Here is a 121896-nt window from a genome sequence, read left to right on the forward strand (position 1 = left end):
GTTATAACAGGTGAATTACAGTACACTGGACAGTGTTTATATTATATGACTATAACCCCCTTCATCCTTAGGTATGCACCCATGTACTGCACATGTTTTAGCCCACCTTTAGGTTGAAAATATTTTTATTATTTTCCTCCACTAAACCTGGGGTGCGTCTTACATTCAGGTGCGTCTTATAAAGCAAAAAATACGGTATGTATTTTAAATTTGGCAACAAAAAATTTAATTTGGTTCCTAAATTTTTCAGTTTGGGAGCCAATGGCTCCTGGGTATTTTTGCAGTCCTATGTGCAGTCCTACAGATAGCATAAGGTAAAAGTTTTCTCTGGGATTTATATTAATAATTTATATCAATATATTTATATTGATGGCCTACTATTTATTATTATTAAAGCGCCAATTATTCCATAGCGCTGTACATATGAAAAGGGGTATACATACATACATAATACAGACAAATGCAATAAGCATAAACAAGAAGAGTTACCAACTGGTACAGAAGGAGAGAGGGCCCTGCCCGTGAGGGCTTACAATCTACATGGTATGGGAGAAGGACCCAGTAGGTGCGGGTGAAATTGGTCATGGCGGTATAGAGGCAGCAGGGTCACTGGTTGTAGGCTTGTCTGAAGAGGTGGGTTTTTAGGTTTCTTTTGAAGGATTCTATTGTAGGTGAGAGTCTGACATGTTGGGGTAGCGAGTTTCAGAGTGTGGGGGATGCACGGGAGAAATCTTGGAGGCGATTGAGAGAAGAGATGATAAGAGGAGATAAGGAGGTCTTGTGAGGATCGGAAAGTGCGTGTGGGGATGTATCGGGAAAGTAGCTCAGAGATGTAGGGAGGGGACAGGTTGTGGACCGCCTTGTATGTATTGGTTAGTATTTTTAAGTGAATATATTGAAGGCAATGGGGAGCCAGTGAAGGGATTGGCAGAGGGGAGAGGCAGAGGTGTAACAGGGTGAGAGGTGGATTAGTCGGGCAGCAGAGTTGAGGATAGATTGGAGTTAAAGAAGGGAGTTAAAAGTGTATCTTCAGGATAGGTCATCGATATGAGATTGGTGGGGGTCCGACTCCTGGCACCCTAGCCAATAAGCTGTTTGAGGAGACCGCAATGTTCCAGTAAGCGCCACATCCTCTTTACTCAGCGCTGTCATTTGATAGCACTGTGCTTGGTATTGGAGCTTAGCCCAAATCACTCGGATGGAACTGAGCTGCACCTAGGCCATGTAACGATGAATGTGATGTCATATGGCCTAGGAAGAGACAGTGGCGCTCACAAAGTACCACAGCCGCTTCATATAGAAAAAAAAATTAACTAAAATGGAGGGAGGGGTCCGAGTTGGGTACCCGGGCCCATCATGCACTTAATCTGCCCCTGCTAGCCACGCCCCCATACATCATTTCTTGAGCACATATGGGGTGTTGGCATATTCGGGGGAAATGGGGAACAAAATGTGGGGTGCATTTCGTCCTGTTACCCCTTGTGAATGTGAAAATGTGGTTGTAAAGCAACTTTGTAAAATTGTATTTTTTCATTTTCACAGACAAGCGTTTCCTAATTCTGTGAAGCGCCAGATGGGCCAAAGTGCTCACTACACAACTTGAAATATTCCTTGAGGGGTATAGTTTCCGGAATGGGGTCACTTTTTGGGGGTTTCCACTGTAGGGCCACCTAATGGTGTCTTCACAGGCGACATAGCTCCCAATTACCATTCCAGCTAAATCCTCTCTCCTAATGCCATATGGTGCTCCTTCCACTCTGAAGCCTGCTGTGCGCCCATACATCATTTTTTGAGCACATATGGGGTGTTGGCGTATTCGGGGGGAAGTAGGTAACAAAATGTGGGGTGCATTTTGTCCTGTTACCCCTTGTGAGAGTGAACAATGTGGGTGTAAAGCAACTTTTTCTGGAAAAATTTATAATTTTTCATTTTCACAGCCAATTCCATGAATCACCTTTGAGGACAAAGTTCTCACTACACATCTTGAAATATTCCTTGAGGGGTGTAGTTTCCAGAATGGGGTCACTTTTTGGGGGTTTCCACTTTTGGGGTTACCTTAGGGTGTGTTCAATTGCGAGATGGTGCCTGTCAATTATTCTGGTGAAATCAGCCTTCCAGAAGTCATTTGGTGCTCCTTTCCTTCTGACCCCTGTGGTACGCCCATATAGCAGTATGCAAGCACATATGGGGTATTGCTGTAATCAAGAGAAAATGAGCAATAAATTAGGGGATGCATTTTCTCTAGTTCCTTCTTGTGAAAGTGAAAAATTTGGGTCTAAAGTCCATTTTTCTGGAAAAAAAATTTTTTAATTTTTAATTTTCACTGCCAATTCCATGAATCACTTTTGGGGACAAAGTTCACACTACACATCTTGAAATATTTCTTGAGGGGTGTAGTTTCCAGAATGGGGTTTCCACTCTAGGGGTACCTCAAAGTGTCTTCATATGCGACATAGCTCCCAAAAGCCAATTCTGCAAAATCTGTCCTCCAAATGCACCCATACATCATTTTTTGAGCATATATGGGGTGCTGGTGTATTCAGGGGGAAATGGGGAACAAAATGTGGGGTGCATTTTGTCCTGTTACCCATTGTGAAAGTGAAAAATGTAGGTGTAAAGCAACTTTTTTTGGAAAAAAATTTAAATGTTTCATTTTCACAGCCAAGCGTTTCCTAATTCTGTGAATCGCCCAATGGGTCAAAGTGCTCACTACACAGCTTGAAATATTCCTTGAGGCGTGTAGCTTCCAGAATGGGGTGACTTTTTTGGGGTTTTCACTGTAGGGCCACCTCAGGGTGTCTTCATATGCGGCATAGCTCCCAATTACCATTCTAGCTAAATCCGCTCTCCGAAAGCCATATGGTGCTCCTTCCACTCTGAAAGCCTGCTGTGTGCCCATACATCAGTTTTTGAGCGCACATGGGGTGTTTCTGTAAACTCCAGATTCAGGGTAATAGATTTTGAGTTTTGTTTGGCTGTTAACCCTTGATGTGTTGCAGAAAAAAATAGATTAATTTTAAAATCTGCTAAAAAAAAGTGAAATTTGGAAATTTCATTCCCATTTTCCTTTAATTCTCATGGGGGCACCTAAAGGGTTAAAAAAGTTTGTAAAATCAGTTTTGAATAGCTTGAGGGGTGTAGTCTCTAAAATGGGGTGAGTTATGGGTGGTTTCTAATATGTAAGCCCCAGAAAGTGACTTCATAACTGAACTGGTCCTGAAAAAATTGGGTTTTGGAAATGTTCTTAAAAATGTTAAGATTTGCTTTCTAAACTTATAAGCCTTCTAGCGTCCCAAAAAATAAAATGTCATTTTCAAAATGATCCAAACATGAAGTAAATATATGGGGAATGTAAAGTAATTACTATTTTTGGAAGTATTACTATCTATTATAAAAGTAAAGAAGTTGAAATTTGCTATTTATTTTTACAATTTTTGGTAAATTTGGTATTTTTTTTATAAATAAGGAAATATTTTAAATCAATTTTACCACTGTCATGAAGTACAATATGTGACGGGAAAACAATCTCAGAATGGCCTGAATAAGTAAAAGTGTTTTAAAGTTATTACCACATAAAGTGACACGTCAGATTTGCAAAAAATGGCCTGGGCAGGAAGGTGAAAACTGGCCCGGGGTTGAAAGGGTTAAAACAGAACCCAGCAGCTATGGTGTTCGCAAGTGGCCGGCATATTTAAAGGGAACCTGTCACCAGTTTTATGGTGTCCTAACTAAGGGCAACATAAATAAGTGACTGATTCTCTTAGCAAAATGCTGGCTCACTTTCTTTAATTGACCCAGTCAATCTGCCAACATCTTGTATTGAAAAGCTCCAGCTGATAATGATGAGTCATGAATATTCATGAGCTCCTGACTCTCCCCGCTACCTGCTGCTGAATGACAGTTATTTTCCATATGAATCAGCAGCAGGTGGGCAGGGGAGTGGCTATAGCTCATTAGCATACGGCATGTGGCATCTTTGTGTGTATATTATGAGGTAACCATCTGTCACACCAGTAAGTGAATACATCTAAGGTACTTTTTAGTAGTTAATAATTGTATATAATTAGTTAGATTATAATCAAATATCCACATGACAGGTTCCTTTTAAATACCCACCCATGACGTATATTTAAGTTGTGTGGTCGGGAAGAGGTTAAAGCATTGTACAATGCAGGGAATCCCCTTGTAGCAGTAAATGCTGCTCCTTACAGATCAGCAGGGCGGTGTAATGTGCGTGGCTGTTAGGCCATTGTTGGTGTTGAGGGAAGCGAGCTTTGGATGCTTCATCCGAAGTCGCTTCGTTCAAAACTTTGGAAAAATATTGTACGGAGATCCCAAACAGGGAGATAGCTGAATTAATTGTTAAGGGTTTTAAATTTGGTTTTGACATGCCAGCTTTTAAAGGGCCAGGCTGTCAGTGGGTGGAGAATCTGAAGTCAGTTCAGCAGTTAAAGGAGGCAGAAAGTAAAAAAAAGAGTTAGATGCTGGTAGGATCGCTGGCCCTTTTGATTGCCCTCCTTTTGTTAATTTTTGTTTGTCTCCTTTGGGCATTGTTCCCAAAAAGGATTCTGGTGATTTCAGGTTGATCCATCATCTGTTATAACCAGATAAGAGTTCCCTTAATGACGAGGTGGACAAATCTGAAGCCTCGGTAGAATACGCTTCGTTTGATCAGGCATTGGTTTTGTTACGTCAGTTTATGCAGGGTGCTTTATTGGAAAAGGCTAATATTAAATCAGCTTTCAGATTGTTGTCCGTAAATCCTAATGGTTTTAACTCTTTAGATTTTCAATTTGAAGGGAAGTTTTATTTTGACCGCTGTTGCCTATGGGTTTCTCAAAATCTTGTAGTTATTTTGAATCATTTGCTAGTTTCCTGCATTGGGTAATTGAGTCATCAGGTGGAGGGACTTTGCATTACTTAGAGGATTTCTTGTTTGTAGGTAGTTCAGGGTCAGACATGTAGTGGCCTGAGGAAGCGCTGTCCGAACGAAACGGCCGTCGCCACTGCTACGTGTGTGATTTAGGCTGACTGTTTTATATGATTCTTCAATAAAGCATGAAGTAAGAAGTTCACAGTGGTGAGTGCCGCTCGTTCTATTTTCTTCACTTTGGAACAGGGTCAGACGCGTTTTCAATTGTTAGTTAAGTTTGAAGAGTGTTCTCGTTTGTTCGGTATTCCAATAGCGTTAGAAAATACAGTTTTGCTTTGTGATGGTTTTGAATTTTTGGGTATAGTTATTGATTCTGCTAAAATCGAGTTTAGATTGCCTGAAGATAAATTTAATAAAATGCGCACGTTGTTAGTGGTTATGTTGACCAGGCAGAAATCAACTTTGAAAGAGATGCAGTCATTGCTTGGGCAACAGATTTTCGCTTGTAGGGCGATTCCGTTGAGTAGAGTCTTTTCTAAAAGACTTTATTTTGCAACTTGGGGTTTAAAAAAAAAAAAAAAAAAAAATCACCTTTTTCTCATTCGTTTGACAAAGGAATTGAAAGAAGATTTAGGTGTTTGGCTTGAATTTTTGAGTAGTTACAATGGTCATACGTGATGGCAGTATGAATTTAGTGATAGCTTATTATTATTTACGGATGCTGCAGGTGGTTTGGGGTATGGAGCATTTTATAATAAATGGTCAGCCGAGAAATGGCCTGTAGCTTGGGTGCAGAATGGCATCACTAAAAACATTGTGCTATTAGAATTATTTCTGTTATTAGTTGCTTTAGTTATCTGGGGATCTTGCTTTATGAATAGGAGAATTCTGTCACTGTCAGATAATAAGGGCGTGGTATTTGCAGTCAACTCACTCTCTTCAAAAAGTGATTTAGTGGTAAAATTACTTAGGCATATAGTTTTGTGCTGTTTGAAATTGAACGTATGTGTCAAGGCGAAATATATACCTGGAAAAAGTAATGACATTGCTGATTCTTTATCACGTTTGCAGTAAGAGATTTCGGAGTTTGGCACCCAACGCAGAGTCGGAAGGGACGCCATGTCCGGGACATCTTTGGAATGTCATTTGGGACTAATTAATATTAGGAAGTCTGTTGCTGTAAGAACATGGGCTAGTTATACAGCTGCATGGAAAGATTGGCAGCTTTTCTGTAGTTCTGTTGAAGCTGACCTGCAAGATGATGATTTCAGTTTAATCCTTATTTTTGTCTGATTTAATTCAGAAAGGTTTAGCAGTCTCCTCTATTTGTTCTGTTAATATTAATAGTTAGGTAGAGATTAGGCCAAAGGTTGGGGACGTTTTATTTTTGCATGAAAATCTATTTCCAGTGACTAATTATCAATTCAATTCGGTTTTTAAGAAGTGTTTGTTGAAATTAGGTTTAGGGAGTTTTTGACTTTCATCTCATTCTTTCAGGGTCAGAGCTGCAACAGAAGCAGCTAGGTTGGGATTGAATGATGCATTGGTTAAAAAGATCGGATGGTGGGAATCAAATAGATTTAGATTATATGTTAGATCGGAGTTGCTAATTACAAATTAATTTCTTCTGTTTAGATCCTATTGTTATATGGATCGTGGGCCACTCCCTCATTTACTGGGCTCAGAAGCGAGCTGGCTCAAGATGTTATTCTGAGAATTTAGGTTTTAATCGTGAAATGTTGATGGTTTTTTGGCATGGAGTTAGAGGCTTGAAATGGAGGAATTTGCTTAATGAAATACATAAATTGAATGCTATTTGGCCCTCGCCAGATGTTTTAATTCTTCATGTAGGGGGCAACGACATAAGAAAAATAAATACCTTGGATTTGTTATTTGAAATGAAGCGAGATGTAGCAAATTAATTTTTAATCTTCTCAGAAATTAGTCCTAGATTGGTATGGGCCAATAGGCATTGTTTTTTTCTTGACAGAATTAGGGAGGAGAGTCAATCGAGCAATGTTCAAATTTATGCCGTTGATTGGTGGATTCTCTTACCGTCATACTGATCTAGAGGCAGGGGTCGAGTCGAGGGGAACGTGTGGGAACGGCGTTCCTGCACTTTTTTCATGGCAGGAACGTCGTTCCCTTTCAGGGCAAAAGGACCAGGAGGAAGCGGTGAAAGCTTTGTACTCACCACCGCCTTCCTGGTCCTCGGCTGTCGGCTGTGAGGGCTGCGCACAGGAGCCAAGCGAGTTGCTCTGTGACGTCACTCCGTGCGCAGCCTACAGCAGTAGAAGAGGAGCGTCTGCGTCCAGGAGCAGGAGAGGTAAGTGTAAGTGTTTTTTTTTTTTTTTCATATTTTATACTATAGGCTGAATGGAGAGGCACTGACTGGAGGCTGGTGGAGGGGGCACTCGGGGCTGGTGGATGGGGCAGCACTGTGCGCTAGTGAATGGGGCCCTGGGGGCTGGTAAGAGGCACCGGGGGGCTGGTAAGAGGCACCGGGGGGCTGATGGAGAGGCACCGGGGGGCTGATGGAGAGGCACCGGGGGGCTGATGGAGAGGCACCGGGGGGCTGATGGAGAGGCACCGGGGGGCTGATGGAGAGGCACCGGGGGGCTGATGGAGAGGCACCGGGGGGCTGATGGAGAGGCACCGGGGGGCTGATGGAGAGGCACCGGGCTCTTATCTGAGGTCTGATTGGGGGTCATTCATATTGGGTTCTGATCTGAGGTCTTATTGGGTTCTTTTTGGGGTCTTATTAACATTGGGGGTCTGACCTGAGGTGTAATGAAAAATATTTTTTTCTTATTGTGCGGTGCCCACTTCCAGCCCTAAGCCCAGCTGCCTAGAGCACGGATCCGGAGCAGCTTGGAGAAAAAAGGCCTCACAGTCCGACTGTCACGGCCACGGTTATGGCCGTGACTCCTTGGGAGCCGCATACTGTTGCCCGCGGTTTTGGGAAGAATGAAGCGGGGAGACTTGTGGCTCGCTGGCTCGGCTATTTCCGTCGGCTCCATAGAAATGAATGGGAGCGGTGGCCGCGCATGCGCGGCGCGCTCCCATTCATTTCAATGGGAGAGGCGGGGCACTGTGCCTGGTGGTGGATGGACCCCGGGAAACCTGGGGTCCTCCAGCCACAAGTCTCCCTGCTTCGTTCTCGATATAGGTGCGGGTCCCAGAGGTGGGACCCGCACCTATCAGACAATGGGGGCATATCCTAGCGATATGCCCCCATTGTCTGAAATGGAAATACCCCTTTAAGGGTTTAAAAACACAGTCACTAAAGGGTGGCAAACAGAATCACAAACCATATGTAATTAAGGACACAACTTCTGGAATAAAAGGGAATAATGACTGAATATTTCCATCATGTGTCCTTAAGGGGTTAAAATAACAAATATCTGTGTCACATCCACTGGACTGGAGACTCATATATGAGACTAATTGTTAGATCATTTAGGCTTTTTTAAAAATAATTTTTAGAATAATGATAGATTTAATTTCATACAATTGTGCTGATTTGTGCCTTACCCTGCACCTCACAGTCACCGGACCACCCCACCACTGCCACCAGAGACAACAAAGAAAAGAGTTTTTCACAATAAGAGGTAATAACAGAACGGATGGGGAATTCTTTGCCTAAAGAGCTCATTATCAGAATATTTAGTTTTTTTTTTTAATCAGAAAATGATTTTACACCATTTTTTAAAAAAAAAATTATTTGTACAGAGATGAGTAAGCGAAAAACCAGCATTACGGATTTCTTCACAAAGGCATCCAATAAAAAAATCACATGCTGATTCTGCAAGTTGCTCCACTCAGTCTGAGCCTTTGCTTCAGGCGGCGGTGTCCGCTTCAGAACTATACCAGTCAGTGATTCGGCTGTAGTGGACATGGTTACTGATGTGGCTGAAGATGCCGATGTCAGTGATAACATTCTTCCAGAATGTTGGGACCAGAATCAGTGGCTAGAATTAAAAAAAAAGTACCCTTGGCTGTTTGTAGACAATGGTCTTTTAGGGTGCAAAGTGTGTCAGGAGGTTAAACACCTTGGAGTGTCTGTTTCGCAAGGTGTATCCATTTCTAAAGAATGGAGCACTGGTACAATTACTCCATATGGCAAAACAAAAAAAGATATGTTGACCTCACTACGTAAAAAAATCCACATACATAAGATTTCAGAAGCACATGTAAAGGCAGGAGATATCCAAGCAGTATCCAGAAAGGAGATTCTGCAATCCAATATTGCAGAACAGCAGAAGCATAAGTTTGCGTCAACCACTAAGGTATTTCGCACTGCCTACTTTTGTGCGAAAAAAAAAAAGCCCTTTCACAGACCTCAGAGATCTTATCAGCTTGCAAATTGCAAATGGAGCTGACTTAGGATGTATTCTCCATAGTGAGTACACAGCGGCACAAATAGATTGCATTTCTAGTGAAATGAGAAAAAAGCTTTGCAAAGCAATTGTTGAGCAGGCTCCAAAAATTTCTGTTTATATTGATGAGTCTACAACTGTTTCTACCCATTCAGTGTTAATCGTTTATATTCGTGCCTCTGTTAACGGAAAAGACCCAGTCACTTTCTTTCTCGATTTGCCTAAAGCAGATGCACAGTCTATTGAATCCACTCTTCTAGCTTGTCTTTCTAAATTTGGGTTCAGTAATGACTTTCTTGCCGAAAACTGGATTGGAGCTTGCAGTGATGGTGCAAGTGTAATGCTTGGAAGAAAGTCGGGTGTTCTGGAACGACTCAGTCAAAAATATCCACAGATTGTGAAATGGCACTGCTTGTGTCATAGGCTTGAATTGTGCATTTCAGATACAATTGATTCTGTTCCTGGTCTTCATCATGTCACATCATTTTTTGAGAAGTTGTATGCTGTGCATCATCAGTCACCAAAAAATCTAGCAGAGCGCTCAGAATGTGCAAAAGAATTAGAAGTACAAATTCTTAAAATTGGAAAAGATTTTTCAGTTAGATGGGTTGCTTCAAGCCAGAGAGCTATACGAGCAGTTTGGGAGTCATATCCTGCACTACACAGTCATTTCCTGCAAGCAAGCGTAAGCTCCGCTCATAACAGTAAGCAGAAATCTGTATTTAGTGGCCTTAACAAGGTCTTGACATCAGAAGATTATTTGTTAAACCTAGCAGGGGTTGCGGATGCAGTTCAGGAAAATGGGACTGTTATCGGAAGCTCTACATCACACTTCCACGAGCTTATCAGCTGATCAATCGTTCAGTTCGTGCAGTTGAAAAAATGAAGACATGCCTGGCAAACATCTGAAAGAAGTCATGGAATCGCTGGAGAAAGGGATTTCAAAGGTGTGACCATCGGCATCAACCCAGAGAGTTCAAAAGGCCAAGTGAGGATAAATCTCCCTCAATTTTATCAAAGTTTGGTGGATAATTTACGCTCCAGACTCTTTGCTTTAACTGCAAGCAACAGACCTGCCGCTTCATCACAGTCGGGTGAATTTGAAACTCTTGTTTCTGAAATTGACATCCTGAATTCACAACGCTGGCCAATCAATGTGGACAGTCCGTGGTTTGATAGTGAAGTGAAGCTGGAGCAGCTATGCAAAAGATTCTGTCTCAACTATGCATCCATCTGTGAAGGTTTCAGAGACTACATTGATAATGGTGGTGTAGAGATTCCTGAAAATCTGAAACCAGTGGTGACAGCAGTTAAAGAGGACCTTTCACCGATTCTTACCCTATGAACTAACTATACAGACATGTGGAGCGGCGCCCGGGGATCTCTCTGCACTTACTATTATCCCCGGGCGCCGCTCCGTTCTCCTGCTATGCCCTCCGGTATCTCCGTTCCCTAAGTTATGGAAGGCGGAGTCTGCCCTAGCGCTGGCCAATCGCATTGCAGAGCTCACAGCCTGGGAGAAAATAACCTCCCAGGCTGTGAGCTCTGCGCTGCGATTGGCCAGCGCTAGGGCAGACTCCGCCTACCATAACTTAGGGACTGGTATCTCCGCCTACTATAACTTAGTGAGCGGAGATACCGGAGGGCATAGCAGGAGAACGGAGCGGCGCCCGGGGATAATAGTAAGTGCAGAGAGATCCCCGGGCGCTGCTCTACATATCTGTATAGTTAGTTCATAGGGTAAGAATCGGTGAAAGGTCCTCTTTAACAGTCTTCCAGTGACATCCAGTGATTGTGAAAGGGGCTTCAGTACAATGAATTTGGTGATGTCACCCATTAGGGGTAGGCTTGGCATTGAACGCCTGTCATCTCTTTTGTTTATCAGTCTCATTGGGCCTCCTGTGCATTTATGGGATCCTTTACCATAAGTCACAAAATGGCTGACCACACATCGCAGCGCAGATGATAATAAATCTAGAAAAGTTGAAAATCTTGCACGGCAAGGGCAACGTTATTCCAGTTTGTGGGATATTTTCTAATAGGCTGTGTCACTGTTAATTTAATTTGTTCCAACTGTTTATATATATATATATATATAATCTTGAAAAAGATAGGACTGCACTCCAGATAAAGTGAAAAATCAGTGGAGCTTTATTCACCCATAACTTTGGCAACTTTGCGACGTTTCGGCTCACAAGAGCCTTCTTCCAGCATGCTGGAAGAAGGCTCTTGTGAGCCGAAACGTCGCAAAGTTGCCAAAGTTATGGGTGAATAAAGCTCCACTGATTTTTCACTTTATCTGGAGTGCAGTCCTATCTTTTTCAAGTCGTATTGTTGGGGTATTGCCGCTGCCCTTGTGGATTTTGCACCCGACTCTTGGTGGTGCTCCCGCTGGATTTTCTTCAATATATATATATATATATATATATATATATATGTTTATTTCATGTTAATTTTGCAGTTGTTTGTGTAAACTGGCACTTTACAATAAATGTTGCACTGAATTTTCAGCGAAATATATATTTTTTTTTTGGGGGGGGGGGGGGTTGCAGTGGATCTTGAGTGAGTTCCCACACTTTTTTTTCCCAGGACTTGACCCCTGTCTAGAGGGTATACAGAACTGACAATGTGCATCTATCAGATGTAGGTCTGGATATCTTTAACAATGGTCTCATGAACATGATTGAGCAATGGCTGCAGTGTTTTGGGGGAAGTTTAATTGATGATTTTATATGGGATGAATTTTAATTGATTAATTTATGCTAATTATTATTTATTATGGTAATGTATTATTATATTATAAGGTTATCTTTAATAAACATTGCGGCCATTTATTTCCACATAGAATGTGTCTGTGTTTATTTATTATGGTTGAATTAATGACCATGACTTGGGGCACCATGTGAATACAGTGAACCTGTATATATATTGGAGGCACTGGACTGTACAGTCCCGATTGTGTAAATAAGCCCTTATAAATAGGGTATAGTCCTCCAATAAATCTGTACGCCTAATATACAGCAGGAAGAGGTCACTTGTTGCAGCGGTATACCAAGTGAATCTTCTGATGTGGGTATACTTTATACACTGCTCAAAAAAATAAAGGGAACACTTAAACAACACAATGTAACTCCAAGTCAATCACACTTCTGTGAAATCAAACTGTCCACTTAGGAAGCAACACTGAGTGACAATCAATTTCACATGCTGTTGTGCAAATGGGATAGACAACAGGTGGAAATTATAGGCAATTAGCAAGACACCCCCAATAAAGGAGTGGTTCTGCAGGTGGTGACCACAGACCACTTCTCAGTTCCTATGCTTCCTGGCTGATGTTTGTCACTTTTGAATGCTGGCGGTGCTTTCACTCTAGTGGTAGCATGAGACGGAGTCTACAACCCACACAAGTGGCTCAGGTAGTGCAGCTTATCCAGGATGGCACATCAGTGCGAGCTGTGGCAAGAATGTTTGCTGTGTCTGTCAGCGTAGTGTCCAGAGCATGGAGGCGCTACCAGGAGACAGGCCAGTACATCAGGAGACGTAGAGGAGGCCGTAGGAGGGCAACAACCCAGCAGCAGGACCTCTATCTCCGCCTTTGTGCAAGGAGGAACAGGAGGAGCACTGCCAGAGCCCTGCAAAATGACCTCCAGCAGGCCAGAAATGTGCATGTGTCTGCTCAAACGGTCAGAAACAGACTCCATGAGGGTGATATGAGGGCCCGACGTCCACAGGTGGGGGTTTTGCTTACAGCCCAACACCGTGCAGGACGTTTGGCATTTGCCAGAGAACACCAAGATTGGCAAATTTGCCATTGGCGTCCTGTGCTCTTCAGATGAAAGCAGGTTCACACTGAGCACATGTGACAGACGTGACAGAGTCTGGAGACGCCGTGGAGAACGTTCTGCTGCCTGCAACATCCTCCAGCATGACCGGTTTGGCATTGGGTCAGTAATAGTGTGGGGTGGCATTTCTTTGGAGGGCCGCACAGCCCTCCATGTGCTCGCCAGAGGTAGCCTGACTGCCATTAGGTACAGAGATGAGATCCTCAGACCCCTTGTGAGACCATATGCTGGTGCGGTTGGCCCTGGGTTCCTCCTAATGCAAGACAATGCTAGACCTCATGTGGCTGAAGTGTGTCAGCAGTTCCTGCAAGACAAAGGCATTGATGCTATGGACTGGCCCGCCCGTTCCCCAGACCTGAATCCAATTGAGCACATCTGGGACATCATGTCTCGCTCTATCCACCAACGTCACATTGCACCACAGACTGTCCAGGAGTTGGCAGATGCTTTAGTCCAGGTCTGGGAGGAGATCCCTCAGGAGACCATCCGCCACCCCATCAGGAGCATGCACAGGCGTTGTAGGGAGGTCATACAGGCACGTGGAGGCCACACACTACTGAGCCTCATTTTTACTTGTTTTAAGGACATTACATCAAAGTTGGATCAGCCTGTAGTGTGTTTTTCCACTTTAATTTTGAGTGTGACTCCAAATCCAGACCTCCATGGGTTGAAAAATTTGATTTCCATTTTTTAATTTTTGTGTGATTTTGTTGTCAGCACATTCAACTATGTAAAGAACAAAGTATTTCAGAAGAATATTTAATTAATTCAGATCTAGGATGTGTTATTTTTGTGTTCCCTTTATTTTTTGAGCAGTGTATCAGGACCTTATTCATCAAAGAGGCAGTATTTAATTGCACCAGTTTCTATACCGCATATCTATGTGTAACTTTGAATTCTGTACGTTACCGATCCCCAAGTTGTGGAGGCTGCTCCTTGCTGAGTCAAAGGTTCATAACCAGAGCTGTCCGGAAAGACGCGTTTTCTCTTTAAGCAGAAAGGACCTATGCGGCGTCCCACGTGGTCCGCAAGCCTTCTCGCGGCGTCCCACGTGACAGACAGTGGACGTAGACTGGCTCCCAGAGTCACTTTATCACGTATTATACGGGCTGATACTAAGCCTTGACACAGGGAAAAAGCACAGGTCACCTCCTACAGCCGCCCTAATCCTTACCCTGATCTCCTGCCCGTATGAGCACCCCCTAAAGGTGGGAGGGCTCATCTACTGCAACCTGGATACTGCTGACCCTAACGGTCCCTTGCATAGGGGTCAGGAATACTAGACGAACCGGAGTCTCCAGTGGCCTAGTAACAGATAGAAGAAAGATAGAGCAGCAACTGAATGGCAGGTAAGCACCAGGTAAAAAAAACTAACAACAAACACATACCTGCCTCAGCAAAGATGGAACAATGACAACCAAACAACCTAGAACCTCCTGCGAACAGCGGATGCAAGCTGGCTCCAGGCAAGGCTGCTCCTAAACTTTAGGTTCATCCCTGCTGGAAACCAATGGGGCCCCCTTCCAGAGGCATAGACAGACAAGGGGATGTCTAGCAACCATGCCAGGCATAACACCAAACACGCCAGACATAGTACACCAAACAAGACATCACCACACACCCATAACAAACCCACACCAAACACAACAGGTAAGGGTAGGGGATAGAACATAGAAACAAGGTGGTGACATTGATGTTCAACTAGGATGGCTCTAAGATTGGACAGATGGAATCCAGGAACATCAACACTCCAACACACACACCAAGGCTGGAGACAAAACTAGATCTCAGGCTCAAAACACAAGGATAAATATAGCCTAGAGACCACACCCAGTTCCACACCAAGGAAGACATTAACCCCACGACTACCAGACAGAAGGAAATAACTTAAAGGGAAAGTGCACACACAAGCATAAAAAGCAACACGTTGCCACAGGCAACAGCATGCGTGGCAACAGTGTCACGGCGCACACCAAAGGCCGTGACACACATAGTTCAGTATAAGTAATGTGAATTCCTATTACGCACCAGCCTTTTATTACAATTAGATCCCTAGCAACATGCATAGCTGCTCTGGAATCAGTTTCAGACAGGATTCGAGGTCCATATATTGAAGATCTCTTACTATTCCAGTAAGCATTGCTTTATTTCTTATGCACCTTATAAAAGGAAGCCCTGTGGTACTCACTGTTCAACCACTGAGGAAGGGGCAGTTGTAGCCCCGAAACGCATCTGGTATAGAACAGTGAGAGATACTATTGAGCAGATGCGGCCCCAACACAAACATATCCTGGGGATATTGAAATCAATACCGGCTAACACCAGTGGATATAGCCGCTTTATTCTATCTTCCGGACTCTAGGACCCAGTCTACGTCCACTGCCTGTCACACCTGTAACAGGTGTTAGAAGGTTTGAAAGACTGACTGCACGTGAGTAATCTGACAGCCTCTTTTGGTTTCACTTTGTCTGTGTGTTGCTGGTAAGTCTACACCTTCTGTTCAGGTGTGGATCATGTGACCTTTACCTCTCTCCATTTAGTCTGACTTTACCCATTACTCCTTGCTCTGGTTAGCTTCATTTGGTTTTGGAAGAGCTGGAGTGTGATTCTTGTTGGAATGTTTTAACCTAGCAACGCCCCTGGTGAGGGGGTAGAGCCAATTCATATAATTATCAGTGCTATGGATGCAGCACCCAGTGTCCTCACTACATAAGTATAAGGACCATGCCCGCTACAGTGGGTGGGAGACCAGGGACCAGCGCTCCTTGCTCTGCTGTCTGCTCTTCTCAGGGGAGGCTGCCCACTCTCTTCCACAAATAACATCTGTCTGGACAGACGGTTTAATGTTGAGGAATATAAAGACAAAAACCTTGCCACATCACATGACCTAAAGACCCCTATATGTTAAATAAATGTTTATGTTTGATATCACAATTAGAAAAAGACAAAGTTTTGCTTTCATGTAAGTGTAGAGAAGAAAAAACCCTTCTTTACAACAAAATGATCACAGCACAACTTAAAAGGGTTTTCTGAGATATTTTAACTGATGGCCTATGGATAAACAATATCTCATCAGTGGGGGTCTGACACCCTGGACCCCCCGCCGATCAGCTGTATGAGAAAGCACCGGCACTCGCAGCAGCGCTGCAGACTTTTTACAGCTTAACAAGCAGAGTGCCGTACATTGTACAGCGGCTGTGCTTAGTATCGTAGCTCAGCCCCATTCACATAAATGGGGCTGTGCTGCACCTATGCCATGTGACCGATGAACGTGACACCACATGGCCTAGGCAAAGCTGCGAGAAGGCCACGGCGCTACTGCAAGTGCCGGTGCCTTCTCATACAGCTGACAGACGAGGGTCCCGGATCTCAGACCCCTACCAATCAAATACTGATGATTTATGCTGGAGATGGGTCATCTGTTAAAATATCTCGGAAGAAAACCTTTAAAGAGTTCTTCCATTTCATTAAAACTTAGCTTCTTCTCAGGATAGGCAGTCAATATTTGATAGGTGGGATTTGATCCTCTGGACCCCTGTTGATCAGTTATTTAAAAAAAATTATGAAAGAAAAATGCTGTCTTAAGTCTCTCGAGTGTTATAGAACTTTCAAACACCTGATTGACTGTAGTGCCAAGAGTTGGGCTCCACCAACCATGTACAGTATGGCAAAAAACACCAAACAGAGCATATTACTATGCCAACTATATGGCATGGGTGTGATGGGGTTACGAAAGACTTGAGACTTTTCAGTGTAAAATAATAAAAAAGTAATAATCACCTTACCAATCCCTCACTATTCCTGTTTCAATGCTTCTTGGGTCACCTGCCATCTTTCCTGGTCTCTTGATCCAGACATGCTGTTTGATTTCCGACTTTTGCACAATGAAATGTATTTTGTTTTGTCCTATTCCGAGATGGCCAAAACGGGAGTTAGCTCAATTCCAACCTTTGCAGTGGGTTGTCAGCTGTATAGTACAAGACCTTCACTAAGCCATTATAGATGTGAGATGGTATAGTGGGTCTTAAAGAGGATGTCCAAGTAAAAAACTCAGGCAGTCCTTGTAAATGGTCAAAGATAACACACCCTACTTCTTCCAGTGTCTTGCTCTGGTCAAGATTTGGGGGGTACTATCTCTCCTTGGGGAGAGAGCACCTTAGTCGGCGTGAGGAGACTTATAGGCCATAAATGGTCCTCTGGAATTCTGGGAAGAAATGGTTGCAAATGAGCTCTTAACAAGCTTTGTCTCTAATGCCACCTGCTCTGCACTAGGAGCATGTATAGCCTATAAGTCTCCTCACGCTGATTAAGGCTACATGCACACAACCTTATGTGTTTTGCGGTCCCCAAATTGCGGATCCGCAAAAAAAGGATGCCATCCGTTTTTGTTTTTTTTGCAGATCCATTGTAACAATGCCAATCCTTGTCCGCAAAACGGACAAGAATAGGACATGTTCTATTTTTTTTGCGGGGCTACGGAACGGACATACCGATGCGGACAGCACACGCATTTTTTGCGGACCCATTGAAATGAATGGGTCCGCATTCTATCCGCAAAAAAAACGGAAAGGAAGCAAAATATGTTCATGTGCATGTAACCTAAGGTGCTCTTTTCCTAACAAGAGATAATACCCTCCAAATCCTGATTTAGGCCACTTAAGCCAGTTGTCACGACCAGAGGATGGGGATCCTGTGGGCCAGCTGATAGTGGACTAGGAATTAGCCAAATATTGCTGACTGCTGCCTTCCAGAGTCACGACCCTGGTGTTTATACCAGTCACCCAGAAAGCAGCTAACTGCAGCAGTGTTTACAGAGTAGGGTTGTCTCGATACCAAAATTTTGATTTTGTTTCGATACCATAAAAAAGTATTGCGATACTCCATACCATTCGTTACCACGCAAAAATAAAATAAACAAAAAAAGCCTTTTGATTATTTGGGGTGGTAGTGGTTGGGGGGGTTAAGCTTCATAAAAATCGACACAGATTGGGGTTGTAAATGTGTGAGGCTGTGAGGTCAGCTGCTACATGATAATAACCCTATCGAGTATCCATGTTGCATAATGGTCAACATGGGGTTAATGCATGAGCTACATGAACAGTCACTTGCTATTTTTCACAGCCTTATGAATTCAATCCATGTGCCTCACATTAATAAGGCTACTTTCACACTTGCAGTAGCCTTTTCCGGCAGGGGAACAGCCTGCCGGATCCGTGCTAACGCTAGCCCACCGTGCCGCCGGAAGTCGCTCCAGACCCATTTACTATAATGGGGGCGGACTGGAGGTCCAGCCCCAGTATGGCAAACAGGCAGAGAGGTGGCCGGACAAAAAAAACGCAGCGTGCTGTAGTTTTTGTTCGCCCGCCTCTTGACCTGTTTGCCATAATGCGGCTGGGCCAGCACGCCCCCATTATAGTAAATAGGTCTGGAGCGGACTTCCGGCGGCACGGTGGGCTACCGTTAGTGTGGAAGTAGCCTAAGTGGCCTGTATTCTGTAACTCACATTAACCCCCACGTTGCCCATTATGTCAGATGGTACTTTGGGGGTCACTTACTATTAATGTGAGGCACATGGGGTCCAGTCCAAAAGCATGTGCCCAGCCTGACACTAAAAATATGTGACCCATCATGTTTAAAAAATGATAGTGGCAAGATTGGGGTTAATGAGTCACATTAACCCCAAATCTTGCTGTCTGCCTGATACATGTTTCTTGCCTGCCTTTATTGTGGGCAAGGGACCTGCGCTGGGGAGAACACAAGACTCAGGAGGAGGAGGCTGCAGCTGCTGCCGTTCGCTGAGCTCACTAGCTCAGACGGCGCAGCGGTTTATTACCTTCCCCATCCCTCCTCCTGCCTTAATTCACCACACATTAATTGGTGGCAGTGGTGCAGGCAGCTTCAGAGCCCGCTCATTTAATTGGGCTCAGCGGCAGCCGTGTTATAAGAGGGAGGGACTCCGTCCCTCCCCACTGACTCTGGACACAGAACAATAGCTCATAAGAGGAGATTCTGGGCTGCGCAGCCTAGTATCAAAAAAATGAAAATCCCGGTACCGAATCGATACTGGTATAAAAGTATCGATTGTGAGACAACCCTAGTACAGAGTCCAACAAAGGCAGAGTAATGGAACAGATGATGATATTTACTGGCAGAAGGTAGACAAAAGTCACTTGAAACCAAGGCAAAACAAAGTTCAGAGTAAGGCTACTTTCACACCTGCGTTAGGTGCGGATCCGTCTGGTATCTGCACAGACGGATCCGCACCTATAATGCAAACGTTTAGATCCGTTCAGAACGGATCCGTTTGCATTAGCATGAACAAAAAAAATATATATATATTTTTTTTTTTCATGATAATGCAAACGGATCCGTTTTGACTTTACATTGAAAGTCAATGGGGGACGGATCCGTTTGAAAATTGAGCCATATAGTGTCAACTTCAAACGGATCTGTCCCCATTGACTTACATTGTAAGTCTGGACGGATCCGTTTGCCTCCGCACGGCCAGGCGGACACCCGAACGCTGCAAGCTGCGTTCAGGTGTCCACCTGCTGAGCGGAGCGGAGGACAAACGGTGCCAGACTGATGCATTCTGAGCAGATCCGCATCCATTCAGAATGCATTAGGGCTGGACGGATCCGTTCGGGGCCGCTTGTGAGCCCCTTCAAACGGAACTCACAAGCGGAGCCCCGAACGCTAGTGTGAAAGTAGCCTTATACGGTATACTGGGTCAGGTGGACTTGTGATCAGGCAGTGCAAGGTCAGAGGTCCAGACAAACTTACAGATGACAGCAGGCAGATTCATAGTCAGGCAATGCAGGGCTCAATGCTGGAGGCAGACAGGGAGGGACGGTCAGGGTTAATTAGCAAAAGCTCAGTACCCAGCAGGGCAGGACGCTTCAGCAGAGATCATCAGTTATAACAACCACACAGCACTTTATGGTCAGTGAAGCTGCCCTAAATACCAGTAACCCCACCTCCTGGCGGGGACAGTAATCAGGAAGCCTGCTCTCCACTCCTATAACAAAGGGAGAGGTGCATGCACATATCCATAAGATGAGACCTGGCAGTGAGGGCAGATGCGGAAGTATGCTGGCGGGTGCCTTCTCCTCCTGCAAGGTAGGCCAGAGCTGGGACCCATGGTGCTGCAGTGTGCAGACAGAGCTCTGCCACACTACGGTGAGGTCATGGCCCAATACTGACACCAGTACTCTCTGCACTGATGAGGACCCAATACTGACACCAGTACTCTCTGCTCTGCACTGATGAGGACCCAATACTGACACCAGTACTCTCTGCTCTGCACTGAAGAGGACCCAATACTGACACCAGTACTCTCTGCTCTGCACTGAAGAGGACCCAATACTGACACCAGTACTCTCTGCTCTGCACTGATGAGGACCCAATACTGACACCAGTACTCTCTGCTCTGCACTGATGAGGACCCAATACTGACACCAGTACTCTCTGCTCTGCACTGAAGAGGACCCAATACTGACACCAGTACTCTCTGCTCTGCACTGATGAGGACCCAATACTGACACCAGTACTCTCTGCTCTGCACTGAAGAGGACCCAATACTGACACCAGTACTCTCTGCTCTGCACTGAAGAGGACCCAATACTGACACCAGTACTCTCTGCTCTGCACTGATGAGGACCCAATACTGACACCAGTACTCTCTGCTCTGCACTGATGAGGACCCAATACTGACACCAGTACTCTCTGCTCTGCACTGATGAGGTGCAATCACCCCGAAAAAGCTGTCTGCAAATGAGGTGCTGGCTTATTTAATATCCGAGTCATGTCTCAAGGCCTATTTCAAGGGTTGGACATTGACTTATAGGATAGCTGCCTTACATCTGGTGGCATTAGAGTCAGAGCTTGTTAAGAGCTCATTTGCCTCCCTTTCTTCTCAGAATTCCCTTTCTTAACAAACTTTGTCTCTAATGCCACCTGCTCTGCACTTGGAGCACGTATAGCCCAAAGATCTCCTCACGCTGACTAAGGTGCTCTTTCCCTAAGGAGAGATAGTACCCTCCAAATCCTGATTTATGCCTCTCACCAACTTAAAGGGCTTCTGTCACCCCACTAAACAGTTTTTTTTTTTTTTTGTTTTTTTTTGGTTACTTATAATGCCTATAATGCGATTTATGCATACATACTGTAATTAATCATTTTCGTTCAGCAGATTGTTAAAAACGTACTTTTAAAATATACAAATTACCTTGCTACCAGCAAGTAGGGCGGCTACTTGCTGGTAGCAGCCGCATCCTTCTATCCTAAAGACGCCCCCTCCGCATGTTGATTGACAGGGCCAGCGGACGGGATCTTTCTCTGGCTGGCCCTGTCTGCTATCAAGATCTCGCGTCTGCACCGTAACAGTATTCAGTCGGCGCAGGCGCACTGAGAGGAGGACGCTCGCTCGGCCGCTCCATCCCCAATGCGCCTGCGCCGATGATGTCACATCTACACCCGGCACAGGCGCATTGAGGAAGGAGCGACTGAGCGAGCGTCCTCCTCTCAGTGCGCCTGCGCCGACTGAAGACAGGTACGGCGCAGGCACCAGATTTTGAATGCAAACAGGGCCAGCAGAGAAAGATCCCGTCCGCTGGCCCTGTCGATCAGCATGTGGAGGGGGCGTCTTTAGGATAGGAGGATGCGGCTGCTACCAGCAAGTAGCCGCCCTACTTGCTGGTAGCAAGGTAATTTGCATATTTTAAAAGTAGGTTTTTAACAGAATCTGCTGAGCGAAAATGATTAATTACAGTATGTATGCATAAATCGCAGTATAGGGATTAAAAGTAACCAAAAAAAACAAAAACTGTTTAGTGGGGTGACAGAAGCCCTTTAAGCCAGTACTCTCTGCTCTGCACTGATGAGGGGCAATCGCCCTCAAACAGCTGTCTGCAGATGAGGTGCTGGCTTATTTAATATTCAAGTCATGTCTCAAGGCTTATTTAAAGGCTCAAACGTTGACTTATAGGATAGCTGCCTTACAGCTGGTGGCATCAGAGTAAGTGCTGATTTGCGTCCCTTTCTTCCCATAATTCCAGGAGCATGTATGGCCTATAAGTCTCCTCACACCGAATAAGGCGCTTTCCCCAAGGAGAGATGGTACCCCCAAATACATGCTGATGTTTGTTCTTCTGGCTGCTGCAGTGACATTTCTTGCACACATGTCAAAGCTTTAGCCAATCACTGGCTTCCTTGGTACTGCTGATACTAGTGATTGGCTGCATGGTAATCTGTGCCCCTGAAATGTCACCGCTGCTTCTAGGACCATGATGTCATCAGCAGTGAGGACCAGAGCGCATTGCTGGTTTTTAGAACGTGTACAGGGACTGTGCTCCCACTAGTTTGGCGGGAACCCACTCCTTATACTGAGTAGCCAACTTAACTTGCCTAACTTCATCAGAAATGAGCCCTATAAGCTAAACATATGGCGATGTCCCTTGTAAAACACAGAATCCTAAAGTGAGTTTATCAAATGCCCCTGTGGCTCTATATTCCTAAAAAAGCGGTTTATATCACCTGTCAATCACTTAAAAATGTGTCCAAGGGGACGTCTCATGTTGAAAGGTGCCCGGCTGCAGCCATCTCGTTTAGGTGCCCATCGCCGCCCTCCCTTTCATGCGATCCGCCTACCTCACGTCATCACTGCCTCTCTAACCACCGCTCGCTTCATCCAGATCCTGCCCGTGCGCACTAGGTATATCCTGATGCGCCCGTGCGCACTAGGTATATCCTGATGCGCCCGTGCGCACTAGGTATATCCTGATGCGCCCGTGCGCACTAGGTATATCCTGATGCGCCCGTGCGCACTAGGTATATCCTGATGCGCCCATGCGGACTACTGGCAGCGGCCTCGTATAGCGAAGTGCGCATGCGCCGGCCGGCGCACTTCGCTCGAACCTCCACTGACTGCCCTATTACAGCCCATCCCAGCCATCCAACCTCCTACAGCCTGGTTCAAAGCTCGCGGGATCTGGATGAAGCGAGCGGTGGTTAGAGAGGCAGTGATGACGTGAGGTAGGTGGATCGCATGAAAGGGAGGGCGGCAATTTCAGCTGAGAAGGCGGCGCTGGGCACCTAAACGAGATGGCTGCAGCCGGGCACCTTTCACCATGAGACGTCCCCTTGGACACATTTTTAAGTGATTGACAGGTGATATAAACTGCTTTTTTAGGAATACAGAGCCACAGGGGCATTTGATAAACTCACTTTAGGATTCTGTGTTTTACAAGGGACATCGCCATATGTTTAGCTTATAGGGCTCATTTCTGATGACAGAATCCCTTTAAATTCTCCAACCTGCATGCTGGATCTGCTAAGGGAAGCATACTGACATGTTGCCTTTTAGGAACATAGGAACTATACAAAATGACTAATTCCTAAATGGTCATTGCAATATTTTTGTAAAATCCCTTGAATTAAAGCTTAGAGGTTGTTCATCTTGCCTTTCTGACATCCCCCCCCCCCCCCCAACCCAACTCTAATTATCACAGCCTTAAAATACTAGAGTACTGTCAGTTGTGGAATGTCAGATCTCCCAAGTGTCCTTATTTTGGAGGGACAGTCCCTCTTTTTGACCCAAGTCCCTCTTTCCCTCTTTGCTCCATAAATGCCCCTCTTTTTGATCTGAAGTATAGATTTTCATTATTGCATTTACAATATTGATCCAGAAAGTGTTTGTCTGGTTCCTCTCTGTGTATTTGACCTCACCTTGTATATTGTTTCATTATTTGATGCAATTAGAATTTTAGAAATTTCAATATTCAGATAATTTTTGCTCTGTTTCGTAGGAGAAAACTATTGAAGTGTATGAATATGCAGGAAAAAATGGATCGTTCACGTCATGAAAGATAAGTGTCCCTCTTTGACTGTCTAAAAAGCTGGGAGGTATGGAATGTGACAAACTACACAGCCAAGCCACAGCAGAGGGGTTAAAGTGAAAGTGAAAGTATGAACTACACACGGAAAGCTTAGAGAGCTTTTCTACACACTCCATGGCTTGCAGGGCGGTAAATCATGCCTTCTCTCCAGAAGGCCCAGCTTTACCTTGGAAAGAGACTCACACGTGTGTACATGTGTAGTCCTTTGTGGCTACCCTCTGCAGAGTGCCACAGGCTACAAGCCAGGCGTCTTGCTGTGTCTCATGGCCAGGGCCCTGATTACAACAATTAGTCCTGTGCTCCTGATGATGGTGATTGTGCTCCAGATGTCCCTCTCTGCTGATAGTAACCAAGGTAAGAGGCGCAGTTTTACATTTGTGTTCTTTTCAGCTGGCAGTCTGTACTGTAAGGGTTAATGGCTTGTGCTATGCTCTGTTATCATGATCTTTTTAGTTATTACTATTAGAGATAAGCAAATTTCATGTTATGAAATTCATTCACACTTCGTTTGGTAGTAAAAGCAGATTTGCGTTATGGATTCCATTACCACGGACCATAACGCAATTCTATGACAGAATGCATAACGGAATGCCTTTAGAGGATCCGTCCTGTTTCCGTTATGCAGGAGAGGACTCCCCTGCATAAGGGAAACGGGATGGATCAGTTTTGCAGCCCATAGACTTCTATTATGAGGAATCAATAAAGGAATGCCTCTAAAGGGTATGCATTCTGTCATAGAATTGCGGTATGGTCCGCGGTAACGGAATCCATAACGCAATTCTGCTTTTACCACCAAATGAAGTGTGAACGAATTTCAAAATATAAAAAATTCGCTCATTTCTAATTACCATGTTTCTTACTGTCATTAAGTGGAAGTGTTTATGGAAGCTGCTGTGAGTGAGATTATGCAATTTAACCCTTTATCTACTGGAGGTATTTTTGCTCTTCATGAATATACCTGAGCATTTACTTACTGTGACAAGAATGAAATATACTAAGGGTCCATTCACACATCCGTGTGTGTTTTGCGGATCCACGGATCCGCAAAACACGGACATCGGCGATGTGCGTTCCGCATTTTGCGGACAGCACATCGCCGGCACTTAATAGAAAATGCCTATACTTGTCCACAATTGCGGACAAGAATAGGACATGTGCTGCCCCATAGAAATGAATGGGTCCGCAATTCCGTTCCGCATTTTGCGGATGTGTGAATGGACCCTTAAGCTAAGAAAATAGTGTACAAAATGAAAATATATTTTTAATGCAGGATCTATTTTTAATCCAGTGGTCCTCTTATAAGTACTGATGTTCAGGCTATTGGAAACAAACTAAGGGTGGGTTCACACTAGCGTTAGGGATTCCGTTATGGCTTTTTGTTATAACATGGTTATAACGGAAAATAACGGAATGCCCAGACAGAATGCAAAACGGAAACCTTTAAAAGGCATTCTGTTTGCTTTTCGTCCTAATAGAAGTATATGGGAATTATAACGCATCCGTCTGGGTCCCGTTATGCAAGACGAAAAACAAAGTTCTGTCCACAGGACTTTGTTTTCCTTCTTGAATAACGGGAACCAGACGGATCCGTTTTGATTCCCATAGACTTCTATTAGGACGGAAAACAAGCGGAATGCCTTTTAAAGGTTTCCGTTTTGCATTCCGTCATATTACAAGTCTATGGGCAGAAGAACGGATCCGTCCTTCCGTCTTATGGATTCTGTTATTTTCCGTTATAACCATGTTATAACGGAAAGCCATAATGGAATCCCTAACGCTAGTGTGAACCCACCCTGAGATTTCCTGATAATTCCCTGTGTAGGTGAGAGCTGCATTTAGATACAGCAATCACCTCCTCTGTATGGAGAAGTGCAATTATGACTACGATCGTTTTGTCCCCATAGATAATTATTGATCTGCTGTCCAGAAATTGAGATTTTTTAAATAAATTTTTTTTGCCAAAAAATACAGTCATCCAAAGAATGAGCATTTGTTGTGAGATGTCCTGTACCTTTACACAGACCAGTTAGGCTGGGTTCACATCAGCGTTCAGCCTTTCAGTTTTCCTGCTCCGAGAACGGAAAGGACAGATTCGGCACATAACTGAGCCGAACAGGGCCTACGGACCCCATTATAGTCTATAGTTATAGTTAGGTTTCCGCTGAGGAAGATTTTTTAAGCGGAGACAAAAGTCCTGCATGCGGGATGTTTGTCTCTGCTACAATTTGAATATTAGCAATATATTATGCAATAGTAAATTATATATATATATTAAACCCTAGCTCTGGTTTGGAGTACCAATATATGGTACAAACAGGCAGACATGGGAGAAATTTACTTCCTATAGCCCAGAGTCAGACTGGGGTTCCTTCAGTCCACCAGAGAAAAGTATTGTTGAGCCCCAATTTCTATTTCATCTATAAAGTCTAATAGGATTGGAATCAAAGATTTAGAAAGTTATTGGCTCCAAACGCACCTCCAAATGGCAGTCTTCTCCTGGGCCTTTGGGGTCCACTTTAATATCAGAGCCTAGGAATGCCAGAGGATCCTCTGGTACTCTGGTGGGCCAGTCGGACGCTGCTAGAGACCAGGAAATGTGATTTCCTAGCAGTATAAGTAATTCTATTAGTGAAGACGTATAAAAATAGCATATTGTGCAATTCATAAGCCAGGGAAGCCAAGAATGGAAGCATATTTCAAGCTGGGGATTTATATTCCTGGCAGAGTTGCCTGTTCACGGCAGAGCTAAACAGCTTCCGTGCCCTGTCATACAGTTTCCATGCACAGGCCTCTGTCGTGTACATGAGATCTTAGGCTGATATTCTAGATTTGACCACTCATTTTGCAGCATACATATGTTACATTATCATTTTGCTATGGATTTGCTACAGATTTAGTAGCAAAAGGTTAAAACTCCTATACAGTACAGACACCTATATAGTGCAGCAGGTAATACTTATGCCACTAAAAGAGCAATAGTACAGTAAAGATCTGACTGTGAGATATGTCTATTACTTTAGTATTAACTGTCAGTTTTATGTTTTTTACTGTGACATCATAGGTGAGAAGAGTAGTATGTTCAACATGGAAGCCATGAGCCACGTGCAGTCACTATACTAATGTTTCCTTTCCTCTTCTGGGCCAATATGGCTTTTAAAATGTTAAAATCTGAGTAGTTTTTGTTATATATCTGATTTGAATTGCCTTTCATGATGGAATCAATAAGATTGGATTCATACCAGTCCGTGTGTTGCAGTTTTTGATGTATTGTTTATTAGTGAAAGCTAGGTGAGTTCAAACAGACTTGTTGAAGATATTTCTGCAACTGTCATACCTTCTGAAGGGGCTTGAAGAAATCCATGTACTTGTAATGCACAACAGAGGGCGCTTGATCCTTACAGAAAACCTGTTACCATGAAAATACAAAGTTAACTGCAGGCAGTATGTTATAGAGCAGGATTCGCTAAGCAATTTGATATGTAGTTTTATGGGAAAAGATTCAGTAAAACTTGTAATTTATCCTTTTATATTCCTGCTCATTCTGGGTATTGAAGTCAGGGAGGCGGTCCTATCAGTGATTGACAGCTATCTCTGTATAAACAGTCATAGGGTGAAGGCTGTCAATCACTGATAGGACCGCCTCCCGGACTTCACAGTCCAGAATGAGGAGGAATATAAATGTATACAATTACAGAATCATTCCTCACAAAACTATATATCAATCTGCACAGCTAATCCGGTATATCCACTAACATTGCAGTTTCAATTTAGCAATACATGGGGATATATAGATATAGATATAGATATAGATATATATATATATATATATATATATATATATATATATATATATATATATATATATATATATATATATATATATATATATATATATATATATACACAGACCAAAACTTTGGACACACCTTCTCATTCAAAGAGTTTTCTTTATTTTCATGACTATGAAAATTGTAGATTCACACTGAAGGCATCAAAACTATGAATTAACACGTGGAATTATATACATAACAAACAAGTGTGAAACAACTGAAAATATGTCATATTCTAGGTTCTTCAAAGTATCCACCTTTTGCTTTGATTACTGCTTTGCACACTCTTGGCATTCTCTTGATGAGCTTCAAGAGGTAGTCCCCTGAAATGGTTTTCACTTCACAGGTGTGCCCTGTCAGGTTTAATAAGTGGGATTTCTTGCCTTATAAATGGGGTTGGGACCATCAGTTGCGTTGAGGAGAAGTCAGGTGGATACACAGCTGATAGTCCTACTGAATAGATTCCTAGAATTTGTATTATGGCAAGAAAAAAGCAGCTAAGTAAAGAAAAACGAGTGGCCATCATTACTTTAAGAAATGAAGGTCAGTCAGTCAGCCGAAAAATTGGGAAAACTTTGAAAGTAAGGGCTATTTGACCATGAAGGAGAGTGATGGGGTGCTGCGCCAGATGACCTGGCCTCCACAGTCACCGGACCTGAACCCAATCGAGATGGTTTGGTGTGAGCTGGACCGCAGAGTGAAGGCAAAAGGGCCAACAAGTGCTAAGCATCTCTGGGAACTCCTTCAAGACTGTTGGAAGACCATTTCAGGGGACTACCTCTTGAAGCTCATCAATAAAATGCCAAGAGTTTGCAAAGCAGTAATCAAAGCAAAAGGTGGCTACTTTGAAGAACCTAGAATATGACATATTTTCAGTTGTTTCACACTTGTTTGTTATGTATATAATTCCACATGTGTTAATTCATAGTTTTGATGCCTTCATAGTCATGAAAATAAAGAAAACTCTTTGAATGAGAAGGTGTGTCTAAACATTTGGTCTGTACTGTATATAGAAAAAGTCAATAATGGGATTTAAAGGTGTGTGTGTATGTATGTATGTATGTGTATGTGTATGTATATGTATATGTGTATATATATATATATATATATATATATATATATATATATATATATATATATATATATTAGGGTTGTCCCGATACCACTTTTTTAGGACCGAGTACAAGTACCGATACTTTTTTTCAAGTAGTCACCGATACCGAATACCGATACTTTTTTTAAATGTCATGTGACCGTTTTGGGGGATCTGTGGATGACGCACTGTCATGTGGGGGATCTGTGGATGGCACTGTTATGGGGGATCTGTGGATGGCACTGTTATGGGGATCTGTGGATGGCACTGTTATGGGGGATCTGTGGATGGCACTGTTATGGGGGATCTGTGGATGGCACTGTTATGGGGATCTGTGGATGGCACTGTTATGGGGGATCTGTGGATGGCACTGTTATGGGGGATCTGTGGATGGCGCTGTTATGGGGATCTGTGGATGGTGCTGTTATGGGGGATCTGTGGATGGCACTGTTATGGGGATCTGTGGATGGCACTGTTATGGGGGATCTGTGGATGGCACTGTTATGGGGGATCTGTGGATGGCACTGTTATGGGGGATCTGTGGATGGCGCTGTTATGGGGGATCTGTGGATGGCACTGTTATGGGGGATCTGTGGATGGCACTGTTATGGGGGATCTGTGGATGGCACTGTTATGGGGATCTGTGGATGGTACTGCTATGGGGTGGGATATCTGTGGATGGCATTGTTATGGGGTGGGGGGATCTGAGGATGGCATTGTTATTTGGTGGGGGATCTGTGGATGGTGCTGTTATAGGGGATCTGTGGATGGAACTGTTATGGGGAGGATCTGTGGATGACACTGCTATATGTCATCCACAGATCCCCCTCATAACAGTGTCCCCCAATACACCGGGCCCCGCCGCTCACCGAAGTATTTATAAACGTGAATCCTTATCCTGTTGTTAAGTTGAACTAACGCTGCGCTCTCCCATGTTCCCCTGTATCCCCCTGTATCTCCACAGCACTTACTTAAGCTTCCATAGCAGGCAGAGCGGACGGCACCAGTAACGTCACTCACTGACGTCGCGCGCCTGCTCCGCCTGCTTCACTCATAAAGTGGGCGGAGCAGACGCGCGACGTCAGTGAGTGACGTTACTGCTGCCGTCTGCTCTGCCTGCTATGGAAGCTTAAGTAAGTGCTGTGGGGATACAGGGGGGACATGGGAGAGGGCAGCGTTAGTTCAACTTAATAACAGGATAAGGATTCACGTTTATAAATACTTCGGTGAGCGGCGGGGCCCGGTGTAAGAGTACAGTGACTGCACCGGGCCCCGCCCATAGTTACGCCCATAGTATTCTATTTATGTATCGGGGCGGGGTATCGGCGGCTGAGTACCGCCGAGAAAACTCGGAATCGGTCCCGATACCGATACTAGTATCGGTATCGGGACAACCCTAATATATATATATATATATATATATATATATATATATATATATATATATTCAACTATATATTGATAATGTACCATAATGTGGTTATCAGGTGATAACTGTATACCACGAGGATCCTAACTAGTGTTGAGCGCGAATATTCGAAAAGCTAATTTTTATTGTGAATATCGGCACTGAGTCATGAGTAAGGGCTGAAATTGCATTGTGCCCGAAACATGTAGACTCTGCTTTCTGTACCTGGATTTTACTGATTATTGAATAAAAGCCTTCGGATTGCCACAAATACAAGCTGGACAAAACTAATATATACTATATTTTTTTTTTATACAAAATGCTAAAGCAATTAATATATAGAGCAGAGGAACAAAGAGGTGAAGACTGGCTGAAATATTGCCTTACAATGAGCGTTCCTCAGGCAATAGATCCACTCCCCCTCCATATTGAAGATGATGCACTTAGAAATAGAAGTCACGAGGATGTCTCTGCGCCGGGTACCAGTAAAATGAAGAGGAGCCAGCACCGAAAAGGAGAAGAGTAAATAAGAATTACTGTCCACTGCTACTCATCAAAAGGCGCAAAAAGAAGGTTACGAAGACACTGATCGGCACGAAGATGGAGAAAAGGGACTAAGACCAACCGCCACAATGGAAAGACACCCCGGGACAGACCGGACCAACGGACGATGGAGAAAACATCCATCACACATAATAGTGACTGCAAAGAGCTGTGCACTACAGGATATAAAGAAGCTGCTATTTCTAATGAAAATAAGCAGCTATTCCAAAAATCCAGTATTGATGAAAATCTGGCTTCAGGGGTTTGGATGGATGCAAATTTCCCCAATGATAATCATATTGCCAATTATAGAGATATAGATATCAAATCTCAAGTACCACTCCTGCCATTGAAAAAATGAGTGGAGTTAGCAAAGTGGCATTACATGCCAGATCTCACCTTTAGGTTTCCATTTACCCATACAAACAAAGGAAAAATTTGGAAAATTTAATACATTGATATTTTTTCACTATTTCCAAACAATAAGAAAAATAACAAAATTGACCAAAAAAATAAGACAAAGATGATAAAAAAAACAACAACAAATCTTTTTCACATGGATACAGACATTTTGCATATATGCTGCTGTCATGGGTGAAAAGCAGCCTAATTTTTGCAGTGGAATGTTTCAGTATATGGACTTCATACTTGAGGCATACCATCATTTTGTTGGGAATGCATGGAGTACATATGACAAAATGTACCGACAAAAACCAGCGGTATACCCATCCATGACATGGGGCTCAAAAGATGTTGGACTCTGGTTGAATCTCATGTTACCACAAAGAACAACTTTAAATAAAACTTATTTACCTAATACTACCTATTTGAATCAGTGTAAATGGTCTACAAATTGTAGATACAAACATGAGTGTTCATTTTGTAGCTGATCTCACCCTCTCTTCAAATGCTTCAAAAAACACTGAACGTATCACGCCAATAAAGAAAATAGTACAAAAATAAGTGACATCACTAAATAGGGTTGAGCGAACCCAAACTGTAAAGTTCGGGTTCGTACCGAACTTTAGGATTTTTGGACCCTGAACATTTCAGTAAAAGTTCGGGTTCGGGGTTCGTGATTTCTTGGTGCTTTTTGAAAGGCTGCAGAGCAGCCATGCCTACTAATGGCCTACTAATGGCATGGCTGTGATTGGCCAGTGCAGCATGTGACCCAGCCTCTATATAAGCTGGAGTCACGTAGCACTGCACGTCACTCTGCTGTGCTTAGTGTAGGGAGAGGAGGCTGCTGCTGTGAGGGAGAGAATAGGACAGAATAGGGAGAGAATAGGACAGAATCTTTAATCAGAACTGCACTCAGCGATCTACATAGATTTAGTTGTGTGGGTGCAGTGCACAATCTTTTTACCTTGCCTGAGCCCAGTGCTTTCTGCATCTGTGCTTTTGTGACATTTAAATCCAAGCTTGAAATACTGCAATAATAATCTGGTTTTAGAAAAACACCCTTTTTTGGCAATATCCTACATCTGGGGCCTCTGCCGCATTAGTCAGTGTGCAATTTAAGCTAGAAATACAGCTATAATTTTCTGGGTTTTAAAAAACACCCTTTTTGGGCAAAATATTACATTTTTCAGCCCTTGCTGCATCTGGACGTGTGAAATTCAAGCGTTATATACTGCTGTCATATTCTGTTAGTAAAAAAACACACTTTTTGGGCAAAATACTTAATATTGCATCCTTTGATGCATCTGTCATTGTGAGATACACCCTTTACATACTGCTGTGCTATTCTGGTATTAAATAAACACCCATTTTGGGCAAAAATCGTAATTTGCGGCCTAGTCTGCATCTGTACGTGTGAGATACACCATTTAGATACTGTTTTTCTATTCTGCTATTAAAAAAACACCCATTTAGGGCAAGATCCGGTCGTGGTGGTGCTGCTGGTGGAGCTACTGTTGCAGGGAGAGGACGTGGTCTATCTGTGCCAGCTACACGGACAAGTGAAACACCTTCCTCAGGTGCGAGTAGGCAACAGAACCGTCTCTACGACTGGTGAGGCCAGAACAAGTACAGGCGATAGTAGATTGGGTTGCTGACAGTGCCTCCAGTTGCTTCACATTGTCTCCCACCCAGTCTCCTGCTGAAAGATCAGAGTTGGCACCTGCAGCCGATGTCCATCAGTCTTTCACCTCACCCCCTTGCAAATCAGCCAAGCAGTGTGAGCCCCAAGTCATGCAGCAGTCTCTTCTGCTTTTTGATGACTCTGTTAGCAGGGTTTCCCAGGGCCATCCACCTAGCCCTGCCCCAGAAGTGGAAGAGATGCCCAACCACTTAAGTTTCAAGAGAAGTACATGGGAGGACCATCACAGCATCTCAGAGGATGACGAAACACAGGTGCCAACTGCTGGGGCTTTCTGCCGTGTGCAGACCGGCAAGGAGGGCAAGGGTGAAGACTGGGTGGAAGATAAGGTGGAGGACGATGAGGTCCTCGACCCCGCATGGAATCAAGTTCATGCGAGTGACCTGTGTAGTTCGGAGGAAGAGGCGGTGGTCGCACAGAGCCACCAGCACAGCAGAAGAGGGAGCAGGGTGCAAAAGCGGAGCGGCCGTCCCCTAGACAGTACGCCTGCTACTGCCCACCACAGCAAGGGACCGAGCACACCAAGGAGTTCCCTGGCGTGGCAGTTCTTCAGACAATGTGCTGACGACAAGACACAAGTGAGGCATAAATGTTCTCAACCTGAGCACAACCTGCATGACCAGGCATCTAAGTGCAAAGCACGAGCTACAGTGGAGTAGACTCCTCAAAAACAAAGAAAGGTCTCTGGCTCCTCCTGCTTCCTCTTCTGCTGCAGTCTCAGCCTATTCATCAACCTCTGGAGTGACAGTGGCACCTGCCACCCCGCAAAAAGAGGATCTGCCAGCAACACCACCACCTGGGCCACCAAGCATCTCCACAATGTCCCACGGAAGAATTCAGCTCTCCATCGCCCAAACACCCTACCCACTTGCGATCACTGGCCCTGAATGCCAGCATTTTAAAATTACTGTCTTTTGAAATGCTGTCATTGCGTCTGGTAGAGACGGAGAGCTTTAAAAGCCTTATGGCGGTGGCTGTCCCACAGTACGTCGTGCCCAGCCGCCACTACTTTTCAAGGCGAGCCATCCCTTCCCTGCACAACCAAGTGGTGGACAAAATCAGGTGTGCACTGCCCAACGCCATCTGTGGCAAGGTGCACCTCACTACGGATACGTGGACCAGTAAGCACGGTCAGGGACGTTATATCTCCATAACAGCACACTGGCGCATGTGCTGAATTTGGTGGTGCAGAGATTCCTTAAAAATTACCCCGATATGTCAGAGTTGCTGCATAAAGTGCGGGCCGTCTGTGCGCGCTTTCGGCGTTCTCACCCTGCTGCTGCTCGCCTGTCAGCGCTGCAGCGTAACTTCGGCCTTCCCGCTCACCGCCTCATATGCAATGTGCCCACAAGGTGGAACTCCACCTTGCACATGCTTGCCAGACTGTGCGAGCAGCAGCAGGCGATAGAGTTTTAGCTGCAGCACGCACGAGTGAGTCGCTCTGCGGAACAGCACCACTTCACCACCAAAGACTGGGCCTCCATGGGAAACCTGTGTTCCTTGTTGCACTGTTTCGAGTACTCCACCAACATGGCCAGTGCTGATAACGCCGTTCTCAGCGTTACTATCCCACTTTTATGCCTCCTTGAAAAAACACTGCTGGCGATGATGGAAGAGGATGTGGCACAGGAAGATGAGGAAGAGGGATAATTTCATAGGGTTTCAGCCAGTCATTCACAAGTGGCCCCGAGGGTGGGTTCCTGCACCCACAAACGCCAGGTACACAATTGTCCAGCCAGGGCACAGTTCTGGAGGATGACGAGATGGAGGAGGAACCATGTTCACAGCAGGGTGGCACCCAGACCAGCTCATGGCCATCACTGGTGGGTGGCTGGGGGGATACAGAGGACACAGACGATACACCTCCCACAGAGGACAGCTTTTCGTTGCCTCTGGGCAGCCTGGCACACATGAGCGATTACATGCTGTAGTGTCTCCGCAACGACCGCCGAGTTGCCCACATTCTAACGTGCTGATTACTGGGTGGCCACGCTGCTGGATCCCCTTTACAAGGACAACGTACCGTCCTTAATTCCCTCACTGAAGCGTGATCGTAAGATGCGCGAGTACAAGCGCACGCTGGTAGATGCGCTGCTGGTGGCAATCCCACCTGACAGCGGGGGCACAGTGGAAGCACAAGGCGAAGGCAGAGGAGGAGGAAGAGGTCGCTAACGCAGCTGGGGCACCGCCAGCACCTCAGAAGGCAGGGTTAGCATGGCCGAAATGTGGAAAAGCTTTGTCAGCACACCACAACAACCAGCACCACCAGCTGATATGGGACGTCTTAGCAGGAGGCAGAATTTCACCAACATGGTGGAGCAGTATGTGTGCACACGCCTACACATACTGAATGACGAGTCTGCCCCCTTCAACTTCTGAGTCTCTGTGACAGATCCATCTGTATAGGCCTATATTGCTGGTTCGTCTGTTTGCCTTCATTTCGCTGGATTTCCTGCCCGTATGCCCCTGTTCGTGTGTTTCCCCAAATACCGATTGGAACTACTGAACGGACGGCCACCCAGGAGAAGAGTGTGCTGCTAGTTAACCCAAATGGCCTCATTGTTCACAAAGGACTTGAACTAACTTGAACTCCTGGTCTAATGCGTGCCATTTTGGGATGTTAAATGTCTGTGTATTGAAAAGGGTTGTGACATTGTATGTTTAAACGGTGATGTCTGTTCTGTTGTCCCCACATGTGTATTGTGGTTACCCTCTGTCTTGAGAGATAATGGGATTACTCCTCAGGTCTCCAGGGCAGAGAGGAGGCGACCATGATGCATTGTGGGGGATGTATTGTCTCTGTAGTGCTGCATGTCTGTCCTGTGTCAGTCTCCATTCTGGTCCCCTAGGGGCGTGTCCACCAGATGGAGACCTGCATAAATACGGGTGGGTAGCCCTCAATAAAATTGATTCCTGTTTGACTTTCAAGACGGAGCTTGGTCTCGTTTGTGGAGGGATTTATTATTGGGACAGCGCTTTCGTATATTGCTAGCTGTGGAAGGAGTTCGACTGAATTGCTGATCGGGAGTTGCCACTTCGTATGCTCCATTCGGGAGTTTGACGATCGGCTGGATTAAAAACTGCATTTCTGGAGAAAGGGGCTTATTCACTAAACTGCAGCTACCTCTACCTGGCGGTGAGTGTCGTAACAGTCTCCAAATTGGGCACATGGCCTGAGCTTGCCCTTTACGCCTTAAAGGTGCTGGCCTGCCCTGCAGCCAGTGTATTATCTGAACATGTGTTTAGCACGGCAGGGGGCGTTATCACAGACAAGCGCAGCCGCCTGTCCACAGCCAATGTGGACAAGCTCACGTTCATTAAAATGAACCAGGCATGGATCCCACAGGACTTGTCCGTACCTTGTGCAGAATAGACATGTATACCGGCCTTAACCAGCCATTGTTATACTACAGCGCAATTGCTCATTCTTGTATTTTGGCTATTTCACACTCTTTTGGAGTGTACCCTAATAAAAAATTAAATAAAAAAATTAAAAATAAAACCAAAAACCAGTGTTGGCTACCTCGTCCCCCTTCATCGCTTCTTCCACCTACACCGCTACGTCCACCACCTCCTCAAACTCCTACTCCATATGGACCTCCACCTCATAAATCAATTTTTTTATTTTTATTTGTACATATTTAATTTTATGTCATTTCACTAATTTGTTACATTTTCATGTGACATTCAACAATTTTTGGCTGTGATATACCCCTGCTCTACATAGTAGGTAAACAAATTTCACAAACTTTTCTGTTACATACTTGGGTGACATTTTACAATTTTTGCTGTGAATAAACCCCTGCTCTGCATAAGTGACAGGGACTGAAATTTTAAAAAATAATCTGTTCCATTGGTTGGTGACATTAACCCATTTCTGGTGATGAAAAACCCCTGCTCTGCATAGGTGACGGGGACTTAAATTTCTAAAATTCGTCTTTAATTGGCCCTTTCATTCAATCCTTCTGCTTTAATAACTTGTCCCACATTTCCGCTTCATCCCATTGCAGCCATTGATCTCCCTTGGATGAGGTCTCCCTTTCTCACGCTCCCTCTCCGGTGTGGAACCCTGATTCGCTGATAACCATGATCAACATGGTAGGCTCAGAAAAGAACATTGAAAGTTGATAGAGAAGATATCCAAATGGATGGTGGACGTCACAGGGATGTGAGATCAGGCAGAAGTTATCTAGAGTGAACAAAGCGGCAGCAGGGCCTCTCCTGTCTAACGTTTCCTAATCCAAAATACTGCAGTGACATTCCCTGTAATTTTTTATTAATCATTCAAATAACAGGGCATCTTAAGAGTCCTGTATTGTTGTTTATCGTCACTACCTCCCCGAGTCGGGAGTGGGTAATTGCCGCGCGCCCCCTCCTTAACTTGGAAGCTTCTGCTTCAATACTTTGTCCCACATTTCCGCTCGATTACATTTAATTTCATCCATTGACCTCCCTTGGATGTGGTATCCCTTTCTCAGGCTCCCTCTCCGGCCTGGAACCCTGATTCCCCGCCACCCGTGATCACCATGGTAGGCGCATAAAATAACATCGAAAGTTTATAGAGAAGATTTCCAATTGGATCGTGGACATCACGGGGACGTGCGACATGGTGGAGCAGTATGTCTGCACACGCCTACACGTACTGAATGATGGGTCTGCCCCTTCAACTGCTGGGTCTCCAAATTGGGCACATGGCCTGAGCTTGCCCTTTATGCCTTGGAAGGTGCTGGCCTGCCCTGCAGCCAGTGTATTGTCTGAACGTGTGTTTAGCACGACTGGAGGGGTTATCACAGGTTATATTTCCTAATGTTTTGGGGTTTACCCTAATTTAATTTTTTTTTAATAAATTTAAAACCAAAAAGCAGTGTAGGCTACCTCCTTCTCCACCGCTGCTTCCACCTACACCGCCACATCCACCACCTCCTCAACCTTCTACTCCATATGGACCTTGTCCTCCTAGATCAAGATTATTAATTTTTATTTTTACGTATTTTATGTTGTTTAAAGTCATTTCCCTATCCACATTTGTTTGCAGAGCACTTGCCATGCTCTTAACCACATTTTGATGCCATTTGCAGCCCTCTAGCCCTTTCCATGACATTTTTACAGCCATTTTAGTGCTCAAAAGTTCGGGTCCCCATTGACTTCAATGGAGTTCGGGTTCGGGGTCAAGTTCGGGTTCCAAACTCAAACTTTTTTGTGAAGTTTGGCCGAACCCGTCGAATCTGAACATCCAGGTGTCCGCTCAACTCTAATCACTAATAATGGAAATAATAATTCCTTGGCTAGACTCCTACCCAAACACACAGAAATCTAATTTACTAAGGGATTGAGGGATTAAAATATGGATTATACATGCCTGAATATAAAGGGAAAGGCTGTATAATAGTTCATAATCTGAAATCTACTATAAATATAAAGAAATTGTTAGAGAAAAAATACATGCTTTATTAATTGCAGGTATATTTGAAAGACCCCCATGTAAAAAAAATTTGAATATCCCCTTTAGCAATTGTTCCATAAAAAGGAAGTAAGATCTTATAGGTTAATACATCTATTTTCACTACATAGTTATCTAAAACCGTAAAATCTACTTCTTTGGATGATACATTTTTAGTTTTAAGAAAACTTTTCTTCAGTGGGTAGTAGAACAAAAATTCTGACTCAGGTAACATCATACAGTACTTAGATGATTTTTTATTTTTTTTTTATAAAGGAAGAACAGAAGAATTCATTTAATTTCATAGACATTTCATCCTATTTTAATTTACCCCTAGCAGCTGATAAAACTGTATTTACAACACATTCATTGACCTTTTTAGGTATCAATATTGATACCCAAAAAATTGAATTGAACATACCAAAAGAAAAAATAGTTAAAATGAGGAAACAATTAGATAAATTGCTTACCCCAAAACAGTCCTATTTAACCCCTTAAGGACCCGGCCATTTTTAGCAAATTTGGAAAAATTAGCAAATTTCCAAATTTCTATTTCTCTACTTTTATAATAAATAGTAATACCTTCAAAAATAGTTAGTACTTTACATTCCCCATATGTCTACTTCATGTTTGGATCATTTTGTGAATGCCATTTTATTTTTTGGGGACGTTAGAAGGCTTAGAAGTTTAGAAGCAAATCTTGAAATTTTTCAGAAAATTTCTAAAACGCACTTTTTTAGGACCAGTTCAGGTCTGAAGTCACTTTATGAGGCTTACATAATAGAAACCACCCTAAAATGACCCCATTTTAAAAACTACACCCTCAAGGTATTTAAAACTGATTTTACAAACTTTGTTAACCCTTTAGGTGTTCTACAAGAATTTATGGAAAATGGAGAGAACATTTCTAAATTTTACATTTTTGGCAGATTTTCCATTTGAATCCATTTTTTCCAGTTACAAAGCAAGGGTAAACAAAACTCAATATTTATGGCCCTGATTCTGTAGTTTACAGAAACACCCCATATACAGTCAGGTCCATAAATATTGGGACATCAACATAATTCAAATTTTTTGGCTCTATACACCACCACAATGGATTTGAAATGAAACGAACAAGATGTGCTTTAATTGCAGACTGTCAGCTTTAATTTAAGGGTATTTACATCCAAATCAGGTGAACGGTGTAGGAATTACAACAGTTTGCATATGTGCATCCCACTTGTTAATATGTGATCGCTTGCTATTACACTTTTTGTGATGTAAGGTGACAAAAAATTGCTTTTTTTACGGTGTTGACCTGAGGGGTTAGGTCATGTGATATTTTTATAGAGCAGGTTGTTACGGACGCGGCGATACCTAATGTGTCTACTTGTCTACTTTTTTTTTTTTTTTTATTTATGTAAGTTTTACACAATGATTTCATTTTTGAAACAAAAAAAAATCATGCTTTAGTGTCTCCATGGTCTGAGAGCCATAGTTTTTTTCAGTTTTTGGGTGATTATCTTAGGTAGGGTTTGACTGGCACTATTTTGGGGTGCGTATGACTTTTTGATCGCATGCTATTACACTTTTTGTGATGTAAGGCGACAAGAAAATGGCTTTGTTTTTATTTTTTTTACGGTGTTCATCTGGGGGGTTAGCTCATGTGATATTTTTATAGAGCAGGTTGTTACGGATGCGGTGATACCTAATATGTCAATTATTTTAATTTTTTTACATTTAACACAATATAAGCATTTTTTAAACCGAAAAAATCATGTTTTAGTGTCTACATAGGCTGAAAGCCATAGTTTTTTTTATTTTTTGGGCGATTGTCTTAGCTACGGGCTAATTTTTTGCGGGATGAGGTGATGGTTAGATTGGTACTCTTTTGGGTGGAATACGCTTTTTTGAGCGCTTGGTGTTGCACTTTTAGTGATGTAAGGTAACAAAAAAAAGTTTTTTTAGCACAGATTAAATTTTAATTTTTTTTGACGGTGTTCACCTGAGGGGTTAGGTCATGTTATATTTTTATAAAGCTGGTCGATACAGACGCGTCGATACCTAATATGTCTACTTTTTATTTATTTTTTTCCTCTTTTTTACTTTATTTTGGGAAAAGGGCGTTTTTTTTTTTTACTTGAAACGTTTATATTTTTTTGTAAAACTTTCTTTTTTTTAGCTTCTTTTTTCACTTTATTTTTTGTCCCACTATGGGACAGGGTCTGATCGCTGTATTAAAACAGCACAATACATCTGTATTGTGCTGTATTGAACTGTCAGTGTCTTACACTGTAAGACGCTAACAGTTGTCTAGGAGACCCAGCCCTGGGGCTGGATCTCCTGGGCTTTCATAGCTGGCAGTCCCGATGCCTGTTCAAGGCATCGGGGCTGCCATAGCAACCCTTGGTTCCCTGTCACCGCAGCACAGGGACCCGATGGGGATGTACAAGCTGCCGCAAACCCCCTGTATGCTGCGGTCAGCGTGAGCATTCTCGCATACAGGGGGTTAATCCGCCGGCATCTGTATTTTCACTGATGCTGGTAGATACAGCTGGGCCCCTGCTGCTGACCGCGTCAGCAGTTGTGGGGAAGCGCGTTAACCCTAGGATGAGAATGCTCGTCCTAGTGTGTTAAGTACCTGCAAATTTGGACGAGCATTCTCGTCAAAGGTCCTGAAGGGGTTAAAAGAAGTTCAATCAGTTTTGGTCTTCTTAATTTTTTTTTTTTAAGTGATTCCTATGGGCAGAATATTTTTATATATAGACTTTATGCTGCCACAAAAGGTAAATCATCTCCGTACTGCCATATAAGAATTATTAGAGAACTAAAAGAAGACCTAAATATATGGTGCTCGTTTAAAAATAACTTTAATGGTAGATCAGTATGGAAAGAAGATTTTAGAACAGCAGATTGTCTAAATCTATTCGCGGATTCATCCGGATCAACTGGATATGGAGCTTATTTCAATGGATTGTGGTCAGCGGAAAGATGGCCAATGGATTGGATACAAAAAGGTTATGTTACACAAATTACATAACTTGAACTATTTCCCGTCATAGTAGTGTTAACCATATGGCCTAATTAAAAAATAAAAGGATTACATTGTCATCCTACAATATGGGAGTAGTATATGGTATAAATTGCCTAAAATCTAAATCTATATTAGTTATACAACTATTGAGATATTTAGTATTAATCTGCCTTCATAATAATAATATAGATTAAAGCTAGACACGTACAAGGAAAAAATAATCAAATTGCTTATAGTTTATCTCGTCATCAGATGCACCTAGTTCGGAATTTAGCACCAGAAGCAAAACCAGAGAAAAACCCATGCCAAAAAGCACTGTAGACCATAATCTAGAAATAGCCTGCAAATTGATAAAAAATTCCCTAGCAGCAAAAACATGGGGCCAGATTTATCATTACTCTGACAGCTCACTCCACTTTCACATATGGCTAAAGCCAGTTTTATGATCGGCCCTTTAAGACTGTAATAAATGTGGTTTGACGGTAGCAGTTTATCCGTCAGTAAGCGGCTTTACAAAAGTCGCAAGTCTTTATGAAAAAGTCGCATAAGATAAGCATGGTCCTCACTGGAGTGATTTTGCGCATTTTTTTGCGACTTTTTAAATTGTCGCAATAGTAAATCTGTCTAGAGATTCATTTTACATAAGAAAACACGCCCACTTTCAGAAAATTGGCGAGCATAGTGCAGAGCCAATAAAAGTCGCACATTTTTTTGCGCAAAAATTTGCGACTTTTTCAATCCATTATTCTCACTTGAGCTAAAAATAAATCTGGCCCATGGTCTGCATATGAGACAATTTTCTAAAGATAAGAAGATACAGCACCTCAAAAAACAAATTTTATCCATCGCCAGAATTTTTTTTATTTAATAAAAAGAAACTTATCCACTGACAGTAAAAAATTAACTAGAATGTCATTTTTGCTAAAATTAGCAGGTTTACCACCAATAAATAATATCTTCCCTATTTCACATATGTTGAAAGGACTAAGAAAACAGTTTGGAATTAAAAGAATAATAGAGACCAATTTCTCAGAATCTGCTGAAGAAGTTATGTCAAGCCTTACCTAATATATGTTCCTCTATTATTGTGAATTATTTAAATATTCCTTTTATCCTGGCTTTCTTCTGAAGTTTTCGCGTCCGGGGAGTCACTGCAAAAAATAAAAATTCTAGTTCAGCATTGCTCATACAAGACATATCGATTATTGACAAATGTCTAAGAATATTGATTAAAATAATATGAATGATATGGCTTAATAATATGAATGAATATTACTTATGCCCTGTCTCTACAATGTAAGGGTGGTTAAAGATTAGACCTAAAATTCTAGGACCACTATTTATTCACAAAGATTTGACACCATGTGCAAGATTTCAATTCAATGCCATTCTTAAATGCCTAAACTACCCAGGTCACTCAAATATAAAAATATCAGCACTCAGGGGCATAGCTATAGGGGTGCAGAGGTAGCAGTCGCTACCGGGCCTAGGAACCTGAGGGGGCCCAAAGACCCTTGTTCTGCATAAGAAGACACCGGTATTATAGAAAGTGCATGCAGGTCAAGTTACACCTCTGGCTGGAGGGAAGGGGTTAGGTCAACAACAATTTGGCTAAGGGGGGGGGGGGGTCTCAATTTTTGCCTCAGGCAGCACGAAGGCTATGTGCCTCCCGGCCCCTGGCCCCAAAGTACTGAGGGAAGAGCGGCCCAAGCTGAACTCTTGCACCAGGGCCCATGAGCCTTTAGCTATGCCCCTGAGCACACTTTCGGTGCAGCAACACTTGTCGCTCAATTAGGTCTGGAAGAAAACATTATAAAAAGGATAAGTAGACTGTCATCCAGGAGATTCGAACTATATATATGACGCAATCTAGTTATCTAACATGGTATGTATTTAATTTTAGAAAGAAATTATGTTGTGTGGATATTAGGAAATTCATACATTACACACGCCATCGAAAAAGCCATGATATGGAATTACTTGACTAATCTTGAATTGGCTACTAAGGGTTATAATATACGATCTTGGCAAGGGTCGAATCATATGGGACCGAAGGATATAATTTAATACCTGTATGTTATAGACTTAATTTGTCATGGCCTACACCCAAGTTAATGATAATACATCTTAGAGAAATACATGTTAGGTAGAATAAAAACACATTGTAAAAACAAACTGGAAGAGATTTTTTTGTTGCCTACACAATACCTTTCCACTAACTATAGTTGTTTTCTCAGAAATAATCCCAAGAATGTTATGGCGTAACAAAATGTTTTTTTTTCTAGAAAAAAATACCAGTTATTATTGCTATGTTGTCTGTTCATCCTAAGTCATCCAATTAATATATTGGTGGCATAATTAGCAGCTTTGTGCAGAGACATCATGGCCCCCAAGTTAAGGTCCCTATACATATTATTATATGGCCAAAGTTGCCAATAAAAGCGGGTTTGGCCAACAGTCTAATGTGCGTGGGGACCTCCCATCTCCTGGAGGAGAGAAGGATCGGGTGAAGTGAAAAATGTCTGTCAGCGGCTCTGTTCTCACCACTGAATATACATACAGTTGCAAGAAAAAGTATGTGAACCCTTTGGAATGATATGGATTTCTGCACAAATTGGTCATAAAATGTGATCTGATCTTCATCTAAGTCACAACAATAGACAATCACAGTCTGCTTAAACTAACACACAAAGAATTAAATGTTACCATGTTTTTATTGAACACACCATGTTAAACGTTCACAGTGCAGGTGGAAAAAGTATGTGAACCCCTAGACTAATGACATCTCCAAGAGCTAATTGGAGTGAGGTGTCAGCCAACTGGAGTCCAATCAATGAGATGAGATTGGAGGTGTTGGTTACAGCTGCCCTGCCCTATAAAAAACACACACCAGTTCTGGGTTTGCTTTTCACAAGAAGCATTGCCTGATGTGAATGATGCCTCGCACAAAAGAGCTCTCAGAAGACCTACGATTAAGAATTGTTAACTTGAATAAATCTGGTAAGGGTTATAAAAGTATCTCCAAAAGCCTTGCTGTTCATCAGTCCACGGTAAGACAAATTGTCTATAATTGGAGAAAGTTCAGCACTGCTGCTACTCTCCCTAGGAGTGGCCGTCCTGTAAAGATGACTGCAAGAGCACAGCGCAGACTGCTCAATGAGGGGAAGAAGAATCCTAGAGTGTCAGCTAAAGACTTACAAAAGTCTCTGGCATAAGCTAACATCCCTGTTAGCGAATCTACGATGGTGTAGAAACACTAAACAAGAATGGATTTCATGGGAGGATACTGCTGTCCAAAAAAAACATTGCTGCACGTTTACAGTTTGCACAAGAGCACCTGGATGTTCCACAGCAGTACTGGCAAAATATTCTGTGGACAGATGAAACCAAAGTTGAGTTGTTTGGAAGAAACACACAACACTATGTGTGGAGAAAAAGAGGCACAGCACACCAACATCAAAACCTCATCCCAACTGTGAAGTATGCTGGTGGGGACATCATGGTTTGGGGCTGCTTTGCTGCGTCAGGGCCTGGATGGATTGCTATCATTGAAGGAAAAATGAATTCCCACGTTTATCAAGACATTTTGCAGGAGAACTTAAGGCCATCTGTCCACCAGCTGAAGCTCAACAGAAGATGGGTGTTGCAACAGGACAACGACCCAAAGCATAGAAGTAAATCAACAACAGAATGGCTTAAACAGAAGAAAATACACCTTCTGGAGTGGCCCAGACAAAGTCCTGACCTCAACCCGATTGAGATGCTGTGGCATGACCTCAAGAAAGCGATTTCACACCAGACCTCCCAAGAATATTGCTGAACTGAAATAGTTCTGTAAAGAGGAATGGTCAAGAATTACTCCTGACCATTGTGCACGTCTGATCTGCAACTACAGGAAACGTTTGGTTGAAGTTATTGCTGCAAAAGGAGGTTCAACCAGTTATTAAATCCAAGGGTTCACATACTTTTTCCACCTGCACTGTGAATGTTTACATGGTGTGTTCAATAAAAACATGGTAACATTTAATTCTTTGTGTGCTATTAGTTTAAGCAGACTGTGATTGTCTATTGTTGGGACTTAGATGAAGATCAGATCACATTTTATGACCAATTTGTGCAGAAAGCCATATCATTCCAAAGGGTTCACATACTTTTTCTTGCAACTGTACATGTTTTTTTAATTGTTTTTATTTAGCTGCAGTACATAACTCCAAAGCAACTAAGAAATTCAGTAATGCGATAGGAGCAGGAAATAGCCAAGGAGCTACATGCAGCAACATTTCAATAAATTTCAATATCTATTTTCAATAAACAGTTTCTTTCATAACTAAATTAGTAAGAAAACAGACAAATAAACTGTCAACCATCTCTTATTGCCTCACAAGTGAGAAATTGTACCCTTTCATAGTTAAGGGGTACGAGTATGAGCACCAATGTCATCGAGAATATGAGTGGTATATCATGAAAGTAGCCTCCTGGTATCATGTCAACTGAGTGGTGGGATGGGGTGAGCTCCAAGAGGATCCTCTCTTAGTACTAGGTGGTAAGGAGAAGCAGGTATGCAGTTTGGATCTGATTGCACGTGGTAATAAAGTACCAGTAATACATTTTTGCAGTGTCGGACTGGGGTACTTAGGGCCCACCAGTGTAACTGATTCTGGGGGCCCACTAAGGGCTCCTGCACACAAACTTATTTTTTTTTTCCATGTCCGTACCATGGACCATTTTATTATTATAATTTATTTTTTGTGGCCTGTATGTGAAACCATTTACTTCAATGGGGCCGCAAAAATACAGAAATGACTGCATGTGCATTCCGTATCTGTATGTCCGCATGGCCGTTACGCAAAATTATAGAACATGTCCTATTATTGTTGGCATTACAGACAAGCAGGGTCGTACATAGAATTCATTGGGACCCATAGCAGGAATCTGAATTGGACCCCCATGGTCTTTTCCAAGCCCCGCTGACTACCCATCCCTGGTCCCTCCAACCTTCTACCCCAGCCCCTCCCTCACCCATGAACTGTAGGTACATTGGTGCTACATTACACATTACTACTGTTTTTGATAACCTGGGGGGTGCTTGTCAAACAACATGTACACAAGGGGTAACATTAGTAGGTATAATGTACAATATAGCACTACCGTCCAAGCCCGCGTTCACATCTGTTCTTCTGATCAGTCAGAAGAAAAGAAAAAAAGCAATAAACAGATCCTGTATTTTAAGCATCCGTTATGCTCATTTATGCACATTTTGCATCCATTTTAGCCATTTCCATCTGAAATACGTTATTTTAGACAGTAAGAAAAAAAAAACTTTGTGTAGAACTTTTTTTTTTTACATTAAAAAAACTGATCTCATACGGAAATGGCTAAAGAGAATGCAAAATGTGTGTAACTGAGCATAACGGATGCTTAAAATATATCCAGTAGACCAGGGATGTGAAAACTGCGGCTCTCCAGCTGTTGTAAAACTACAACTCCCAGTATGCCCAGTCTGCCTACAGCAGAGCATGATGGGATTTGTAGTTTTAAAACAGCTGGAGAGCCGCAGTTTGCTCATAACTGCAGTAGGCTGTTCGGACAGAGAACATCCTGCCAGTTGACTGGATCCAGCATTGCTAGATTATGCAGTTTACCAGGGATGCCAAACCAGCACCCTCCAGCTGTTGCAAAACTACAACTCCCAGCATGCCTGGACAACCTGAAGCTATTAGGCAATGCTGGGAGTTGTAGTTTTTCTGCAGGTTGAGCTTTCCTGCCATAGACTATGGCAGACTACCAGCAGGGTTTCGGCCTGACAAAAACTGTTCTACTGGTGAAAGGCAGAAACCAGCAGTGGTGGATTAGTGAACTCTGGCAGGATGTTCTCTACCACAGGGATCAGCAACCTCTGGCACTCCAGCTATTGTGAAACTACAACTCCCAGCATGCTCCACTCACTTCTATGGGAGTTTTGAGAACAGCCAAGCAAGTGTGCATGCTTGGAATTGCAGTTTCACCACATCTGGAGTGCCGAAGGTTGCTGACCCCTGCTCTACCAGATGCCGATCACCAGAGATGTGAACGAAGACTAATACAGCATCAAAGTGCAGCAATCAGATGGCTTTATTTTGTCCGGTTTCAGAGATGAACTCCGGACATATCCCCTTCTTCCCCCACTCAGCCCCTGTGACATGAGCATTGGAGCATTTCCCTTGCCCTGCGCTGAATCTGGAGAATTTTTCTGGAGATTTGGTGACATCACATATATAACACACACCACAAACACACAGGAAACATGCAATGCACACACCAATACATGTTTGCCTAACCCTATTAAGTGTAGCACACTTAAAGTGGTTGTCTCACTTCAACAAATGACTTTTTGTTCGGGGTGCACCTAAAACAGAGGCATTAGGGTCACCTGAAGCAGGGTAATAGTTGGGATGCTGGAGCAGGGGTATTAGGGGGGCAACTGGAGAAAAGGCAATATTAGGGGTGCATTTAGAGAGGGGGCATCTGGAGCTGGGGCATTTAAGGGGGTGCACCTAAAACAGAGGCATTGGGGGGGGGGGGACCTAGGGCAGAGTTGCCCCAATGCCACTCTGAACTCTGTAGAAAGCAGCACATTCATAGATCTGAGTCTACTATAAACAAATCCCCTATTTCCCCCTTATAGTCTCCTACAGCCCACTATTGTCACACACCTGAGAAATCAGCCCAGCACTCCAGAGGAGTCCTTCTCTCCAGCAACTACAGTTTTCTGACAACAGGGATGGCAGGAGGATGGCCATACATGTTCTCTCCTCCTTCACTGCCAGCAGCCCAGGAAGTTTAGAAGATACTGCGGGGCCTTCTGGTACAATTTATACTAGTAGGAGGCTGCATCATTGTGCGATACTGCCACCCAGTGCCTACAATAATTAGCTCTCCTGAGAAAGAAGAAATAATTACTCCTCCGTCTTATCTCCGGGTGCAGGAGACTGGGGGTCCACCAAGGAATTCCCCGCCTCCCTGGTGGGACAGTCCGAGACTACATTTTTGCCATACTGCAAATACATTTTTTACTTTGCTCTCTTTATGGTGAGCTGCCACCACCCAATCCATTTTCATAAGGTAGGAGAGCTTATCTAAAAATAGTATTGATGAGAGGAGTAGAGGTTGCTTCTAAACTTTGGCGGATAGCCTTGCGGGCTGTTGGCTCTATGGCCTAGTTCACACTTCAGTTATTTGATCAGTTATTTCCATCATTTGTGAGCCAAAACCAGGTTTGGGTCAAAACCGCAGATCAGGTGCAGATCTTTCCTTTATACCTGATCTCTGAGTAGGTTTCACTCCTGGTTTTGCCTCACAAAAACTGATGGAAGTAACTGACCAAATAACTGTCAACTAGGCCTATGAAGTGTAGGATTTTATGGTGTTCCCTCAGGATATTATGCTAAGTTTGTCTATAAAGTGGAGGAGGAGGCAGCGGAGGAGGAGAAGTGGGGGGATGATGCATAGGGATGATGTATTCAATACCATTCTTTTATTGTGGGAAGTTCAACAATTGGCTAATGTGTTATGCCTTGTTGTTGCCATTGGTAGTAGAGTCTATAAGATTTTCCTTGCTGAAATTGTGGGTTATTTGTTAAAGTTAAGAGAGTAGGATAATTTGGGTGAATCACTTTCAGTGTTCTCACTTTGTTCCATGTTTTCCAAGTAGTGATCAGTAAAGGGTTACCCCTCACGTGTTACGGAAATGATGTAAGTGGCATGTGCATCAGGTTAAACAGTGCAGTCTGGAGAGTGGAGCCTTGATCTACTGCGGAACTGGTGTAGAAAGATGGATATACATACATGTTTGGCCAAACTGAATGTGTATAGGAAGGAGGGAGTGGGGAGAGTTAGCTGTCGGCCAAACGATCATTCAGCTATTGAATGTGTACGGCTGCCTTCACACTAGGTAGAAGACTGGATTACTAATGGTGTTCTTATCAGTTACACAGATCTGTAATACCCCGTGACCATTGCTGTGTAGTGTTGGCCAGGTGTATGGAGGGACAAGAATGTCCTGAAAAGGCTATGTTCACATATGTGTTGGAGGCTCCATTCTGGGGCATGCATTACAGAGTTTGTCAAAAACAATGGAGTGAAAATTCCTGAATGCAGGACTTTTCCTATGAACAGAATTTATCACCTATCGACAGGGTAATATTTATTTATATAACATCAGCAAAATCAGACATTACATAGTAATAAACTAATGAACAATTACAACAATAGGAGTTAGGGCCCTGAAAAATATGCAGAGTACTCTAGTATCAAGAAAAAGAAATGAGAGATCAACTCACTGCAAGCAATAGCTAGCCCAGTCCATCAATATCAGGGAGCAGTGGAGCTGATCCTTCAAAAAAAAGGTAACACTCCAGCACTCCATACAACTTCAAAGCTTATCTGTCCCATTAAAAACATCAAGAAAAACTTGCTAGACCCTTACACGTTAGGGACAAGTAACTGCGTATCGTCCTTAGTCATGGCTTCAACGAGTATCACAGTACCATGCAAGTGAATTACACTGACCCAACATGGAAAGGTAAAAAGCTGAGCGAAGACAGCAGTACAGAGGGGGAGGGATCCGCAGCACCGCAACAGGCTGGAAGAGACAGTGGGGTTGCAAAAGGGAGAAGTCGGCCCACACCAAACAGGCCAGCAACCGTTACACCGAGCACCCCCATGCGTAAATCTACCTTGCAAAGGGGTAGGTGTTCCGCAGTACGGCGCTTTATTTAGGAAAGTGCAGACGACAAAAGAGTGGTAGTTTGCAACCTGTGCCATACCAAAATGAGCCGGGGCATGAACACTAGCAACCACACCACCACCAGCATGATCCACAACATGGCATCCAAGCACCCTAACAAGTGGGCCAAACGCCTGGGTCCACAAACTGGGTCTGCGGTTCACACTACTGCCTCCTCTTTCCCTGTGTTACACACTGCTGGCAAGCCCCTGTCGAAGGCGCAGGCCAGGATGCCACTCGCCCTGCCCCTGGACCTTTGCATGAACCATCAGCAACAACATCCACTTCCCTGTCCCAGCGCAGCGTCCAAATGTCCATAACAGTCATTTGAACGCAAGCGCAAATACCCACCCACCCACAGGCCATAGCACTAAATGCGCAACTTTCCAAATTACTGGCCCTTGAAATGTTGCCATTTAGGCTTGTGGACACTGAGGCCTTCCGCAGCCTGATGTAGGCGGATGTCCCTCGGTACGCAGTCTCCAGCCGCCACTATTTTTCACAGTGTGCCGTGCCCACCTTACACCAGCATGTGTCCCAGAACATCACCCGTGCCTTGACCAACGCAGTTACTGGGAAGGTTCACTTAACCACGGACACATGGACAAGTGCTGGTGGCCAGGGACGCTACATTTCCCTGACCGCACACTGGGTGAATGTCGTGGAGGCCGGGAGTGAGTCGTACCCTGGGATGGCACAGGTGCTACCCACGCCCAGGATTGCGGACCCTACGTCCATCAGGGTCTCCGCCAGCAGCTATATTACTGGCTCCAACCCCCACTTCTCCTCCTCCGCTGCCTCCTCCTCCACTTCCAGCAGCAGTCAGCCATCAGTCGCTAGCTAGAAGCAGTGTAGCACTGCTGTGGGTAAGCGTCAACAGGCCGTGCTGAAGTTGATCTGTTTAGAGGACAAACAGCACACCGCCGCAGAGCTGTGGCAGGGTATAAGGGACCAAACCGAGCTGTGGCTGTCGCCACTCAACCTACAACCAGGCATGGTTGTGTCTGACAATGGCCGTAACTTGGTGGCGGCTTTGGAGCTCGGCAACCTGACACACATCCCATGCCTAGCCCACGTCTTAAACTTAGTGGTTCAGCGGTTTATCAAAACCTACCGCAATTTTCCAGAGCTACTAGTGAAGGCGCGCCGCGTGTGTGCCCATTTCCGCAAGTCATCCACAGCTTCAGCCGGTCTGTCAACGCTGCAGCAGCGCTTGCGGCTTCCAGCTCACCGACTGTTGTGCGACGTGAGCACGCGCTCAAACTCTACGTTCCACATGTTGGCCAGGCTTTGTGAGCAGCAGAGAGCAGTTGTGTAATACCAGCTGCAACATGGTCGTCGCCTTTCGAGGCAACTGCCACTATTCACAAGCGAGGAGTGGGCATTGATGTCAGACCTCTGTGAGGTTTTAAAAAAACTTTGAATCCACACAGATAGTAAGTGGCGATAACGCTATTATCAGCGTAACCATCCCACTGCTGTCTACTCAAACGATCGTTGCTAACAATTAAGGACGATGCTCTAAATGTGGCAGATGAGGAAATGGGGGAGGACATTACACAGGGTGATAGCCAGCCCACCCTCAGTTCGTCTTCTCAGCGCGAATTGGACCATGAATCGGAGGAGGAGGAGCTGGAGACAGTTGCCTCTGCTACAGAGGGTAGTACCCATGGAACTTTAATTCCATCTGTTCAGCGTGGATGGGCAGAAGAGGAGGAGGAGAAGGATGAGGAGATATGGAGTCATCCTGATGTCGACATCTTGCCTGTTGGTACTCTGGCACACATGGCTGACTTCATGTTAGGCTGCCTTTCCAGCGACCCTCGTGTTATATGCATTTTAGATAACACAGATTACTGGGTGTTCACCCTTCTCAACCCCCGCTACAAAGAGAACTTCTCATCTCTCATTCCTCTGGTGGAGAGGACGAACAAAATGGTGCAATACCAGAAGATCCTTGTTGGAAAATTGCTCCAAAATTTTCCATCTGACAACGCTTGTGGCAGAGTTAGTGCTTCCTTAAGCAACCGAGGAAGGGAGACAAGGGGAACACACAGCAGTTCCAACAAAGGCAGGGCAACACTCTGCAAGGCATGGGACACTTTCATGACACCCTGCCAGCAACCTCACCCTGAAGCGCGGCCTAGTGGTACAAGGAAGGAAAAGGTTTGGAAGATGGTGAAGGAATACATAGCAGACCATGTCAGCGTCCTAAATGATCCCTCAGTGCCTTACAACTACTGGGTGTCCAAGCTGGACACGTGGTACGAACTTGCGCTCTACGCCTTGGAGGTGCTGGCCTGCCCTGCCGCCAGCGTTTTGTCTGAGGGTGTATTTAGTGCTGTTGGTGGCATTATAACATAAGCATATCCGCTTGTCCACTGGCAATGCTGACAGGTTGACTCAGATAAAAATGAACAAGGCCTGGATTGCCCCTGACTTCTCAACTCCACCAGAGGACAGCTGAGCTGCTGATGAACATAAAGGCAATTTTATTCTATCATTTATAATGTACTCAATGTACTATAGTGTATTCCCATGCACCTTTTCCACCCCAAAAAAGAGTATATGGTTGAATCTTGTTTTCTTCTCCTCCTCCTCCTCCTCCTCCTCATCCAGATTGTATATATTCCCTCCACTCTAATTGTTTTTAATGGGGTCAGTTCAGCAGCAGGCCCTCGCCCCTAATGTTTGAGGGTCAGTTCAGCAGCAGGCCCTCGCCCCTAATGTTTTAGAGGGTCAGCTCAGCAGCAGGCCCTCGCCCCTAATGTTTTAGAGGGTCAGCTCAGCAGCAGGCCCTCGCATATAATGTTTTAGAGGGTCAGCTGCTCACCAGCAGGCCCTCGAATATAATGTTTTACAGGGTCCGCTCACCTGCAGGCCCAAACCTAAAATCTTTTACAGGGTCAGCTCACCTGCAGGCCTGCAACTCAATGTGAATGAGGCCCTCTTTTATGTGATATACAGGTTGTATCGGATCACCTCTTCCTTGTAATTTTTGGCAGCACTTGCACTTTATATACAAGTAAATATACAGGAAAGAATGTTTTCAATACATTTTTCCTATAAAATCAATTTTTTTTTACTTTGGTTTTGTGCGTAAAACTTTAATTAGATTGTGGTCCTGGTGATCACTTCAAACCCTTTTAAGCTGCATCAGCAGCAGCATGGTGATAAAAATGAGTGGCAAGGTGACATGGTGTGGAGATGGCAGCATGAGTGGCACAATGACAGTCTGGATAAAAGACTAAGGCCACAGATTGCTTAGAAAGATGCAGATAGAAACTATCTGTGGAGCTGTATCACGGTCACCTGCAGATTAATGCAGTCATCAAATTCAAGTTTGGTTTGTCGGTTCCACCTCAGCTCACCAGCAGGCCCGCACCTAAAATCTTTTACTGGGTCAGCTCACATGCAGGCCCTCGCATTGAACTTTTTAGAGGGTCCGCTCAGCTGCAGGCCATCACATAAAATGTTTTACAGGGTCAGCTCACCAGCAGGCCAGAACCTAAAATCTTTTACAGGGTCAGCTCACCTTCAGGCCAGCAACACAAATCTTTTACAGGGTCAGCTCACCTGCAGGCCCGCAACTCATGCTGCCTTGCTTTGAAGTAGTAGCCGTAGCCATTTATCAGGTTCACTCTCCGAAATCCATAAATGATTCCCCGTTACTGGTGGTCACCATGTTAGGCGCATAAAAGAACAAGAACATCGAAAGTTGATCCAAATGGATCGTAGACGTCACAGGGACGTGCGATCAGGCAGAAGTTATCTAGAGTCAATAAAGCAGCAGCAGGGCCTCTCCTGTATAATGTTTCCTCATCCAAAATACTACAGTGACATTCCCTTTAATTTTTTATTACTCATTCCAATAACAGGGCATCTTAAGAGTCCTGTATTGTTATTTATCGGCACTACCTCCACGAGTCGGGAGTGGGTAATTGCCGCGTGCCTGCTGCCTTCCTTGGATGTTTCTGCTTTAATAACTTGACCCACCCTCTCTGGGTGGTTCACAATTATGACAAAAAAAGTGGCAAAGCAACAACAGACAATCAGATTTCAGCCATTGACCTCCCTTGGATGTGGTATCCCTTTCTCAAGCTCCCTCTCTGGCATCGAACCCTGATTCCCCGTTACCCATGATCACCAAATGGATCATCGCTGTCACGGGGACATGAAATTACCCAGAGGTTATCTAGAGTCACCTATGCGGCAGCAGGCCCTCGCCCCTAAGGTTTTAGATGGTCAGATCAGCAGGCCCTTGCTCCAAATGTTTTTGAGGGTCACCAGCAGGCCATCAATCATAATTTTTCAAGGGTGTGTATGATGCCCTCCTTTATGTGTAACGAAGGGTGTTTTGGAGTGCCGGTTCCTTGTAATTTTTGGCCGCCCTTTCACTTAGTGCATAGGCTTTATTAGTGCATAGGCTTTATGAGTGTAGGAGTCCCACTACCTTAGTGCATAGGCTTTATGAGTGTAGGAGCCCTCCTTTATGTGATATACAGGCTGTTACGGAGTGCCTCTTGCTTGTAATTTTTTGCAGCACTTGCACTTTATATACAATTGAATATACAATATAACAATTTTTCCTGTAAAATAGATTTTTTTTTTGTGGGTTTTGTGCGTATTTTTTTCAGTCTTTAAAGGTGGTGTGCAACTCGGACAACATGGTTCCCAGCAGCGACCTGGGAGTCCAAGATGCATCCAGACATCGTCCCCATGGTGTTCCCGATCCATTTCGATGGTGTTTCTGTCACTTTCTGACCTTTTCCAATGGACCAGGCACCCTCCCCTCTTCAGAGCAGGGGGTGCCTGGCTGTCTCCCATTGACTTCCATTATACTCGGGTGCTCGGCCGAGCACACGAATATCGCAATGTGTTCGAGCCGAACCTCCCGAATACTTTGGTGCTCGATCATCACTACTCATTACCATAACAGGCAGGATTAGAATGGCATATCACCTATATATAGATAAAACAGGATCCACCATTTACAATAGATGATGACAGCATGCCTAAACTCTCCTATACAGTAGAAGTCAGAGTCCCCTCCAGACTTTTGTGTCTGTGGTCCATGGTTGCTGCTGTAAAGTATATTTCAAAATGCTGTTAACAGCTCAGGCAAGATGGCTGCATGTTCAAGAAATAGAATAAAAAAATGTAAAATCAGAAAACTAAAAAAAAGATAAGAAAAGGGATATGTGCCAATATCTGGTTTTAAGTGGCAGAAAAAAAATGGTTGACACATTCCCTTTATGTGGATTTTGCTGCAAAGTTTGCAATAGATTAAGGCCCCTTTCACACGAGTGAGTTTTCCGCGCGGGTGTAATGTGTGAAGTGAACGCATAGCACCCGCACTGAATCCTGACCCATTCATTTTAATGGGTCTGTGTACATGAGCGTTTTATTTTTCCTCGCATCAGTTCTGGGTTGCGTAAAAAAACGTAGCATGTTCTATATTCTGCGTTATTCACGCAGCCCTGGCCCCATAGAAGTGAAAAACGCATTGCATCCGGAAGCAAGTGCGGATGTGCAATGAGCCGGACCGTGGGTGCAGTTACACGGACGTCAATTATGCAGTGGGTCAGGATATGGGTATAATAGTCTATGGTTTGTTCGTGACGTCAATTGCAGCGTGCACAGGGTACTAACACAGGGCCCTTTAAGGTGTTGTAACTCACGTACCAGGCTAGGAATGTCAGAGTGGTTTAATGTCTCTGTGTGGTAATAGCAATGGTGTCAACGGTGTCTCCTACCTGGGTACGGCTGGACTCCTGGATCCTGGCTCACTTGCAATTAAATTAGTGTGTTGCTAGTAGGAGTAATTGAGGGTTTTGGTAGCAATAATTGAAATCCAGACTTGGAATAAAGTTCAGACTGGTCTTTACTTGATGCATCAGTAATCCATGTGAGATACAGCAATAGTCTGAAGTCCCAGCAGGTATTGGCAATGTGTGGCAGGAATCTATTTTCTGCTTCTATCATGTGCCTGGAGCTCTTTACAGGATACCGTATTTTTCGCCCTATAAGACTCATCGGCCCATAAGACACACCTAGGTTTTTGGGGAGGAAAATAAGAAAAAAAAAAATTTAAACCAAAAGATGTACTTTTGGTGGGTTAGGAACTAATGGTGGTCTGTGAAGGGCACTGTTATGGGGGGATCTGTGAAGGACACTGTTATGGGGGGATCTGTGAAGGACACTGTTATGGTGGGATCTGTGAAGGACACTGTTATGGGGGGATCTGTGAAGGACACTGTTATGGGGGGATCTGGGGATGGCACTGTTATGGGGGATCTGTGGATGATGCACTGTTATGGGGGATCTGTGGATGGCACTGTTATGGGGGGATCTGCGGATGGCACTGTTATGGGGGATCTGTGGATAACACACTGTTATGGGGGATCTGTATGTGACGCACTGTTATGGGGGGATCTGTATGTGACGCACTGTTATGGGGGGATCTGTGGATGACGCATTGTTATGGGGGATCTGTGGATGACTCACTGTTATGGGGGATCTGTGACGGACACTGTTACAGGGGGGGAATCTGTGAAGGATACTGTTACAGGGGGGGATCTGTGGCTGAAACTGTTATGGGGATCTGTGGCTGACACTGTTATGGGGATCTGTGGCTGGCACTGTTATGGGGGATCTGTGGATGGCACGGTTATGGGGGATCTGTGGATGATGCACTGTTATGGGGGATCTGTGGATGGCACTGTTATGGGGGGATCTGGGGATGGCACTGTTATGGGGGATCTGTATGTGACGCACTGTTATGGGGGGATCTGTGGATGGCTCACTGTTATGGGGGGATCTGTGGATGGCTCACTGTTATGGGGGGATCTGTGGATGGCTCACTGTTATGGGGGGATCTGTGGATGGCTCACTGTTATGGGGGGATCTGTGGATGGCTCACTGTTATGGGGGGATCTGTGGATGGCTCACTGTTATGGGGGGATCTGTGGATGACGCACTGTTATGAGGGGATCTGTGGATGACGCACTGTTATGGGGGATCTGTGGATGACGCACTGTTATGGGGGATCTGTGGATGACGCACTGTTATGGGGGATCTGTGGATGACGCACTGTTATGGGGGATCTGTGGATGACGCACTGTTATGGGGGATCTGTGGATGACGCACTGTTATGGGGGATCTGTGGATGACGCACTGTTATGGGGGATCTGTGGATGGCACTGTTATGGGGGATCTGTGGATGGCACTGTTATGGGGGATCTGTGGATGGCACTGTTATGGGGGATCTGTGGATGGCACTGTTATGGGGGATCTGTGGATGGCACTGTTATGGGGGATCTGTGGATGGCACTGTTATGGGGGATCTGTGGATGGCACTGTTATGGGGGATCTGTGGATGGCACTGTTATGGGGGATCTGTGGATGGCACTGTTATGGGGGATCTGTGGATGGCACTGTTATGTATGTGCCATCCACAGACCCCCCACCCCATAACAGTGCCATCCACAGACCCCCCCCAGCCCATAACAGTGCCATCCACAGATTTCCCCGCCCCCCACCGGTCCAGTGCTACAGTATACAAATATAAAATGTCTCATTCAATTAAAAGTGATTAAACATGCCCCCTCACTCCTAATTCTACCGTACACCCTAACAGCTTCTGTACAACGCAGGCAGGCAGGCCGGGTGGCCGACGCGTCACTCACTGACGTCACGTGCCTGCGCCGCCTGCTTCATTCATAAAGTAGGCGGCGCAGGCACGTGACATCAGGGAGTTACGCTGCCGCCGGCCCGGCCTTCCTGCATTCTACAGAAGCTGTTAGGGTGTACGGTAATATTAAAAGTGGGGGGGCATGTTTAATCACTTTTAATTGAATGAGACATTTTGTATTTGTATAGTACAGCACTGGGGCCGGAGTACAGTGACTGCACCGGCCACGCAGCAATTGCTGGCCCCCAGTTCCTCCTCCCAGTCCCTCCCCGCTCGCTCATACATCGCAGCTTGCGATGTAAAAATGTCAGCATTAGCCCCATAAGACGCAGGGACATTTTCCCCAATTTTTTTGGGGGGGAAAGTGCGTCTTATGGGGCGAAAAATACGGTAAGTCGACTGCTTGTGGCTCTGTAATGTGGCAGGAATTTATATCTTCTGCTCTTACTATCTTCTGCTGTATGGGGACTGACTAGCTGAGGAGGAATTTGGCTTCCCCTGGTCTCTGGACGGTACTCACAGCTATGCTCACAGGGTATGGTATGTCCTCCTGGAATACTGGAGGTGGCTGCTTGCTTTCACCGGCCGAGGCTGAAGGGCTCAGGCTGGGAATGATGATCAATGTCTCAGCCGAGACACGATACTGGCTTGAATCCCTAAATCTGGGAGCTCCTACCAGAACAGCCTTCCCCTAGCAGGGGTGGCTGGCACACTCTAACTTCCTCCTCTCCCCATGAGGCAGGATGTGGGAACATTCCACACCTCCTCACAGAGGGGGGAGTTAACTGGAATGTACTATTCCAGCTCAGAAATCCTAAACTGTACTAAGTCCCTTCTAAACACATTGCTGCCACCTGCTGGTGAACATAGAAATTACAGCAAAATATATTTAACAAGGCTTCCAATGCACATTTGTGAGGATATTAGATAAAATCACACTAGATGACAGTATAAATACACTTAACAGGTTGTAGCGGGGTAAAAGAGTTTCGTAAAAAAACTCTGGGATGTTACAGATGCAATGCGTTTTTCACTGATGGTTGCTAAGAGATGTTGTTTGTAAACCTTCAGTTTTTTATCACACGCGTGAAAAATGCATCAAAACGCATTGCATTTGCGTGGAAACAACTGAACACAATTGCAGACAAAACTGACTGAACTTGCTTGCAAAATGGTGCGAGTTTCACTGAACGCACCCTAAATGTATCCGGACCTAATCCGTCACGCTCGTGTGACACCAGCCTTAGGCCCATTTCACACGGACGAGTATTCCGCGCGGATGCGATGCGTGAGGTGAACGCATTGCACCCGCACTGAATACCGACCCATTCATTTCTATGGGGCTGTTCACATGAGCGGTGATTTTCACGCATCACTTATGCGTTGCATGAAAATCGCAGCATGCTCTATATTCTGCGTTTTTCACGCAACGCAGGCCCCATAGTAGTGAATAGGGTTGCGTGAAAATCGCAAGCATCCGCAAGCAAGTGCGGATGCGGTGCGATTTTCACGCACGGTTGCTAGGAGACTATCGGGATGGAGACCCGATCATCATGGTTATAAGGGAAAATAATAGCATTCTGAATACAGAATGCATAGTAAAACAGCGCTGGAGGGGTTAAAAAAAATAAAAAATATTTTAACTCACCTTAGTCCACTTGATCGCGGCCCGGCATCTGCTTCTGTCTCCTTTGTTGAACAGGACCTGGGGTGAGCATTAAATACAGGAACAGGACCTTTGATGACGTCACTCCGGTCATCACATGGTATGTCACATGATCTTTTACCATGGTGATGGATCATGTGATGACCGGAGTGACGTCATCAAAGGTCCTGTTCCTGTAATTAATGCTCACCACAGGTCCTATTCAACAAAGGAGACAGAAGGAGATGGCGGCTACGCGATCAAGTGGACTAAGGTGAGTTACATTATTATTATTTTTTTTAACCCCTCCAGCGCTGTTTTACTATGCATTCTGTATTCAGAATGCTATTATTTTCCCTTATAACCATGTTATAAAGGAAAATAATACAATCTACAGAACACCGATCCCAAGCCCGAACTTTTGTGAAGAAGTTCGGGTTTGGGTACCAAACATGCGCGATTTTTCTCACGCGAGTGCAAAACGCATTACAATGTTTTGCACTCACGCGGAAAAATCGCGGGTCTTCCCGCAACGCACCCGCACATTTTCCCGCAACGCCCGTGTGAAACCAGCCTTAGGCCTCTTTCAACGCTCATGTACACAGACCCTTTGAAATCAATGGGTCAGGACTATGCGTTAATGCATTGCACCCGTGCAGAAAACCCGCTCATGTGAAAGGGGCCTTACTGCTGCAAATTACGTTCCACTCTGTGATGTGTTGTAGCATTGTGTGTGGTGCAGTACATGAAGAACACAGACATACTACATATAAATTATAGTTGCAAAATCTAGTTAAGATACAGTATAACTTGTAAATTTGATGCTAAAAATGTATCTATATATTGTAGCTGGTAGTCAATGCAGGACTCCTTTTTCTTCAAGTCCTATCTGAGCAGTGCATGGAGTTCTCACAATTGTTTGAACTGTTTGGGTATTATAAATATATGTTTTTCAGGCTTGTAAATGTACTCTGAGCAACTTGCTGAGAGTTGTCTTTATACTTCACCAGGTGAAACTGCTGTATAGTCAAGAGGACGAGCTACAGTATTTTCCAAATGTCATGCACTGCCATGATAGAACTTTAAGAAAATAGTGGTAAGTAGATTATTACACCTTTCACAACATTTACTATACAAGACATGCAAAACCTGATGCAAAACTCTTTCATGTTCTGAAAAAAGTAAAAATTCTTAACTTTAAGAAAATTAATCATTGGGTTGGCATTTGCCATACAGTAGATGTACATGAAACGTAAACTGAAGAAGAATTGTAAATGCCCCAGCTTCTATTTTCGATAATGTCCGAAAATATGTTCATCTGGTCTAAATACAGTATGTTGAAAATATTCTTTCATAAAGCCTCATGCACACGACCGTTCCGTTTTTTGCAGTCCGCAAACCGCGGATCCGCGGAACGGAACGGGCAGCCCATTATAGACATGCCTATTCTTGTCCGGAAAACGGACAAGAATAGGACATGCTATATTTTTTTTGCGGGGCTTTGGAATAGAGCAACGGATGCGGACAGCACACGGAGTGCTGTCTGCATCTTTTGCGGCCCCTTTGAAGTGAATGGGTCCGCACCCGAGCCGCAAAAACTGCGGCTCAGATGCGGACCCGAAAAACGGTCATGTGCATGAGGCCTAACTCTTTTAAAATTAGTTTTTAGGTATAATTATGATATTTGTATTGTTGTTTTTTCTTCTAATATTGTTAAGGGTTAACAACAAAACAAACCTCAATGGTTATTACCCTGATTCAGCAGTTTACAGAAACACTCTACAGGTGAAACTTGAAGTCCATTTATTTCAGTAATGCAAATTAAAAGGAATTGCATTAATGCAGCTTAAAATTAGAATTTTGTAAAAAAGGTTCAATATTCTAGGCTCAAAGTGTCACACTCTATTCAGCTAATTAATCCATACCCCCTGAGCAAAGGGTACCTCAAAATTGTGACTTTGGGGTTTCATAAACTGAAAGCCATAATCATCCAAATTATAACCACTAAAGGCTTGAAATATCTCGCTTTGCATGTAATGAGTCTCTCTCATATATTAGTTTCACCTTTTAAGTTGCATTACTGAAATAAATGAACTTTGCACAATATTCTAATTTTTCTAGTTTCACCTGTATATGTGGCCATAAACGGATGTATGGTACACAGCAGCGCTCTGAAGGCAAGAAGCGCCATATGAGAGCAGATTTTGCAGGAATGGTCTTTGGGTGCCATGTTGCATTTAAAGAGACCCTGAGGTACCTCTACAATGACATTTTGGAAACTACACCACCCAAGGAATTTTTAAGGGGTGTAATGAGCATTTTGACCCAACAGGCGTTTCATAGAATTTATAGCACTTATCTTTGAACATGAAAAATTACATGGTGCTTTAGGCCAAAACTTTCATTTTCACAAGGGATAACAGGAGAATATCACCCCACAATTTGCTACCCACTGCTGTTTGGGGATATGCCAGGGCTCAGAAGGAAAGGAGTGGGATCTGGATTTTCTAACATGGAATTTGCTGAAATGGTTTTTAAGAGTCATTTTGAGGTACATTTGGCTTTCTAATAGCTTTTTATCATTTTGTGGGAGGTGAGATGGGCAAAAATGTAATATGTCAGTTTTTTTTTTTTTTTTATCAGGTTCACCGTGTGGTACATATTATTATATGATAACTTTATTCTGCAGGTTGATATGATTATGGCGATACAAAACTTTTATAAAAAAAAAACTATTATAGTTTGCATATACTAACATCCATAACATTTTTATTTTTCTGCCAAAGTAAATGTTTGAGGGCTTGCCTTTTGCAGGACAGACTGTATTTATCAGTACCATTTTGGGGTATATAAGACTTTTTGATGACTTGATATTATGTTTTTTTGGGAGGCAAGGTGACAAAAAAAAGCTGTTTTGGTGTAATTTTTATTAATTTTTATGACGTTCATCTGATGGGGTAGATAATGTGATATTTTTATAAAGCCACAGTGATACCAAATATGTCTATTTTTTTTAAAGTTTTATACAATAAGAGTATTTGTATTCTGGTCGGCTTATGAGTAGTATACCTGCCTACCTACCTACTTCTCCTTAAGCAGTAGGGGTATGCCGAGACTGCTGTATGGAGGGTAGGCTAAAGGGGCCCATCCCATTGAGTAGTTAGAATAAAGGGGACTTGGGAGGGTGGGGCAGAAATGAGCCGCCGGTAAGGAGAGGAGGAGGCTGGGGCTTATAAGCGTCATGCCCCGCCTCCCCTCACACAAATGTGTAGTATACCTGCCTACCTACCTACTTAAGCAGTAGGGGTATGCCGAGACTGCTGTACGGAGGGTAGGCTAAAGGGGCCAAAAACCACGAACACAGCTTAAGGCAATAGTGTTTATTGACAAGAATTACAAGACCAGATTCCTGAAAGCATTGAACATTTCACACTGTGGATTTGGTATATATCGTGCATAACAAGCCGACTTCCACCTGCCTAATTTCTTGATAACATGCACCGGGACGTTATGTTTGGAGCCTGACCTACCCTTTGAGAGGATCTCGACTAATGCCTGTTTGTCAGTTAGAAAAATAACTGTCTGATTCCTCCATAGTGGTCCCCATACCCAAGCGGCCCCCACGAGGGGATAAATCTCGAATAATGGGGAACACCTGGAGAAACCCTCCAAGCTCACAACCTCTGGTGGCCACTGGTCGGCAAACCAATGAGAGCCGAAGATAGCTGCAAAGCCCACTGATGATGTGAACTATTGGAGAGTTATTTGAAACTGCAGGGATAAATAACTATATACCATTCCACTGTGACAGGAACTCATCCCATATGACCAAATCTGCCATAGCTTCCTGACCCATGACTATTGGACTATCCTGATCGCGAGCAAGTGGCAGCAATTTCAACAGTCTGGAAATGAACGACCTGCCTTGGGGAATGATGCGCATAGCAAAGTTGAGCATACCAAGCAGGGACTGGAGATCTGATTTGGCAGTGACCCTAACTCGGGCTAGCTTGTGTACCGCTTCTTTGACACTGAGCAGTTTGTCTTGAGGAAGGCTAGCTTCCATGCTGCAAGTGTCCAGACGAATACCAAGTAATGTAATGGCAGTACTGGGCCCTTCCACCTAGTGTGGGGCTACAGGCACCCTGAGGTCTGCAAACACCAACTGCAATACCTGTAGGTCCTGGGGTGTATGTTCCAGGGGTTCTATCAAGAGGAAGTCATCCAAATAATGAATGACTTGGACAACACGAAACAAGTCTTGGAGGATCCAATGTAGGGACCTGGCAAACTGATCAAAAATCCATGGGCTGGACTTAGAGCCAAAGGTCAATTTATTGGCAAAGTAATATTTGTTTAACCACTTAAGCCCGTGCCATTGCCACAGCTCAGGTTGGATTGGGAGCAGCTTAAAAGCATCTGTGATATCTGCTTTAGACAGCCAAACCCCCCAACCCAACCTCAGTATCACCTGAATGACTTCATCGATAGAAGTGTATTTCATTGAGAATTCTTCTGAAGGGATTAGAGAATTAAGGCTAGGTATAGGTAATGAATGTGGGGCTGACAGGTTGTATATTAATCTCTTTTTATTGCTGAACTTCCCAGTCACTACATCAACAGGGTTAACCCTCCAACAATCAAAGGGGGAATATTCGAATGGCCTGATGAGGTACCCCTTGTCCAATTCAACCTGTATGAGCTGAGAAATGGCCACGGGGTCTCTCGGGGCTGACAACAGGTTCTTGCATTCGTAAGAGGTCTGTGGTAGAGCCAATAGACCTGTATGAAAACCGGCGGACAAACCATTGACGACAAACTGTACCCAGTCGGTATCTGGATGGGACCCTAACAGAGTGTGAAGGAGACCGACGTTCACCACGCTTAGTCATGCTGGATCCAGATTTTTTTGTGGACAAGACACACGGGGGTGGGCTCTGAACACCACCGCGCCTGCTCAAATCAGGCGGTGCCTGCTCAAATCATTGAGCAGGCACTTCGGCTAAATGCCCGGGGGGGTCCCGTGACCCCCCCATGTCGGCGATCGCCGCAAACCGCAGGTCAATTCAGACCTGAGGTTTGCAGCTTTTACCTATTGCGTTGGTGGCATGTGGCGGTGCCATCCAGTCCCCATGCGGCTGTAGGAGGGACCCGATGACATGGAAGGCAGCGCGATGTCTAAGGAAGGCATCGCACTGCCTTCCGGTGACTAGCCTGTGAGATCCAGCCCGATGGATGTCACAAGCCGGAAGCTGTATGAGTAATACACACAGTATTACTCATACAGCCAATGCATTCCAATACAGAAGTATTGGAATGCATTGTAAAGGATTAGACCCCCAAAAGTTCAATTCCCAAAGTGGGACAAAAAATTAAGTGAAAAATAAAGTTGAAAAAATAAAGTTTTCCCCCCCAAAAATTAAAAGTTTCAAGTACAAATAAACAAAAACGTCATTTTCCCCAAATAAAGTTAAAAAAAATTGGTAAAAAATAGGGGAAAAAAAAAAGTATGCATATTGGGTATCGCCGCGTCCGTATCGACCGGCTCTATAAACAGATCACATGACCTCACCCCTCAGATGAACACCGTAAAAAATAAAAAATAAAAACTGTGCTAAATAAACCCTTTTTTTGTCACCTTACATCACAAAAAGTACAACAGCAAGCGATCAAAAAGGAGTTTGCCCACCAAAATAGTACTAATCTAACCGTCACCTCATCCCGCAAAAAATTTCTGAAAAATTTCAAGATTTGCTTCTAAACTTCTAAGCCTTGTAACATCCCCAAATAAATAAAATATCATTCCCAAAATGATCCAAACATGAAGTAGACATATAAGGAATGTAAAGTAATAACTATTTTTGGAGTTATTACTATGTATTATAGAAGTAGAGAAATTGAAACTTGGAAAATTGCAATTTCTTACAAATTTTTGCAAAATTTGGTATTTTTTTATAAATAAAAATGATTTTTTTTTACTTCATTTTACTAGTGTAAGGAAGTACAATATGTGACGAAAAAACTATCTCAGAATGGCCTGGATAAGTCAAAGCGTTTTAAAGTTATCAGCACTTAAAGTGACACTGGTCAGATTTGCAAAAAATGGTCTGGTCCTTAAGGTGAAATAAGGCTGTGTCCTTAAGGAGTTAAACTAGGGACTGGGGGGGAGGTCAATTACATTATAGAAGGGGAATATAGTGCATATAGTGACCAGGGGGTGTAATAGAGGGAGGGACTAGAAAAGTACAGAAATAGTGTAGGGAAAAAAAATATCCAAAACCTCTTAACCGCCTCCGGACCGCCTAACGCAGGATCGCGTTCCAGAGGCGGCAGCTCCAGGCAGAGTCACGCATCTATGCGTCATCTCGTGAGACGCGAGATTTCCTGTGAACGCGCGCGCACACAGGCGCGCGCGTTCACAGGATCGGAAGGTAAGCGAGTGGATCTCCAGCCTGCCAGCGGCGATCGTTCGCTGGCAGGCTGTAGATGCGATTTTTTTTTTTAACCCCTAACAGGTATATTAGACGCTGTTTTGATAACAGCGTCTAATATACCTGCTACCTGGTCCTCTGGTGGTCCCTTTTGCTTGGATCGACCACCAGAGGACACAGGCAGCTCAGTAATAAGTAGCACCAAACACCACTACACTACACCCCCCCTGTCACTTATTAACCCCTTATTAACCCCTGATCACCCCCTGTCATTGATCACCCCCCTGTCATTGATCACCCCCTTGTAAGGCTCCATTCAGACATCCGTATGTTTTTTACGCATCCACGAATACATGGATCGGATCCGCAAAACACATATGGACGTCTGAATGGAGCCTTACAGGGGGGTGATCAATGACAGGGGGGTGATCACCCCATATAGACTCCCTGATCACCCCCCTGTCATTGATCACCCCCTGTAAGGCTCCATTCAGACGTCCGTATGTTTTTTACGGATACATGGATCGGATCCGCAAAACACATACAGACGTCTGAATGGAGCCTTACAGCGGGGTGATCACCCCATATAGACTCCCTGATCACCCCCCTGTCATTGATCACCCCCCTGTAAGGCTCCATTCAGACGTCCGTATGTTTTTTACGGATCCACGGATACATGGATCGGATCCGCAAAACACATACGGACGTCTGAATGGAGCCTTACAGGGGGGTGATCAATGACAGGGGGGTGATCACCCCATATAGACTCCCTGATCACCCCCCTGTCATTGATCACCCCCCTGTAAGGCTCCATTCAGATGTCCGTATGTTTTTACGGATCCTTGGATACATGGATCGGATCCGCAAAACACATACGGACGTCTGAATGGAGCCTTACAGGGGGGTGATCAATGACAGGGTGGTGATCACCCGATATAGACTCCCTGATCACCCCCCTGTCATTGATCACCCCCCTGTAAGGCTCCATTCAGACGTCCATATGTGTTTTGCGGATCCGATCCATGTATCCGTGGATCCGTAAAAAACATACGGACGTCTGAATGGAGCCTTACAGGGGGGTGATCAATGACAGGGGGGTGATAACCCCATATACACTCCCTGATCACCCCCCTGTCATTGATCACCCCCCTGTAAGGCTCCATTCAGAATTTATTTTGGCCCAAGTTAGCGGAAATTAATTTTTTTATTTTTTTCTTACAAAGTCTCATATTCCACTAACTTGTGTCAAAAAATAAAATCTCACATGAACTCACCATACCCCTCACCGAATCCAAATGCGTAAAATTTTTTAGACATTTATATTCCATACTTCTTCTCACGCTTTAGGGCCCCTAAAATGCCAGGGCAGTATAAATACCCCACATGTGACCCTATTTCGGAAAGAAGACACCCCAAGGTATTCCGTGAGGGGCATATTGAGTCCATGAAAGATTAAAATTTTTGTCCCAAGTTAGCGGAAAGGGAGACTTTGTGAGAAAAAAAATAAAAATCAATTTCCGCTAACTTGTGCCAAAAAAAAAAAAAAATTCTATGAACTCGCCATGCCCCTCATTGAATACCTTTGGGTGTCTTCTTTCCAAAATGGGGTCACATGTGGGGTATTTATACTGCCCTGGCATTTTAGGGGCCCTAAAGCGTGAGAAGAAGTCTGGGATCCAAATGTCTAAAAAGGCCCTCCTAAAAGGAATTTGGGCCCTTTGCGCATCTAGGCTGCAAAAAAGTGTCACAAATGTGGTATCTCCGTACTCAGGAGAAGTTGGGCAATGTGTTTTGGGGTGTCATTTTACATATACCCATGCTGGGTGAGATAAATATCTTGGTCAAATGCCAACTTTGTATAAAAAAATGGGAAAAGTTGTCTTTTGCCGAGATATTTCTCTCACCCAGCATGGGTATATGTAAAAAGACACCCCAAAACACATTGCCCTACTTCTTCTGAGTACGGCGATACCAGATGTAAGACACTTTTTTGCAGCCTAGGTGGGCAAAGGGGCCCACATTCCAAAGAGCACCTTTCGGATTTCACAGGGCATTTTTTACAGATTTTGATTTCAAACTACTTCTCACGCATTAGGGCCCCTAAAATGCCAGGGCAGTATAACTACCCCACAAGTGACCCCATTTTGGAAAGAAGACACCCCAAGGTATTCTGTGAGGGGCATGGCGAGTTCATAGAATGTTTGTTTTATTTTTTGTCACAAGTTAGTGGAAAATGATGGGGGTTTTTTTTGTTTTTTTTCTTACAAAGTCTCATATTCCACTAACTTGTGACAAAAAATAAAAACTTCCATGAACTCACTATGCCCATCACGAAATACCTTGGGGTGTCTTCTTTCCAAAATGGGGTCACTTGTGGGGTAAGCTCTATTAGTGAGAAGAAAAGGAGGTAAAATTCATTTGGGTGGTAAGTTGCATGACCAAGCAATAAATGGTGAAAGTAGTGTAGTGCAGAAGTGTAAAAAGTGGCCTGGTCATTAAGGGTGTTTAAGCTAGGGGGGCTGACGTGGTTAATTGTATTTAAACTAATGCCAAGAGTCTTACCAGTAAACGTGAATTAGTAATGTCTGAGACATGGCTGGATGATAGCTAGACTGAACAGTTAATTTACAGGGCTACAGTCTTTTTACAAAACATCATAAAAAATGTAAAAGGGGGGAAGATATAAGTGGGAGTAATGAACATGTGGAGTCACTGTGGGTAGAAATACATGGTGGTAAAAACGATAATAAAATACTGATAGGTGTTTGTCGTCAATATAGACTGGGAAACTGAAACCTGTGGATCTCATAAAGGAAACTGGTTCCTGTTAATAACTAAAGGCAATTAGCTTTCCCAACTAGATGGTTGATCATACTAGACTCAGTAATGTATTAATCAATAGACCTGACAGAACAGATGTGCAGGTTAGGGGACATCTAAGAAATAGCGACCATAATATAATGAACTTTTAGTTATTTTAGCGGTTTCAGGAAGGCACAAAAATGCTGAACTTCCAAAAAGCTAAATTTTATCAGCTTAGAGAGGTCATTAGCATCACTAACAATGTCCTGAAAAATAAAAATACAGCCAGAAAATGGGTTATTTATAAAAGCATCCTAAACTCTAATTGCGAGAGGGAATAAAAGGATGAAGACCAAGATAAAAAACGGTGTGGATAAATTGAAATGCAAAGGGGGCAATAAATAACAAACAGAAAGCAGTCAATTACTGTCCAAAAACAGGAAAGTAGCCAAAAAGCACAAAAAAAAAACTATAAGGAAAAACAGAATATGTCAAAAATAGATAAAGGCAGCCAAGCTCGAGACAGAGGGGCTTACTGCCAAAGAGAGAAACTAACCTTAAAATGTTCTTCAATTATATAAGCAGTAAAAAGGTTAAACCTGAAAGTGTTGGCCCTTTGAAGAGGGAGGGGTGGTAGAGAGCCATGAGGAGAAAGTGAAATTATAAAAAAATTTCTCTGCTATATTCACTGAGGGAAATCAATGAAATGTTAGATGAAATGCAGAGTATTAAAGTAAACTCCCCAATAAATGTGGTCTGTGTGACCCAGAAAAAGACAAATCACATGGTCCAGATAGCATACACCCCCGTATCCTAAGAGAGTTAAGCAATGTAATAGACGGACATTTAAAGGGGTTGTCCTGCCATTTATATTGAAGAGATATCGGCGATCGGCTGTTTGAAGAGGAGGTGGCGCTCTATGCATGCGCTGCTTCCTGTTCATTACATTGCCCATCGTCTCGGAAGTTTCGCTTGAATGGAGTAAGTACTTGTAATTATACTACATCACCGTTCCAGAGGAGACGACCCATAGTGTAGTGAAGAGGAAGCAGCGCTTACCCACATTACTTTGCCACATACTTACCCACAACTGTGTATATGGGTAAGTAACTGGCTCAATGATAGAAAACAGAAGGTGGTTATTAATGGTACACACTCAGATTGGGTCACTGTGACTAATGGGGTACCTCAGGGGTCAGTATTGGGCCCTATTCTCCAATATATTTATTAATAGAAGGCTTATCAATTTTTGCAGATGACACTAAACTGTGTAAAGTAATTAACACGGAAGAAGACAGTATACTACTACAGAGGGATCTGGATAGATTAGAGGCTTGGGCAGATAAGTGGCAGATGAAGTAATGTAAGGTTATGCATATGAGAAGGGAAACTACAAGTCACCAGTACATACTAAGTGGTAAAACACTGGGTGACATGAAGAGAAACTTAAAGGGGATATACTTGTTGAGATTACAAAGAAAAAAGGATAACCCCTTTAGCTGTAGCATTTAGTGTCCGGCAGCTGCTGCGAAAGGCCAATAAGATAATGGGTTGCATCAAAAGGGCATAGATGCCCGTGATGAGAACCTAGTCCTACCACTTTACACATCACTAGTCAGACCACACATGGAGTGTGAACAAGGCAGACATAGCAGAGCTGGAGGTGGGCCACTCAAGTATAGAGGAAAGAAGGTTTGTACACAAACATAAAACAGGATTCTTTAAGGTAAGAGCAGTGAGACTATGGAACTCTAGTAGAATAAAAGAATTCAAGAGGGGCCTGGATGTATTTCTGGAGTGTAATAATATTACAGGTTATAGTTATTAGAGATGGGTCGTTGATCCAGGGAGTTATTCTGATTGCCTCATTGGAGTCGGGAAGGAATTTTATTCCCCTAAAATGTGGAAAATTGGCTTCTACCTCACATGTTTTTTTTTTATTTGCCTTCCTCTGGATCAACTTGCAGGATAACAGGCTGAACTGAATGGACCTGTCTTTTTTCAGCCTTACAAATTGTTACTATGCTACTAAGGCCCCTTTCACACGGGCGAGTATTCCGCGCGGATGCGATGCGTGAGTTGAACGCACTGCACCCGCACTGAATCTTGACCCATTCATTTCTATGGGGCTGTGTACACGAACGGTGATTTTCACGCATCACTTGTGTGAAATCACAGCATGCTCCTCTTTGGGCGTTTTTCACGTAACGCAGGCCCCATAGAAATGAATGGGGTTGCGTGAAAATTGCAAGCATCCGCAAGCAAGGTTGCTAGGTGAAGATCGGGATGGGGACGTCACTACGCTCATCACATGATCCATCACCATGTGATGAACGCGGTGACATCATCAAAGGTCCTATTGCTCACAGTTAGGCCTTATGCACACGACCGTTGTGTGCATCCGCGGCCGTTTTTCCGTTTTCCTTTTCCATTGACTTTCAATGGGTCCGTGGAAAAATCTGAAAATGCACCGTTTTGCAGCCGCATCCGTGATCCGTGTTTCCTGTCCTATTTTTTTGACGGACAACGGTTCACGGACCCATTCAAGTCAATGGGTCCGTGAAAAAACACGGATGCACACAAGATTGCCATCCGCGTCCGTCATCCTTGTCCGTAGGCTACTTTCACACAGACGGATCCGCTGATCCGTCTGCATAAAAGCTTTTTAGATCTGATTTTTCACTTTGTGAAAACTCAGATCTGACAGTATATTCTAACACAGAGGCGTTCCCATGGTGATGGGGACGCTTCAGGTTAGAATATTCTAAAAGAACTGTGTACATGACTGCCCGCTGCTGCCTGGCAGGTGCTGCCAGGCAGCAGGGGGCAGACCCCCCCTCCCTCCCCCCCTAATTAAAATGACCGACCCCCCCATCATTGGTGGCAGCGGAGAGTTCCGATCGGAGTCCCAGTTTAATCGCTGGGGCTCCGATCGGTTACCATGGCAGCCAAGACGCTACTGCAGTCCTGGCTGCCATGGTTACTTAGCAATTTTAGAAGCATTATACAGTACTTACCTGCGATGTCTGTGACCGACCGGGCGCTCCTCCTACTGGTAAGTGAAAGGTCTGTGCGGCGAATTGCTTATAGCACAGACCTTTTACTTACCAGTAGGAGGAGCGCCCGGCTGGTCACAGACATCGCAGGTAAGTATAATGCTTCTAAAATTGCTAAGTAACCATGGCAGCCAGGACTGCAGTAGCGTCCTGGTTGCCATGGTTACCGATCAGAGTCCCAGCGATTAAACTGGGACTCCGATCGGAACTCTCCGCTGCCACCAATGATGGGGAATCGGTCATTTTAATTAGGGGGGGGGGGGGCGGCCGCACTGGCCACCAATGTGTTAAATACAAGGGAGGGAGGGGGGGCCGGCCGCACTGGCCACCAATGTGTTAAATACAAGGGAGGGAGGGGGGGCCGGCCGCATTGGCCACCAATGTGTTAAATACAAGGGAGGGAGGGGGGCCGCACTGGCCACCAATGAGTTAAATACAGGGGGGGAGGGAGGGGGGGTCTGCCTCCTGCTGCCTGGCAGCACCTGCCAGGCAGCAGGGGGCAGTCATGTACACAGTTCTTTTAGTATATTCTAACCTGAAGCGTCCCCATCACCATGGGAACGCCTCTGTGTTAGAATATACTATCGGATCTGAGTTTCACGATCAAACTCAAATCCGATGGTATATTCTAACATAGAGGCGTTCCCATGGTGATGGGGACGCTTCAAGTTAAAATATACCATCGGATTGGAGAAAACTCTGATCAGATGGTATAATAGGGACTCCTGACTTTACATTGAAAGTCAATGGGGACGGATCCGTTTGCAATTGCACCATATTGTGTCAACGTCAAACGGATCCGTCTCCATTGACTTGCATTGTTAGTCAGGACGGATCCGTTTGGCTCCGCACGGCCAGGCGGACACCAAAACGGACTTTTTGTCCGTGGATCCTCCAAAAATCAAGGAACGGATCACCGAACAACGGAAATCCATTTTGCGAACTGCCCAAAAACGTCCCTGTGCATGAGGCCTTAAAGACAGAAGAGATGCCGGCTGCGCGAACAAGTGGATTAAGGTGAGTTAAATTTTTTTTATTTTTTTTTAACCCCTCAAGCCCTATTTTACTATGCATTCTGTATTCAGAATGCTATAATTTTCCCTTATAACCATGTTATAAGGGGAAATAATACAATCTACACTACAAATAACCCAAACCTGAACTTCTGTAAAGAAGTTCGGGTCTGGGTACAACAGTCGGTTTTTTATCACGCGCGTGCAAAGCACATTGCACCCGCGCGATAAAAACTGAACATCGGAACGCAATCGCATTCAAAACTGACCGCGCGGGTTTGCCGCAATGCACCGGGACGCATCCGGACCTAATCTGGACACGCCCGTGTGAAAGAGGCATAAGACTTGTATTTTATGTACTCTAGCTTGCTGTTCAGCTTCCCATAAAAACGTGCAGCTTTATTAGTAACAATAAAAAACTTATCCAAACACGAATCACATACAAGATCCACGATGACATTACGTTTGTACATTTGGAATGGGCCCGTGCTTCCGTGAAAGCAAGGTGAGAGTTGTCTTATATATATATATTTGGAACTCTAGCTTACTGTTATCTGCAAAAATAGACACTGTATTATTACTCCTAATAGTAATCCTAATAGAATTTGAGGACTTGCACTTGGGGTACACCGCTTATAACCAGAAAGGAACCGTTCAGAGCTGGAATAATTTGCCACTAGCTTGTTATTAGCCTACAGTTGCGTGTTACTACATTAAAAATCACTGTGTGTCACAGGGATTTTTCTGTGGATTTTATGCATATGCAAACCAAAGGCTAAACGCTGTTGCAAAATTCTGCACCAAATCCATGATATTTAGGGCATGCTGCAGATTTTTCAATCTACTCCATGCCTTAAAATCCACAAATGTTTTTTTCTGCTATTTGTGAAGGGACTTCTCAAAACCTTGTTCACTACAGTTCCGCACTATAAGGGTTCATGCACACGACCGTATTTTATTTCCGTGTTTGTTCCAGTTAGTTTTTTTACGGATAAGATGCGGACCCATTCGTTCCAATGGGTCCACAAAAAGCACAGTGTGCTGTCCGTTCCGTGGCCCCGCAAAAAAGATAGAACATGTCCTATTCTTGTCCGTTTTGCGGACAAGCATAGGCATTATTACAATGACCCGCAAAAAAATGGATGCAACACGGATGTCACATGGACGTTTTCTGTATTTTTTGTGGATCCGGGTTTTCCGGACCACAAAATACATACGGTCGTGTGCATGAGCCCTAAGTCTGTAATAAATCTGCCAAGTCTGCACATAGTTTAAAATAGCTTACGCTGTAGATATACAGGGTGGGCCATTTATATGGATACACCTTAATAAAATGGGAATGGTTGGTGATATTAACTTCCTGTTTGTGGCACATTAGTATATGTGAGGGGGGAAACTTTTCAAGATGGGTGGTGACCATGGCGGCCATTTTGAAGTTGGCCATTTTGAATCCAACTTTTGTTTTTTCAATAGGAAGAGGGTCATGTGACACATCAAACTTATTGGGAATTTCACAAGAAAAACAATGGTGTCCTTGGTTTTAACGTAACTGTATTCTTTCATGAGTTATTTACAAGTTTCTGACCACTTATAAAATGTGTTCAATGTGCTGCCCATTGTGTTGGATTGTCAATGCAACCCTCTTCTCCCACTCTTCACACACTGATACCGTAGCAATACTGCAGGAGAAATGCTAGCACAGGCTTCCAGTATCCGTAGTTTCAGGTGCTGCACATCTCGTATCTTCACAGCATAGACAATTGCCTTCAGATGACCCCAAAGATAAAAGTCTAAGGGGGTCAGATCGGGAGACCTTGGGGGCCATTCAACTGGCCCACGACGACCAATCCACTTTCCAGGAAACTGTTCATCTAGGAATGCTCGGACCTAACACCCATAATGTGGTGGTGCACCATCTTGCTGGAAAAACAGGAAGTTAATATCACTAACCATTCCCATTTTATTAAGGTGTATCCATATAAATGGCCCACCCTGTACATTACTGTTACTTGTAATCTTTTATTTTATATAAACTGTATCTATATTTTTCATATTAACCTCCTGCTTATATTTATTTTGGATTTCAAAGGGATATATGAATATTCAAACCAGTAATGGTACTGTATGCACTAGTTACCATGTCACACATTTTATTTTTCTAGGGGAAGCTCTACTACCCATTAAATTAGGTTTTTATGTTTTTCTGTCACTTTTTCTGTTCTAATAATTGATCACACAATGTACCATGACTGCAGAATTTCAGTTGTAACGTTTTATATGGCTATATTATGGCTTGGTTTTGTGTGGAGCCATAACAGAGGTGCTATAGAGGTACATGAGACCTCTATTGTACCTCAAATTTCAAACTGAGGGGCACTGTTTTTTTCTGCATCTAGGAAACAAGAGTTCTGTTCATTCAACCCCAAAGACCCCACCTCTGGGCCCTGTGCAACAAGCTACCATGCACTACAGGCTCTGCCGTGTTTATGAGCACTTACTATATTTTGCTGCATCATGTCTGGGCAGAAAAGAATCACTAATGATTAGAGATGAGCAAATTTCCCAAAACTCATTTTGGGTCCGATTCGATCAAATCAACTAGTGATGGACGAACAAATGTTCGCGAACTGCAAGTTTGTGGCAGGCCCCTGCAAAAACCTTCAGCTCATATTTGCAGCCATCAAATATTTACAAGAAGTGCACAAATCGTCCCACAACATGGACAGTGACATACCAGAGGGGGATCAATGGCAAAAATTCCCACAAAAAATATGTATTTTAATCAGGGGCCATTTTTATGCGTCTTAAATTGAAACTCTCCAAAATGTGCCATGCTGGATCCTAGAAATTTTTTATTTTATTCCACGGGAGTACAGGCCCCAAACATTAGGTATTCACCGGACAGAAAACATCAAGTGATTATGTGGCTGGAGGTATATTAGACGGTCATTAGATATCAATTTTACTGCAGACCAGTGGAGTACAGGACCCAAACATTATTCATTCAATGTACAGAAAAGAACAAGCTTTGTCTTCTTCTCATTGTCTGTCGCTAGTAGAGGCCTAAGCCTGGAAGGCAGGTTCCCCCAGAAGTATCTTGCTGGATGAGCAGCCAATACCGCACTTGCATCAATCTTGACAGGATTCTGCTCCAGATGTAGAGCAATAGTTTTTTTGGAATGCTTTCTCCATCGCAACACCCTCCACGTCATTGAATAAACAGAAGACTGTCCGATTCTCTCCGGTCTTACGCAACATTTAATTTTTTATTATTAAATTTATTAAATATTTTAACATAAATTTTATTAAACCAAAACTTGATTAAAATTATAAGAAAGTATACTTAAATTTGCCAAAACTGGCCTAATAACTGAAGTATGAACTCTGCCTTATAGGTCGATGTTAGTGTCAAGAAGAAGCGCACTCCTTTTACACTCTTGTCAGCTGATTCCACATAGATGTCTACAAAACCTGTTCTGTTACATGCTTATACAAGTAGAGCCCCCCGACAGAGTGGAGAGGGTGTCAGAAGTAAGTTTGTGTTGACGTCACTGATTCATTTGCCCTTCCTCTGATCCGGCAGAACAATAACCCACAAAAAACGGATCCTGTCTTTGGAGCATACACCTTCACTCGGTCAGCATTTGCTCAGTATTGCTAATGCCAATTAAAACAGGAGTGGATCTAAAACAGAGATGACAAGTGAATGGAATATTCTGTGTTTTGTCTACCAAATCATAAGCCAATTCTGATGGGACCATACAGGCCTTACAGCTTCTACACAGACAGGATCTGTTGTGCGTCTCATTTTTCCTTCCTTCTGGCAGATCAGCAGAAAATTCTAATAAATGATGATGTCAGCCAGGCCGAAAGCCAAAATAGTGGCCCAGTCATGAAGTGGGGAGGGTGTGAACAGCATGAGAAGTCCAGAGTATCCCTATGACAGAGTGGTGAGGTGGAAGCAGCATGAGGAAACCACATAGTGGCCCAATGACAAAGTCTGGAGGTGGCGGCAACATCAGGAGGCCACAGAGTGGCACAATGACAGTGTGGAGGCAGCAGCAGCAGCATGATACAACAGAGTGGCACGGTGACATAGTATGGACATGGCAGCAGCATGATACAACAGAGTGGCACGGTGACATAGTGTGGACATGGCAGCAGCAGCAGCATGATACAACAGAGTGGCACGGTGACATAGTGTGGACATGGCAGCAGCAGCATGATACAACAGAGTGGCACGGTGACATAGTGGGGACATGGCAGCAGCAGCAGCATGATACAACAGAGTGGCACGGTGACATAGTGTGGACATGGCAGCAGCAGCATGATACAACAGAGTGGTTCGGTGACATAGTGGGGACATGGCAGCAGCAGCAGCATGATACAACAGAGTGGCACGGTGACATAGTGTGGACATGGCGGCAGCAGCAGCAGCATGATACAACAGAGTGGAACACTGACATAGTGTGGACATGGCAGCATCAGCATGATACAACAGAGTGGTTCGGTGACATAGTGTGGACATGGCAGCACCAGGAGGCCACAGAGTGGCAAGGTGACATAGTGTGGAGGTGGGTGGCAATACTAGTACTTGCTAAAGATGGTGGGTGAAAGAATGAGCACTTGGCATCAGATGTTTGGCATCAGGCAGGTAACAGCATCAGAATAGTAGCTGAGGCAGGTAGCCAGAAGAAAACGGTCTCTTTTGTCAAAATATTGGTGTGGCACCATGGATGATCTAGTCTGATGCATCAGGCATTGGTGTGTTGAAATCCTGGCTGATCCACGCCTGATTCATCTTGATGCAGTGTCCCACTATGTGCTATATGTGGGCACTTTAAACTCTTGCTAAATGTCATATCAAATGTATTGTGGTATCATGCTATAATTCCCTTTAACAGGCAGGCAGTATCATTTACCTTTATTCGCTCCTAGGTGGTGCAGAAACCACTTAGATAAATAGCGGGGGGGGGGGGGTAAAGTTAGTGTGTCCGATGTTAATGAAGAGGTGAGGAAGTTAATGGAGGAGGTGGAAATTTTTATTTCCACCGAAATAATTCACAAAAGATTACCGCATATAAGTGCAGCGCTTAACGTCGAATACAAGTTTTTTTCCACCTAAATATTTCAAAACAGATTTTAGCGCATATCAGTGCAGCGCTTAATTCCGAATACAAGATTTTTTTCCACCCAAATATTTCAAGAGATTTTAGCGCATATCAGTGCAGCGCTTAATGCAGAATACAAGATTTTTTTCTGAAGTGAACGAGACGCAGCAGAGGAAGTAGGTCCGCGCTGGAAGAGCAAGACGCAGACCTCGTGCGGGTTCTGCGCTGCAGAAAAGTCCCAGAGGTGTCCAGTAAGCAATACCGTAGATAGATGCGGGCTGGTGTGAATTATTTAGCATTTTTGTGCAGGGTTAGTGCATAGTGTATTGACATGTATAGGTGCGCCTCTCTTATGGACGTCGTCACGTAAGTGTGCAGTGTGTGAAACATAAATACAAAATTTCAACACAACGTAATTCAGTCCATATAGCAAAAAGGACTTTCCCACATATAACTGCAGCTCTGAACGCTGCATATATCTTGATTTTTGTACATAAATACGCCACTAAAGGCTTTACCTCATATAACTGCAACAGTGAAAGCTGAATATATTAAAATTTTTCTACTGATATACGTCAATAAAGGTTTTTCTACATATAAGTGCACCGGCGAATGTATATATTTTTTTTCTACTGATATACGTCAATAAAGGTTTTTCAAGATATAATTGCAGCAGCGAATGGCGAATGTATATTTCTTTTTATACTGCAATACGCCAGTAAAGGCTTTACCAGATATAACTGCCACAGTGAACTGGGAATATATTTTTCTTGTAGTACTGAAATACACCCCTATCCGCTTTCACCAGAAATAACTGCAGAAGTGACCTGAGAATATCTATTTCTTGTTGGACTCAAATAGGCCACTATACGCTTTCAACAGAAATAACTACAGAAGTGAACTGAGAATATATTTTTCTTGGTTTACTGAAATATGTCCCTATACGCTTTCAACAGAAATAACGGCAAAAGTGAACTGAAAATATATATTTCTTCTTGGGCTGAAATAGGCCACTATACGCTTTCACCAGCAGTGCGTATGTATTTTAATTTTTTTAATGAAATAAGCCCCTATACTCTTTCACCAGAAATGAATGCAACCGTGCAGTGCGTTTAAATGTTTCGTGTATTACTGAAATACCGCCCTATGCTTTTTCACAAGAAATGACTGCAAATGATTTTATCGTAAATAACAACAGTGACCTGCGTATATATTTTTTGTATTGTATTGAAATAGGCCACTAAATTATATCAGCAAAAGTGACTTGCGCATATATTTATCTTAGTTTTTCTTTCACTCTCCCTAGCGCCTTCATACACGTCTGTCCCTGAACAATGTACGATGGTGAATGGCAGCATCTAAAATGGCCGCTCTATTTATAGGGCTGTGACATCACCGGGCTGGCTGGCTACTGATTGGCTGCATGCATGGCATTATGGGCCATCCCGCTTTCCCAGAGTTCCTTGCCCCATGTCCTCACACGTGTAGCCGCCATTTTAGGAAATAATGCGATTCGTTACCACGAAGCATGAGGAGATTCGCAATCGTTCAGAATCAAAATTTTCCTGAAATTCGGAACAAATTCGTCAGCTTCGATTGGCTCATCTCTAATCACAACAGTTGCAATTAGTTGTTCCAATAGCATTTGTCCTTCTGTATAGCTGCGGTATCTCAGCAGAACCGCACACAAATGCTGCACAATACAAATGCACTATATAGAAATTATATTATAGGTATATCACACCCCTGCTTGAATCAGATTTCACACCAGTAGAAATGATTTGTTTCAATAGCGTTTGTCACTATCTGTAGCTGAGGTAACGCAGCTAAATTGCAAACAAATGCTGCACTACCCAATTTCACTATATAGAACATATATAATTGGTATATAACACCCCTGCTTCAATCAGTTTTTTTGAGGGGCAACTGGTATATCACACCAGTAGAAATGATTTGTTCCAATAGCATTTGTCACTCTGTGTAGCTGAGGTAACACAGCTAAATTGCAAACAAATGCTGCACTACCCAAATGCACTATATTGAAAGTATATAATTGGTATATAGTACCCCTGCTTCAAACAGTTTTTTTGGGGGACAACTGGTATATCACACCAGTAGAAATTATTTGCTCCAATAGCGTTTGTCCCTCTGTATAGCTGCAGTATCACAGCAGAACTGCGAATATACTTTCTATGTTAGTATATTACACCCCTCAGTAAGTAACACCTATCGATAGCACACCTATACCAGCCCTTAAAAGGACTTTTGTGGTCCTATTAGCTAGCGTTTGGTCTCCCTAACAGTCTCTCCCTGCTCCACACAGCAACCTCTCCCTACACTGGCAAAAGAATGAATGTAAAATGGCGGCCAGATCAGGTTTATTTATAAGGTAGGGGATATGTCCATGTGCTAAAATGTCTCAATTGGCTGTCCTGTACCACCTGATGGATGTGTCCTGGGTCAAAGTTCTTCACAATGTAAAAGAATGTCGCCAGCGGACATTGCCATATGTTCGCCCGTTCGGCAAACTGCGAATGAGCAAAGTTCACCGCAAAACGACTACTGGGCGAACCAGAAATCAACCATCAACTTAGATTTGGTCCGAATAAATATGGCTGAATCATTTGTGACACACTGGGGTCTCCTAGGACTGTACCTGACCCCTTTCAAGCTATTTGACACCAAGACAGCAGCATTATTAATGTCAGCAACATACATGGCAACAAAGGGCCTGTTTAACCCCTTCCTGACATATGGCATAATAGTACTTCATAGCGGAAGGCGACTTCCCACAATTTGACGTACTATTACGTCATGGTGATTGGGCGGGCACTGGAGTGGTGCACGTCTGATCAGTAAAGGGGCCCGCAAGTCGCTGATAGCCGGGCCCCTGCTGTATCCACCGGCATTGTTGTAGCCGTTGCTGGTGGATTAACCCCTTCTATACTGCGGTCAGCACTGACCAAAGCATAGAAGTTGTTTGCGGTCAGTCAGGGTCTCCATTGGTTCCCCACATCGGGGACCCGATTGGTCAGAAGGCAGTCCAATGCCTTGCAGAGGCATCAGGACCTGCCTTCTACAAGAAAAATGTAAAAAAAAAAATGTATACTAGCAAATACAAATTTAAGTAAAAAACAAACAAAACAAAACGCCCCTTTGCCCTAAAGTTGTAAAAAAATTGAAATGAAAAAACATACATATTAGATACTGCCGCGTCCGTAACGACCGGCTCTAAAAAATATCACATAATCTACCCCGTCAGATAAACACCATAAGAAAAATAAAAACGGTCCCAAAAAAGGTCATTTATTGTCACCTTACATCACAAAAAGTGCAATACCAAGCGATCGAAAAGCCGTATGTACCCCAAAATAGTACAAATCAAACAGTCACCTCATCCCACAAAAAATGAGCCCTTACATAAGACAATCATCCAAAATATATAAAAATATGGTACTAAAACATAATTTATTTATTTTTTTGTTTAAAAAATGCTTTTATTTTGTTAAAGGCTATGGTACACCTTTTGGGGGCGATTTATTTTTATTATTGCATTGTACTTATTTTGAGCTAAAAATCATTGTTTCAAATGGTCTGACTCTTTACTAAAAAAATTTAATCCTTTTTTGTGTACATAGCTGAGATGCTCTAGTAGCAGCCTGTGGATTTTTTGAATTTTCTGTCATTTGGGGAGCAAACGGGTTCCTTATCTCTGCTCTCTGACATTATACACACTTATCAAAGCTCAATTACTGATAAGAGTATGGCTTACTTAAGTATTTATGACCTCTTAGTAGTTTAGAGATAAGGGTTATTAGATGACCAGCACAAAGTGAAAGTGAAAGTACCAGTCACACAGTTAGAAAAACTGTTAATCCTTTGTGATAGAACAGCTCAATAATTTTAATAAAGGAAAATTAAAAATATGATTTTAAGCCAAAATTGAGCAAAACCATAAACAAAAATTACCTCCAAAGGTGTACATAGCCTTTTAAAGCCTTAATATGTCTACTCTTTTTTTTTTTTTTTTAAGTATTGCCACATCCATTACATAATTCACCATGTCTGGTGAATGCCGCAAAAAAAAGAAAAATGTCAAAAGGAATTTTTTGTCACCTTACATCACAAAGTGCAATAACAAGCGATCAAAACGTTATGTTTCTCAAAATAGTACCAATAAAACTGTCACCTCAAAAAATAAGCCCTTACATAAGACAATCGCCCAAAAAGTAAAAAAAAAATATGGCTTTCAGAAAATAGAGACACTAAAACACGATTTTCTTTGTTTCAAAAATGCTTTTATTGTGTTAAAGTAAAATAAATAAAAAAAACTAGACATATTAGGTATCGTCACATCCGTAACAACCGGCTCTATAAAAATATCACATGACCTACTGCTGTAAAAAAAATAAAAATAAAAACTGTTCCAAAAAAGCTATTTTTGTCACCTTATATCACAAGAAGTGGAATACCAAGCAATCTAAAAGTCATATGTACCCAAAAATAGTAACAATCGAACCGTCACCTCATCCCGCAAAAAATAAGCCCCCACATAAGACAATTTGCCCAAAAAATATTAAAGAATTTGGCTTTCAGACAATGGAGACATTAAAACATATTTTTATTGTTTCATAAATGCTTTTAATGTATAAAAAAGAGACATATTGGGTATCATTGCGTCCGTAACAACCTGCTCTTTAAAAATATCACATGATCTACCCTCTAAGGTCAATGCCGTCAAAAAAATAAAATAAAAACTGTGCCAAAACAACCAATTATTTGTTCACCTTGCCCCAAAAAGTGTATTATTGAATAATCAAAAAAATCATATGTACCCAAAAATGGTACCAATAAAAGTCAACTCTTTCTGCAAAAAAATGGGTCCTGGCAGGCAAATAAAAAATATGGCTTTCAGAAAATAGAGACAGAAAAACATAACTTTAAAAAAACAAAACTGAAACAAACAAACAAAAAAAGACATATTTGGTATTTTCACATCTACAACAATATGCTCTATAAAAATAGCACATGATCTAACCTGTCAGATGAACATTGTAATAAACAAAAAATAAAAACTGTGCCAGAACAGCAATTTTTGGTTACCTTGCATCACAAAAAGCGTAATATAGACAGATAAAAAATCATATGTACTCCCAAAATAGTATCAATAAAACGGTCACCTTATCCCGTAGTTTCCAAAACTTTTGGGTAGTTTCTGTAAGGTGCATCAGGGGGGCTTCAAATGGGACATGGTGTCTAAAATCCAGTCCAGCAAAATCTGCTTTACAAAAACCATATGGCCCTCCTTGCCTTCTGAGCCCTGCTGTGTGCCCTTACAGCAGTTTAAAACCACATGTGGGTTTTTTCTATAAACTGCAGAATCAGGGTAATGGATATTAAGTTTTGTTTGGCTGTTTTACCCTTGATGTGTTACAGGAAAAATGGGTTAAAATGAAAAATCTGCCAAAAAAGTGACATTTTTAAATCTCATCTCCATTTTCCTTTAATTTTTGTAGAATACCTAAAGAGTAAGGGTACTTTCACACTAGCGTCAGGATGGATCCGACAGGCTGTTCACCCTGTCGGATCCGTCCTGCCGCTATTTCGCTGTGCCGCCGGACTGCCGCTCCATCCCTATTGACTATAACGGGGATGGGGGGCAGAGCTCCGGTGCAGAACGGCAGTGCATGGCGAGAGGCCACCGAACTAAAAGTACTGCATGTCCGACTTTTTAGTCCGGCGGCCTCTCGCCGTGCACTGCCGTGCTGCACCGGAGCTCTGCCCCCCGTCCCCATTATAGTCAGTGGGGACAGATCAGCAGTCTGGCAGGACGGATCCGACAGGGTGAACAGCCTGTTCGGATCCGTCCTGCCGCTAGTGTGAAAGTGCCCTTAACAAAGTTTGTAATATTAGTTTTGAATAAACTTGAGGGTTTAGTTTCTAAAATTGAGCCATTTATGGGTGGTTTCTACTATGTAAGCCCCACAAAGTGACTTCATAACTGAACTGGTCCTCAAAGTGGGTTTTAATTTTTTTTTTTTACTTTTTGAACTAAATTTCTTTAACTTTCTTAAATGTTAAGAATTGCTTCTAAAATTCTAAGCCGTCTAACATCCTAAAAAATAAAATTGCATTTTCAAAAGGATGCCAACATAAAGTAGACATATGGGGAATGTTAAGTAATAAATATTTTGAGGTATCACTTTCTGTTTTAAAGGCAGAGTAATAGAAATTTTAAAAATTGGGTTTTTTTCAAAATTTTTGGTAAATTTTGGATTTTCTCATAAATAAAGGTGAAATATATCGAATCAAATTTGCCACTGTCATGAATTACAATGTGTCACGAGAAAACAATCTCAGAATGACTTGGATAAGTAAAAGTGATCCAAAGTTATTTCCACATAAAGTGACACGTCAGATTTGCAAAAAATGTCCTGGGCAGGAAGGTCCATGGTAGAAGGGGTTAATAACAGACTGCACTGTAGGATTTGTTATGAATTAAAAATTAAAAAAGTAGTTTAAAAGTTTTTGGTGGCACTATTTGATAATATGCAAAACAATGAGTGATGTCACATCTGTGACATCTATAGGTGGACTGGGAACTTAAAGTGGCCCTGGAAAAAACTAAAAGTGGCCCCATGTTGTACTCGGGTCCAAATTGAGAGAGGAAAGGGCGACAGAAGTAGGCAGGGACAACAGAAGTGGGTGGGTAGGGACCAGCAATACCGTATAGTGCAGAACAAAATGCCACCCCAGCAGAACCAAATACCACAGTACAGCCCAAAATACTGCTGCCAGTGCCGCAGTATGAAAATTTATCGTCTTGAGAAAGGCAATACAGTTGAATTCAGGAGGGCACCTGCGGATGCTGGCCAGGTGCATGCGTGCCTGAAGCTCCTACATTAATTAATGCTGAGAACATCAGAACTTTATGTACCTGGGACATTTCCCGGTAAGGTCTAAGGCCAGTCTGCCCCTGGTAACATCTATTTTAGAGGGCAGTGGCATGCTACCAGGATTAATATCATTCAGAGATTTGTGAATGATATAATAAAGACTGTTATTCACATATTAATGTAAGTAATAGAATTGTGTAGCTGCAACAGCGCTCTCAGCAATGGTTGTCTGTGCCTGTCTAAGTTTTGGGAGTTTTGAGTGTTGAAAGGTGTTAAAGACCCAACAGTCCTTTTAAGGACTATTGTTTTATCTGGCTGCGAAATATATTAGCGCAATGTGCGCTAAATTGTGTGCAATTGTTTGGCTGCTGATGACAGCAACAACATTACCTGCGCTACATCTTCTGTATAACGTTAGCCGCTGGTGACAGCAGCGACATTACCTGCGCTACATCTCCTGTATAACGTTTGAGCATCCTAAATATCAGTGACATTCAGTTTAATTTATTTGCGCATACACTTAAAAAACCTGCGCTACTGTATGTGTGACATACTTGCAAGCATATATACCATTTAATATGCTCAAGGCAAGCAGTAAGGGACAGGGAAGTGGCCGTGCTGCTGATGGTGCACACAGAGGCCATGGCCCTGGGCGCGGTGAAACTGTGCCTGCTGCCAGAGCACAAGAAACACACTCATCCACGATACCTAGCTTCATGTCCCAGTTTTCAGGGCGGCGCAGGACACCACTCTCTAAGTGAGACCAGTGCGACCAGGTGGTTGGTTGGATTGCAGCAGATAATGCTTCCAGTCGGTTAAGCACCACCCTGTCTTCCACAAAGTCCAGTCACAGTAGCTAAGAGTCTGGTCAACAGAATCCTCACCCTGATCCTCCTTCCGCCCACCATGGAGAGTTTTGGCAAACAAGTGATCCCACACTCGGATATTACAAGGAACTCTTTTCATCATCATTCCTTGATTTCGCCCTCTCGCCAAGCCCGCTTGAAGAGGGATATGAGGAGATCTTGTGCACTGATTCCCAAACTCTTGAGCATCCACAGTCAGAAAAAGATGACGGTGGGGAACGGCAATTAGTGTTTCACGAGGTGGATGATGATGAGACACACTTGCCAATAAGTCAACCGCAATTAGTGTCTCAAGAGGTTCATGATGAGGATGAGATACAGTTGTCAATAAGTGAGGTTCTTGTTAGGTCAACAAGTCAGGAGGATGACCAGAGTGAAGAAGTGGAAGAGGAGGTGGTGGACGATGAAATCACTGACCCAACCTGGGAAGGTGGCAAGCCGAGCGAGGACAGCAGTAAAGAGGCGGAGGGATCGGCAGCACCGCAACGGGATGGAAGAGGCAGTGGGGTGGCAGAAGGGAGAAGGCGGGCCACACCATAAAGGCCCGCAACTGTTTCCTGGAGCACCCCTTTGCGGCAATCTGCCTTACCAAGAGGTAGGTGTTCCCCAGTCTGGCACTTTTTTGAGGAAAGTGCGAACGATAAAAGAATTGTCATTTGCAACCTGTGCCGTACCAAAATGAGCAGGGGCGTGAACACTAGCAACCTTACCACCACCAGCATGATCCGCCACATGGCATCAAAGCACCCTAATAGGTGGACCGAACTACTGGGTCCACAATCAGTGTCTGCAGGTCACACCACTGCCTCCACTTCCCCTGTGTTACATGCTGGCCAATCCCCTGTCCAAGACGCAGGCCCGGATGCCTCCTGTCCTGCACCTGGACCTTCGCAAGCACCATCAGCTAGCACATCCACTTCTGTGTCCCAGCACAGTGTACAAATATCCATACCCCAGGCCTTTGAATGAAAGCGCAAATACCTAACCACCCACCCACAGGCCATAGCACTAAATGCGCACCTTTCCAAATTGCTGGCCCTGAAAATGTTTCCATTTAGGCTTGTGGACACTGAAGCTTTCCGCAGCCTGATGGCGGTGGCGGTCCCTCGTTACTCAGTCCCCAGCCGCCACTATTTTTCCCGGTGTGCTGTCTCTCATTCCTGTGGTTGAGAGTACTAGCAAAATGGTGCAATACCAGAAGGTCCTTATAGAAAAATTGCTCCAAAAATGTATTTGGGCAACAGAGGAGAGGAGACGAGGGGAACACACAGCAGTTCCAACAGAGGCAGGGAACACTCTCTAAGGCCTGGGACAGTTTCATGACACCCCGCCACCACCACCCTCACCCTGATGCGCGGCCTAGTGTCACAAGGAGGGAAAAGTTTTGGAAGATGGTGAAGGAGTACGTAGTGAATTCACACAACCAAATCAGTATGGTCAACCACATTTTTTGTATTTAGAGCTAAACCCTTAAATTAAACACCAAATCACAAATAGTGGGTAGCTTAGTAAAACTTAACGTTTAATAGTATCACTAAAAAATAGGCCCATAAAGTAATAAAAATAGTATTGCATTGATAACAACTGGAAACTGCATATGTATTAATTCATACATGCAGAGAAATCAAAAAGGGACCCAGTTAAGGGATAGTGGTAAGTGATAGTTGAAGAGGAAATACTAGACAGAGGGACACAATGCTGGGTCTCTTACCCTAGGTGTCCCTAATTCTGCCTATACCAGGTCCTCACTACCAAACCCTAGAACATCCCTCTTGTCAGTTTTTGACTGCCCAGCTTCGTCAGACAGATGTGAAAGGGTCCAATCACTCCTGATGCCATTGGTAATCACATAAATGGAAATCTTGCCATATAAAGTGTTTGCAAGACCGTGTTCCTGCCTGACTTGGTCAGACATATATAGGATAACACCTGTGTTGCTAAACGTAACAGGGTAATAAGATATCCTTATAATGTACAAACAAATGTCCCGACGCGTTTCATCGGCATCTGCCAACGCCTCAGGGGACTAGTATGTATTATGACCAAATAATGCCAAGTCATATTTCAAACAGGGATAATCAATGTTCAAAATAATGTTACGTCTTGATGATCCCCAAATCAGCTACAAGCAAGGATGATTGATATGATCAAGCTAGGTAAGCTATAATCAATGCTCAAAAGTAATATAGTGGCCAATCCTGTAAATTGAATGAATCATTATGGCCAGATGTCGCCAAAATAAATTCCATAAACATTCAGTAAGGTATGCCCAAATGCTCAAAGCAATAGTTTGATGGCACAAGATCACTATTATATTAATATACTCATCTGTTCAATGTTCAATATGCATTGCTCAGAGGAAGGTGGTGCGGATGTTCTCCATGGCGTCCTGCATATGGCAGCAGTGGTATGGATACACTGGCGGCCTGTTTAAAAAGCCGCACTACTCCGCTCCATCCACGCCCCCTCTACGTCACGTGACCCGGTCACATGTTAGATCATGTGCTCATCTCGCGGTCACGTGATCGGACGGATCCAGGAAGTGCTTCAGATACAACAGTGCACTTGTAACCCAGTAACCGCCCAAACTTATGATGTCGCAGGTGGGTGGGATAGTCGCGATGAGATGAGTTGGCCTAATGGGCAAATATAGTCATCCCCATGCATCGCTAAGATTGTAAACGTGCCCTGAGGATCCTCATAGCAATCCTCAGGGAAATATCTCAGAGTTTATCAGGCCGATTTATGGTCTTTTTCTGGCATACCAAAAATTACCTGCAAAACGTAAATATCCCAACAGCTGTCGTATAGGGAGGAAGTGAAAGACGAATATTAGTCCAGTTCATGATCTTATTGTAAGTATATAGCATCAGGTTCGTAATGCAAAACACTGATCGCTCTAAAGAGTATCGGGGCAGGGGGGAGGGGCCTACTGAGCTGTAGGGTACACCCGTGATAATGTTGGAACAGGTCCAATCAGGGGATCAAATAAAGGTCAATATAACAGCCAAAAGACAATTGGTCATTTAGCCCCTCTGGGTGTACCGTCTTGAGTTGAAAAATCCACCACGTTTCTCTTTGTAGGACCCTCCTATCCCAATCTCCTCCTCGTCCTGATCGCGGGACTATCTCAATCCTTATAAATTTTAGATTTGAGAAATCACCATTGTGCAAAGTATCGATATGCTTAGCCAACGGTGTTTCTCTTTTATTTCTTATATCACCCAAGTGTTCCCCCCACCCCTCGCCGCAGTTCACGTGTGGTTTTGACTATATATTCCAGGCCACAGTTACAGTTTGCCTTATAGACCACCCCCTTAGTGCAGCAGTTTATAAAGTGTCTGATCTGATAGTCTTTATTTGTGACATTACTCCTAAAAGAACGTCCCTGGGTGATATGTGTTCAAGCCACACAGCCACTGCAACGATAACATCCCATAGGGCGACGGAGCCACATTTCGGTTTTACTCGGTGGCTCACTAAAGTGGCTGTGGAGCAGACGGTCTCTTAAGCTAAGACCCCTACGATATGTCACTTGTGCAGTCTCCGAAATCACTTCCTTAATATCAGGATCAAGTTGAACAGTTTCCCAATGTTTCCTCAGGACCTCCTTGACCTCCTTTGATGCACCATTGAAGGTCCCTATGAGGCGTATGAGGCTATTTTCTGTCCCTTTAGGTTTAGGATACAGCAATTCGATATGACTAGTGTCGCATGCTCTTCTAAATGCTGACCTAAGAACTGAGTCAGGATAGCCTCTCTCCTGAAATCTCTGTCGTAAATCATCAGCTTGTTGTTTAAAATCTTCCCTAGTGAAGCAATTCCTCCTAATTCTCAGGTACTGCCCCACCGGGATCCCTCTTTTAAGGGACTGTGGATGATGACTACTCCAATGTAACAGAGTTCGTGGTGGTGGGCTTCCTAAATGTTCTAGTTTGAATCATACCCTCTGGGCCCCTAGATATCTCGATGTCTAAAAAGGGGAGAACATCCATTTTGAAATCTGATGTAAATTTCATATTTATTTCATTGATGTTCAACTCCTGTACAACAAAGTCTTTCACTTCGCCCTTCCAGATGACAAATATGTCATCTATAAACCTAGCCCATATAATTACTCTTGTAATGTGTACAATGGGTATATCGCCAAATACCAAGGTTCGTTCCCACCAGCCCAGGAACAGGTTAGCATACGATGGGGCACAAGAACTCCCCATCGCAGTGCCCCTAAGCTGGTGGTAAAGGACACCATCAAACAAAAAGTAATTAGTCGTCAAGGTAAATTCCAATAGGCGCAAGACAAATAGGTTATGGGCCTGGTATTGTCGGCCTCTTGTGTTGAAAAATGTCTCCACTGCTTTAAATCCTAGTGTGTGTGGAATGGACGAATACAGTGGCTCAACATAAATGGAGGCTAAAGATGTGTCATTCTCCAGTGAGACTCCCTCAAGACGGCCCAAGTGTTTACTAGTATCTCTCAAATACGAAGGTAGTGTCTTCACAAAAGGTGCCAGAATGTGGTCTAGATAGATCCCCACATTTTTGGTCAGGCTATTGACCCCTGACACAATGGGGCGTCCCCTAAGGGCACATTCCCTTTGTGAATTTTTGGCAGACTGTAGAAGGTGGCGACCGTAGGACGAGGAGGAGATTGGGATAGGAGGGTCCTACAAAGAGAAACGTGGTGGATTTCTCAACTCAAGATGGAGGGGCTAAATGACCAATTGTCTTTTGGCTGTTATATTGACCTTTAATTGATCCCCTGATTGGACCTGTTCCAACATTATCATGGGTGTACCCTACAGCTCAGTAGGCCCCTCCCCCTGCCCCGATACTCTTTAGAGCGATCAGTGTTTTGCATTACGAACCTGATGCTATATACTTACAATAAGATCATGAACTGGACTAATCTTCGTCTTTCACTTCTTCCCTATTCGACAGCTGTTGGGATATTTACGTTTTGCAGGTAATTTTTGGTATGCCAGAAAGACCATAAATCGGCCTGATAAACTCTGAGATATTTCCCTGAGGACCGCTATGTTGGCGCATCCTCAGGGCACGTTTACAATCTTAGCGATGCATGGGGATGACTATCTTTGCCCATTAGGCTAACCCATCTCATCGCGACTATCCCGTCCACCTGCGACGCCGTAAGTTTGGGCGGTTACCAGGTTACAAGTGCACTGTTGTATCTGAAGCACTTCCTGGATCCGTCCGATCACGTGACCGCGAGATGAGCACATGATCTAACATGTGACGGGTCAAGTGACGTAGAGGGGGCGTGGATGGAGCGGAGTATCGCGGCTTTTTAAACAGGCCGCCAGTGTATCCATACCGCCGCTGCCATATGCAGGACACCATGGAGAACACCCGCACCACCTTCCTCTGAGCAATGCATATCGAACATTAAACAGATGAGTATATTTATATAATAAAGATCTTGTGCCATCGAACTATTGCTTTGAGCATTTGGGCATACCTTACTGAATGTTTATGGAATTTATTTTGGCGAAATCTGGCCATAATGATTCATTCAATTTACATGATTGACCACTATATTACTTTTGAGCATTGATTATAGCTTACCTAGGTTGATCATATCACATCATCCTTGCTTGTAGCTGATTTGGGGATCATCAAGACATAACATTATTTTGAACATTGATTATCCCTGTTTGATATATGACTTGGCATTATTTGGTCATAATAGCATACTAGTCCCCTGAGGCGTTGGCAGATGCCGATGAAACGCGTCGGGACATTTGTTTGTGCATTATAGGGATATCTTATTACCCTGTTACGTTTAGCAACACAGGTGTTATCCTATATATATCTGACCAAGTCAGGCAGGAACACGGTGTTGCAAACACTTTATATGGCAAGGCTTCCATTTATGTGATTACCAGTGGCATCAGGAGTGATTGGACCCTTTCACATCTGTCTGAAGAAGCTGGGCAGTCAAAAACGGACAAGAGGGATGTTCTAGGGTTTGGTAGTGAGGACCTGATATAGGCAGAATTAGGGACACCTAGGGTAAGAGACCCAGCATTGTGTCCCTCTTACTACTATCCCTTAACTGGGTCCCTTTTTGACCACTCTGCATGTATGAATTAATACGTATGCAGTTTGTCTATTTTTATTACTTTATGGGCCTATTTTTTTAATGATACTATTAGACGTTAAGTTTTACTAAGCTACCCACTATTTGTGATTTGGTGAAGGAGTACGTAGCAGACCGTCTCAGCGTCCTCAGTGATCCCTCTGTGCCTTACAACTATTGGGTGTCTGAGCTGGACACGTGGCACGAACTGGCGCTCTACGCCTTGGAGATGCTGGCCTGCCCTGCCACCAGCGTTTGTCAGAGCGGGTATTTAGTGCTGCTGGGGGCATAATAACTGATAAGCATATCCGCCTGTCAACTGACAGGTTGACTCTTATCAAAATGAACAAGGCCTGGATTGCCCCTGACTTCTCTACTCCACCAGAGGAAAGCGGCTGAACATAAAGGCACTTTAAATGTGGCTTTTATGGTGCATTGAATACACTGTATTCCCATGCACCCCTTCCACCACAAAAAGGGTATATGGTTCAATCTTTCTTTTCTCGTCCTCCTCCTCCATCATATCAACATGCTTATTAGGCTGCCCACGCTCCTAATGTTTTAGAGGGTCAGCTCAGCAGCATACCCTCACCCCTAATGTTTTAGAGGGTCACCGGCAGGCCCTCGCCCCAAATGTTTTATATGGTCAGCTCAGCAGCAGGCCCTCGCTCCAAATGTTTTATATGGTCAGCTCAGCAGCAGGCCCTCGCCCCTAATGTTTTAGAGGGTCAGATCAGCAGCAGGCCCTCGCCCCTAATGTTTTAGAGAATCACCAGCAGGCCCTCGCCCCTAATGTTTTAGATGGTCAGATCAGCAGCAGGCCCTCGCCCCTAATGTTTTAGAGGGTCAGATCAGCAACAGACCCTCACCCCTAATTTTTTAGATGGTCAGCTCAGCAGAAGATCATCACCCCTAATGTTTTAAATGATCAGATCAGCAGCAGGCCCTCTCCCCTAATGTTTTAGATGGTCATCTCAGCAGCAGACCCTCACCCCTAATTTTTTAGATGGTCACCAGCAGGCCATCAATCATAATTTTTCAAGGGTGTGTATGTGTAATAAAGGGTATATTGAAGTGTCGGTTCCTTGAAGTTTTTGGCAGCCCTTTCACTTTATATACAAGTAAATATACAGGAAAGAATGTTTCCTAACAATTTTTGATCATAGGCTTTATGAGTGTAGGAGTCCTACAACATGAACAATTGTACCACAATGTGAATGAGGCCCTCCTTTATGTGATATACAGGTTGTATCGGAGTGCCTCTTCCTTGTAATTTTTGGCAGCACTTGCACTTTATATACAAGTAAATATACAGGAAAGAATGTTTCCTAACAATTTTTGATCAGCGCCACACTTGGGAACGAGTTTTCATGAATGATTGCTCCTGATAATTGTCCGAAAATCATCCAGTTTAATAATAGAGTCCTTGTGTATATCTAAACATTTTAATTTCTATTATTCACTAGTCTGCAGTGTCCCAAAGAGAGTAAAGAACGTAAAGATGAACCTGTTTTCAGAAAGCTATGAAGTGAACAGCCACTTGCGGTATATATGCGAAGATGGCTACAAACGTCAAGCTGGCACATCAAATCTTGCCATTTGCCAATTTAATGGTAAAACAAAGAAAGCAGACTGGAAATATGGAAACATCTCCTGCATTCGTAAGTACCACTTAAAGGAATAAGACGTATCCTCAGCATAGGCCATTCATATCTGATCGGTGAGGGTCTGAATGGTAGCTGACCACTACACTTTGAACGGAGCTGTGCTTCCTGTTTCATTCTAGTCCCCCCCCCCCCCCCCCCCAAAAAAAAAAAAATGGTATAAGGCTGAGAATGTAAAAAAAAAAGCCTTTCTACTTAATCCCCCACATTCCAGTGTCACTGCTTCTTTGCTTCTGGTGGTCTATGTTTCCAGCGCTGCGGCGATGACATGCCCAATTACCCCACATGACTGGCTTTATAGTCACATGTAGGTGTTGGGTGTGTCATTGCTGTAGTGAGACTGGGAGACTGGGGTTGCAGCAATAAAGTGCCTGACTATCCCAGGTGACCATTGAGCAGGGTGTTAGCTGCAATGGTCATGTAGAGTAGGTGGTCATGCCAACACTGTGGCATTGGAAACACAGTTCGTGAGGAGCAAACTTGAGCAAAATAAGGTCTTTACAGAGAATTTTAGTAATATTATATTTCGAGTTGACAGAGGCCCAGTCTGAAATGCATCTGGTTTTATCATGTCCAATTTAGGAGACCCATCAATTCCTACTACAGCTCCAATCAATACAAAATCTCCATTCACTACTTCAGGTAAGAATTGCAATTTTATGTTGGGACATAAATATACCCTTATCTTACAGCCACATTAGATATGCAAAAAAATCTGATAGCATCCTTACACAATCTTACAGTGAGACAGGGGAATGGTTATACACTGCTGTCAGTTTATTCCTATGTTTATAGGTGGAATAATAGAGGAATATCACATGTACATCTCTAAGAAAAGAGGCTCTAGAATTGTTATTTCTGAAACTATGTAAGGAAAGTAGACAGGCTCTCATTAAAGGTAATCTATCACTAGGTACCTCCATATCCAACTGTTTGCCTAGACACATAGTTGTGGTTCACCTGATTAAAGCATTGCTTTTCTTTTGTTGATCCGAGGTTCCATTTCCAAGTTATGAGAATTAGGTGCAATGGTGCAATGAGGTATCACTATTGCTCTGGTTGCCCCTAAGCTCCTCTCCTCCTCTGCCTGGCTGCTTTCCCACTGCCTGGCCCTGTCAATCAAAGCAGCAAGGGAAGGCTGGCCAGAGATAGGAGGAGAGTTTGGGAGAAACAAGAGTAACAATGACGCCCTTGTTGCACCAAGTGCCTCATTTGCATATTAGGAAAAAAATTACATAACACAAAAATGGAGCCTTGAATGAACAAAATAAAACTGGCACTTTAATAGAGTGAACCACAGCTATGTTCAAATAGTTGGATAGGGTAGTCTTTGGTGACATACCCTTGGTGATACTTTAGCATTTATTGATTCACACAGAATTTTTTTTTAATTAGCCCTTTTTATCCATTTTTTTTTCCATTCGAATATCATATAAGATATGATGTGGTAGAGCAGTGGTGTACCTCTTGCCCCACATGACCCCAGTTCTGACAAGCCTATTTACAGTCCAAAGTAATACATTAGGTTGTATGCAATCTTGTGGACTGCAGCTGTCACCTAATAATTAAAATCAATCATTAATGCTACAAAAAGCCACAATGTATCCCTAACCTAAAGGAGTATTCCAGGATTTTGGTATGGATCGACTATCACTGTGTTCACTGTGTAGTTTGGTGCCAACTTCTGGTGCTACCTTGAAATAGCTGATCGGTGCGGTTGCTCAGTGTCGAACCCCTGGTGATCATATAATGAAGGCCTTTCCTTAATCATCAATAATAAAATCCTGGAATACGCCTTAATGTGAATAGGATGTCAATTTGTCTGTTCATTCTTGTGTAGCCTTGATGTCAGTCTCATAGGAGTGAATATAGAGCCTGACATCCAGTCCACACTAAAGACGCTTTATGAATTAGCTAGTCAGAGTAGAGGGTCATGTGGGGCTGAGAACAGAGCCTATAACTCCAGTGACTGGTAAGCTAAATCATTGCTCTACCACATGTCTTATGTGGTATTCAAATGGGCCAACAATAAATACAAGGGCGTGCTTCTTTAGGCTAGGGCTACACAGTGATATGCATCACACAACAATGTACCTAATGATTGTCAATTGTGTCGCAATGTGACACACAACATGCTGCCACATTGTGACAGTTGCAAAAAATCTAGACCTGATGGATTTTCTATTGCAGATTTACAAGTTGCAAGTGAATTTGACTTCATTGACTTTAATGTCAGTTAAATGCGAGTTCTAAAATAGTAGTGCAACAGAAAGTTGCAGGCAGGTCGCAGAGAGTCGGGGTTTAGAGTAAACCAGTGTGCTTCTTTACTGGAGGAACTCAAGTGCAAAAAAATACAGGCAAGGCACTAAGCTGGCTTCTCCAGTCTTCTCCCTGGCAGAAGAAGGTACTGGGATGAGGGAAGGCCTGAGCTAGATGTCTCTGTCTCTGTCTCTGTCTCTCTCTCTTAGAAGGCTAGTATCCTGGCCAAGGGGATGGTGATCCAGGGTCTGTGGCTCAGTTGTCCAGCTGGGCCTCTGGTCAAAGGGCTGGTGATCCAGGATCTGTGGCATAGTATTCCTCTGTCAGCATCTTCTTCTAATCACCTGTGCCATCTGGCAGAGTCTCTTCTACTAAATACTGGTCCCTATCTGACAACTAGGGACTTTAACTGTTCTCCTTATATACAGTTTCTAACTGAAGTAGAACCTTCTAATGGGAGGAGTAGAGTGGAGAAGCACAGCCTAAACAGAAACAATGTTGTGATTTCAGTATGTAATAGACTTGTATAGAGTTTCAATACAAGTTTATGGAAATGACCAATCCAGACATAAACAAGTCTCACCTCATGGCTATACACCCTATCATGATTATGCTTAATCAAGTTCAGGCAGTGAGAGATCAGCCCATCACCACTGCCCACAGCATATTTTTCCTCAATGAGTATACCAAAAACACAGAAAATTAAACGTACCAGACGTGAAAGGGGCATCCATAAATCAAGGACATACTGGGATATAGACGAGGTCACAGGTACACATCTAGTGGTTAACATTTCTTCTAGGACCTTGGCCCCAACGGAACACAACATATTACAAATAGGACTCGCTTTTTGCCTATTTTCTGAATTACAGAACGTTCCACCTAAGAGCTTACTAATAACTCTCGATGTGAACAGTCTATATACATCCATTGGACACGAAAGAGGGATAGAAACAATTGCATCTCTTCTATCCACCTCAGCCCTATCATTATCTGAGCAGACTTTATGCATTGAATTTTTTATATTTGTCCTACAAAATAATTTTTTTATGTTGCAAGATTTCTACATGCAGAGGAAAGGGACTGTGATGGGGCCCTATGTGTTCCTGCCATATGCAAATACTTTTATGGAATACTTTGAAGAAAAATGGGTCTATACCAATACTATATTCTAGACAAATCCTATAATGTGGTGAAGATAAATCGATAATATCTTCTGCATTTGGCAGGGTGAATCTGAATCCTTTCATACATTCTCCAATTTCCATAACAACATCGATAAAGATCTACAATTTACAGAACACATTGATCTCATCAGAATTTACTTCTTGGACACGGTTATAATAAAAAACGAGAAGCATGCACTCTCTACTGACATCTTCACTAAACCCACTCACTGCAATACCCTGCTATACTACACCAATAATCATCCCAGAACAACAAAGGGCTTATTACCAAGATCTCAATTTAAGAGTGTAGACAATTGTTAGTATTCCCGAGTTGAGTGAAACTTCTGGATGAAATATCCAAGAAATTCGAAGACCGGGGCTGTCACGAAATCGGCTTGTGACTGACGAAGATAGGCACTAAGCAATGGGGATTGTCACCCGTGAACAGTTTATTGGAGGTCACACACGGAAGTTGCAGGTAAAGTTACAGATATTCCAAGTTCCCATATTAAGCAAATCCAGGAGGAGAGAACGCCTCAGCTTGTTCTCACATCTCCCAACAACTGACTACTACTTCCAGTCTCAGTTATCCAGAAACACACACCCCCTCCCCTGTCTGTACTATCACTAGCAGGGGCCGGGGATCACTACCCCCAACATCTAACTACTACCGCCTGCGGTGAGGAATGCTTTGAAGCATAGCCAGAGCACTGAGACCCCTGTAAAGTGTAGATATCTCAAATCTTAACATTTCCTGAGGGTCACAGTGGTCATTAGCATAGCTTATCACTGGTACCAGGGAGATGTGAAGACCATCACTACAACCTCCACTATGTAACACAACACACACTGACTGATAAAGAAGCACATTAACCCGATATATACAAAATAGGAAAATGACATAGTCCACTGTAACAGGAGCTACCCCATGTAGCTACTACTCAAAGAAAGAACAATCTTGAACCAAGAGAACAACCTAGATAGGACCAAAAGCACCAACCGTCTAGCTCATATTGTCACCTATCACCTATTCATACCGAAAATACGTCAGTTCATACAGAAACACTGACCTCTGCTTAAAGGGAGTCTTTCACCTAAACTGACCATTATAGAACACTGACACCATGAGCTGCATTATAGTCCCCATATTGGAATGCTACTTACCGTATAGCTGTCCGTCGCTTATTTTCGCTAAAAAACACTTTTATTCAATATGTTAATTAGGTTCTGAAGGTGCCCAGGGGCGGCGTTCAAGTGCCGCGAGGATGTGCAACAGGCGGCCAAAAACCTTTAGGGGCAATTTAGTTAAGGCTTATATAGGTCCCCTTAAGATTCCATCAAGGCAGACTACTCTAGTTCACTATATTTCAGGAACATATTCCTGTTTAAATTGTTCCCAGTAATTCTGAGTGCCGTGGTGTATTAAGACATTGCACTCAGAACAACATTATAGTCGGAATGCCAACCATCTTCTTTTCATAAACAAGTCTTCAGACATAAACAACAGAATTACCCAGACAGTCAAAAGGTTGTCTGTTTTTCCCTCCAAAACTTTGCATAGTCTATAATAGTAACTGTGGAAGATTGCTAGCTTCTCAGTGCATAAGTAGAAATTCCCAATGCAATGCAGATGTAGTGCAATAACAGTGCAAATGAGGATATATTACAATAAACATAAAATGCAGTTTACCATATAAAACAGGATAAGTGTAAACAATGGCATAAAAAATTGTGCAAGGTAACTCTTCCTAGTACACTAAAGTAGTGAGTTGATGGCTTTGTGTAGTAGCAATGAGGCAAATGTCCCTTATTCCACGGAACAGCACATTGAGTATAGGACAGAATGACTGTTGACTGATGGTGTTTTGTTCTGAAGAATGAGGGGCAGGAGGACAAATGGCAAAGAGTCAATTTAAAGGGGTTATCCCATGACTAATGTAAAAAATGAAAATCAAAGATTATATAGTACATGACAACTTCTTTCTAAAAAAAAAAAAGCTAGAACCAGCCCTGTACATAACATGGTCCCAGCGATCTCCCCATTCATTGCTCTGCTGGATTGATATCAAGCTTACAGCTCAAGGGGAGTGTATTTTCTACTGCAGCCCAGGGGGCGTGTCTCAGCTCTCCCTATCAAAGCTCAGGAAGCATTTGAAGGATGAAACTGAGCATGTGCGGCCTTCTCAGGGAGCAGGTCAAAGAAATAAGAAAAAAAAATAACAGCAGATGGCGCTATACAGACAGATTTTATTGAATAACTCAGTGGCTATGCTAAATTTTTAATTACATATAATTACTAAAGTATTTAGGTCCAGGTTCTGGTTTGAAAAACTGTAGAATGTTTTTCATGGGACAACCACTTTAAGGAGCATGATAAGCTTGCCTAAAAAGATTTAGGAGTTAATTATTAAGACTGACGTTTCAGACACTGGTCTTAATAGTCCCGTGCGCCAACGTTATGTAGAGGACGGCACATCCATGGCCTGTCTAAAACAGGTATAGAAATGATGAGAAAGGGCTGCCAGCCCATCCCCTTCCCCGCCCACGCCACACACCCTTTTTAAGACCTGGCATGAGAAGGGAAAAGTCACAGATTATGCCACAATCTGCACCAGAAATACGCCAAAATAGATTAATTTCTGTTAATAATTGACCCCTTTAGTTTTTATGGCATGCTTAACGCTAAGGAAATTAGGAATCTTCCTGATATTCCAGGACAGTGCAGTGACCGTTGGTGATTTATTCAATATTCAAGGCTCACTTAACAAGCCTGGCTACTACATCATTCTAAAGCATTCTGCAATGGCATGTCATCCCATCTGTTTTGTGCCTAGTGCAACCATAACTTGTTTTTCAACAGGACAATGACCCCAAACACACCTCCAGGATATGTACTGTAAGGGTTATTTGACATGAATCACCCAACCTTAACCCCATTAAGATGTTTAGGGATAAGTTGGACAGCAGAATGAAGGAAAAGCAGCAAACAAGTGCTCAGCACTTCTGGGAACTCCTTCAAGACTGTTGAAAAACCATTCCAGGTGACTACCTCATGAAGCTGATTGAGAGAATGCCAGGGGTGTGCAAGGCTGTCATTCAAGTATAAAAGGGCTGCTTTGAAGACTCTAAAATACTGTGTAAAACATATTCTGTTTTTTAAAACATTTTTTGGTGTGTGTGTGTATATATATATATATATATATATATATATATATATATATATATATATATATATTACAGACCAAAAGTTTGGACACACCTCATTCAAAGAGTTTTCTGTATTTTCATGACTATGAAAATTGTAGATTCACACTGAAGGCATCAAAACTATTAATTAACACATGTGGAATTATATACATAACAAACAAGTGTGAAACAACGGAAAATATGTCATATTCTAGGTTCTTCAAAGTAGCCACCTTTTGCTTTGATTACTGCTTTGCACACTCTTGGCATTCTCTTGATGAGCTTCAAGAGGTAGTCCCCTGAAATGGTTTTCACTTCACAGGTGTGCCCTGTCAGGTTTAATAAGTGGGATTTCTTGCCTTATAAATGGGGTTGGGACCATCAGTTGCGTTGAGGAGAAGTCAGGTGGATACACAGATGATAGTCCTACTGAATAGACTGTTAGAATTTGTATTATGGCAAGAAAAAAGCAGCTAAGTAAAGAAAAACGAGTGGCCATCATTACTTTAAGAAATGAAGGTCAGTCAGTCAGCCGAAAAATTGGGAAAACTTTGAAAGTAAGGGCTATTTGAACATGAAGGAGAGTGATGGGGTGCTGCGCCAGATGACCTGGCCTCCACAGTCACCGGACCTGAACCCAATCGAGATAGTTTGTGGTGAGCTGGACCGCAGAGTGAAGGCAAAAGGGCCAACAAGTGCTAAGCATCTCTGGGAACTCCTTCAAGACTGTTGGAAGACCATTTCCGGGGACTACCTCTTGAAGCTCATCAAGAGAAGGCCAAGAGTGTGCAAAGCAGTAATCAAAGCAAAAGGTGGCTACTTTGAAGTACCTAGAATATGACATATTTTCAGTTGTTTCACACTTGTTTGTTATGTATATAATTCCAAATGTGTTAATTCATAGTTTTGATGCCTTCATAGTCATGAAAATAAAGAAAACTCTTTGAATGAGAAGGTGTGTCCAAACTTTTGGTCTGTACTGTATATATATACAGTATAGTAAGAAAAAGTGAAGCAAAGTAAGAATGCTGTCAAAAATAGAAGTGATCATTTAATATTTATTGATATAAAACCTTTTCTCTAGAATCAAGACCAAGTCGAGTTTCCACTTCATCATCCACAACAGTAGAAAGATTTACAATAATATCCTCAACAGTCAAGATCCATGAGACACTGCATACTTCACAAGGGAAAGCTACACAAACACAACTTCCTGGACATACTCCCATGATCAGGCTTTCCACTACGTATGAGCACACTACTCCAGGACAAACATTCTCTCCAGGTTAGTCAAAATACCATGTACAAATGTTTGGAAAACTTTGGTTGTTCGCAATGTATTTCCAACTATGAGAGGAGTTTATCAAAGGTGGTGTAAAGAAAAAAAAAAAACATTGCAGATTTTTGGCACAATTAACATTACTCACCTTTTTGCACTTTCACACCATGCTCTAGGGCGTAGCCATAGGGGGTGCGAGGTAGCAGTCGCTACCGGGCCCAGGAGCCTGAGGGGGCCCAAAGACCCTTCTGCGACATAAGAAGACACCGGTATTATAGAAAGTGCATGCTGGTCAAGTTACACCTCTGGCTGAATGGAAGGGGTTAGGTCAAGAATTTGGCATGGGGGATAACGTTAACATTTTTGCCTCAGACAGCACGAAGGCTACATATGTTCTTCCCTGCCCTTGGCCTCAAAGCACAAACTCTTGCACCAGGGCCCATGAGCCTTTAGCTACGCCCCTGACCATGCTTATCGGTTTTCTGAAAAGTAGGTGTGGGTGAGACTTAGGCTGAGTTAACACTTCAGTTATTTGGTCAGGTATTTCCATCAGTTATTGTGAGCCAAAACTAGAAGCGGGTCAAAAATCATTTCATTAGACCTGATGTATGAGTAGGCTTCACTGCTAGTTTTGGCTCACAATAACTGATGGAAATAACTGATCTCAGCCTTAGGCTACGTGCACACGAACTTTGTTTCCATGTCCGTTCAGGTTTTTTTTTTTGCGGATAGGATGCGGACCCATTCATTTCCTTTCAATGGGTCCACAAAAAATGCGGTCCGCATCAGTATGTCCGTTCCGTAGCCCCGCAAAAAAAAAATAGAACATGTCCTATTTTTGTCCGTATTAGGCATTGTTACAATGGATACGCAAAAAAAACGGATGGCATACAGATGTCATCCGTATTCTTTTGTGGAACCGCAATTTTTTGCAGGTGGCAGATCGTGGTGCCTAATAACGATCCGCTGCCAACAAACAATGATTCAGTATAGGGAAGAGCGATGGCATGGGGATCGCTCCTTCCTATACATAGGAAGAGATCGCTGCATGTAATTGCAGTGGTCTCCTCCACTAGTGAGCAGATGATTGCCCGGAAGGAACGCTTCCTTTCCAAAAATCACCTGTTAAATTGGGCTGTCTAATATACCCTTTGATTGTATTGGTATGGCCTCTATTGCTTGGCAAGGTGGTGTAAATTATAGCTCAACTGTATGCCAGCTCATAGGAAAAAAATCATCACTAAATCTAAACAATATTTCTGATAGTCCTGGCCAATTTATATTTTGATATTCATGTAGAAATATTTTCCAACATTTTTTAATTTATTTTTGACCTAAGTAGTGCACATATAATCTTGAAACTGAGCCTTTCTGCCTTCCAACACATACTGGTGCCTCCTTGGTGTGTGCCAGTGTACTCTCTAGCTTCCATTAGACATTTGAATTGAGATGTTAACTTTCCATATATCTTGTTTTCAGGACTACAGTTTATTACACAGACGCTATTTCCTAAAGATACTGGGAAGACAGTAAGTGAGCAAACCACTGTTTCGACGACCGCAGCTGTAATGGAAAAAACTGTTTATACTGCAACAGTGAAACAAAGCACTGCTACTCATTTTTTAACTCCTGTGCAAAGTACAAGCCCCCCAGGTCAGTGACAACTTAAAATATTGATCAGCAGTAATAACCATTTCTGATATTCATCATGTATATATATTTGTATAGTTTACATGTAGTTTTATGGTATCCAAACGATAAATACCTTACTTGTGGACCTTGGACTGGATACATGGATGTTCATGAATTACCTTAGCGCCCCATTACACTGCCCAACGTTCAGACAGGGTGAGCACGATGGATGGTAAACAGACAGACTGATGCAAAGTGAATGAGAAGAATGATTGCTACGGCGGTCATTCCTCCCTCATCCTATTCATAATAGGTAGTACATCCGTGATTACACAGGGAGACGTGCTGACAAAAATGTTTGCATCTTTCATCCTGAGGAAAGATGCAAATCAGTAGACAAAGAAGAGTTTGCTCATTTATCGGCTGATCACCAGCATGATTATCAGAAACGAGTATTCTTATGACTGTTTACAACAATTGTCCAGAAAATTAATTTCTATTTAGTGTAAAGCTAGCTATACAGACGAGTTGAGGTGACAAAACATGGCAGTCTTCTGACCATAATGTCAACAGCTGTTAGCGATGGCCAAAATCATGATCGGCTGGGTTGAAAAATTTCAGCTATTGGCGAAGATTACATATGTATGACATTATCCGCTTAATATGACCAGTCGTTTGCCATTGTGCTCAAGGATTTAAAAAAAATGGATTCCCTAGTTGGCCAGTTCAGTCTATTATGTTGATGGTGGGATTGTATGTATGAATTATTCCACCGAAGACTGGCTGCAATGCAATGATCATTATCATGAGTATGGAAGATTGGTGGATTGTGATAAAAGGGGTTTCCCTGAATTTTTGTTTTTTTGACATGGCATTAGGACCCTGATTGATGGGGTCCATCAACTAGAACTGTGAAAACCATCCAATTCCAGACAGCAATGAAGCAGAGGTCACAAGTATAAATGGAAATTGTAAAAAGTAGAAAGTGTGACTCGAAATTCCACAATGGCGTAGATGGCTTCTCTTCAAAACTTCCAAAAAAACAATATGAGTGTAAAAATGCCATTTAAAATCTTAAAACACATGTTTTTACATGTGTTTTAAAACTATGCAAAAAAGTGATTCTATGGTGGTGTCACATGCAACTTTTTGTAGCAGTTTTTTGAGCCAAAGTCAGAAGTGGGAGGAAGGAAAGGAGATCTGTAGGAAGGACTTGTACTTCTCCTTCTTGCTGTATCCACTTCTGGCTTTCACTCAAAAAATGGTATCAAAAACTGTCACAAAAATCAGTGTGTAACACCACCCTTAGGCCTACTTTCACATACACGATGTGTTCCTGACAGGAATACATTGGCTAAAGTCTCAGCTCTTAACATCTGCTTGAGGGATTAGCCAGTGTTGTCAGTTGCATATCATTGGGGTGCACCTTTCTCTGTGATTTCTGCTTTCACATACTCAGTGTTTGGTCAGTGTTTTCCATCAGTAATTGTGAGCCAAAGCCATGAGTGCAGATAATGGAAAGATATGCACCGTTTTTTTTTTTTACCTGCTCCTGGTTTTGGTTCAAAATTACTAATGAATATCACTGATCAAACACTGACCAAAATATTGACTGTGTGAAAACATTTTAAATGTGCAGGATTTGTGACCTTTTTTCTTGCTATGAATACCACAAAATCACTGCAAAAACAAAACCTCAAGCAAGGCATGGAGGCTGCATGGCTCCATACTACGGAGTCCTACAGCATCTGTGTACTTCCATACTGGCTGCGAAAAATGGTAACTGACATAGAAGTGTCATAAATGTCTTAAAAGAGCAGCATATTCCGAAAACATGACTGCTAATATAGAATAGCATAACTGCAGGGAAAATGCCATGTGTGGATCTACCGAAAAACAATGACCCTCATGCACTAACAATAATGACCCTTGCTCTGCGCATAATACCCAAATTATTTGCACACTTGTATGTTGATTTCATCAATATATAATGTAATGTAAGATGTGTATTTACTGGTCACTAGTTTCAGAAACTGCTATATGCTGTTTGGTTCTCTTTGTGCAGATCCACAGACAAGTATTTGGCAGAAAACGGAAACCTTAGCAGTAGGTGAGAGAAGCAGGTCTTGCTGTAAAGTGATTTATTTGGAGGATACGTCATGGCCAAGTCTATAGTATGTACTTCTGATTATTTATTTTTTGCTTTGCAGCAGGCAGTGTGGTGGTCATAATCCCCTTGGTTGGAGTAATCATCCTTGTTGTGTATTGCAGAAAAAGAAGGTAGGTCAATTTTAAAGGACCTCAACTATTTCTGAAAATGTTGTGATATTTTTAACCAGATGTTTTCATTTGTGTACAGTGAGCAAAGTTGGTCACCATCAACAAGCGTGTCTCTCCATCAGCAGGAACTTTTTCTCTGATGCCATCAGTGGTAGTAGACATAGTCTGTAACAATGAAAAAAAATATATATATCAGTTCAGCTTGTTCTTCTGAAGTGTTGATCCAGAGTAAGGGCCCATTCACACAGCCGTATGAAAGGGTCCGCACCCGTTCCACATGGTGGTAGGCAGGCGACAGCATGGCATGATGGCGGCAGTGGCATGATGGAGGCAGCAGCAGCCATACAGAACATTATGGTAGGCAGGCAACATGATGCTAGGCAGGAAGGCAGACCGCAACAGTGGCAAGATGGGGCACCGTCAGCAAGGCCAGATCTATTTATTGGCCACAGCCAGAGGAGTGTGAAAATCCTCCCAAATCCAGGCTTGGTTTATTTTGACAAAAGTAACGTTTTGGACACTGGCAGATGACAGCTTGGTCCATTTGGGTGTCACCATGCCCCCTTTCGTTACCACGAAGCATGAGGAAATTCGCGTAGAATCAAATTTCGATTCACTCAACACTACTCTGTATTATAAGACATGTGTCGCACACTTTTACTCTGAATTGCTATATCTGGCAAAACAAAAAATAAATAACATGTCTGGAGATGACTGAGACATATTTCAGACTAGTATTTCCCATTATCAGTCGGATTTCAAATTCTGCCCTCTGTATTATAAGACACGTGTTGCACACCTGTATTCTGTATTGCTATATCTGGAGATGCCCTGACCCAGATTTTGGTCTAGAAATTCACGTTTTCACTCAGAGATTTAAAACGATAACCTCTGTATTATAGTATAAGACACACGTTGCACACTAGTGTTGTTATATTTCACAAACCAAAATGTTGAATTGTCTGGAGATATCCTGATTTCGATTTTGGCTTAGTATTTCACATTTTCACTCACTCAGAGCATTAAAACACTACCCTCTGTATTGAAAGACACAAGACACTCATTGCACATGTATATGTTTTCCTACCCCCCACCCCAAAAAAAACTAAAAAAAGCAACCGTATGTAGATGCTCTGAAACAGATTTCAGTATAGGATTTTTAGGTGTTTTCACTGAGATTTCAAATGTTATCTATCCTTTGGATGGTAAAACACATGTTGTACAGTTTTGAACTTATTTTCCCCACAAAAACTGTATTTCTGTTATCATGGGGAGAAGAAATGTTCTTGTAGGTAGTGTTTTTGCAAAAGCTGCAGCTCTGTTATAAGGCAGTAACTGCAAATTGAAGACACCCTTGAAGACACCCTGCCTCAGCTCCTCACTTCTCACTCCCTGGCGGAATGCTTTCCCTGCCTTCCCCCATTCTATACAATTCTTCTTCTTCCTAGCCTTTCCCTCCTCTATCCCTCACACTAGAATAGAATCTTGATTGTAACTGTACACTATCCCTAAGATCGTTTTCTGTCAGACACTGCTACATCCTTCTACCCTCATTCACAGACCAACACAGAATGACATTTTAGTCATTCTGCAAGGGCACCTCCCTGCCTGCTGCAGCACTGATTGGCTCATCCAGGCTGTCTGAGGGCTTGTTAACCAATCAGGGCAAGCCCCGAAACCCAACTTCCTCTCAGTCATGTGAGCTTCCCTCTTCATTCTCAATCATGCTTTTTCCTGCTGACATGTGCAGTAAAATGGCGCTGCGCACTGTTTTACTGTATTTGTCCAAAGCAAACCTGAAAAGTTTCGGGTTCATCTGCCAGAGGAAATTTTGATAAGTTTGTAACAAACCCGGTTAGTTACTGACTGATTCACTCATTTCTAGTTTTGGAAGCCAAACCATTTGATATTGATGACCTGGAGGATAGGTCATCAATAACTAAAAGGTTGACAACTCTTTAAGAAGCAGAATAATTGTCCATATTCTCACTACTCCTGATGATAGAACCTCCCACAAAAGGTATTTTTTAACTAATGAAAAAAATAAAAGTTTGCACAGCTCATTCAAAGTCCAATGTTGAAAGTGCACAGTGTCCCGGTGTGGTAATTGTTGCAGCACGGATCACTCCCGTGTCAAGGGTGGGAAATACTTTCAAAACAGAAACTTTGCAGAATCCAAAACCTTTAGATAATGTGTAATTTTTAATACATGAAGATTAAAAACTTCCTCATGGCGTCCTCCAGAACTGCTCTCCCCAGCTATCTCCTAGTACTATCAGCAGTTTGGCATGGTCAGATTCCATCTAACTATGACATCATTTATTTTTATTTTGTCTCGAAATCCTGCATTCATCCCAAAAGACTGAAACTGCACTGCACTGCACTGTGTGAATCTTGCCAAATACAAGTGTTCCCATATGTTTTTGTCTGTGCTGTATGAGCGCTGTTACATTTTTAACAATAACTAACATTTTAGTTACTTTTATTCCTGTTTTAGCGCAGAAACATCTCCTAGAAACCCTCAGGATACCCAGATATATATACAGAATACTAACCCAGAGGATAACGTTCCCACTTCAGATACATCCCATGAAGAAAGCGAGGAAGAATCGTTTTTGTAATGCACTAACTTCCCAGACATCCAGAAAATTAGTAGGACCATTTGTGGTTATATTTATTTCTGATGCCATCCAACAACATATTGGTACTGTTGTGATGAAGACAACCAAGAAAAGCAGACATTGGAATACTGACTATGGATGGCTGCAGAAGTTCAGAAACCTGCCATTGGACTTCTCCTACACATTCCAGGACATCTCAGCAAATGTGAACCAGCTACGGAACAAGTGTTAACTAATCCAAGTGCAGCTCTACATGAAGCAATGATTGTGTTTATGGACAGGCAGATGTAACTTCCCTCTGGTATACTAAGTGCCAACAAAGAACAGTGGTTACACATAGGAAACAAACAATAACATATAAGAGACCTGACTGGACACACCAGAGAAAAAGCGGTGGACATCTGTCCAGTGGTAATTTCAAGATAGTATAAATTCCCATTATAACTTTATAGAGTTATAAAGCCATTCATTGAATTTTTTTATATTAATAATAATGTTTTTAATACCATACATCCCCACAGTTGTATCCCCTATCCAATCAACCTATGATTGCCACAGAACTGCCCAGAAATGACCATTTGATACAAATATGCAAAAGAACCCACCCTCTTTGAGGCCTTATTTGTTGGAGAATGCTGCAAAAAAGTGCCCCCCTCCAGAACCACGTGGTTTAAATAACATTTTATTCTCGGGGTCGATATGATTACATTGATACCAAATATGCATTTTTTTTTATGTTTTACTACTTTTATACAATAATATTGTTTATCTTCTAAAAGGGGACAGTATAGGGACAATGTAAAATTTAAACTTTACTGATGTTTCTGTGTGTGGGGTGCAAGTGTTCGGTGAGACTTATTTTATGCTGTAATCTAGATGCTGGTAAACATCTGGATTGTGACATCAGTAAATGGCCTTATTAGGCACAGAAGGGGTTATTAGCTGGGCAAGCTCTCTTCTTATCTCTCCTTTTCTGGAAAGAAAAACCATCAGGTATGTTCTGTGATTGATAGGGGCTTGAGAGGATAACCTTCACAGAAGTCTATATTACCTCTCAGGTCATACATAGTACTTACTCATCGAGCATTAGCATGTCATCTACTGGCCCTCTCTCCTCCTCCATGCCTGCCAAGACCATAGCTGGTTGAAGAAGGCTTTTACCTGCTCTTTCTCAGGCTGTATAACCTGGGCCAAGTCATGTTTGGGAATGAGATCTACGGGTATTACTTGCAGATCTCACTCCCCACCCAGTTTCTAAAGGCTCTATTTCTGATTGTATGGCTAGCACCATGGCTGGTCTTGTTTAAAAGCAGGTTAAATTACCCTCCTTTCAGCCTGCTATGGTCTCAAATACTGAAGGGAAAATGATTGCCTGTCTGGGACCCCCTGATCTTGTGGGCCCCGTAGCAGCCACTATGGCTCCTACAGCGGTAGTTCCCCCCCTAGTTTTTACACTTTTGGAATGCATCCCAAATAAAAAAAAAAAGAAGCAACTGTTCATGATTAAAATATAAAATAGTTTTGCATCTCCTTGGTTTCAGACTGTGTGCATAGTGTGATACTGCAGTCAGGGGCGGATTAAGTGCATGATAGGCCCGGGGCTGTCTACCCAACTTGGGCCCCTACTTCCATTTTAGTTTATTATTATTTTTTTGTATGAAGAAGCTGCGGTGCTTCATGATCACCACAGTCTCTTCCTAGGCCATATGACATCTTCAGACTAAAAAAAAATACCACAAATGACCCCAAATTGGGTCCTAAACTGAAAAATTTGGTCGCCAAATTTAAAATACATATAATTATAATAAAAAAAACATGGAGCAGAATACAGCACCACATACCTCTTACATCCAGTGACATCTCCTGTCATGTAGACCTTCTCTTTCCTCTTCTCCTCCATTTGACCCAGACCACCATGGCAAATTCTTTCAGCCACATCTCGGCTCTACAGTTTGTAACACAGACACGTTAGATTTCTGTTTTTCCATCAACCTCCCCATCCTGGTGTCCCCACAGTGTCATCCTGCTGCCACTCCCAATACTGTGCCCGTTGTGCTCCTCAATGCCCCTATACCTATAAGGTACTATACTGCTGAAAAATAGTGACCCTAATAGACATATTTGGCGTCATTTATCAAACTGGTGTAAAGTAGAACTGGATTTCCAAAAAAGCTGTCAAAAATGAATGGTGGAACCTGATTGGCTGCTATGGGCAACTAAGCCAGTTCTGCTTTACACCAGTTTGATAAATGACCCCAAATGTTCCTATAGTGTCCAAAGCAGCTATAATGTCCCCTAGAGTGCCCCGAGTAATAATAACACCCTCTATTGTGCTCCAGGCAATAATCCCTGTATAGTGTCCCCAAAAATAATATAATTGCCCCTACAGTGCCTCCCCAATAGCAACACCCCCATATAGTAATTTGCCCCCACACAGTAATTTCCCCCAAACTGCCCCATATAGTAGTTTGCCCCCACACAGTAATTTCTCCAACATAGTAAATTGCCCCACACTGCCCGTACATAGTAATTTCCCCCACACTGCCCCCACATAGTAATTTCCCCCCACACAGTAATTTCCCCCAAACTGCCCCCATATAGTAGTTTGCCCCCACACAGTAATTTCTCCAACATAGTAAATTGCCCCACATAGTAATTTCCCCCACACTGCCCCCACATAGTAATTTGCCCCCACACAGTAATTTCCCCCAAACTGCCCCCATATAGTAGTTTGCCCCCACACAGTAATTTCTCCAACATAGTAAATTGCCCCACACTGCCCCTACATAGTAATTTCCACCACACTGCCCCCACATAGTAATCTGCCCCACATAGTAATTTCCCCACACTGCCCCCACATAGCAATTTCCCCACACTGTCCCCACATGTCCCCCAAAGTAGGCACATAAAATAAAAAATGAAAAAAAAAATGAAAAGCTAAATACTCACCTATGTCCAGGGCCAGGCGCTTGCTCGCAGAGGAAGGCGGGATGAGGCAAGCGTGCACACGTCACAGTGCTGCGTCCCGGCACAGGCTCGCGATGACGTCATCATGCCCACTTGCGCCGGGATTTCCCTACCGCATAGTCCTCAGGCCTACTAGGCCTGAAGCCTATGGCGGTGATCGGCAACGGGACATGGAGCTATGCGCGCCCGTGCCACGCCGCAGTATGTGGGCGTTCGGGTCGGCGTTGGGCCCCCCAGCGGTGCTGGGCCCGGGCTGCTGACCCAAACGTCCCTATTGTAATCTGCTACTGACTGCAGTCATACTTTACTCTCTCCCATCTGCATACTCTTCTTCTACTTTCTGTAAGTTAACAACAGACTACAGGGGTTGTTTGTAGTCTGTAAGCATGGAGTAAAGTACTTCTGCATAGAAACTGAGTACATAACACAGAATGGTATTTTAATCAAGACATTGCTTCTTTTTTTTCAATATGCACTGGAGCGCACAGCAGATCAAAAACAGTGCATTTGACAAGACACAGTAATTGCTTATATCAAATTGATACTGTGTTGCAGAACTGTTTAAGCTAGCCATTGATATTAGGGTACTAGATAATAGAACTAGATAATAGACACTAGAGTTTTCTTGCTTAAAATAATCATGACTATATCTGCAATCATTCTAGATGTTATTGACAATCTGAACATGTGATCTGCCATGTCAGATTTTTTCAGACAGTACTTAGTAATAATCGGAAGTTTATGATATGAACGATCAGTTGTAGGTGATCAGACATTATAACAGAGAATACTTTAATCAATTATTTTGCATGCATCGTTGCAGGTTTTGGACGCTTGCTAAGATGTAAAGTCAAAAACATTAGGCTACATGCACATGACAGTGAAAAACGGACATGTGATGTAAATTTTTTTTAACGACCATCACAAGTCCATTTTAAGACCAATGATAGTCTATGGGGTTATTCACATTTTTCGACGGTCAGTGAAAAATGGGCGTCAAAAAATAGAGCATGTTCTAGCTTGTCCGTTTTTCACTGACAGACTGCCCCCATACAATTGAATGGGTCAATTTTTACGTCCGTTTCTCAGAAAAGCATCAGTGAAAAAAAGCTGTTAAAAATATCAGTTTTTAACTGACGGGTTTTTTTTCGTGCGCATGTAGCCTAAGGCCTCTTTTGACAATTTTTGCGTTGTTTTAAAATGCGTGTAAAAACACCATCAATTTGAGCTGTTTTTCTTTGACTTTTTAATGTACATTTTTAATGTGTGTTTTTTATCCAGGTGTTTTTAAAGTTCTATGGAGAAGCCAGTAGAGAAAAATGCATAAAAAGGCCTTACCTTCAGTATACTGCATTTTGATTTAAAAAAATGGCATTTACCAAAAAAACTGAATCAAAAAATGCAAGGATATTTGCATGAAAAACTCAATGGGGGAAATATATCAAGTCCTACATTCCAGGATGAATGCTGTCTTCAAAAAGTCATGATAAAGGTCTGTGACTTTTTGATCATAACGCCAATGCAAACCCACCCTAATTTGTGCAAAGATTTTGCCCACTCACTCCAGTTTTGAAAACTTGCAGTGATATTGGGCATGGTCAGCCTGTTGAGTTGATTTAAGCCCAATTTATCAACTGCAACTTTTCAAAAGTTGTTGCAATCTTACTCCAGTAAAGGGATGGTTTAGCTAGTGGAGAAACATCTCAAACATCATGCAACATTTGATACATTTGGCACAAATGCAAGCTTCGGCAAAACTGATTTTAAACACTCTCCTCATGATACATTTACCATTGTGTGTAAATCCAGCTTTAGGGCTTATTCACATGATCATGCTCATACTGGGAAACACAGTCCACATGTCAGCCACATCTCTCGGACTGACTACAGCTCCCCTTTCCCAAACTGACTGCACCATATGGTTTTATGATACCATCAGTTCCTATCTGATCGTTATGTGAGTACAGTACAATAGACCCATGATCAGATAGGAACTGACTGTATCGTAAAACACTATGATGTAGTCAGTTTAGGTCAAGGTAGCCGCGTTTGGTCCGGAAGATGCGGCCGACACATGGACTGTGTTTCCCAGATTGGTTATGTGAATAAGCCCTAAAACTCCTTTTTGAATGCAAAGAAGTTGAGGCTATTAAAGACAGCACTTGGGGGGGGGGGGGGGGGGGGGGGAGACTCAATCCATCTCTGACCATGTTTATCTCTACATGGTCTACATTTTCTTCCCATAGATTCCACCACTTGCAATGCAACAGGTGAAATCAACATCATATTCTGCTGTAAAAAATTGTAGGTAAGACATGTGGATGTCTGCATATTTCCAGTTCTGTTGGATATATATTATATGCAGTGTGTGAACTTTTAGCTTAAAGATGGCCATATACTTTGCTCAGCTGACAGCTATTCCTCTCAACTCCCTCATACACATGCACACTTGCATGCATGTGTTCTTGAAATGGTGAGAGGTGTCTCACAGCAGTTTTATCTACCCTGAGAACAAAAGGATTGGGCATGTTAAAATCCAACAGTCTCATCCTTCTTTCACCCAATGGCCTTTACAAGAGCGAGTTGCATACTGCGGACTTGCAGCGTGAGTATGCAACAGCTCCCGACCTGACCTCGCAGCACTGATGGGGTCACATAGCATTATGTTGCTTTACGATGCTATGTAAACCTTTAGGCTAGGTCTACACGACGACATTTGTCGCGCGACATTTTGTTGCACCAATGTTGCGCGACAATTTTTATAATGGCAGTCTATGGTGTCGCACTGCAACATGCAACATACTGCGACGCAACAGTCGCAGAAAATCCATTCGAGATGCTCTATATTGTGCGCTTTTCACGCAACGCAGGCCCCATAGAAGTGAATGGGGCTGCGTGAAAATCGCAAGCAAGTGCAGATGCGGTGCGATTTTCACGCATGGTTTCTAGGTGACGATCATTATTATTTTCCCCTATAACATGGTTAGAAGGGGAAATAATATAATTCTTAATACAGAATGCTTAGTAAAATAGGTATGGAGGGGTTACAAAATAAAAAAAACTAATTAAACTCACCTCCTCCGCTTGTTGGTGATGGACCATGTGATGAGGGCAGTGACGTCACCAAAAGTCCTTTTCCTCCCAGGTCATCAAAGAAGAAGAAAGAAAACAAGCCGGGCTGAGCGAACAATGCTATTTTACTAAGCTTTCTGTATTAAGAATTATATTATTTTCCCTTAAAACCATGTTATAGGGGAAAATAATAATGATCGGGTCCCCATCCCGATCGTCACCTAGAAACCATGCGTGAAAATCACACTGCATCCGCACTTGCTTGCAGATGCTTGTAATTTTCACGCAGCCCCATTCTCTTCTGTGGGGCCTGCGTTGCGTGAAAAACGCACAATATAGAGCATGCTGGATAGATCATCAGCATCTGATCGGCGGGGGTCCGACAGCCAGGACCCCCACCGATCAGCTGTTTGAGAAGGCAACAGCGCTCCAGGAGCGCCGCGGCCTTCTCACTGTTTACCGTTGATACTAGTCGTGAAAAACTATATGGTATCGCCATAATTGAACTGACCTGGAGAATGAAAGTAACTGGTCAGTTCTACCGTATAGGGAATGATGTAAAAACAAAACCCCATAAAACTGTTTTTTCCCCCCAATTTCACCCCATTTGGAATTTTTTCCAGCTCCCCATTATATTGTATGCAATATTAAATGTTGGAATTAGAATGTGCAACTTGTCTCGCAAAAAACAATCCCTCATACAGCTATGTGAATAGAAAAATAAAAACCTTATGGCCCCAGGAAAGCAGGGAGTAAAAGACGAAAATGCAAAAACAAAAAAACCTCCGGGGCTGACAGGGTTAACTCTTTCCTACAAAGAAGTTGGATAAAGTGGGTGAGGTGGAGGGCAACTTTTTTTTTAAATACAATTTTTTTTTTTTAGTGTTTGGATGCACTGGGAAAGTGGGAATCTGGATGGGAAGTGTGAGGCCCATATTAAGTTTTACTATGGGACCCTATATGATCCAGTTCAGAAATATTTTAAAGCATAGATTAACCAGTGAAATGGTTTTAAAAAAAAGTGCACATATAGTTTAAACATAAAATGACAGCATTAATGAGGACATCTGTAACAAGTTCCAGCCGGCCTCATCTGTAATATAGCCACTTTAGCAACAATTTATTGAATATGTATCACACATTCTCATTAATGAGGAGCCCCTTAATCTGCATGTAGAGTCAGAACCTCTATTGTAGTCCTTAGCTGCCAACAGACCAATCTTACCTGGGGATAGATAATGTGGTGGGAGAGTTTTCAAACATGTCGGTATACAGTCGTGGCCAAAAGTTTTGAGAATGACACAAATATTAGTTTTCACAAAGTTTGCTGCTAAACTGCTTTTAGATCTTTGTTTCAGTTGTTTCTGTGATGTAGTGAAATATAATTACACGCACTTCATACGTTTCAAAGGCTTTTATCGACAATTACATGACATTTATGCAAAGAGTCAGTATTTGCTGTGTTGGCCCTTCTTTTTCAGGACCTCTGCAATTCGACTGGGCATGCTCTCAATCAACTTCTGGGCCAATTCCTGACTCATAGCAACCCATTCTTTCATAATCACTTCTTGGAGTTTGTCAGAATTAGTGGGTTTTTGTTTGTCCACCCGCCTCTTGAGGATTGACCACAAGTTCTCAATGGGATTAAGATCTGGGGAGTTTCCAGGCCATGGACCCAAAATGTCAACGTTTTGGCCCCCGAGCCACTTAGTTATCACTTTTGCCTTATGGCACGGTGCTCCATCGTGCTGGAAAATGCATTGTTCTTCACCAAACTGTTGTTGGATTGTTGGAAGAAGTTGCTGAGGGTGTTTTGGTACTATTCTTTATTCATGGCTGTGTTTATGGGCAAAATTGTGAGTGAGCCCACTCCCTTGGATGAGAAGCAACCCCACACATGAATGGTCTCAGATTGCTTTACTGTTGGCATGACACAGGACTGATGGTAGTGCTCACCTTTTCTTTTCCGGACAAGCCTTTTTCCAGATGCCCCAAACAATCGGAAAGAGGCTTCATCTGAGAATATGACTTTGCCCCAGTCCTCAGGAGTCCATTCACCATACTTTCTGCAGAAGATCAATCTGTCCCTGATGTTTTTTTTGGAGAGAAGTGGCTTCTTTGCTGGCCTTGACACCAGGCCGTCTTCCAAAAGTCTTCGCCTCACTGTGCGTGCAGATGCGCTCACACCTGCCTGCTGCCATTCCTGAGCAAGCTCTGCACTGGTGGCACTCCGACCCCACAGCTGAATCCTCTTTAGGAGACGATCCTGGTGCTTGCTGGACTTTCTTGGACGCCCTGAAGCCTTCTTAACAAGAATTGAACCTCTTTCCTTGAAGTTCTTGATGATCCTATAAATTGTTGATTGAGGTGCAATCTTAGTAGCCACAATATCCTTGCCTGTGAAGCCATTTTTATGCAATGCAATGATGGCTGCACGCATTTCTTTGCAGGTCACCATGGTTAAGAATGGAAGAACAATGATTTCAAGCATCACCCTCTTTTTAACATGTCAAGTCTGCCATTTTAACCCAATCAGCCTGACATAATGATCTCCAGTCTTGTGCTCGTCAACATTCTCACCTGAGTTAACAAGACTATTACTGAAATGATCTCAGCAGGTCCTTTAATGACAGCAATGAAATGCAGTGGAAAGTTTTTTTTGGGATTAAGTTAATTTTCATGGCAAAGAAGGACTATGCAATTCATCTGATCACTCTTCATAACATTCTGGAGTATTTGCAAATTGCTATTATAAAAACTTAAGCAGCAACTTTTCCAATTTCCAATATTTATGTAATTCTCAAAACTTTTGGCCACGACTGTACAGTGCCAGACTATAGTTGACCAAAATGCAAATGACCAGGGTGAGCACTGGATCCATTCTCACCAGAAATGCTGGGAAAGTTCAAGTTTTAGAATTGTCAGTGTAGCTAATGCGGCTGTATAAACTGTATTAGGCTACTTTCCCACTAGCGTTTAAGTTTTCCGGTATTGAGTTCCGTCATAGGGGCTCAATACCGGAAAAAAATGCTTCAGTTTTTGTTCCCATTCATTGTCAATGGGGACAAAACTGAACTTAACAGAACGCAATGCTCCAAAATGCATTCCGTTTAGTTGCATTCCCAGACCAGAGAAAAAAAACGTAACATGTTGTATTTTGCTTTCTGTCCTGGGATGTGGAGCAAGACATTTATGTAATCCGGCATTACCCCAATGCAAGTCAATGGGGGTGGATCCATTTTCTCTGCACAATCTGCCACAATAGAAAACGGATCCGTCCCCCATTGACTTTCAATGGAGTTAATGACGGATCTGTCTTGGCTATGTTACAGATAAATACAACCGGATCTGTTCATAATGGATGCAGACGGTTATATTATCAGTAACGGAAGCGTTTTTGCTGAACCCTGCCGGATTCAGCAAAAACTCTAGTGTGAAAGTAGCCCTACCAATATTTTTAGGTCAAAATCAGAAACTGTAGCTTATAGGGGTGAGAAGTATAATTGAATGCTTTATTACTATTTTGTGGATCTTAATTTCAGGTACAAAGACTGCATTAAAAATTTGTAAAAGGGGGGCTAAGGGTGGGTTCACACATAGGTCCAGATTTACTAATGTACCTGAGTCTAGAATCTGTCTAAAAAGTGGCACACCTACGGTTTCTACACATTTTTCCAACTTATTTGAAATGGGGGGGGGGGGGGGGGAAGCTTAGCGGGAAAGTGTGGAATTTTGCTGGAAATGGGGTGTGGCCTAACATGCACCATTTGTACCAAAATTGTCCCATAATTCTGGCATAAAATTTTGTCTCAAAGTAAGCCAACCAATACTTTGTACAGAGTTAGGCCTCTTGCACACAAACGTATTTTCTTTCCGCGTCCATTCAGTTTTTTTTGCGTATACGGAACCATTCATTTCAATGGGTCCGCAAAAAAAACGGAAGCTACTTCGTGTGCATTCTGTTTCCGTATGTCCATATTTCCGTTGTTTTGGTCCGCATCTGTTGCCCCCGCAAAAAAAATATAACATGTCCTATTCGTGTTCGCGTTTTGCGGACAAGAATAGGCAGTTATATTAAAGGCTGTCCGTGCCGTTCTGCAAATTGCAGAACGCGCACGGACACCATCCATGTTTTGCGGACCACAAAACACACCACGGTCATGTGCCTTAGACAGCCTGTCTAAGTTTATGCCACCTACAGGATTTAGGAAATCTGGGCCACAGCTTTTTAGTGGCATTTATTGCACCTGCAGTTTTGGGTATTTTTATTTTATTTTTTATTTTTTGCAGTAAAATGTTAGCTGAAAGTCTATAGGAAATATTAAATGCAGGACATATAAGCTTTTTTTTTTGGTACTGGTGTTTTTCTAAATGTGATGGCTTTTTTGAGGGTGTTTGACATTTTTTTTTAAGTGTAGCATGCTCAAGGATTTTTTTGTTTTTCGGGCACTTTCATATATCCATCTCTATAGTGGGAAAAATGACAGACAAAAATATGTGGTTCACAGTTGTTTGTAAAAGGGCCATAATGCCATAAAAACTGTATGTAGTAAAGAAAAATGCAAGTGTTTTCTATGACATTTTTTGATCAAAACGTGACAGGCAAAAGTCATGTGTGTAGAAGCCCTTATACAGGTTAAGGGCTCATGCCCAAAATGTAAGGGGCCCGTGCTGTGGACCGCAAATTGCGGTCTGCAATGCACGGCACAGACCGTGGGGCAGCCGCATGCGGATTGTGGACCCATTCACGTGAATGGTGTTCGCGATCCGCATTCGATGGTCTGATGGTGCATGCGCTACTTTTTTGTGCTTCCGTGGGGTTCCGATCCATGCCTCTGTTCCGCATCTCTGTGATAGCAGACCCATTCAAGTGAATGGGTCCGCGATCCATGATGCGGAATGCACACGGCCGGTGCCCGTGTATTGCGGACCCGCTGTATGCGGGACGCAATACGGCCACAGGGGGCACACGGTCGTGTGCATGAGCCCTAAAACTCAGGATAAATGCAAAGTAAGTCATTTCATGTAATTACAGAGTTTTAAGTAGAACATGTAGGCCATCCGTATGGGGGGGGCTGATCTCGCCCACCTATCAGCAGAAAGAAAAGGTCAAGGCTGTTTTTAATAAAAGTAACCGCCATGTCACTGTCTATGGCAGAGCAGTGTCTAGTAATGCAACACTCTATCCTATTATTAAAGGGAACATGGTTCAGCTGCATTACTAGATGCAAATAGGCATCGCAACGAGAGCTCACACTGATGGCCTATCCTAAGCATAAGCTATCATTTTTCATTACTCCTATGCAGCAACTTTATAAATAACTTTGATTAAAAATGTCAACATTTAGTCTACAGCACCTATGCAGACCAATGTCACTCCACGGTAACAGACAACAAACCAACTCTGTGTAGTCTGATCCCATAATTATGGTCTCTGCTAGCTCCATTCTGCTGTCAGATGTTTAGTCAGAAGATGAATAAGATGGATAACTTTAAACGCCCACATTAGGTCTCATGCACATGACCGTATTTTTGTGCTATCCGTTTTTAAAGAGGACCTGTCACCATGCTTAGCTGTGTCCGTGTGCTTCAGGATGGCGTTCCTCTCACCGCGTACTCACAAGCTGAAGTGTAGTAATGAGGACCAGACGCCCGCTGCTGAGGCCGAGGAATGTCTTTAGGAAACCCCTCAGGTTGTGTGTTTGAGGTGAAGTGACTTCAGCTCTCTACTGAGGCAGACAGATAAGTGCTTCACAGTGCTGATGCATGCAGAGAGCGGAGTTTACATAGGGCTCCTGCTTTCTCACACAGACCGTCCTGCAGTGTCATTAGGAGGATGGATTCCATGTCCAGGAATCTGACAGGAGCCATTTTAATTCCTCCACTGGACAAAGCGAGACGTTATAAATAATTAAAGGCATTTAAGAGTTTCTTTATAACAATGTTTTTCTGTATTTTAATTTTTTTTCTTTTTTGGAGAATCCCTTTAAAGGGTTTCTACCACCTCATTTTGAGAAATTTAGCTGTCAGACACTAGCGATTCGCTAGTGTCTGCTCTACCAAACAATGCTATTATAATAGCTTTTTGTGCAGCCGTTTCCATAAAAAACAAACTTTTATCGATATGCTAATGAGCCTCTAGGTGCTATGGGGGCGTCTTTTCAGCACCTAGAGGCTCGGTCTACCTTCACAAAATGCCGCCCAGCGCGTCCCTCCAGCCCGCCCATCTCCTCTGGAATGCGATCCTCCCTCTGAGTCAGCGGACGAATTCTCACGCATGCGCCGTGCGCGTCTGTCTTCGGCGAAGGCGCAGTTAATGTCTGACCGATTTCTGCACAGACATCTCCACGGTCAGACATTAACTGCGCCTGCGCCGAAGACAGACGTGCACGGCGCATGCGCGAGAATTCGTCCGCTGACTCAGAGGGAGGATCGCATTCCAGAGGAGATGGCGGGCTGGAGGGACGCGCTGGGCGGCATTTTGTGAAGGTAGACCGAGCCTCTAGGTGCTGAAAAGACGCCCGCATAGCACCTAGAGGCTCATTAGCATATCGATAAAAGTTCGTTTTTTATGGAAACGGCTGCACAAAAAGCTATTATAATAGCACTGTTTGGTAGAGCAGACACTAGCGGATCGCTAGTGTCTGACAGCTAAATTTCTCAAAACGAGGTGGTAGAAACCCTTTAAGGCTACTTTCACACTTGCGTTCAGAGAGGATCCGTCTGGTGTCTGCACAGACGGATCCGCTCCTATAATGCAGACGTTTGGATCCGTCTGCATTATAGTTTAGAAAAAATTGTGTGAAAAGTGTGAAAGTAGTTCAGATGGATCCGTCCAGACTTTACATTGAAAGTCAATGGGGACGGATCCGTTTGAAAATTGAGCCATATTGTGTCAACTTCAAACGGATCCGTCCCCATTGACTTACATTGTAAGTCTGGACGGATCCGTTTGCCTCCGCACGGCCAGGCAAGCAGCGTTCGGGTGTCCGCTTGCTGAGCGGAGCGGAGGCTGAACGCTGCCAGACTGATGCATTCTAAGCGGATCCGCATCCACTCAGAATGCATTGGGGCAGTACGGATCCGTTCGGGGCCGCTTGTGAGAGCCTTCAAACGGAGCTCACAAGCGGAGCCCCGAACGCTAGTGTGAAAGTAGCCTATGTGCCAGAGCTGAGAATCTCACTGCAGGTCTTCTTGTTGTCTGTACTTCCAGATGAGAATAGACATTTTTATTGATGACCGTAAAAAATAGTATGTACATGTATCTGTGTTTCAGGAATCTATTTTTTCTACAGACATGGCGTGTATATGAGGCTTAAAAAGGTTATTGGGCAATTTCTATCTAACACATATCACAGTGTTATCTTGTGGCAATAGCCACTGAAAACCATTCTTACCATTGACTATTCCTTTTAAGGCTACTTTCACATTAGCGATTGCTGCGGATCTGTCATGGATCTGCAAAAACACTTCCGTTACAATAATACAACCGCATGCATCCATCATAACCGGATCTGGGTGTATTATGTCTTATATAGTTAAGACGGATCCTTCATGAACTCCATTGAAAGTCCAATGGGGGAGGGATCCGTCTTCTATTGTGTCAGAGAAAACGGATCCGTCCCCATTGACTTACATTGTGTGTCAGGACGGATCAGTCTCTCTCCGCATCCCAGGACGGACAGAAAAACTATGCAAGCAGCGTTTTGGTGTCCGCCTCCAGAGCGGAATGGAGACGGAACGGAGGCAAACTGATGCATTCTCAGCGGATCCTTTTCCATTCAGAATGCATTAGGGCAAAACTGATCCGTTTTGGACCACTTGTGAGAGCCCATGACTGATCTCAAAAACGGAAAGCCAAAACCCTAGTGTGAAAGTAACCCAAGGGCTCACGCACACGAACGTATTTTCTTTCCGTGTCCGTTCCGTTTTTTTTTGCGGACCGTATACAGGTTGATTCATTTCAATGG

General features: G+C 43.2%; 1 protein-coding gene across 5 annotated transcripts; it reads left to right on the forward strand.

Moving 5' to 3' along the window:
• Positions 1-24084: 24084 nt before the first annotated feature.
• Positions 24085-108659, forward strand: IL15RA (interleukin 15 receptor subunit alpha). Of its 5 annotated transcripts, XM_040413339.1 has the most exons (9): positions 24085-24343; positions 60533-60618; positions 93264-93458; positions 94044-94103; positions 101160-101360; positions 102834-103007; positions 105052-105096; positions 105197-105266; positions 107764-108659. In XM_040413339.1, the coding sequence occupies exons 3-9, from the start codon at positions 93299-93301 to the stop codon at positions 107885-107887; spliced, it is 834 nt and encodes a 277-aa protein (XP_040269273.1). In that variant the 5' UTR covers positions 24085-24343; positions 60533-60618; positions 93264-93298; the 3' UTR covers positions 107888-108659. The 5 variants fall into 5 exon arrangements, with proteins under 5 accessions (XP_040269273.1, XP_040269268.1, XP_040269272.1 ...); XM_040413334.1 differs by lacking the exon at positions 60533-60618; XM_040413338.1 differs by lacking the exon at positions 60533-60618 and having other exon boundaries at positions 107769-108659.
• The last annotated feature ends 13237 nt before the right edge of the window (positions 108660-121896 follow it).

This window comes from Bufo bufo, chromosome 1 (assembly GCF_905171765.1).
Source record: "Bufo bufo chromosome 1, aBufBuf1.1, whole genome shotgun sequence".
NCBI lineage: Eukaryota > Metazoa > Chordata > Amphibia > Anura > Bufonidae > Bufo > Bufo bufo.

What these genes read in the sequence shown, in the direction of transcription:
- IL15RA (XM_040413334.1), top strand. Translation starts at nt 24,253, where the DNA reads ATGGCCAGGGCCCTGATTACAACAATTAGTCCTGTGCTCCTGATGATG. An exon ending in CTCTGCTGATAGTAACCAAG is followed by an intron (nt 24,344 to 93,263) that starts GTAAGAGGCGCA and finishes ATTATTCACTAG; the next exon opens with TCTGCAGTGTCCCAAAGAGA. An exon ending in TGGAAACATCTCCTGCATTC is followed by an intron (nt 93,459 to 94,043) that starts GTAAGTACCACT and finishes TGTCCAATTTAG; the next exon opens with GAGACCCATCAATTCCTACT.